This window comes from Gopherus flavomarginatus, chromosome 7 (genome assembly GCF_025201925.1).
Source record: "Gopherus flavomarginatus isolate rGopFla2 chromosome 7, rGopFla2.mat.asm, whole genome shotgun sequence".
NCBI lineage: Eukaryota > Metazoa > Chordata > Testudines > Testudinidae > Gopherus > Gopherus flavomarginatus.
The window spans coordinates 7,130,651-7,232,511 of record NC_066623.1 but is presented as its reverse complement, the minus strand read 5'-3'; the positions used below and the strand labels follow the sequence as shown (position 1 = coordinate 7,232,511).

Sequence of the window (101,861 nt, the reverse complement as noted above, 5' to 3'; positions counted from 1 at the left end):
GGACGAGTGGAAATGGATGCCACACGGTGCCCAGACGAACGAGTAAATGGTTTGTTTTCTCTGCAGTGATAGCAGTGAGTTTTGAAAGGAAGCTCAGGCAGGCAGGAAGCTCTGAACAGGTTTCGGGAGCGATCACACGGCCAGGCACCAAAGCGGTTCCCTGAAACAAGGGCATCCAGCACTCCCCTTCTGCATCCCGCCCCCTCTTGGGGCAGAGTGAGGGTAATGAGGATTTGTACAATGCCAGGGACTGTGTGGGAGCTTTACATGCATATTAACTCCTTTGTGGGCCTGAGTATTGTCAGCCACCCTGTAAAAGGCAGGATGCTCCTCAGTGTCATTGGCCCACTCTGCATCCCATTGGCCCAATAAGCAGGGCAGTCAAAGAGCTTTCAAAGGCAGCGTCACTCTACCAGGACACTGCATCACCCTGTCCTAAGGGGGACGCAGTGACAACATGCCACAAAGACGCAAACACTGGGGTGCAGCATCCCACTAGCCTGATGGGATTGTGGAACCCTCTCCCCCATGCTATCAGGAACCTCATGCCCACTTTGCCCCTGATGTTCAGAGAGAAACAGCCCTAGTTAGCAGCAGGGGGTTGATTCTGGACAGACCCATGCCACCTTCTCCCTGCGGATGACTGCAGAGAGCTCCCAGCCCCGGCCCTTCCTGCTCTCTGAGCCCTCCTCACTCTGGGGATCTGCCTGGTAACTCAGTGGGCTCAGCCTTGTTCTCGGAGGCAGCAGCAGCAAACTCCAGTGGTGAATAATAATAGCAGCTCCTTCCGGTCACCCCAGACATTCCAACACATCTGGAGCCACTTACGTTGTGGAATATTTAACCCCTCACAAGCTCAGCTAGTGCAATGCCTGGCAAGCCAGACAAAATCCAGGGCAAACGCTGAGCCCGCTACTCCCGGCCACTCCCATCCTGTGTGGGCTGGGCCCTACATTGTTTCCTTGTTGAGCCTCCAACCACACCATTGTCTCCCTTTAACCTCCACCCCCCCGGCCCTTTTACTTTTTCTTTTTTTTTTTTTTTTGAGAGCTAAAGTGCATTTTAATATTCCCAGAGGGTGGAGGGGTCGATTGCATCAGTGGAAGCCTTGAGGACACCAGCATGGTCACCCTTCAGGTATTTGCCGTTGGTTTTGATAGCCACTGTGGAGTTTGTCCCTTCTTTCCTCTAGCAGGGCTTTAAAGGAGTCCTGCTTCCCTGGGCCCCTCCCTGGAGACCGAAGAGCAATGCAGGTTCTTCCTCATGCCTGCACGTCCAGAGGCTCCTGACACTCACGGGGATGACAAGGACTCCCCTCCCTCCACAGGAGACGTCTAGCAAAGGTAGCCTTGTCTCCCCATCTCCAGGTGAGCCCCTTCTCTGAGCCTGCTGGGATAGCCACAGAGCAGGGGCCAGTTTGAGTCTGGCCAGTCCAGTCCCAGGTATTCTTGCTGCCAACCCGAGCCAGAACTAGGACCAGGCATCTCACCGGCTGTAGAGGAAGAGCTGGGAGCTGCTGTTTGGTCTGGAGCTTTGTTCCCTGGTCCTTGACGCAGAGCAGATATAAGGCCCATGTTCCGCCTTAGCTTCCTGCCCCTCGTTCTCCAGTTTCAGTGGCCAGGGTTCAACTCTGCCCTGCCCATGGCAGCAGGGTCAATGTAAGTAACAGGGATCAGTAGGGATGGAGGTGGAAGAAGGATTGTTTCCTACCACACACACATGGTCCCACTGACTCTATTGCTGCAGGGAATTAGGAGTGACTCGGAAAGGCTGGCTGCTCAATGTGAAATGAGCCTGTGTATGAAATCAATGGCTGGGCCTCAATCCAGTGCCTATGAGACAAGTGTCCGCATCCCAAAAACTGCAGCCACCATAGGCGTTCGCAGCAGAGGGATCAGAGACACCCAGCCACCATAGGCGTTCGCAGCAGAGGGATCCCAGATACCCTCCCCCCAGGCAAACCCAGTGGGAACGGGTACCCTCCCCCCAGGCTAGCCCAGTGGGAATGTGCAACCAGCACTCTTGCTAACCCAGGGGAAATTCTGAGGTCTTTAAGGATAACCCTCGCTTCATTGGTGCATATAGAAAGAGGCTGCAGAGGCAGATCCAGGGGCCCAGTGACTGTTACTTGCAACCTTTGAGAATACTAACACACACACACACACGCACACACAGCCCTGCCCCTTTAGCATCACTCATCTGCTAGAGTCTGGGGTTCCCCCACCCTGTTCCAGGCGAATGGGGCGTTGAGCCACAGGTCTCTGGGGGCTTGTCTACATCACAAAGTTGCAGCGCTGGTGAGGGGGTTACAGCGCTGCAACTTAGGAGGTGTACACATCTGCAGGGCATCACCAGCGCTGCAACTCCCTGTTTGCAGCGCTGGCCGTACTCCCGTTTTGTCTCGGGTGTAGAGGATCCAGCGCTGGTGATCCAGCGCTGGTAATCAAGTGTAGACACTTACCAGCGCTTTTCTTGACCTCCGTGGAATAAGCAGGTATCCCAGCATACCTGAGGAAGCCTCTCCTTCAAGCAGGTCTCTTTCCCTGCGGTTTGCAGGGGGGTCCGGGGAACGCGAGAGCAAACCGCGGGGAAGCTGGTCTCCTTCCCCGGTTTGCTCTCGCGTTCCCCGAACCCCCGTGCAAGCAGGTCTCCTTCCCTGCGATTTGCTCTCGCGTTCCCCGAACCCCTGAGCAAGCAGGTCTCCTTCCCTGCGGTTTGCTCTCACGTTCCCCGAACCCCCGAGCAAGCAGGTCTCCTTCCCTGCGGTTTGCAGGGGGGTTCGGGGAACGCGAGAGCAAACCGCGGGGAAGCTGGTCTCCTTCCCCGGTTTGCTCTCGCGTTCCCCGAACCCCCCTTGAAGCCACCCAACAGCGCTGCAGTGTGGCCACATCTAACACCACTTGCAGCGCTGGTTGCTGTAAGTGTGGCCACTCTGCAGCGCTGGCCCTATACAGCTGTACTAATACAGCTGTAACAACCAGCGCTGCAAAATTGTAGATGTAGACATACCCTGGGAGAACGCACCTGTTGCCCTCTTGTGGCCAGTTCCGTGAATTCCATGGGGATGCTGGCAGAAGGAAAAGCCATTCACCGCTTTCCCAGTCATCATGGGTGTGCAGGGTGGAAGCAACAGCCTAGGGGAGAAGGAAGTGGGGGTGTAGAAAAAGAAAAACCAGCATCCAGAGAGAAGGCCCATGGGACTCTTCAGTGATGACGTAGATGAGATTAGATTTAAGTCTAGCCTAGACAGTCCAGTCCAGTCCTCACGGCGGGGACCTGTTACACAGGCCTGGTTTGCAATACCCGGGTAGGTCTGCAGTTGTAGACAGGCATTTGCACATCTACTTTGCACGTGCACAGTTGAATGAGTGTGCAAAAAAAAAAGCCTCCCTTGATTGGCACACGTGTGTGGCTGGCTATATCACATGCACAAATCTGGCCTTTATTCCTTTGTAAGGCTGTGCACGCCTATGGAGTGGAGTAAATTATGCTAATGCCAAGAACAGTGTGTGTCATGCTCCAAATTCTTGATCCCGCTATCCTCCAGTGAGAGGCCTGCTTCATATACCTCAGAGGCGAGGGAAGAAGGGACGCCAGGATGAAGACTTAGGGTATGTCTACATCTACAATTTTGCAGCGCTGGTTGTTACAGCTGTATTAGTACAGCTGTATAGCGCCAGCGCTGCAGAGTGGCCACACTTACAGCAACCAGCGCTGCAAGTGGTGTTAGATGTGGCCACACTGCCGCGCTGTTGGGCGGCTTCAAGGGGGGTTCGGGGAACGCGAGAGCAAACCGGGGAAGGAGACCAGCTTCCCCGCGGTTTGCTCTCGCGTTCCCCGAACCCCCCTGCAAACCGCAGGGAAGGAGACCTGCTTGCTCAGGGGTTCGGGGAACGCGAGAGCAAACCGCAGGGAAGGAGACCTGCTTGCACGGGGGTTCGGGGAACGCGAGAGCAAACCGGGGAAGGAGACCAGCTTCCCCGCGGTTTGCTCTCGCGTTCCCCGGACCCCCCTGCAAACCGCAGGGAAAGAGACCTGCTTGAAGGAGAGGCTTCCTCAGGTATGCTGGGATACCTGCTTATTCCACGGAGGTCAAGAAAAGCGCTGGTAAGTGTCTACACTTGATTACCAGCGCTGGATCACCAGCGCTGGATCCTCTACACCCGAGACAAAACGGGAGTACGGCCAGCGCTGCAAACAGGGAGTTGCAGCGCTGGTGATGCCCTGCAGATGTGTACACCTCCTAAGTTGCAGCGCTGTAACCCCCTCACCAGCGCTGCAACTTTGTGATGTAGATAAGCCCTTAGAAGGGGAAGGCCACTTTGACAGCAGTGCACCCATAAGAATCAGGGCAATCTCTCAGCGCAGCCAACGCTCGCAAATTTATCTTGAGGGTATTTAGGATTTTTCATAAAGCTCCAGCTCTGGGAGTTGTGTAAACATACGAGACTCTCAATGCTCCTTTTGTAACAAGGGAAGCTTCTTGCCCTTGTGATTGTGGAGAAAAACCAGAAAACAGGACCTGCGTGTTCCCTAAAGTGCTCCACTTTCAAAAAGAAACTCTTGTTACTTTTAAGCCAGTCTCATGATTTTTGCGGCCGGACTCATGATTGTGCAACACTTGGGGAGGGCAGGACAGCTCTCGGCAGAGCCCTGAGATATGCTACTCTGAAAACTGGTTGGCCTGGATGGGGCCCGTGGATGGCACCAGAGACAGCAGTGTCAGGGAGCAGAGGGAGCAGTAGTAACCACTGAGGCAAGCGAAGGCCCTTAGCAGGGGTTATGGAGATGGAGCCAGGAAGGGGCGCTCTCAGCATGTCATCCAAGCAGAGGGAGGGTGCTGCTCACCCAAGCAAAGCATGGGAGTCTCCTTTGGTGTTTAGCAGGGCAGGAGAAATGGCTGTTCCCTGCTCCCCCTGCCTGTCGTCCCTGTTTATTAATGCTCCCAGCTCTGACCATCTGCTGCTCCCACGTCCCTTCAGCATCTCTCCTTTCTCCTCTGCTCCAAAGAGCAGCTGCAGGCCTGTGAAGGCAAAGGGATGTGGAGCCCACCTCGCAGGGCAGCTGAGCCCACTGAAAGCAAAGGCACACGCATGCCACACTCTGCCTTCCTCTCCATCCCCGTTCCCAGCTCCCTGAAAGGAAGAGCCGGAGCCACATGCCTCAGGAATGAGAACAATGCGCTCTGCGTGGTTTGGCTGGGGGTGGGAGCGGGGGCTGGCTTGGAGGCCCTCGGCGCAGCAGAGACACACCGTTCTCATGCGCACGCTGGAATGTGCGAGCCTCAGGCTGTGGGATTTCCTGCCGGAGCTCCACAGCCTAGGGCTGTTAGGGAATTGTCCCCACGGATGGGGAACTGGCCTGAAGACGTTTATCCTTGGTGGGTTGTTACAATCCGCCAGCTGGTTCTTTCTTTCAAACCTCAGTCCTGGCCACTCGCGGAGACCCTGGTGATGGGTGAGTCTAGCCAGGGAGGCTTGCAGTCATTCAGGATTTGTTCACAGGAGCAGGGCTGTGAACGCTGGTGGCCAGACTCCAGTCTGGGCAATTCAATTCTTCCCCCTGCAGTTCACATCGAGGTGCTCTCCTGCCTCCACTTCATGCCCTACGCTGTTGTGGAGTCTCACGAGGCGCTGTTTCATGGTGGCTGAGTTCCACCCCAGAGGTGGGCAAAATGATTCCTCTGCCTACCTAGGCACCTGTGTTCCCCCAGAGGTCTCTGATCATTGATTTCCCAAGGTCTGCCACATCTGGAAGGCAGGGCCGGTGAGGGGGCAGGGCAGTCAGGAGACCCACGCCAAGGACCTAGGGGCCCCATGTGAGCAGCATTGCTCCCAGCTGGCTCAGAACCAGGCTGCCATCCCTTTTCCCCAGCTGCCTACACCCTGCTGTCCCCACAGAGAAGCTCTATCTTGTGCTGGTTTGACTGGCCTACTACCAGTGACGTCCTTCCCAGACAGGTGCGTGCGGTGCTGGCTTTGCGCCCCGTCTGCCTGGCCATGCTCTTCCTCCCGCACATCAGTGCCATGGAGATTCTGCTGGGGACTGCAGGGGGGAAGTGGAAGGTGGTTTTCCACTGAGTCTTAGCCCCCGCCCCCACTGCTAGCCCAGCCTGGGAATCTTGCGAGAACAGGCCTGCTGCTGGGAGCGACTTGTTCCAGCCCATTTTCAGCAGAGCTCACAGCTCACTGGGCATCCATTGGGCCGAGCTGCTTTGCAAACGTGGCCCCAAAGCAGTCCCTGCAATAGCCCAGAGACAGCTGTCTCGCTGGGTCCCAGCAGACTCCAGGAGCGCAGGGACGGAAGGGAAGCGAGAATGATAACACACCGCGTCAGTGAAGTGGAGCAGCTCTGAGCCCAGAGCCGGGCCAGGCTAGGCTCATGGTCACGTTCAGTCTTGGAGTCACTTCTTTTCTGTTCACACACCAAGTATCCCGCGGGAGACAAAGCTTAGTGGGGTAGTGTGAGGGCACTGGGCTCGTGATAGACGTCTGCAGACTCAGGGACTGGGAATAGGAGCTGGAGCCTTTTTATCTGCAGATCAGCCAGGTCAGCAGTGCCCAGCTAATCCTGGCTTGTGGGGCTGCATTCAGTTCTCAGGGGACAGGCGTCCACATGCCCAAACTATGATCACACTTGATTCCAATTGGTCTTATCCTGGCCATCTCAGTCGTGAATGGGCCGTGATATCCGAAGCCCCTGACCAAGGGCTATGTGAGGTGTGCATACAATAGCTACAAATTACTGTGATTGCTTTCCATGTCTCATGCCCTTTAGACTTCCAGCCTCTGGCCACCTGCTGGAGGCAGCTGCCACATTGTGTTCAGTTTCAGATCTAGCCTGTAGTGGAGGACTCATGCACTGTCCTGTTTTGGGGAGACTTTACTTATGTTCTTTCTTGGGCTTGTTGCTTTCCCCGGCGTCTAAAATAAACTCATTTGGGCTGACTGTTCTGAGTGCCCTTTGTCTCTGGAGATTAAACAGCAAAGGCATAGTGAGGGTGTGACAGTGTTGGGGTGGAGCTCTGAATCTATAATCCAGCCATTGGAAGATGAACCTGGGCATTTTAGGTACAGATAGGGACGGCACCTCCTTGGAATTTTTAGAGATACTGATGCAAGAAAACTGTAGGCAAAAGCCAAGAGGAGTCAATGAAGAGTCTGTGATATGACAGCAGCATGTCAAGGACTTGTGCCCAGCATGGAGAAAGAGTGTGTGCGTGTGTATGTGTGTGTGTGTGTGTGTGTGCGCATGTACCACTGCCCTCTGCTGGGTGCAATCGGAAAATCAATTGTGTCTCATAGCCCCTATATGTCTACAATCGATAGAGAAGCTTCAGATGTCAGGGGCTGGTGCTCTGAGTTCTGCACCTGCTGCCACAGTGAAGCTCTGGGTAGTGGAGGCAGCCTGGTGAAATTCCTACGAGCTCATGGAGTTGTGATGATATTTAACCCTTTGCCCCCTCTGTCTGTCACATAAGTTTCTTCTCCCATCAATGCTGACTCACATCACATGGGGGCGGGGGGTATAATCCTCACCCCACTTCTAACTGCATGATTTCTGTGCCAGTGTCACAATCCAGCGCTGGCGGCAGCTTTCCTACCTTTTCGCTGCCCTGGTTTCTGGTTTGTTTGCACCTTTGGCTCCACAAGGTGGTGCCATTAGATCACAGATAAATCAGAGAAAAACCCAGCCCAAGTCTTGGATTTAGGATCTCTGTGGTGCTGTGGACTCCTCCCTGCCTCACTGGGCCTGGCATCTGCTTGGCCTCCGTCTGCCCCAGGAGAACCATTGTCTCCGTGCGCTCAGCCTGACCAAGCACCAGTTCGAAGCAAAGCACCACTGTGGAAAGGGACCAGGAATTTGGGGCTTCGCCATAAGTGGATGCCGTAAAGCAGTGCTGGATTAATGCCTCCAGCCAAACATCGGGGCCACCCAAAAAACATGTCCTTCCCTCCAGACCCTGCAAAGATTCTTCCTCCCTGTTCATTCCCTGATCTGTGCACGCCTTGATCTCCCTCCCCTGGTCCTCACTGTGGCACCATATCCTGGGATCCTGCCTCAATCCACCCCGACCAGCCTTGACCGATTAATGGGACAATCAATTGACTCATTCCCTCTTGAGTCAGTTACCTCTAATCTGAGGAGAGGCGACTGCTTCTCAGCTGTTTCATCCACAGTTTGTTTGCAGCAGGGTTTGGATTGAGTAATCTGCATAGGGGTTGAGGGGCCCTGAAGGGGAGTCTGAGGGTGTCATCCCTTGAACGACTGGAACCAAACGAATTGCTGCTCTGGGCGTCCCACGGCAAAACTTGTCTGACCCTGCAGCTCAAACAGGGGCAGCAATTAGAGTTGATTTGCTTTAAACCAGGAGCCTGCCAGTGGCAGGGGAAGGGGGCAGGGAGCGGACAGGAATTTACAATCCCCAAGGCCCCCAGGTTCACTCAGATTTACCATGCACCTGAGCTCCTCTTCAGAAGCCCCTGGATGAGCCAGAGGCCCAGATGCCCCCAACCCACAGGGATGAGCTAGTGGTAACCAGAGAGGCAGAGGAACCCCCTCGAGACAGGAAAATCTTCACCCAGCCCCTTCCCATCAATGCATTAGGCATGAAAAGGGGAGGAGGTCTAAGACACAACGGGAGCACACCCCTCCTGGGCTGACACCTGCATAAATGTGTGAGCAGAAGGCACCTCCCGGGGACTGGCTGTGAGCTCTGGAGCCCTCCATGGTCTGGCCCGGGCTCACTGAGAGGCTACCTCTGTCATCTGTCCCTTCCTAGCCCTTGTGGCCCCTTAGGGCTTTGGGCTGTGTGATCCTGGAAATGAGCTTCCCAGCAGAAGGCTTCTGCCCAGGGAATCTGCTCCCTCTGATTATGGACCAAGACTTGACTCTGGGGGTCCTCAGGGCACTGCGTACAGCTCACCTGTTGGATCCCATCAGAGCCAGGCCTGGGCAGAGCCAGACAGAGCTGGGAGGCCCACAGAGGCCAGGGCAGTGGGCACCTTGAACTCGTTCCATTCTGGGCTAGGCACTGGGTGAGAGAGGCAAGGCAAGCTGGGCCTGTGGGTTCTGGCTGTATCTGCGCTCAGGGGGATGCAAGCAGAAGGTTAAGGCTGGGTCCCTTGCCCAAGGTTGCAGGACCCTGGTACGTTTTTGCCCCCAGGATTCTAGCATGGATCCTTTTATTCTAAGCACCAGATCTTCACCCCAGCTCCACCCCCTAGGTACTGCTGCCATGACAGAAAAGGGGTGCAGAGCTGGCTTAACCGGTGGCAGAGGGATGCCCCTGCCCCAGGAAAAGCCCCAGGTGAGGTAAAGCTGGTGTTCCTGCCTCTGGCCCCCAGGAGGCCTTTATTGCCAGCTCGTTAGAGAAGCTCGGAGGCTGTACTCAACTGTGCCAAGAGTGAACCAGACCAGATGCTGCTGCCCACAGGATGGGGTGGGAGCAGAAAGGCCACCTATGTCCTCTCCCCCCATCGCAGTGCAGCTGAGGATCTGGTCCAGGGCCCCTCCATGTCTCACACACCGGCCAAATCAGAGCTGCTCTGATTCCCTTCCCCGCAAGGGGGCTGCTGCTTTCTCACCCAGGAGAGCTGTGTGGACCAGCTACCATAGAAAGCCCTCGAATGGCTGATCCACGGTCTGCTGGGCGCAGCCTGCCATAGACCGAGCTTCTCTCTCAGCCCCACAAAGGGCTTGTTGTTTTTCCTGAACAAACTTTTCCAAACACAACCCTGAGCGGCAATAAAATGGAGGGGAAAGAGACGTTATCATCCTGGATCTTTATGACACCATTGTCTTGGCACTATTGTCTTCCTCAATCATTTCTCCCTGCCCCCCAGCCCCTCCCACCAAGGTAAACTCCCTGGAGAGGGAACTCACGCAGAGCTGGAGGAGTCGTCCTTAGCCAGCACCTGGCAAATGGGCGCTGGGCTCTAGCTTCCGCCTGCTTCTCCCCAGCTGCGGGGCCAGGGGCCTGCGTGAAACTGATCACAAACGATGCCAAGCAGAGAGCTTGGCTCCCCACAGCCACTGATGTTCCTAGAGTCTGGCAGGAAGGTTTGCCTGAGGCCCCAGGCCATTGCTGGGGACAGCCCCTGCTTCCGAGCCTTTCCCACCTGCCAGCTTCTCTCCCTGTCTATGTTTGCTACAAATTAGGAGATTTGTGGCCTGGACTGGTGGCCTCATGAGAGCAAAATCCTCCTTGACTTCCGTGGGAGCTTTGCCTGCATCCAGGCGGGAGGATCCTGGTCTCTGGACACAACGTGAGCAGCGCCGTGGAAGGAAGTAGCTTTCTTTCCTTTTTCTGCCTGTGACCCAAGCCCAGCTATCGGGGTTGGGCCAGTGGGAAGAAACAAAAGGCACTGCCGAAGGAATTAACTGCAGGGAGAGGAGAACAGAGCATAAGAATGGCCCTACTGGGTCAGACCAAAGGTCCATCTAGCCCAGTATCCTGTCTACCGACAGTGGCCAATGCCAGGTGCCCCAGAGGGAATGAACAGAACAGATAATCATAAAGTGATCCATCCCCTGTCACCAATTCGCAGCTTCTGGCAAACAGGCTAGGGACGCCATCCCTGCCCATCCTGGCTAATGGCCCTTAATCGATCTAGCCTCCGTGAACTTACCTAGTTCTTTCTTGAACCCTGTTATAGTCCTGGCCATCACAACATCCTCTGGCAAGGAGTTCCACAGGTTGACTGTGCATTGTGTGAAGCGATACTTCCTTTTGTTTGTTTTAAACCTGCTGCCTGGTAATTTCATTTGGTGACTCCAGTTTGTGTGTTGTGAGAAGGAGTAAATAACACTTCCTTATTTACTTTCTTCAGCCACTCATGATTTTATAGACCTCTATCATATCCCTCCTTAGTTGTCTCTTTTCGTATCTTAAAAATCCCAGTCTTATTAATTGCTCCTCAGATGGAGTGAGAGCACAGTGAGGTTTGCCGCATCCCTTTAGCATCCCTTTAAAATACATTCTCCAGTCCCCTTCTCCCCCTGGAGGTTACTTCTGCAGTTCCTAGCTGGGGCACGCTGGTAAAAGTTGGGGCCTCTGGGCCAGGGGTGTAACTCAAACAAGCCCCTTGGCTGCTCTAACTCTTGCTAGGGCTGGCACACAGCAGCCTTCAGGAATAGGCCACCATAACCAGCTCACTGAACCACTTCCCCCACCCCCCATCTTTCCCATGCACTGAGTAGAGCTTAGCCGTAGGAGAGAATCCAGCCCTATGTAGGCACCACGTCACCTATGGCTGAAATGCAGCCACCTCTGGGGAGGAACACAGCAGTTGTCTAACAGTGTATAAAGTTCCCTCACTTGTCCCACCGTTCTTTTAGTTGGTATTTTCTTTTCTTTTTACTCTGTCCAACCTGGACTTTAATCTCAGGCAAAGGAGAGGGAGCTGGGGGCTTCTTTGCATGAAAGAGCTTAAAGAGGAAGAGGGCACAGACTTTTGGGTTTAAGTAAAGCTGCTAGCAAGTCTAGGATCTGGGATAAATGGAATTGTCCTACCTACCAGTCAATTAACCTGTAGATATGAGAGAGAGCAAACACAATGGTGCAGGGGTTATTGCGTGAGTTTGGATGGTCACATTTCTTATGCATGATGGATGGAACCCACTAGCATACACAGCGCATCCAAGCCCCGATGAAGCCTGTGTACCAGGCCACACCACTGTGTATTCTGTGTGTGCCACATGCCAGTGCAGGGATCACTAGATGAGGTTCTATAACCTGTGCTATACAAGAGGTCGGGTTAGATGATCTAATGGTCCCTCCTGGCCTTAAACTCCATGGAGCTGCGATTCTGACCGAAAAAACCAAAACAAAACAAAAACCAGAACAAAAAACTCTTTGAGGAAAGTTTTACATGTTTTAAATTGGGACCCTTTTTTGTACCCTTCACCTGTCAAGCCATGATCTTTTCCTTATCAGGCTCTGATTCCCCCCGCCCCCAGATCCATGTATGGAGAGGTCCCTCCACAAGCAAACCTCCTGACACCTGCACAGAGGGTGGGCTCAGCCATCTCTGCACCACTGTCCTCCACCTTCAGACCTTGCAATAGCTTCTCCCCCTGGCTGGCGTCTATGCTGTGGGAAGGGTTGCTGGGCATGGAGAGGAGTCGGTGAGCATGGCAGGGGTGGCATTGGAGGGATGGATGTGTACCATACCGCTGTGCTCTGTGGAGAAACCCTGGAAAAGGTGGTGGTACAGTCTAGGGCCACATCCTGTTCTCTGTGGAGACCCTCCCAGGTCTCCAGGGACGCTGTGGCTGGGGTGGAACAAGATCTGCTGGCACATCTTTTCTAGTATTGTTTTGGGCTGAACTGTACTTAGAACAATCTTGCCCCTCAGTTCCACTGAAGTCAAAGGAGCTGCACAGCTCTACCAGGGCAGGGGTCAGACTCCATGCTTTGAAGGCCGAGCAACACCTAATGTGCTTTCAGGCTCCAGTTGCCAAGAGCTCATTTCCAGTTGCTGTCGCATCAGCCTCCCCTGCGAGACACTGAGCTGCACAGTTCCCCTTGCAGGCCTGGCCCTTATCTCACCCTCATATTTCCCTTTAATCTCAGTCTGGACTTTTCACCCTTTTGCAGGGAGCGCATGTGGCTGGCGCAGCTCCCCAGCAGGGGAAGATAAAAATGGGTTTCCAAGCAAATGAAATATTTTTGCCTGATCTCAGACTGAATCAGGGCTGAGAAAAATGAAAAAAACCAACAACTCAGGATCAGACATGCTGGGACTCCATCTGCAATGCAATCCAGTGGGCCCACCATTCTGGGGCTGGGGCCTGCTGCTGGGCTGGGGCCTGGCCCATCTTTAGCGCTCACATTTAGCTGAACTATTTTTAGTAGCAGGACAGAGTTAGGTCGAAGCTGAGCCCTTTGGAAAATCCCACCTTCAGCAAATAAATAATTGCATTTCCACAGCATCTCTGGGACGCACAAAGCCCTGGGCAAACATAGCTGAGTTAAGACACCTTTGGGAAGGACTTCGTTTATGTGGAGGAAGGGAGAGAGGCAGCAGCATCCAGTGGTTAGAACAATGGACTAAAAATTAGGAGGGCAGGGTTTTGTCCCTGGCTGCCATTGATTCGCTGCCTGGCTCTGAGCAAGTCACTGACCATTTCTGTGCCTCAATTTCCCCACCTGGAAAGTGGAGGTAATATTTAGTAAAACACCTTGAGAACCTTAGATAAAAGGGGCTCTCAAAGTTAAGATGTTATTATTGTTGTTATCCTTTTAATCCTCCTTCACCCCTACATATTTTGGGACCCCATCCTGTGCTTGGGAGAAATCCCATTTGTCCATCAGGCCAGGGTTTTATATCACTCTCTGCCCTGATCCTATCCTACCGGCTGGACCTTCAAACACGCAAATAACCATCTGTTCAGCTGGAGGCAAGAGGGCGAGAAACAGCTCTGTGTTGTTCGCTGCTGCTTTATTCCATTTTTAAACGGGCCCAGCAGGGTTTGATTTCTATTTTCCACTTTTTTTTTTTTGGTCTTGTTTATTTTTTAGAGTCAAATGCCAGGCCTGGTCCATTTGGCAGGATGCTCTGGGCCATGGGAGAACTAGAAGGGTGATAACATCACAGACAACAAGGGATCATGCGAGGGGGGAGGGAGGGGAACAGTTTTTGCACATTACACTACAGCAGACAGAGGAGTGGCTGCCACAGAGCCTGCTCCCATGCTGGAAGTGATCACTGCACACACCAGCTCCTGAAGGGTATATGAGAGTGTCCCTCCTGCGTAACCTTAGATGGGATTGGAACTGCCATGGTTTTTAATATTCCACTGAGGAGCTAAATTTCCATTCCTGGATTACAATCTCCAGCCTATTACATGTTAATCTTACCTACACTGCCTATATCCGTATCAATGGCACTGCTTTTCCATTTGGGGCCCGAGAATGATGCATTAGTATTTAGTATTATGGTAGCACTTAGGACCCCCAATCATGGGCTAGGACCAGAGGTGAAAGTAAGCTGATCTGGTTTGGTCCGGCATACTGGCAAGAGCCGCTATGCAGACGACCATACCGGCAGGGGGCAGCTTCCCTAGACCGGTGATTTAAAGAGCCTGGGACTCCCGGGCCCTTTAAATCACCATCAGAGCCCTGCAGCCGGAGCCCTGGGGTAGCAGTAGCCGGGAGCCCCAGAGCTCCGGGTGCAATTTAAAAGGCCCATGGATTTAAAGGCCTTGCCCCTTCCAGGACCCCAGGGTGCTAGGTGTTGTACAAACACAGACCGAAATGTCAGTCTCTGCCCCAAGAAGCTCCCATTCAAAGCCCCCTTCTGTTCCAGCTGAAATAAATAGGCGTTTTGCCATTGTTTTTGCTAAGAGCAGATGCAGGGTCACTGTAGGAGATGGGAATCTCCTTGCTTCTCTCATTTGAATAATTGCAACGGATTTAGAAAAACATTACCAGGACTTGATGAAAAGAATAATTTAATATGTGTGATGGTAGTGATAGGATTCAGTGGTTGGAAACTAAAGCTGGGCAAAGGCAGACTAGAAATAAGGTGCAGGTTTTTAACAGGAAGAGTAAAATTAACCATTGGAACAATTTACCTAAGGATGTGGGGGATCAGCCTTCACACACAGTCTTACATCAAGACTGGCTGCCTTTCTAAAAGATCTGCTTTAGCTCAACCACAAGCTATGGGCCTGATGCAGAAATTACGGGGTGAGGATCTTTGGCCTGTGTCATGCTGGAGGCAGGTCAGATGATCGTAATTGTCCCTCCTGGCCTTCCAATCTATGACACTAAAAAAAGGGAGGAAATGCCAGTGTTCTGCACTGTCTGTGCCAAAATGACAAAGGGGCCCGGTGTGGTTTTGTTTTTCAAATGTGGGTAAGAAATCAACAGCAGGGCTGTGCTGGGCTGGGAACAAGCTGCCCCCCAAATCAGCATTCTGGAGGAAACCATTTTGTAGATAGCAGAGTGCTGCAAGAGAGAGAGAGAAATCCACACAGATTTAGTGCTCATATAATAAAAATGTATGGATGGTTTATAATATAATATAATATAATATAATATAATATATAATACAGGGGTAGGCAACCTATGCCACGCGTGCTGAAGACGGCATGTGAGCTGATTTTCAGTGGCACCCACACTGCCCAGGTCCTGGCCATGAATCTGGAGGCTCTGCATTTTAATTTAATTTTAAATGAAGCTTCTTAAAAATTTTAAAAACTTTATTTACTTTACATTCAACAATAGTTTAGTTATATATTATAGACTTATAGAAAGAGACCTTCTAAAAACGTTTAAAATGTATTACTGGCACCCAAAACCTTAAATTAGAGTGAATAACTGAAGACTCGGCACAGCACTTCTGAAAGGCTGCCAACCCCTATAATATAATATAATATAATATAATATAATATAATATAATATAATATAATATAATATAATATAATGTAATAGTTCCTATTTTCTTTTCTTATTTCTGTTTTCAAAAGCAATACAAACTTTTTAAACTGAAAAAAAAAATAAAAGGCTGAGAAAACATTTCTTTCTCACCCTGGCGGAAAAATTCATTCTGAGACACAAGATAGTGAGGGTCAAATTCCAGCTGCCAAGGCATTTTTAAAAAACGGGATGGCCAGGTACAAAACAAGGGCTTGAACTGGACATAGTGTTTCTGCTTGAAGGCTGAGAGGCTAAGTCACAAGGCTCTAGAGGTGCTTACATGAAACCTCTGAATCCCAAGAGGAGTTCAACTGGCTGAAGAAAAGAAAGGCCGAAAGGAACAAGGGATGCTGACTTTGTTTTCCAAACTAGCCAATGGCCAGTATCTAGATTCTTGCTTTGTAAAGCACCCCCTGTACCCAACAGGAAATGTACTGCCCTAGATAGCCTGGGGTACTGGGCGAGGTTCCGGGCTGTGCCGGAGGTCAGAGTAGATGAAGATGGTCCCGTCTGTCTTTAAAACTCTCTGGCTAGATAAGTGACATGACATTGGCATTGCGACAGACAGAGCCTCCATGTGCTTCGGAGGCACCTTGTTTATTTCATTCTGACACCCCCCACCCTCGTCTCTTTCCTCCTCCCGGTCTCCGCTGCACTTTGAGCCTTTGCTGAGGGGCCAGCCAGACCCCCCACCCCCCTCTCAGCCCAAGGACTCCGGTTCACCCGTCCAATCCACCCGACCAGGTTCGGGGCGGGGAGCAGGGGCTGCTCTCCGGCTAAAGCGGATGGGGAGTGGGGGGTTGTTGCTGAAGGGCTCGGAGCTTGCCCGGGGCTGGAGCGCCCTGGAGCCGGAGCCCAGCTGCGCTTTGCCGGCCAGGGTCGTGTTTGGGAGACTCCTCTTCTGGGGATGAGCTTCCGCGCATGGTCCCCTGGCGACCCACCCCAGGGTTCAGCTGGGGCAGGGGTTGAGCGGAGCCGGGGCGTTTCTCATCATCAACATACACTACGGAGACTTCAGCCCGCGGGGGCCTTGGCTTGTCCGGCCGCTGGCCAAGCGCACGAAGCGGCGTTGGGCGGTGGCTCTCTGCCCAGGGGGAGGAGGGGTGCAACTAGGCAGTGGGGCCAGGGGCCCCTGCTCTGCATTTTATGATTTTCTCATGTAGTGCTCCCTCCCCAGGCACAAGAGCCAGGCTGGGAAGCTGAGCTGTGAGCTGCCCCAGCAAGGGGAAAGGGGGGAGGCTGGGGGGGGGGGAGCCTGCCAGACTCCGGGGGCTCCCGGGCGCAAGCTTCGGGCACATGGCTGGAGGGGCTGGGCCAGGGGTGACACGGGCAATGAACAGCCCACTCCGGAGGGTGTCCCAGCACCAGCGGAGGGGGTGAACCGGCTGAGCGCACTGTGTCCAGCAGTGCGCCTGGCTGGGGGGGGGGTCACCAATATTCCCCTCTCACCCGCGGAGATGAATCTGATCCCTCCCTCTCTCCCTCCGTCAAGTCACGGTCAGATCCCGTGGCTGGAGCCTGTTCGCCCTCCAATAGCCCTACAGGGCAGAGCCAGGCCCGCAGAGCCAGGCCAGGCCCTGCACCGGCAGCCTGGCCTTGCCTCAGTCGGGAAAAGAGGCTTTCCAATAAGGAGGCCGTAGTTTGGCGCTGGGGAGGCCAAGGTCTTTCTAAATACAAGTCCAGCCCTTGCTGTATCGGGGAGGTAACATGGCAATCTAAGGCAAAAGGCCAGAAACGGGGAGTTTTTTGCGGGTAAAAATAAACTGGGATCCTGGCTGCGCTTAGACCCTGTAGCTTTGTAACAGGTGGGTTTAAAATGGGGCCAGTTTGGTCCGTCCAGGGACAGGACAGTCTGGTGCGCATTCCCCGGGTCCCCAGCCAAGCCAGCCTGGCCTGACAGGAGCCCCAGCAAGCCGCTGGAAAATAAGACTCTTGGCAGAAGCCCCAATGTTTCCCCAGTAGCTCCGGAGTTACCCGGACCCAGAGTCAGTGCCAGGTCGTTCGCAAGGGAAATAAACCCACGTCTGGGCGGGTGTTTGGTTTGGAAAGGTGCTGACAGATCCCCGGAGCAGGGGAGCATGAAGGGCTCCCACCCAGAGCTCCCTGGTTGCATTAGGAAGACGCCACTGGTTGCATTAGGCCTTGGGTCAGGCCCTAACAGTGCTGGTGCCACCAGAAGGGGACTCGGCTCCATTGCCCTAATGCTCGCACGTGCGCTCGGGCTGGGGAGACTTTAAACGTTCTCCAAGCTTCAGCAGTGCGCTCTCTGGGCTGATCTCCTCGAGCCCGGGGGTCTCTGGGTTTCCTGGAGCCGCTCGACCTTTCCCCACCCACCACCTCAGACGTATCCACCTCGTGGGTCTTCTTTTTTCTCCTCTCTGGCGAGCAATCTGGACCGTTTGAATTCGCCCCACTGCCTGCCCCTTTGATTCCTGCACTTTGAAATGCAAACCTGCCTTTCAATGCAAATGCTCCGAGAGGTTGGCCCAATAAAAGCCTTTCGTCAGGGAGGTGCCTTTGCGAAGTGGGGGAAAGCTGCCCAAGAAGTTCAGGTGAACAGCTTATCAGGAAGGAGTGGGAGCCGAGTTACAGGGAGCTCAGGCCAAGCCTGCAGAGCGGCAGAGGCACATTATGCGCGCAGGGCCATCCGGGGATGATGTATGTGGGCTATCTTTTGGATAAGGACACTAACATGTACCCTAACCCGGTCAGGCACCCCAGCCTGAACCTCAACCCCCAAAACTACGTGCCTGCGCCCCCTCAATATTCGGATTTTGCCAGCTACCATCACGTGCCAGGGATTAACAGTGACCCACACCATGGGCAGCCTGCGGGCGCCTGGGGCTCGCCATACACGCCCACCAAGGACGACTGGCATTCGTACGGGCCTGGAGCCGCTTCTTCCGTCGCTAACCCGGGGCAGCTTGGATTCAGCCCCACTGATTTTAATCCAATTCAGCCTCCAGGCTCTGGACTCCTACCTCCACCCATCAACAGCTCAGTGGCCCAGCTCTCCCCCAATGCGCAAAGGCGCACCCCCTATGAGTGGATGAGGCGCAGCGTTCCAACCAGCAGCAGCAGTGGTAAGGAAACTCCCCCACTTTCTTACCCCCCCCGCCTCTCGGGGGTGTTTTTGCTTAGGTCGGAGCTGGGGCGCAACCCTGCACCCCAACAATGCCAGGAAGGGAGGGCAGCATTCGGCGTGGGGGAAGCTGAGTTTTCAAATGCGCATTACTCTGCCAAGCTCCGGCCAATGACACCTGAGCGTGCCAGGGTATTTCGGAGAGCGCAGGGGTTGTAAATTACGTTTATATGTATTTGCACAGGGTTCATATCGGTGGTTTTGTCCGTCTGAACTTCGGGAGATAATTAAAATCTCGCTTGCAACGCCTCAGCTTCCCGGGGGTCCTTTAAGCAGCGTTTTCCCAGAGCTGGCCCATATGGGGCCTGAGCCAACGTGCATTTCCCTCTGCCTAGTAAAGCTGCATAAAACCGCTTTGTTCTTGCTCTGTGCTAGTGACAGTCCCAGCAGCTCAATATCACCATCCCCGGTGTGGCAGCTAAGGAGAAACCTATTGCAAAGACACCTGGTCAGCCCCTGGTCCTGTCTGGGGCCCGCCTGGACTGGAAGCCAAAGGGTTTTAGCTCCAAATTCAGGTGACACTATTCTGTTAAACACCCAGGACCTGATCCACAGCCCAGTGGTCCTCGGAGACGGGCCAATTCAGGGCCAAATTTTCCAGGGCCTGGGTGTTTTACCCATTTATCAAGCCGGCAATGAAATGCTGGTGCTAGGCTGGCTTTTCCCAGCCTGGAAAGCTCTTCTCCGAGGGCCCCAATCCTCTCGGGTACGGGGCGTCCAGGGGATGCAGCCATGCAGGATCAGATCCAGACAGCCCACTCCCCCTCCTTCCCTCTGTTATCAGGAGCTTGGGATTATCAACGAGCGAGCTTCGATCCCAGGCGGCCCAGTGGCTTCTAGTTTTGCCATTTCGGGTGTAGTTAAGAAATGCCAAACGCTCATCCCTGGGAGCAACAGGCTTCTAGGCACAGTCTGGGTGCCCCTCCCGAGGCCCAGGCTCCCTGTCTCCCTGGAACAGGGCAGGGGCTGGAGACCTGGGAGCGCACATCCCCAAGAGACGTGGCGGAGGGAAGAGGGTTTCTGATGGTTCAGACCCTTTCGCGGGGAGATCCAGGACAGAGCCCGCGGCAAGTCACTGGAGGTGTCCTGCTCTGCTCTCCCCCCACCTCCTCCTGCTGCTCTGTGTGTGGGAGACGTTGTGTGGGCGAGGGGAGAGCTGGAGGGGTTTGTGAGAGAGGGGGAGTCCATAGGGGAGTTGGGGTGTGGGAAGTGCAAGGGTGGGGGGTTGTGTGTGAGACAGCGGTGTGTGTAGGGGTTGTGGGCTTTTGTGTGAGAGGAGGTTTGTGTGAGGTGTGCAGGGTTATGGGGGGGGTCGGGGGTCGTGTGTCGGGGGCGGGTTGGGTGTGTGTGTGTGTCCAGCTCTCCCGGCCCGTTGCCTCCCGGTGCAGTCTGGCACTGCGCCCCAGGCCCCGCGGCTCCTGGTTCCAGGCGGCACCTCGCTGCCTCTCCCGCAGGCCCCGGGCCGCAGCTGAACTCCTGACCGCGCTGGAGGCTGGGGGTCGGCGCGGGGAGGTGGAAGTCTCTCCCCAGGCAAACCCAAATGAACACGCTCCGCGGCCGCCCGGCTGCCCAGTTCAAAGGCAGCGCGGCTGTTTAAGGCAGGGGGGCTGGAAGCGGGGGCAGCCCACATTTACAAGCGCTGCGCTTTGTCATGCAGATCCGGAGTGACTCCGAGTTGCAGGAAGGCGCGGGGCGCCCAGCAGCCCCATTGTCCTCGGCCTTTGTCACCCCTGCTCTGGGGCTGGCGGGGCGCTTTGATGTTCCGAGCCGAAGGGTCGGTGCGGGGCAAGTTCTCTCCCCAGAGACATCTCCCCGCTCCCGCTGCCGGGGCGGCCAAGGCCTGGCCAGTGCCCCCCACCCGGCCCTAGGCTGCCAAGGGGACTGGCCCAGCCAGCTCCTGGGGGACCTCCCAGCCTGCGGCACAGGGGCCTTCTCCCACCTCCGTCGCCAACGCGGGAGGTCTCTGGCACGAGTGGGAAATCCAGGCTGGAAAGGGCCAGGGTGTGAGTGGCCCCGCATCTCCAGCCGCTTTATCCTTCTCCGCTCTGCCTTTGGGTCAAATCCTGCTCCCCAGATGATCCCAGAGCCCCATGACAATTAGGTGGGTGGCTTCAGTGGACATGGGGAGAGCCAGATTTGACCTGGAAGGCCACCAGCTACATTTCACTGCCCCTCAGATGGGGGTTATCATCATCAGGTGTGAGGACCCCAAAGCCCCAAGGATGCAACAGTATCAAACTCAAAGGAGACTCCTATTAAAAATATGTATCAGAGGAGCAGATCCTACTGGCATTGGCTTCACAGGAATCTGCCCAGAGTGAGCTTTGGACCAAATTTGGTAAATTTCCCCATGTAGACCAGTCCATCACTTAAGTTGCCCTTACAAGGGGTCCAGTTTTGTCTTCCTTACTTCTTCTTTCCTTTGGGTGGTGTTGAGCAGCATCTACAATTTCCCCGGAAGTTGATCAAGCCATATGGCTACATCAGGGTATGTTCGATGGTCTGTCCTGGGGAGTCACACTCGTGCACTGGGGAATCCTTGGTTTTCCATTTGTGCATTAGATGTCTGCATCTACCATGGTTGGTTTGGATCTGGTTCAGAGTTGACTAAGATGACAGTGGAAGGTCGAATCCAGGAACCTTACTAGACTGAGTATTGCCTTATTTGCTCCACGAGTGGTAATACAGCTGAGACTCATTGTGGACTTTCAAATTCTCCTGGGGCTTGTAGCTCAGTAAGGTACTACTCAACATTAGCAATAGGGGAAGTTCTGTATTTGTATCCGCATCTGATCCACATCTGCAGATAGCTGCATCTGGATATAAAGCGAGAATCTGTGGATTTGCAGGGCTGTACAGATCTGGGCCAGAACAGACAGCTTACAGCTTGATCCTGCTCTATAGAAATCAGCAGGAATCTTGCCCTTTATTGCAGTGGGAGAAAGATCAATCTGTGTATAAATTCTACATATCTGAGTACAGATTTTTAGGATGCTCCGCCCTCCCCCCCCACTAGTACTGGGTCTCGGTAATATTAAAAATCTTCATTTACACACTAATAATATAATCTGCACCAATTTGGCCATATCTGGGAGCACATAGACGTGTCACTGGATTGATTCCTCTGCTAATCATTTTAAAATGATCTTCACTGAATGTTTTGATAGGGCCAAATGGGTAATACAGAAGCTGAGACAGCAGTAAATGCCAGAGAAATTAAAAATTAATTTAAAAATCAACAAAAAAATTAGAGGACTTTGAAAAATTTGAGTTTAGACAGAAATGGTATTTCCTCCTGAAATAGTGGCAGTTAGTGTCACATTAGCATGGCATGGCCCCTGGCTTTGAATATGACACAGTATGGTGTAAATACCTTAGCAAGGGAAGATTCTGATTCAGAAGTTGCTTCGGGTAATCGGTGCACAGCTTTATTTTCCAAACTGCCCAGCACTCAGCTGCAATCATCCATTTCTATGAGAGCTGCAGGGGATCGCATTTGAAAATCAGGCTAATAATGTCCAGTCGGGCCACTGATCAGCACCCACAAATTCCCACTAACTTCCATCCAATTGTTCTGGGTTAAAATTCAGGCACCAAACTCTTCATAGTCAAGAGACTTTTGGAGGTGTCCTTTTGAAAAGGGATCTTTTTTACAAATCATATGAATCTCAGTGCTTTTACCAGCCCCTCAGCTTGGAAATATATCCCTGCTAGAATGTGATCCACCAGTACTGAAGATCTTTTTCATTCATCTATCCAGATGCCATGGGGGTGGGGGTGGTATAAGAACTTGAATAAAATAGAAGCCAAAATGAGACATGATCCGTGTCTCACTTTGGCTGTGATCTAAATATTGCACTTCCTGTTTTATGCAGCTTTTCAGAGTTTTGACACAACAACCCTCTCCGACACGATTGAATGGTCTGACTAGATAGAGTAATGATCTAGCGGATAGAGAGAGAGCTCTGCACTGCCATGCAGGAGACCTGAGGCCAAGGGAAATGGGCTGTCATGAGGGATGACAATGGTGGGTTCTCCTCTGCCACCCAGGTCCAGTTGCTGAGCTGTGTTGTCATCTCTTGCTACTGTCTTCACCCCAAAATTGTACTGCTTTAATTGTAGCTCCAGTGTAATCACACTCCGGTGTAATTATTTCAGGAAAAAGTCACACTCCTAACTGAAATAGTTATGTTGCTACAAAAACTATATGTAGACCAGGTCAGATGCCCTCTCCCCCTTACAGCAGGATGGGTGCAGCTGTCAGTGAGTTGAATGAAGCTGTGGCCCAGGATAGGCATGGTGACTCTTTCTCCCGAGTGGGTTGGTAGAGGAAGGTCTCAAATCTGGGCAAGGTGGCAGGGTGTGGTGTTCTCGTATGAGACCCTCTCTGCTCTGTGTGGACACTAAAATCTGATGGCATTTCTCAGGGGGAATGGCATTTGCTCAGATATCTTTGGCCGAAAAGGCCCCACCCCCTCAGCGCTGTTGTACTGTGCCAGAGTTGCTTGTGCATTTCTGCCCCAGAGGTGGTTGCATTTCATGGGGCGCCTCTAAGTACATCGTTTGAGAAACACTTTGAGGTTAAAGGCACTGCAGCAACAATAATTGGTTACACGATAGGACTCCTAATTGAATTAATTGTATGTATAGTATTAATTGACTGGAGCAGAGCTCATGTGAATTCTCTGTAGTATTCTGTGCCCAGTTTTGCAGCTTGTTGCCTTCCCCCTGGGCTCTGCATAGGCACATTCAGCAAATGCAGAATAGAGGCCTTGGAGAGGACAGGTGATGAGTGAATCATGATATTACTATCTGGGTGGATGACTCCAGAGCCCCAGTTACTAGGGCATTGATTTATTCCTGTTCTGATTAGTGCTCCCTGAGATCCTGGAATTACCAAAACTCCATTATCCATTATCCTCCATTATCAAAAGAGAAGCCGGCTGCACGTGGTCATTTTGGGCTCTCGGGTCAGCCCTTGGAGGAGAAACTTGGGAGGGGCAAATGTTTGAAACAATTGATAAAGGGAGAAAGAAACCAACAAACATCTTCTCTGGGTGAACCTTGTTTAATAACTTTACACCCAGGAGTGGAATTAAGATAAAATGGGGCTTGAAAGCACCTCTGATTGAGTTAAATGACAATTGGATTGATTGAATTGTGAAAAATATCATGAGTTGCTCAGTTCATATCTCTTAGATTAAATACACACCAAAGGCCAAATAAAGTAGCCATTGTCTCCTTCAATGCATATTAGGAAACACCCCACCCCAGCCCCCAGCCCATGTTTAAAATCAGGAGGGTGTAAAAGAAGCTCTGTGTCTGCCCACTGCATCCTTAGCTCCTAATGACAAGCCCACTCTTGCAGTCCTTACTAGGGAAGTCAGTCCTATAGGCCTCACACAAGATAAATTCCCAGCAAAGTCAATGGGCATTTTCCCCGGGAAAGAGCTGCTGAATCAGACAATATCCACTAGTACCAGTTCATTTTGTTCAAAAATTGGCTTAGAATTCCTGTCCCTCTCCTCCATGCACAAGCACTCCACATATGGGATTTTTTACCTGAGTAAGTATAGCAGGATTCTTAGGGCTTGTCTACATCAGAAAGTTGCAGCGCTGGTGAGGGAGTTACAGCGCTGCAACTTTGAAGGTGTACACATCTGCAGGGCACCACCAGCGCTGCAACTCCCTGTTTGCAGCGCTGGCCGTACTCCCATTTTGTCTCGGGTGTAGAGGATCCAGCGCTGGTGATCCAGCGCTGGTAATCCAATGTAGACACTTACCAGCGCTTTTCTTGACCTCCGTGGAAGGAGGAAGCCTCTGGTAATCAAGCTGGTCTCCTTTCCCGGTTTGCTCTCTCGTTCCCGGAGCCCCGAGCAAGCAGGTCTCCTTCCCTGCGGTTTGCTGGGTGGCTCCGGGAACGAGAGAGCAAACCGCGGCGAAGCGGGTCTCCTTTCCCGGTTTGCTCTCTCGTTCCCGGAGCCCAGAGCAAGCAGATCTCCTTCCCTGCGGTTTGCTGGGTGGCTCCGGGAACGAGAGAGCAAACCGCGGCGAAGCGGGTCTCTTTTCCCGGTTTGCTCTCGCGTTCCCGGAACCCCCCTTGAAGCCGCCCAACAGCGCTGCAGTGTGGCCACATCTAACACCACTTGCAGCGCTGGTTGCTGTAAGTGTGGCCACTCTGCAGCGCTGGCCCTATACAGCTGTACTAATACAGCTGTAACAACCAGCGCTGCAAAACTTTAGATGTAGACATGGCCTTAGAAAGAATCTGCAGTTTCATCCTGCAGGGAGATCTTGGGTGAAATCCCGACCAAAATCAATAGCAAAACTCCCATTGACTTCAATCGGTTAGCACTGCACCCATTAGATATTGTTTATATAGCCCAGCTTTCAGAGGCATTTGTGTATGCAGAGCGTTTGTAGAATCAGGTCCTTCATATCTAATGGAAATAAAATATTAAGGGATTTTCTGGGACATTCTTTTTTAAAAAAGGCAAATGCTTCAGAAACTTTCCTTATTAAGACAAAGAGTAATCAACCGAGAGGCAGGTTAGGCACAGATAAGGGAGAAATGCTTAAATGAACTGTTTTATTGCAATCAATAAACTGGACATTAATCAGCCTGGGATTGATTAACTACCCACCTTGCTGCAAAAGAAATAGGAAATTGATACCACAACGTTTTTGCTGTAAATATCAATAGTTTCATTATGAGTGCTATAAATCATAATACTTCAGAAGGTTATAAATTACACCTTCCTCTCTGTCACTCCTTGAATAAACAGCTACGAGTATAGCCCGGACACTGCTGAGAAAGAGTTTTTCCTAGGTAATAAAATACTGGGATAACATCAAACTTCATGTGGGAATAAGGGGTGTAAATCCAATGGAGAGATTCAAAGCCCAGGGAGCCAATGGAAACTCTCTGTTTGAGTCATTCGATGAGTTTTGGACAGGCCTTACATAAGGGAACATTCTATATAGTTATTGCTAAATATTTACATGTTCTCCTCCAATTGAACTATCAAACTATTTGGGGGGAGGTTCTAGCTGTCTGTACAGTGCAAGAGAATTGAGAGACTTCAGGGAAAGTGTTGTTGGGAAATTGTTGTATTTAGTTAAGAAACCAAGTATTCAAAAGACTTGAACAGATCATTCCTAACAAATTATTTGTCGAACAACACCTCTTTTTTCTGTTCATAAAATGTTCACAAGCAGAGCGTGACAGTCTTGTGCTTGCTTATGATTCAGTTATTTGCAAGCCTCCTTGTGAATTTCACCTCACTCTAGAAATAGCTTAGGAAGGGCTTGCTGAAAATGTTTCAGAGCTGAACTTCGAAATTCACCTGGCACTGGTTAGTTACATAAAGTGCATGGCATGGATTCTGTTCTAGGATTTGTGTAACTCGTGAACATGGTGTGATTGTGAAATGTTGCAGCTGATTGTACAATTAAAGCTTCACTTTTTGGTGCACACATGAGTGTAAAAAAATGTGCTTTTTGCAAACGTTCATGTTAGTGAAATTTGAGCGCTTGAATGCTGGTGGAAAGCAAATGTTAAACTTGCTGTGAGTGCAGTCAAATCAAATCAAATCAAAATGGATCTAGAATTCAAACAAGTATTCTCAGAACTTTCCCCTATTTGCTATTTGCTCAGCTCTGGTATTAACCCCAAAATCTTGAGGGGAAAAAATCCTAATTACTGAGCTGTGGTGGAAAGTTTTGCTCTGGAAATGCTGCTGCAGAGCATGTCTCAGGGATGGTGCTTTTGCAGCTATTCCTAATGTCTTCTTGAATAGGAGAATTTTCTCATCTGAGGAGGTCAGTATATTTCACTCAGCCTGCTAAATTGTGTGTGTGTGGGGGGGGCGTTTTCAGTAAAAGATGCACCATCGTTAAAGTCCTTAACACAATTAACCCTCCCTCCACACACACTATGTACCCACACGCATGCACGTACACACCCAAACCACCCCCGCCACCCTTAAATTATTAACTCAGGGATTTGTTGAGTAGCTAGTCGTCTGTCCAAGGTACAGACTTTTCAAACTTTCTTAGAATTGACTTTCCTTGAACAAAAAAGGGCTTCCCTTGAACATTAAAGATACCTACGTGACAGGCCAGGCCAGATAATACCCTGAGATTAGTGAAGGGACACTTAAAACCTCTGGCCAATGGAGGAGGCTTCTTATGGGGGAACCTTCAAGGATGCCCACCTTCCTGCTCTGTCAACACTGTGCTTTCACGGTGATAAGGGAGCCCGAGTCTGCTCTCACACCAGATTTACACTGGGGTCACTCCGTGAACGTCAATGGAGTTGCTCCTGATTTATAAGCACGAGGAGAATCAGGCCCTCTGTGGATAGTTTGACTGTGACGCAGAGCCTGGGAGCTGAAAAGAAATTGAGAAAAGAGCAGAAAATGTTGTAAAGATGAGCTAGTATCTTCAGGGACTGTCTGCAGCTGCTTCGTGAGCACTGTGCCTTCTGACACAGGGGGCAAAATCCTGAGAGGTGCTGGATTACGGTAGGCTGGGGCTCTGGGCCCATGCTTCATTAGCCAGAGTGTGGCGAACCATGAGAAACTGATACATAATACACCCACCCTCCAGCTAATCTGTTTGTTGCCTCAGCTCTACCTTCCCACATCTGACATTACACAGCAGGTACGGCTGATGAGAGGCTTAGCAGCGTCCTAATGAAAAGCTGGGCGAGCAATCAAAAGCATCTGCCAGGTGCCAAAACCAATGCTGAATTCTGAGGAATTGGAAGGGGAGAGACGAGTCTGCGTGAAATACATGGCCTAGGTCTGCTTGCAATGTCCTCCTAACAGTTAATCCACCTACATTTCAGAGAAAGCACCATTTTCAGCGCATTTTTCCATCAAATGGGTAGGGGGGGTGATGGTTAGGGATGAGTGACATAGAAAACTGTAGCTGTTCTTCCATCTCCTAGGCTGGATCCTGATTTTCTTTGTGGATTGTATTAAAAAATGCTGGCTTTGGTCTGCACATTCTTGATCCTGTGAGACCCTCTAATGTTACGGTGAGAGTCATGAGGGACTGGGTTTTTCTCTGTTTAACTTGTAACTAAGCCTGGCTTTGGGGCTTTTGACAACCGCTTTCTGATAGGCACAAAACTGGGGAAATAATTCACATTCCTGGAAGCATTTTTTCCCCCACTCAGAGAAAAGCCATCAAATCAACTACAGTTCTGTCAATAATAGTTGACTGCAGCCGCTTTTATGTGAATAGTTAGCCCGGGAGATGTAGTGGTTAATTGCGATTGGTCTGCTAAGATGAGTCACATGGCTTTATTTCTGTTCCCTGACTAGATGGATACTGTGCTCTACTCCTGGGAGCATTCGGCACCAAAAAATTCAAAATTCTGCAAATTTTATTTGTCAAAAACTAACACTACATAATCACACCAGTTTCAGTTATTTTGGTAATTTATTTCAAAATACCTGTCAGCAAGTATGTCTGAAACTATAGAGACAACAAAAAAATTCCCTCTAGAGTAGAGCATTAAAGAAATCCCTATGACAACCCTGTTCCTGTTCCTCTGCTCCCTTACGCACCAGAGCCCAGCCAGGGGGCCAGATACCCAAAACCTCTCCCCCTCAGAGCCCAGCCACAGCCCCCTACCCCACTCCTCCTCAGAGCCCAGGGATCCAGAGGGAGAAACAGCCTGATACTCAGTCCCAGGTCAGGGCAGGCTGGGAACTGCAGCTAGCAGGAACCCTCTAGCTCCCACTCCCTCCCCCGAGAAGTGTCTTCTATGTGCGAGCTGGGCTGTGCTGGGTCTAGCAACCCATAATGGCGGCAGCACAATTCTGTGGAGGAAAGGAAATTCTGCACACACAACATTAATTTCTGCCAAATTCCGCGTTGCCCAGTGGCACAGATTTCCCCCAGGAGTAATACTAATGCATATGAAATGAAAGTTTGTTTGCTATGAAAACTCCCACATGTGATGTTGGAATTTTCCCATTCAGTGGATGGGAAAGTTCTGCTAGAACAAGTAAAACTCTGTCTGCTGGACACTTGGGACTAGAGGGGCTTTCTTAGTATTCCTACCCCTGCTGTTGGCCACACCTATGACCTGACATCTCCTTCCCCTCAGAAAGATAGATTACACCCCTAGTGTTTCATCCACCATCTATATTTTTGCTACTCCACTTCCTGTGTTGGGAGGCTGAGAAAGGGCTTGTGAAAACCCATCCTGTTGATTCACAGCCAGATCAGTGTCCTTCAACTATCATGCATTTGGCTGTCTTCCTCCCCTACCCCATAGGAGCTACCATGAGCTCCTGTCTGAAGTTGACGAAATACAAGGAAGACAAAGGAGGGTGGATAGAAATAGGGAAGGTAGGTACTACTGGGGCTCGCAGGTTCTCATATGGAGGCTGTTGTTTCAACCTTTCTTTTCCTTCAGACAAAGTGGGTTTAGTGATGGTGGAATGTGCTAGTTTGACTGCCCTGAGGACTGATGGCTCTTTAGCCAGGGGACACTTAGCTCCATGGGTGACAGCTTCCCTGTGCGACCTCATTAGCAAATTAGATAATGTGCCTGAAGGGTGGGGCGTTATGATTATTGTGTTTCTGTAATGACGCGTAGCCCGGGTCCCATGTCCTCCTGCTCTGTTCCTGGCCTCTCTGGGGACACTATGAACTAGGAGGCAATTACCATTATTTCTAGCTGCGAGGGGAGCCCTTTCGCGGTGAGAACTGAACTGGGACCGTCAATCATTTCGCATAAGGTTACTGAGCAGCCTTCATGTAGGAGATCAGGGAAAAAAACCCACAGGTTGCTCCTATTCAAAACTACAAAAGAGACATCGATTAAAGTTGGAGCCAGTGCAGGCAGGAGCAGCCAGCACAGGGTTTGGAGTCCATCATGTCTGACATCCAGTCCTGACTCTGCCACTGATTTGTGGTGTAGCTTTAGGAAAGTCCCTTTGCCTCGCTGCCTCAGTTTCCTCATCCGTAAAACAGGGAAGATAATAGATACTTAGCTACTTCACAGAGGTGGTGAGAGGTGTAATTTGTCGACGTTTGTGCCATGATTGTATTTGGACACATATGGATTTTCATCATTAAAAAAATTAAAACAAAAATGGCAGCTAGATGCTATGGAAAGAGATACATGAGAGAGAGAGAGAAGATCCTTATGGGGACAGACAGAAGTTCCACAGACTCTCAGTCTCTTCATAGCCAGTGCAGGGTGAGGGGCAGAGAAGGCAGCATTAGGAAGAGATGGATACAGACGCCCCACACATCCAACACAGGGCATTGTCCCCACTGCCCTTCTCAGACAGATGGCCTGGCTCATTGCTACACATTCTGCCTGTTTAGTTTTGGGTGGTTCTGACTTTTGACTCCTGAGGCTCAGAGACGGACCAGTCTATTATTATGTTATTCATATGATTTAGGGAGACCTACAGTCTTCGTCTGAACTGTGGATGAGTGAAGCCACATGTGCAGAGCTGAGCAGCAGTGCTACACGCTGAGGCATAAATGGTTGGACTCAGGGCTCTGTCCTCCTGACCATGTCCACCAGCTGGCATTTCTCTAGGTCATTCTCCATCATTGGAGTTTCCAGTGTTAATTACTTTGGTTTAATAACTGCCAACCCCAGTCCCCTCACTGTGCTCTCCCCTGTGAGAGGGTCCCCACCAGGGGCTGTCAATGAGCATATAATCCTGACCCTTCAGAACCAGAAACACCAGCCTTTACCATGTCAGCTAAAGGAGTAACTCCATTAGCCAGTAGCAGTAGTAGACTCTTGACCTCTATGTGGAGCAGCCACTATATAGGGACACAACACAACCTGTTCCAATCAGTGTCTCTTTCTATCACTGTGCTCATCAGTCCATAACAATCATAAAATTTTACAGTTCTCCTGTCCTCTCTGCATGCATTTGTGCTGCTCCTGCTGCTGCGGTGGATGCCAAATGCCTGTTATCCAGCTGCCAACACCATGGTTCCCACCTCTTAGCCATTCCCATTTGTTGTATCAGCTGTGCCCTACTCCCCCAAGGCTGGCTGGATCTCCGGTAACCATCTCCTGAAGGAAACAGCCACCTCTTATAAATAAATACAAGTCTCACTCCTCCGCTGCTTTCTGCCTGCTCCTCCAGTGCTGCTTCTGCCTTCACACCCTGGCCCGTCACTCTTTAATGCAGAATATTCCCAAATATTTCCTGGATCTCCTGTTCCTAATATCGCCCTAATCTGAACATCCTTATATTTGCCCATTCCTTCGAGTTTAGACCTAACACCTTGGATCATTCTGTTCTTTGCACAATCAATTCAATGCCAAAGTATTCTTTTGGGTGCCTAGTCTCATGGGCTCCTTCTTGAGGACTCTTTCTTGAAGCAGGAAGAGGAGGTCAGTCCTGGGGGAAAAGGCTTGACTACTACTGCCTCTCTGGGCGCGAGCAAGTGGGATCCTCCATTCGCCTTGACTTCACTATAGGCCAAACTCTGCTTTCTAGCCCCAGCAGTGACTTTGGACTTCCTCATTTATTTGCTGGCCTCACGCAGGTTGCTCAAGTCCAGCGTATGGAATAGAGGAAGCAGGCAGAAGTTTTTATTTCCCCTTTCTCCCCCTGCTAGGAGGGAGCGACAAAGTGCGCCTTGTCTGGGGCTGCATGACCCAGCTCCTAAACCCAGCTGCAGCCAATCCCAGTCTGATGGGAGATGGCGAGAGAGGTGCATTCTGATGAGACGTGGTATAATGGGACATGCTGTGTGTTGGAGCTGAGGCCGGCGTTCCCTTCCTTGTCTCAGAGCGAGCGCAATCTCAGACAGAGCCCACGAGGCCTTATCTGTGGGAAGGCAGTGCAGCAGGTGGATGCTGAGTGCAGCTCAGAATCTGGACCCAACTTACTGTTCACCCCGCCCCCCCGCCATGTGTGAGTGGGCGTGTGTCTGCAGTGCACACGCTCAGAAGTGAGTCCCTTCTGGTTTGCACAGCACATTAAAGCTGCTCCCTTATCTAATCGTGGCTAAGGTGAGGGCTATTAGAGTTACATATTAACAAATATAATGATACCCTCTCCCCACACAGACATTGGCCCTTTCTTGATCCTGGTGCTGAAATCCTTCCCACTGGCCTCCTGAACGGCTCCCTGCAGGCCTGCCATTATAGTGATAGGACAGAGAAAGAATAAAAACAAGCCGTCCTGACTTGTCTGGACATTGTCGAGCGGCGGCGATAACGTTTTCAAAAATTCAAGCGGCCAGTTAAGGGCTCCAGCCAGGCCTGAGGAGGCCCGTGGCCAGACTGTCAGGAGAGGCTGGCTTCATTCAAGAATGGGGGGAGTTGGAAAGCAAAGGTGGTGAGTGAGAATGTGATGTCAGGGAGTGGGAGCGAATTCATGATGATCCTCTCAGACACCTGAGGCCAGGTCCCATGGTACGCAATGGGGTCTGCATGAGAGCTCCCCAAAAGACAGCCCTCAATTGGCTCAACCTCCCAGTGTGGGGGCCTTGACGCCCCCCTCAGACCTTGTTGGAGAGCAGGGGGTGAAGAGAAGGGTGGCTGTAGGCAACACTGCAGGTGGCTCTGTAAGCTTCCTTAGCTGGCACATGCCCACTTTTTAATGGCACAGTGGAAAGTGCTCCTGGAGACCTTGGTTGTGGCTTCTGAGCTGTTCATTAAAGCCCATCCTCCCTGCTGCTGTGGCTCCTGAGGGGACCCGGGGCACTGGAGCACTTGCCTTATATGGGACTTTCCTCTGGAGAACGGGAGCACCGTGCTGTCAGTTTAAACAACATCAGCATTGGGACCCCGGGGCATTGTGTCTTAATTTAAAATTCTGCATCCGGGGAGGGTGGGGGGCATCCATACTCCATGCATGATCCTTGCAGGCTTGCATCATGCAGGCACGATTCTTACACTTAGCCTGGTATGGCCCGCTGTAGCGGGCTTGTGCAAGATCCCGGGAGCTCTTCACTAAAACCCACGACAGCGAGTCTTGCGCTATGGCCCTCCAAACAACTGTGTAGACAGTTGGGCTTGGGCCCTGAGGTGAGTTTGGCAGCAGCGTCCGCACTGCTGTTATGGACAAAAAGCATTGCAAAGATAGAGTTAAGTTTGCAACTCTGCATTTGTATTCAAAGGTAGCTGAATTGTTCATTGTGAGTACTATTTTGGTCTTTTCTTCTGCCTCTAAATCTGCGACAATCCACTTTAGAACTCAGCAGATGTATTTGCATTTGACCATTAGTTGGGCTGAATCACTGGCAGTCTTTGGATTGAATGTGCAACCTTTGCTGCTTTATTTAGATTGTAAGCACCACACGGGAGGACCTGGCTCTTCTGGCTCCTCTGGCTCCTAGGCCCTAACATAATAAACAAAATTAATAGTAATGTTTGTGGTGAGTGATTGGTCACTCAAGTCACATGGTATTGTTTCAGCTACCTGATTAGATGACTGAAACATTTGAAACAAAGAGGAGAATTAATTAATGAGACCTGGTGAACAGCAAATAACAGCAAATGACTAATTTCCCGCAGGGACTTTCGGATGAATAATAATTCCTGCTAAAATTCATGGAACATTCAGGATTCACCCACCATCTCATTTCTTGACTTTCAAACATTTATTTTCAGTCTTATTTCCTCTCTTCCCAATGGTTTCCCCCACTCCATCCACACACAGCCTTGTTCTAATAGTGATATTTTAAATAAATAGCTATGTGGCATGTTCATTTGAAACCAATATTGATGCCTTAAAGTTTTTTGTTTGGAAATTTCTGTAATTTTTGAGTGGTTAAAAATGAACCCTTTAATGTGAGAAAACTTTTAGGAATTGTTACAGTCGAGGCAAAGAGAGTTAAAGGTCAGATTCCCATGGATCTTCTATATGTTCTGCATGAGTAGAAGCCCTGGTTTTCACCTCACTGATCATGCGGAGTTTATAACTTTTTCAGGACTCCTTGTGTTTATAAATTCATATAAGCCCGGCAGTGCTTATAAACTTGGAAGGAATCCTTCCATAATTTAACTCTGCAAGGATCCCGGCAGAGCTTGTAAATTACGCCATGGACCCTGAAGAATGAATGAACAGTATTTATAAATTTCAGGACCAGGGATGCCTGCACAGGTAATGTCAGGATGCACCTACCCAGCTTGTAACTTTAGAGACTGGAGCAATTAGGATTACTTTGTCCACAAACTCTGCCTGCAGGAGTTGTTAGAGACACAGAATTCCTCATAAAAGTTATCGCTGTTGCAGAGAATACATGGAGCAATGGCCCCCAATATGTTCCACTTTCCAGTTGCTTAGCTAATAGCTTTTCAATAATCCACCAGGCACAGTTTAATACATATCTGTGCACTAGTTCTCTCTGGCATCTAGTGACTGCAACGCTTTTAGAAATCTTAGCTCAAAACTTTTATCAGTAGTTTTTGAAGTCACATCTCAGATACACAGCTGGTGCGATCCACTTCACAAATTGCAAAAAACCTCACCAAAAATCCACTTAGGCAGGAGACTATAGATGCACATTTCAGGTGGAAAGGGCCTATAATCTGTGGAAGTTAGAGGGGAAAATCAGATTTATAATGCAAACTGTCTTACAACAATAAACATGGATTTGCTATGGTGGGTCCATAATATAATAAGGCCCCGCTTCTCAACCTTGTGTTTGTCTTGCTCTATATTTGCCCATGTGTTGCACACACAAACATAAATCTCTCTTTTGCACAATGACACCTACTTACTCTCACACTGAAACACGTTTCTCAAGTGGTCACCAGATTGTTCAGTCTTGCAGGAGGAATTGGGGTAGGGCACTGGGACTAGAGGTGCTGGCTTGAAGTAATAGTAGCAACCGAATGCGCGGTTTCCATCACATACAGCATTTAGAGTTTTGTTCAGTGGCTTTCAGAATAAAATCACTATAAAAATTATCCAAGTGCCCACTTGAGGTGCTCTCTTCTGAGCTGATGTGACGTGAGCCAGTCTTATTACCTTGCTTCCCTTCTACTGGCAAGGGATGAACATGATGATCAAATTTGGTCTTTTCTGTTATGTGTGATTTAGTGGCTAATGCCCAGTTCTAAGAGATTTAGGTTCTATGCCTGGCGGTGTTGCAGACTCACTGCGCTCTTACCCACCTTGCCAAGTTGTTGGAAGACTTAATTGGTGCTTGTCATTTGCTCGGAGATCCTCTAAAGCAAGGCTGCATACATGTGCACGTTATTATTTAGATGAAAGGTGCTATATGAAATGCAACTCTTGTTCTGTCCACGTAGGTGCTCATACAAACCCATGCTCCCACATGCCCATATGTGTACCTCTGAACACACACTGACACAGGAGTGAGCAACCATTGCTGTGTGCACAAATACACGCTTAGCCTGTTTGCTGAGGACACGCACTTCAATGACCTCCTCAGCCAGAGGCCTAGAGAGAGGACACAAAAGCCCCGGTGAGTGGTACAGTGATGGAAATCCTGCTTCCACTTGAAAAGGAGAGCGACTGCTTTTGTAGCTGAGGGTCCTCAGGTCACGTCCCAGCAGGATCAGCTGTCTCCCAGCACATGCGCCTATACGCAGGCACATCCTCGGGTTCACACATGCGCTCACACATATGCACATATTGACACACGCTTACACTCATGCATTTGGCTTATTTGCATACTGGAAGCAGGAAGTAAATTGGTCTGGGCTTGGTTACTCATTAGAAAAGCAGCTGCTTTTTGTCTGGACGCTCATACACCACCTGTTGTGGTGGCTGCCGTTTCTCCCTCTTATCGCCAGTGGGCGGATCCCTCGTAAATCACTCTGCAGGATGACCCTGTCCTCAACATCTCTCCTGAGGACTCTTCCTTCTGGGGTTCTGTGCCATGGCGCAGGGTGAGCCCCAGAGCTGCAGCCCTCTGATGATGCTCACCCTTGTTTCCTCTCCTCTTTCCATGAAAGAATCTATTTTAAAAAAATCCCTATCTAGTTGAGATGGGGAAGGTATGGACGAGACATACCCAGCCGGCTGAGGCCTCCTGGAGTGAGGGTACAATCCAGTTGGGTAGGGCTGAGGGGGGGGGGCATCGCGTCTTCCACTCCAGCGATTACTTCTCTGGTGTGCTCTGCAGAGACCTCGGGCCCTCCCCTCCCAAGCAAAGGAAGCCAGAGAGGCCAAAAGGGGCAACTCGGTGGCTGGAACCTGCTGGGCAAAGCGTTCCAAGTGCACAGGGAGACCCTACTGGGGCGAGGGGCTTAGCTTCATGTGCCCACCCTCAAACACCAGTACAATCAACACCAAGCCTTGGGAAGGTGAGGTGGTGTAATAACACCCGGCCCCACCCTTACCAGGAAGAGCCTTTCCATTGCCGTTTGGTGCCTTCCACCCGAGGATGGGGCCAACAGCAGGCAGTGCCCAGGCTGCTGCTCACAAACTAAAACAGGACAGAATCACACACTCCTATTTTTTTATCCTCAGAAATGGGCTTGTTCATGCTTTAGGGGAAGGTTTTGAGGGAGGGACCAGTTAATATTTTATCTGCCTGGGTTTGCCATCCAGGCATCAGCTGCAAGGCACTCAGATACCACAGTGATGGGCATAAGGTCCCGCTTTCTTCCTTTTTAGTGTGTACCTTCTCCTCTGGGTCCTGCTCCCCTTCTGCTTTCTTCCTTTTGTGGGCTACCCTCCTGAGCGCCAGGAGCTGACTGATCGCCAGAAAAGGCCAAGTGCCCGTCCTGAAGCATTTATGACTTGGAGTCATTTGAAATTCCCAAACTGATGCAAAATGAGCAACTCACAATGGAACCTTTTCAGTCCCTTGCCACTGGCTTTGCATTTTGTTCACTGACTCAGTGGGATCGTCTCTGTGCTCTGCGTGCAAATCTGGCACCTTTTTCACTGCTGCTTCCATTGCTGCTGCTGCTAATTCTCCTGCTTTGGGCCAGGTTAAGTTCCCTTTGGCCAATAGGAATCTGGCCAATTCCTCTTTGGTTGCTGGTATTAATAATAAGAGAAATCAGCCTGTCCCACAGCAGATCCTCTAGGACATTTTCACGTGAGCAATGGATGTTGATCTTTTTAATGGGCATTCAGATGCCAGGGTGTTGGGCATAGTAAATAGACTAGCAGTCAAGCAGGCTGTATGTTTGTATTTCTAGCTCTCCGAAGATGGTGTTGCAGTCTGGGCAAATACCAGGTCCCCAAAGGGTCAGGGGACAGTGAGCTTGGCACAGGGATGTGAGTAGTGCTGTGGAAAGGCTCCCGACTGGCAGCCTGGGAAGGCTGAGCCGTCTCTTGGTGGAATGGGCACAGCACTGGAGCGGCAATTCAAGTTCTCCTCCACTATCCGCCAATGCGGCCCAGTCCTCTCCTGGAGCAACCCCTCCTGGGGTGAGTCAACAGGCCCGTCTCCATGCCAATGAGAATACCATGCTGCCCATTCTTTGTGGTTGCATTGCTACCTGTCCACCAGGCACCATTTATTTCACTTAGGGGAGCTCTGCAACTTTTTGGACACCTAGAATTGTCTGACAGCATAACAGTATGTTCTCATGCCTCCAGCGCAGTGATACTCAGGCTGAGGCTCCCAAGCTGCAAGTGGCTCTTAAATGTGTCTCCTGCAGCTGTTTGCAGCACATGATATTAAAACGCCGGGTCATTTAATTATTAACCAGTCTCAGTTATTAACCAATCAGGACGCTTTTACTATGTTATACTGAACATTTCCCCTGGCATACTGCTTACGTGTGAATCGATAGTACTCCAGTAAATGGAACAGGGAATTCACACGACTGTGGCTCTGTTGGGTAATGTTGGTGGCTAATTTGGCTCCTGAATCACTGAGGTGTGAGGATCACTGCTCTAGAGCAAGGCAAAGTTAGTGTCTTGGGCTAGATGTGAACCAGAGAACTTGAAGTGAAAGGCTTTGTAGCTCGTTATCTTGTCCTGCTCTGTAGGAATGGATCTTGGTATCCAGACCTGAACTTTCCACAGCTGCGGTATTCACAGCATCATACATAGCTCCCCGATTCCTTTTCACTACGCCAGTCTTACCAAGCGTGACCGATGGCCATCACCACAGAGAGATGGAGTTGACAAACCATACAAGAATCTTCCAGTATCAGGAGAAAGGGACATTTTTTTTTATTAAAGAAGGATAAAGACAAACAAAACTAAAGCAAATAAGTCCCCTCTTGAGAGATTCTAGTGAGCATCTCACATCCCTTATCATGCCCTTTTCCCCTTGGCCAGGTCCCCTGTCCCAGGACGGGATGCTACAGAGTACTAAATTTTCTCTATGTCACTCACAGATTCCCCCTGTGCAGAGGGAATCTTCAGAAGGGCTGTATCCACCAGGCTTCCAGCTGCTTTCTGCCATGCAGGGGTGTCAAGGAACCTGAGAACAGGGCCCTCCGTATAAGGATGTCTTGCTGATTAAAGTGATCCAAGAAAAGTATCTGGTAGCTGTTTGTGGGGGACTGGTTGTGATGATTTATGTAATCTATTGCAAACACTTTTCTTAGTTTGGAATGGCTTCATGTTTCCTTTCACTACTACAGTGTTACATTGACACTCCAATAACATATTTAACACACTCACATGCTTTTCCAAATTAAAAAACAGGGAGGTGACAATATACTGTCCTCTGAATGGAAAAGGCTTTCCATGCTTTGGCACCACCAATCACCATGCAACATGATCTGTCTCGAACATAGTCCTGCCCTCTCTTACTCCAGATTTACACCTGTGTAACTCCACGGATTTTTGTGGGGTGACTCCAGATTTGCACCAGTGCAACTGAGCAGATTTTGGCCCATTACCTTCTTGAATTTTGGAAATCTCTTAGTTATTGCTGTGTCAAGCTCTGGAGAACCTCTGTAGGTCAAAAATTACATGGCCAAACCCTGTTTTCAGTGACACTGATGTACATCTGGAGCAACTCAATGGAAATTCATTGAGCTGCTCTGCATTTGCACCACTGTTCCCTGGTACAGCTCCAATCTCTTTGGCAAAAGTTTAGGAAAAGGCAGGCATCTACATCTGTTGTCCTGTGTTTTCCAAGAAGACAAATGGACTGATTCCCAAGCAGGAGGATGTTGACTGTGCAGCTGAAAACACCATCATGGCCCTCCTGCCATTCTGGAACAGAATTTATTGATTTCTGGATATGAAACAAAATTTCATGGCTGTGCTTGTTGCCTTTCCTCTTGGGTATTTGGTGGTGAAAATCACGACATTCTTACTAGTAAGCTTGATGATGTGGGTATATCCACTTCTTCCTTAAAACGTCTTGAAAGAAAAGACCTATGTCCACTAATCCAGGGATGTAGAAGTGAGATGGCGGGACCATCAAAGGCCTGTGTTGTATCTATTTGCTGTATTTCTGACTCACTGCTTGTCGGTACACAAGGACGCCGTTGTGCATGACTCATTTATCTTCAGGCAGCCCCGTGGTATTGCGGAGCTGAATGTTCGGCTGCAATTAGACTTCTGTTTGGTAGCAATGTGGATTGCTCAGCAGACATCTGTAGTTAATGCTAACAACGCCAACACCCTAGATTTTGGACCCTTAGAATTGTCGGACAAAACCTTTGTGGATCAGCAAAATAGAGGACCGACCCCTGGTCTTTGACGCATACATCCCATTATGCTGTTGTGTGCCTAGAGTTAGGTCTTACTTTGCAAAATCCCACGGGATGTCCCAGGACCAGCCCTCTCTCTTACTGTATATTTTTGTTAACTCTTTAACTTTTGGTTTGCATATTATCCCTAAATATTTGTGCCACACTGAATGAGCTAATGTGGGAGACCTGTGTATCATTTACTTTTATTTTTCCATTTAGCAGAAAATAGTTATACAGAGGGATTAAATTACTTGTGGCTGGGGCTGAAAAGCAATGTGTGGGGTCCAGCTGTGGACTTTGGGGGTTTGGGGCTCCATCTCTGCTTTGTCTTTTATTATTAATCAATCATCATTTCTAGTACAGTATGTAGGCTCTAGATATTTTATACATCATTCTATTACTGCCTAGCAGCCATCTCTAAAGAAAATCAAGTTTCACATAACATGCTTACCACGTGATGGATCTGAAGAACAGTTCAGTTTCCTTTCCAGTGTTATATGTGAAATGTATCGACACATTCACATCAAATCCGCTGCTTACAAAGAGCCCTATTGAACTCCTGATTGAAACCAATGGGCTCAATGGAGTAACAGAAAAAAATGTTTGTGAACAAATGCAGAGATTCACAGTAAATATCCCCAAAGAACATATTTAACTCACTCAATGAACAAACAAGTAACTTGCCCTACGCTTTGTCTAACTAAACACTGGTCAAAGGTGGGCAGCTAAGCTGCACCTGCAAACTGTGCCCTTGCATCTGCTTTGTGCACAAAACCCACATCTGCAGACACAGCTTAGGTGCTGACCTTTGAAAAAGCGGCACTGCCCTGTCCCAAGGGCAGTGACAAGTGTGTTCAGAGCATATTTCACTATTCCTTCGGGGCCATGGTGAGCAATTCAGGGCTTTCTTCCATCCTTAGGTACACTGCCTGCTGGGGTCACTTGCTAGAAGTCCCGGGTAGGTATCCAGGAACAGAGCTTGAAGCTTTGGTTTCTTTGCCTGCAGCTGCAGGAGCCGCCCTAATCATTTTGCCAGCCAGAGTGGAAAACATTTTCACCTCCACCTCAGCAGTGGAGGGGGAAAATCAAACAAACCCACACTGGCTGGCCAAGCAATGGGGCAAAACCAGGTGGGCTAATGCAGCAGAGAAAGGGGGAAAGAGTCAAGGGGCACAGGAATATGTTGCCTCTGGAAGCTGGCACCCAGAAACCAACCAAATGCAGGGCCCATTGTGCAGGGCGTTGTACACACACATAGTGAGAAACAGCCCTGGCCTTGAAGCTCTTATCATCTCTGTAGACAAGACTGACAAAGGGTAGGAGGGGAAACCCAGGCCTGGAGCAGGGAAAGATGACTTGCCCAAGGGCGCACAGCAGGTTAGTGGAAGAGAGAAGAACAGAGTGTGGGTCTCCTGATTCCCAGTCCACTGCCACATCCCCTAGACTCCACTAGGCTTTCCCTCCCCGGCGTCTAGTGTATGCATCTTAAAACAATCACACCTGACGTTCTTCCAATAGGCTGGGTTTGGAGTTTTATGGCCAAGGGACTCCAGTTTCCTCTGCATTCTCAGGCTTCATTTAAAGCCAGTTCATTCTCCATTTCCTAGCCAGTGTCCATCGTTGCCTTCCAACACCTGACTCTGGTGCGCTGTCTCTCTCTGGTGCCATAACATGTGTGTCGTCTCTTCCTCGGGTGTAATTAGATACAGCACAGCTTCCTCCTCAGTCTATGGTGTCATTTCTCTCTTGGACGCCCCAGCCAGCTCTCTTCTTCCAGCGATGGCTTGCCAGCGGGTAGGAGTCTGTGGGAATCTCTGGTGGAATGACTCGGGCAATTGCTGGGCAGAGTATTTCAGCATCCCTTCTGAAAGGGCTTGATGTCTCCCCTACCCTCTGGTTATCAAGGCATTGCAGTGGTACCGAGCGATCCAGGGCATTACATTGTGGACTACACTGGGGGTAATGCCCTCACACACATCCCTTGCCATCTGGAACTCCAAGTCCCCACTCCAGTCACTGGACATGGTCCTCTCTGCTGTTTCCATTAGGCAAGACCAGAACAAAAGACAAGTACCGGGTGGTGTATACAGACCACCAGCGCCTGGAGCTGGAGAAGGAGTTCCACTACAGCCGCTACATCACCATCCGGCGGAAAGCAGAGCTGGCGGCCACGCTAGGGCTCACCGAACGGCAGGTCAGTGCTGAGCTAGTCACGACTCACTGGGCTGGGCTGGACCCCAAGGCGGGTATTCTCCCTCTTGCCCCATCAGCAACAGTCAGTGGGAGGGAGATGGGTAACTATCCAACCACTGCCAGTGGCAAAGGGCTCCTCCAGCCAGCCCCATCCCTGGCAGCTGAGACGGGGCGGAAGCGGACAGGCAGTGAGACGTGGTGCCTGCGTTGTCCTGTGGTATGTGCTGATGCAGGCAGCCTTGGCTATTAGGCCTAACTGCACCCATTGAAGTCAGCGGTAAAACTCCCGAGTGCACAGTTAGGCCAAAGTGGAGAGCTTTTGAACTCCCCCCACCCCCCCACACTCTTAGGGTGATCCCATAAAACAGCAGAGGAAGCTGGGAAAGCTGTAGGGGAAACGAGAAAGCTACAGAGGAGATAGGGAGCAAGGTTAGGAATCAGGCGCTCTGGGGGGGTGGGCGGCTCACGTTTGGGCACAGGCCCAAAGTGGCGAGGTAACTCATAAAACAAAGACTTCCCTGCCAACCCCCGCACCATGGCTCCTCGTTCCTTCCAACCTAGGGTGACCATACGTCCTGGTTTGGCTGGGACAATCCCTTTGTTAAGCCCTGTCCTGGCCATCCCAACTTTTTCTCAAAAAAGCGGGGTGTGGAGGAACGTTCCGGGTGGAGGCGGGGTGGAGAGTGGCGATGCCAGCCCCACATGGGCTGGCAGGGAGGGGCTCTGGCTAGCCCTGCGTGATGTCCCATTTTCCCTTTGGGAAATATGGTCACCCTGTTCCCTGGTGCCCCCTGTAGCAAAGTCCCTCCATCCTGTGTATGCCAGAGGAACAATAGTGAAGACAGAAAAACTAACCCGGCCCAGGACTGACTCCTTGCACTGACTCCCTCCAACCCTCTCGTCCTCATTACCTCACACGCTCTTTCCCTCCCAAATGCTCGCTCCTCCTCTGTCCCTGGCCTTGCTCACTGCCATATTTCATACTGCCTGCTTCTCTCCTGCTGCTCCTTTCCCTATTTCTCTCTCTCCCACCCCTCACCATGCCTGTCCATCTCTCTCATCTCGTCTCTACAGGTGAAAATCTGGTTCCAGAACCGGAGAGCCAAGGAGAGGAAGGTGAACAAGAAGAAGATGCAGCAGCAAACGCAACCCACAAGCACCACTACTCCCACCCCGCCGGCCGTTGGCACCCCTGGTCCCATTGGCGGCATTTGCAGCAGCACCACCAACCTGGTCTCCTCTTCCCCAATGACTATCAAAGAAGAATTCATGCCTTAAGGCCAGCAGATTGCAAGACACAGCTAGATGTGCTGTGCAGCAGAGTGGAACCAGGTGGGGAGCTCTGGAGACTGACATTCCCTTCACAAAGACATGATGCTGTAAGGGCTGAGCCTACAAAGCCACTTCCTTTCTATCTGGAGGATATTTTTAATGGCAGATGACCCTTCTGTGGCAGTGTCATGGACTCAGTTCTATGTATAAAACAATAGGTTAGTTACTGTTACTCTGTGGTAGGAAAGAAACACTGATCTGGCCTCAAATATTTATAATCAAATGCAAGAGGGGGCATCTGGAGGATGGGAGGAGACAATGGGGTCTAGGAAATGTCATTAGCAGGAAGGGAATAGGTTGGGCTCCTGGCTGCAGGTTCAGGAGACTCGTCAGGAATGACTTCCCCTCGGCACATCAGGCAGAATAGGGCTCTTCAAACAAGACTGGACTGAACACTAGATAGATGTACTGCTGAGAACATGTTTCTGAATCAGTCTCCAGCATCCCCCACATCCATACAGGGGCAGAAGGGAGAGAAGCAGTGGAAGCTGTTCTGTAGGGGTGAGGAGCACACAGGAGACAGGAGTGAAGGGATTAGCCAGGAGAAGACACTCAGCTGTTGCCTGAAGGGGGAACAGAAGCGCGGAGGGGACATGGGGACAAGCTAGGAAGGTTCTGTGGAGCAAGTGCGTTATTGTAAGTCTGAGGCATGAAAGTGAGAGGTGGGGTAAGCACTGTTCCAGGAAAGGTGGTTGTTTTAAACTGGGTGAATTTGGGCCTCCTTTAAACAACAGGCTCTTAGTACTGAGCTAGGAGCGGGAGCTCCATTAACATACCTTTGTCCTCTGCTGTAGCACCCCCTGTTGTAGTCCCAAGCTCCCTACACACATCTCTGCCAATGCTATTCCAGTCCTGCATGTCTCCTGAACAGCTGACATCTGGGTTCAGGTGCATAGGGATTGAGTTGTAAAGTGGCCAAATGTCCAGAAGGAGCCAGGCTGAGACCACCCGCCCACCTTTGCCCACATTTATTTTATTGGGCTCCAAGCCAAAGGCTAAAGCTGGGTTCAGAGGTGACAGTTCAGTTCCTAAACCCACTGGGCAACAGAGTCATCCCGCCTTCCAAGGTGCATCAAGAATAATTCTCCATATGGAATGCGAATGGCAAGAAATAACCTGGTTTTGGGGTGAGCCAGAGATGAAGGGTGACTGCAGGTACTGCCAGAGCTAGCTCATTCTTGTCTTAAGAGGTCTTTAAATGCCGAGAGCTTTCCATATCTGGTCTGCAGATCTGTCCTTCTGTAGGAGCAGTCTGAACTGTAAGGAGAACAAGCTGAGCATAAGAGTATTTGTAGTTGTGTTGGGGTTTAATATCTGGGCAGCATCAAGGCTGGCGGGGAGGAGGGGATTGGAAGTCATATCTGAGAATTGTGTGACCAAGCAAATTCAGAATGGGGTTATAACAAAAGTGATGCAAGGCTGGGATTGATTGTCCTGGCCAAGTGTGGTGCAATGACACTCTCCACAATAGTCTGTGAGTTTCCTGCTGGTCATGCTGGTTACACTGGGCACCTCTTATTGCCCATATTGGTCCTAGTCACAGAGCATGTCCTACTGGAGGCTTCAGGAGCTACGAGTAGTTCTTCTATTGCAGCTTGTGACATGAGCCAATAAGTGGAGGAGGATAAAAGTGCAAAGGGAAGGAGTGTTTGAAGTTAGAGCATCCCTTGCTACAGCGCGCAGAACTGAGAATTGAAATGGTCATTGACAATGAAAACAGCAATTGCAGCATCGAGTTTGTATGTGACCAGCCTGGTAACCAAGGTGGGATTTCAACCCTTGGATGTGAGGGGACAGCACACACAGTGGCATCTGCAGGGGTAGCGAAATGCAGGCTCCATGAAGATGCTGTAAAGGTTGTGGTTTTCCAAAGACAGTGAGCATGGTTGTTTCTCATTTCTCCACCTCAGTGGAGTCCTGCACACCTCAGAGCCCTCTGGATTTTCCTCCATTGTTCTCCTCACCACCACCACCCTTGCCCTCTTCTTGCTACAAAGCCCCTTGCGCCTGTCACTCATCTGCACTATGTTCCAGATGCCTGGGAGACTCTGGTTAATAAATAGGCAAAGGTCCAGACCCCAGTGCACTGGCAGAGCAATCTGGGCATACAGCTGGCATCCAGTCTCAGGAAGATCACCCAGAGCAGGGAGAATTCTCAGGTGGTGTACAGCTGGCATCATGAGTTCCACACCACCTCCGTGCCCAGGTGCCCGCATAGGTGCATGGGTAGGATGGCCCTTCTTTCCCCTGAGCCACTATTGTCACATTGGCCCGTTGAGGCCATTGGCAGTCACAGTAACTTACATTAGCCCTTAGGATGCTCAAAGGGCTTGTCTGCATGATGGCAGAATCCGCACACGGGGGAGTCTGTGTGTGAATTGTAGAGTGCTCTTAATGCGCTGAGCTCTCTCTGCTCTGTGAAGACCCCGCTGGCGTGAGCTCAAAGGTCCCTCGGTCACGTTAATGTCATCCTGTTTGAAACGGGACTACATCAGTGTGAACTAGGCCCTGTTTTCATGCCAGCAGGGTCTACGTGGGACAGCTAGAGGGCAGCGCGTTTGAGCGCTCTACGGTTCACGCCCCCATAGTCTGGACTGTGGCACCATGTAGAGAAACCCTGTTACATCAGGGGACATTTTCTGCACCCAGCTGCCATATGCAGGGGAGCACTGTGTCCAGCTTCGCAACCCCCACCCTGAGCTTTGCTGGGCACTCCTTAATTATAGCTCGGGCTCTGGGCCTCAGTACCAAGGTAAAGAACTAGCAGCTTGCTTGAGCATCTCCAGCTCTGCCACCACCGAAGTGAATCAGAACCCTCTGCAGATGTCCTGTCCTGCCACACATTGGGCCCTGTATAAAACCTGGGATGGCCTTTTCTGGGTCTGTCTCTTGGGTTGGTGCAGAGTTCTCACCTGGAACTCAGTGGGGATCATAACAAGCCATTGCAACTTCTGTCTGAGGATTGGATGAGACCCACTCTGCATCTCCCCCAGCATCACTGAGCCCATCGGTTGCTGGGGGTTGCAGGTGAATACCCCACAACCTTCCAGCCCTGAGAGCAAGCGATCCAATGGGGGAAGGAAACTGAGGCCTCAGTGATGACACAGAGGGCCAGCCCCGCTCCTGCAGCCAACCTCCGGTGCAGTTTTAGCTCCCTCACCTCCCACGACACGTGAGCACTGCCCCCTGGACACCCCTGCCTGCTGCTGTGAGGGTTCAAGACGTTGAGGTTAATATTGGTTCAGGGCTTCAGCTCAAGTTTTTGTATATAAGGTGGAATTCTTTTTTAAAAAACAGCTTTAAAAATAAAAATGCGCAAGAACCCTGCCCACCGTGACTTTATTGCTAGCCAGTTCCCGCCCCCGCGGTCTCAGTATCTAGCACAGGCTTGGAGGAAGCTCCGTACCAGATTCACGTGATGTGAGCTAAATTAATGAGAGTTTTCCGGGTAGCAAAGGAAGACGCTGCCATCCCCAGCTGCCGGCAGGATGCAGACCATCTCAGCACAGCTCCTGGCCAGCCAGCTGTCGGATTTGGGCAGGCACCTCACCACGCTGGGTTTGGTGGAGGCTGGGGAAAAAGCAAAGCTCCCAGCCAAGTTAATCCCCGCAATCACCTGGCTACCGATGCCGAGATTGATGGCAGGGCTGGGGGAGAAGCACTCTTGAGTCTAGTGCTGTCTGCGCAGGGGCCCTTTGTTGACTCGTTTTGAAGGGTCTATGTCACATTAATAAAGGGTTCTATGGTGTTTAGTGTGATCGTTTTCCAGGCCTTAACACCAGGGGTACGTGTGAAGTGTGCTATGTCCGCAAGCCCATGTGGGCAAATCACCCGTGCCTGGTGCCTCCAGCCCATCCAGGCCCTTCCCTGGTGCCCAGTGTCCCTGGCCCATATGGGCACGTCAGTGCCCAGTGCCCCTAGCACATCTGGGCACATGTTGGGTGCAGTGCACAGGGATTTCGTGCCTCTCAGCCCTAGCAAGAATCAGGTGGTTCCATCAGTGGGTCGGGACTGTCATGCAGCTAGTGTTCTGGCTCCCAGTTCCCGGGCCAGTTTGCTGTGCCTGGGGGACCCTCCCTGAAGGCTGTAATCTTGTGGAAGTGGGGGCAGCGGGGGCAGCGGGGGCAAAGGGAAAGAACAAAGAACAAGGCCACCAGCCACCCCTAAACGTGGCAGCCTCTGATAGGTGTCGCCTCACTTCTAATCTCTGTTTATGACGGTTAACAGGACGAATGCCCTCCCCAGTCAGGAACAATAAACAAAGAGAAAAGATGCAAGATTGCTCATGGAGGAGCTGGCACTGGTGCCCTGCAGCATGGAGAAGGGATGGCGAAGGGGCAACGTCTGGCTCTGGGAGCACATCCTGGTCCTGCTTCCATTCTCTGTCTCACCCTTCCTCCAGGGTCACATTGCCCCTCCTCACCTTCCTCTCCTCCCACCCACCCAGCTTGCTAGCACCAGAGAGCTTCTGGGGTAACCTGAGCAGGGAGGGGAGAGGTGCTGGCGTGAGGAGGAGCAGATGGTTAGGAGTCATTTTGGATCCATATTAACACAGGGCCTTGCGGCTGTGCAGCCCTGGAGAGCGTGATCCTGACTGAGGCATGCTGGGGTGGAGCTGTCTGTAGGATTCAGCACGGGGCCTAGCTCTGACGATGGCAAGTTAGGGCAAGGCTGAGTGCCTTTGAAAACCCCTTTCCAGCCACTGACTGTGCCTGGGACTCCTCTCCAGTATTAATCAGCAGTGCATTTTATTCTTCTCTCACCCCACGCGCTGAACAGGGCCACATGCAACAGAGCACCCTCCCCCAGAGGCATGGAGAGAGGTGGGAACACCTACGTGGCATGGAAAAGCCACCTTGCAGTGAAAGTGGGTCTGGCAGCTGGGGTCAGGGGAAGCATGGGGGATGTTAGAGGGAGCTTACTACTGGCCTAGTGCATGGAGGAGCTGGAGGTGCAGAGATGGGGTGGCGAGGTGGCGAGGGAGAATGCAGGAAGCAGGAGAGGTGAAGGGGGAGATGTGGGCAGAGCTCCAGGGGACACGATGAGGTTAATATAGAACAGAGGACGTCAATGCAGTATAGGGAGGGGAACATGACCAGGGTGGTGGAAGCAGAATAGCATCACAGCAGCTATTCACAGACTCAGATTCCATGGCCAGACAGGACCCCTGTGACCATCTAGTCTGACCTCCGGCTTCACACAGGCCTGAGTAAACCCCTGGTTGGACGAGTGCAGATCTTTCAGAAAGCCAGCCCATCTTGATGTAAAATGTTCAGTGATGGAGAACCACTGCCCTCCTTGGTAAATCGTTCCAATGGTCCATTTCACCCTTCTAAAAATGTGCACCATATTTCTAGCCTGAATTTGTCTAGCTTCAATTTCCAGCCATAAAATATTTGTCTCCCTCATGTAACAGCAAGAGAAGTGTGACACGGAGACTAAGGGCTGTCTACATGGGGAATGCACAAGGAAGTTCCATGAAAGAGCTAAGGGGTAAATTTAAAGTGCAATAGCTATTCTGCACTCTGGCCTCGTGTGGACACTCTTATTCTGTGCTAAAGCAGATTAACCTAATCCCCACAAAGGGGCACTAGCGTGGAACAGCTATTCAACACTAGCTGTGTGGGGCTTTCAACCCACGCACCCACAGGGGGTCTGTGACAGAGCCGGTAAATGAACCCTTGCTCATAAGCTCCAGTCTAGCACCTTAACCACTGGTCCATCCTTGCACACCCGAGGAGGGGCTGGGCAAGCTGGGTAAAGGAGATGGGAGCTTCTGAGAACCTGGGCTAGTATCTGCTCTAGAGGGTATCTGCCAGTGGTGAGATTCTGAGTTAGCTCTGAAGGTCTCATTGGTGGGACGAGGTTGGGAAGGTACAGTCAATGCAGGGACATATTCCCCAGAGCTGCCTGGACCTGGAGCATCTCAAGGAGCTGTCTCTCCTCTCAACTGGTGGGACAAGAGCAGGGAAAAGTTAAGAGAAGGGGGAATCACACTGAGGTTTGAGGTGGGGGGTGAGTTATGCAAATAGAGAATTCAGCAAAGCAGCTAAGTTCCTTCCAGTCAGCCCAGGCTTGCAGCTGAATGTTGGTGCTGTGCATTGCCTGGGTTAACAACGAACCAGGTTAGCTGTGAAAGCTGGTGGGGAGAGCAAAGCCTCTGTCTCTCCCTCACTGGCACACACCAGTCAGTGACTGGAACAGGTCTTTCTATCACTCCCTGTTGGCACCTCTGCCCTCATCCTACCATGGGCGTGGAGATAGCAGGCTAATCACACTGTGTGTCTGACAGGCAGGTGTGCAAGTCTGTGTGTGTGAGCATTGGTGTGGGGAGGGTGAGGAAGGGCATTGGGCTGGAAGGGGAGTGGGCGCTGACTGTGTGGGCCAAGGGAACAGTGATGCAGCCATGAGGGAGGAGCAGTGGGACTGCAGGAAGGAGAGGTGACACATCTCGGACAGCTAGGGGTGGAGGAACAGGTCTGGGAAGGGATGGCCCTGGGGGAGGGAGAGAAGACGTGTTTGCAGGTTGTTCCTGCACTATGTTGTCGGGATGAAATTCCACCTGATACTCATATCAGGTGCCTGACTGTTTGCATAGCAGGGTAAAAGTCCATGGAGCCGCAGGCTGTGCCCTCGGGTTCCTGCTGGCCGTGTGTGTGTGCAGGGAGCAGGCACTTTTGGGAAATGGCAATAAATGTGTCCCCACCCCCAGAACACACCTTGCCCTGGGTGGTGAAATGCATCTGTCCAGGTCCCTGGGCTGCCTCCCCCAGAGCATCCAGTTTCTGAAGCATTGGAACATTGCTGTTTGCCCTGAATTGGTCAATGACCATAGTGGGAGGAGAAGGTGGGAGCAATTTGATTGTTAGTTACCGAGCCAGCTCCCCAATAGACATGCATACACAAACTCTCCCTCCGGGCAGCTCCGTCAGATGCCACGTGTCACTGTGACAGGCACGCCAACAGCAGGTGGCAGGTATTCACTTTCCTTCCTCATCCCTGCCAGCTGCCAGCAGCCGCTGCACAGCTCTGCTCCCAGTTCATCCCAGTACTAGAGCAGGACAGGACAGAGACTGGGCTGCTGGCACTTACAGGGTGGCTCCAAGGAAGGCCAAGGAGCATGGCCACACTATGTGTGTGTTGCATGTGTATGTATATATCTCAGCACCTTACACGTCAGGATTTTCGATGCTCCCAGAGATATTCAGCACCATTTCCTTGATCTTATGCTGTCCTGGTAAATCATTGCGCGGAGACACTGTCTTTACAAAGTAAAATCATACAATATAATTATCCCAACATGCAGCCACCCTGCCAACAGGCTCCAAACAGGTACATTACCAAACAGTGACTAACTGGTGCCCTGAGATATCTGTCTCCTTCCTTACTTCTTGCAAAGCAGAGACTGAATTGGGACACCTATGTCCCGAGATCAGGGACTCTCTGCTAACTTCCAGGATGGCTGGGGCATGGTAGCAGAGCAGCTAGACAAGTTTGCTCAGGACGGGGCAGTTTATAAGCTTTCTAGGACAAAGAAGTTAAAAGGCCAAATTCTCTGCTGGTACAGATGACTCCAGTGTAAGTCACATCAATGGAATTTTGCCTGTTCACGCCAGCAGAGAACTGATATTTGCTCTTCAGACCTGGCTGCAAAGCACTGATCATGTAAATAATAATAGCCCCCGCTTGCCCAGGGTCCGAGTCAGCTGGGATCAGTATAATGGGCCCAGAACAGAGGCTGGTATCTTTTCCCTACTCCCCTCCCAAACCACAGCCCCATTACTGACACGAAGGGCCAGCTTCTCAGTTACGATGATTTACTTCCTGAGGTTAATTTCTCCAAAGCAAGGCTTAAGTTGTAATGAAAGTGGTGCCAGGGCTAAAGCAGTTTTTTTACTTTCATAACTGACACAGCAAGCCCATAGGTGCTGGGGCTATGAACTGACAAACCTAGAAGGAAGAAAAGGAGCATTCTCCTTCACCCACTCACAGCACTCAGCTAGTGACCAGAGAGACAGATGTGTTTTCTCAGCCATAAATGGCCTGGTCTGTCACAAGTCTCTGTGCACCCGGGCCAGTTCAGGTCCTGCGTAAAGCTACGGTGAGTCTGGCCAAAGGCAAAGCTTGTCAGGAAAATCTGTGGCAAAACTGTGAAATGTTTCTCTGTGGTTGCTGGGATTGCCACCCCGGCAGGGCAAATGTTTTCAACAGCTCAGCCCAGCCTTGCTCTCAAAGCTATGGCCATTGGCACCAGCTCAGCAGGAAGCACAAGAGGAAGCAGCTCTCTCCATGCGCTGTCACGACAGCCAAAATCGGCAGCCGTGCTCCCGCTTACACTCCCAAGCGGTGAACATTTGGAAACTGGGGCATGCAGCTATGAAACTGAAAGCTTAGGTTTTAAGTGACTGGGTGACCTTGGGCAAATATCCTTGCTTTGTGCCTCAGTTTCTCCATCTGTAAAATGGAAGTACTGATGTTTCCCTCCTTTGTACAGCACTTTGAGGTCTATGAATGAACAGAACTTGGTATTATTATTACTATTATTAGATGTGCAGCACCTTCCAGAGCCCAAGATCTCTCCCTGTGTGTAGTGTTTAGCAGCCATTTTGTTCTCAGAGTGGCTGCAGCCTGTAATAGAGACCTCTACACCATGCTCTCTCAGAGATTCTACTTTGGTTCCTTCTTTATTCTTTACACTCGCGTCTGAATGAAAGTATTTCCTTTTCTCTTTGCAGGAAGACACATCAGGGCAATATTTTTACAGAACAGGGCCCTCAACGCTCGAACTGAGCACAGGTCTGTTGACCTTCAGAACAAGGACAAAGTTCATTTGGCTACTCAGGCTTTTGCCCATGTGGGTGGTTCTGCCAGGGCATACTTCTGCTGATGGTGGAGTCCAATCTCTTTACATTTAGGGCTGGTCTGCATGGGGAAATTGACCAGAAACTATATCGGTGTGATTATATTGCTTTCAAAATGACAAACTAAACCAGAAAAAAGATCCTCTTTTTCCAGAATAAGATTGTTCCCATGTGGAGCTATACCAGTATAACTGTAGTGTATAATTATATTGGTGTCGTTCTGCTGGTAAAATTCCTCCTTGTAAACAAGCCCTTAGTCTGCTGTCAGGTCAGTTCAATGTTGCATTGTTTTTAATCAGTTAGGTATATGCTCTGGTGACATTGTGCTGGGGCAGTTTTAATAACCAGACACCCACCTCTTCTCTTGAATGCTGTTGTGTGTTTTAGGTGGATCCCTGGGGAAAAAGTCAAAAGGTTGATTGAGCTCAAACAGAGGCGAAATGCAAACAAAGCATCAGTGCACGGAACAGAAAGGGTGGAGCTGTGACAATGCCCGATATGAAATGTCCGACTCCTTCTGGAATCCCAGGTGGGCACAGCAACAAACCGCCCTGCAGCTAGGGTGCTGGGAGTTACTGCACCAATGTTCACCAAGGGCCTTGGCTCCAGTTCCTGGGTAAAATGTGTTTGCAGTCCTCATCCCTGTCACCTATGGACTCGTCCCCATTGCAAGATGCCCGTGCGACATAGCCTCTGCTCAAGTGAGCCTGTGAGTGGGACTAGCGAGGGGTGCTGCAGAACAGACGGGCAGGGGCAGAGCTGCAGGCGAAGGTGTACAGTGGCTGGCTACACCAGCCAGCTCAGTCGGCCCCTCACTTTCACCAGCGATATGTGCCACTCCCAACACTGTACAGGCGTGTCCGGTCAGCACTCAGCTGTGACTTTAGGCCAAAGGCCAGCACTGGAGTGGTGCAGCAGTGGCACACTGCCCCCGTGGGAGGACAATGGCGTCAGGCACTCTGGGTTGACATAGTACAGTACCTGGCACAGTGGGTACACACAGTCTCAGTTGGACCCTTGAGGTTCTACAGCACAATAGTAAGTAATGTGGGTGGGATGTGCAGCATGGCTGGGGCACTGCTGGATTGCAGGGTCCAGCATTATCTCTTCCCAGCAGTCAGCCGCAGAAGGGAGGAGTGGAGATATGACCAGGCTCCTGCCCACCCTCTTAGGAGAGGCTTGGGGCACTGTGGGTGCTGCTAGCTTTGCACAGTCCTGTACAGACTGCAAATGTCCTCAGCTTGTGTGCGCGCCGGGGGCTGGGGGGAGGGAGCCTCTCTTCCTCCTTGCACCCACTTCTACCCGTAGCGCCTTTTCCTGGCTCTTCGTCACCATTCAGTCCTTGGAAAGCTGCCGTGTGATGCCACATGATTTCCCCGGGCTTTTCGACAGATAGTGTCTGCTTCCTCATTCGTCAAAGTGCCTGTGAGGGGCTATTTCCCTGGCGGCCTTAGGGAGATGTGCAGAGAGGGTTATTGTGGGGAGCGTGCTGGGGGCTGGCTAGGCACCGGCAGACTATGCCGATCACAGCACTGCCTGTACAGAACAGCAGCCGCGCCGGGGCAGGGGCTGTGCCAGCCTTTCCATCGGAAACGCGTCCTCTCCCGGGTTTACAAGCTGGCCATAAAAATCCACTCTGGGGCTGAGAACTGACACGCAGCCGGTGCGTCTGGGGAGTTTGGAGCGCATGAAAGCAGCAGAAGGCAGCAGTTCACAGGGGATCTGTACAGGGAACCACAAAGGTTTTAACACAGAACGGGGGCTGCTCTCAGGCCCCTCTGCCTCTGGCTTGGTCCCAGCTCTACTTTGGCTTCTTGTGGGACCTGTCTCATCACCAAATCCAAGCCTGCCAATCTGCAGATCCAGCCCCCACTCCCTCTCGTCTCTGCTACAGTGTTGGGTCAGGTTCAGCAGCCCTGAAGGAAGCCCATTAATCTCAGTGGAAGCCTTGTCACCTGCACCAGGTCTGGGTTTGGCCTATTACCTCAGATTAATCTTAACAGCATTCAAATTGTAATCACTGATCTGCTCAGATTCTCCTCTTGAATGGGCCCAAACCGGCTGGAGTGGCAGATTCCCTCTCACTGTCAGAGCTGGGCTGGTTCCACAGAACATGTTACACGGGTCTGCACCAAAATGAATTTGCATCGGTTTCACCCACACCCATTTTGGGTCACATTCTCTGCTGGAGCAAATGGCCCCCACTCCATTGACATCACTAGTTCCAACCACTGCCCATGGCAGGTGCTTTGTTTCCACTGTCCATGAACATTCACGCAATTGGCTTTCACTGGCATAAATGTACCAGGGAAGCTCGAAGTTGCATATGCAAACAACGAGGCACAGTGTAAGCCAGAAGTGAGACCGCTGAAAATGGGTGTTTTGGGCCAAAAGACAAAAAGTCTGACAAAAATCCAATGGCTGGGAGATGAAGCTAGAGAAATTCAGACTGGAAATAAGCTGCAAAATTGAAAGACTGAGGTAACTGATCACTGGAACAACGTACCAACGGCTGGGGTGGAGTCTCCACCGCTGGAAATTTTCAGTCAAGATTGGATGTATTTTCTAAAAGATCTGCTGGGGTTCAAATAGGAATTAAGTCAGTGATGTTCTGTGTATGAGGTCAGACTAGATGACCAGAGTGGTCCATTCTGGTTTTATAATCCATGTGGTTGCACACTCAGCCAATCAGGGAACAGAAACAATATCAGGTGACTTCTCTGACCACTTACAACCTACCAATATAGCTCAAAAAGTGAGTATCTGCAAAGAGCTGTAGGTCATGAGCAATCCAGAGAGTTAACAAAATTTGTGTATGTGGGGGCGGTGGGGGGAATCACTGAATATTTCCAAATAGGGAATATATCTGACAAAAATGGGATCTGGCATTCTGTTTGTTCTAGTGCTCGGATAAGAGGGGAAGTTCACTGGATACATTTTTCACTCAGCTCCACTCACTCCCACTGGGAAATTCAGATCATAAAACTTAGACTCCATGTGGTAAATTGCGCAAACTTTGAGGCACTGCAGGATCCTTTTGCTCTTGTAGCTATTTCTCTTTATGTGTAGGCTCCTTTTCTTTTTAGGGGTAGACTTTCAGAATTGCTTAAAGGGATTTAGGAGCACAAAATCCACTGGAAATCCATGGGATTTGCTCCTAAATCCCTGGGCACTTTGAAAATCTTGCTCTCTATTTTTTAATCTAAGACCTTTCCCAACATACACAAATTCTACACTCCTTGTTCATCCTCAGACCTAAGCATGCGATTCCCTCTCAACGGAGGGGTCAGGAGAATGCTCGCACACTCACAAGGCTGAGCTGGATAGAGTGATCCAAATAACACCCCCCCCAACACACACATCTCCAAGGGCCTACCCAGCTATTATCTGCTGTAAAACACAAAACAAGTCCACCCTGTGAAAAGTTTTATCCAAATGTCAGACCACAGAGAGAGGCAGAGGTGCTGGAACAGTTTTTATAGTGGGGGTGCTGAGAGCCATTGAACCAAACTGTGAACCCTGCATATGATGGAAACCACTTCAAGTCAGGGGGTGCTGCAGCCCCCTAGTTCCAGCCCCTATGGAGAGAGGCCAATGTCCCCTGAGTATAATTCACTGGTTTCATGCATGTTCACTGGTTTCATGCATGTTTCATTCCTTGAGAGCAGGAATGCCAATCCAGGCATCCCGTACTGCGCATCAGAGGGCTGGCTGCCAAGTTGTAGACGGCAGGGGGTTGCAGTGAACAAATATTTTGTCACATACACTTACTGCTACAGACATGGGTGATCTATAGGAGCCTTGTTAGCATTGGTGAGGACGCAGCCTCCAGAGATGCAGTCAAGAAAGGGAGCACCTCCATTCAAGGTGATTTTTGCAGCTTGCCCGACCCACTTGGCCTCTGTGCTCTCATCAGCTCAGAAACCGGCTGTGGCACCACAGCCGGGTTGTACCGAACTGTCCTTGTTCACTGGAGGTGGCTTCCATGTCTTTAACATGCTCACTGGGCCAACATCCCACTAGACCAAGGGTAGGCAACCTATGGCACACGTGCCAAAGGCAGCATGCGAGCTGATTTTCACTGGCACTCACACTGCCCGGGTTCTGGCCACCAGTCCGGGGGGCTCTGCATTTTAATTTAATTTTAAATGAAGCTTCTGAAACATTTTTAAAACCTTATTTACTTTACATACAACAATAGTTTAGTTATGTATTATAGACTTATAGAAAGAGACCTTCTAAAAATGTTAAAATGTATTACTGGCACGTGAAATCTTAAATTAGAGTGAATAAATGAAGACTCGCACACCACTTCTGAAAGGTTGCCGACCCCTGTGCTAGACAGTCCCTGCAGCCACAGACACCTACTCTCTTGGGCTGCGAGTGCCAAGGAGGTGGGAGAGCTCCTGGAAGTGCAGACACCTGCTTCTGCCTGTGTGAGGCCCTTCCCAAACTGAATCCCAGCTCTGGGGGCACCACCAGCCCCAGGGACTATTTCCTTCTGTAGGAGCTGCTCCCTCTTTCCCTAAGGAGTGCCTATAGCTTCTTCCCCTCCATAGGAGCCCATCTTTGGCCCAGGTTAGAGCAGGGGACTGGGCATCAGGACTCTAAGATCCCACTCCTGATTTGGCCACTGATTTGCTGTCACTTCATGGCTCTGTGCCTCAGTTTCCCCACCAGTAAGACTGGGATAATTACAGAAATGTAGAGCTCGAAGGGATCTCAAGAGGTCATCTAATCCCCCGCCCCCATGCTGAGGCTAAATTAAATATACTGAGAGTCCTAGACCAACCCACTGCCTGGGGTGTTGTGTAGCTTAGCTAATGGGTGTTCACAACTCACACTGAGATCTTTGGATGCTATGTGCAAAGTATTACAGCCATAAGGATCCTGACGGGAACCTTCGGGCATTACTGCAAGACCAATGCTTCTGCCACCTGAGAACACCTGCTGCTGCAGCCGGCTATGGACAGAGTTGCTGTCACGCACAGACATGGAGTGTTAGATTTCAGGAGGCGGATGTCGTGGCTTCAGCGGCTTGGGGACATTCCCACTGGATTAGCAGCCACTGCAGCATGGCTGCCAGGCCCTGTATTGGACAGATAATGTTTGACGAGTGGGGGCGGGCAGGTGGGGGGGCTATCCTGGAATCTGTGAAGCCACCGTGCTCTAATGGTCCTGCCTCATCATGCCCAGAGCTCTGACAGAGATGCTCAGGGATGTTCAGGTGCTCAAGTCAATCCCCGCAAGGGTTGGCACATTGTAGGGATTTCTCAGCCATTCACTCTATGATGTCCTGCCCTGTAACACGCCCCCCACCGTGGAGCTGGGGAAGGGCAGAGGGCACATGTAGAACCCAGCTTCTGGGGCAGGGGAGGGAGAGCAGAGAACAAAGGCCAGATGTCATTAGCCTCAGGGACATGGCACTTACCTGCCTCTTGCAGGGCAAACCAGGACAGCTATCCTGGAGAGGGGGAGATGATGCACTGGAGGTGGTTCTAGTGGCCATCAGGGAGGCTGAGCCAGAGAAGGGGACCCACTTCTTCCTCTTCTCAGTCAAGAAATTGTCCTCCTCAGTCCCCTGTGGATTTGACTCAAAATGACGTGAGGAAAACAGGGATATCCTTTGGTTTCAGGGACACCTAGTCCCATGAAGTAGCCAGCAGGGATTTCCAAGTACCTCGGAATGTGAATTGTGCTTCGCCTGTGGCCAACGACAGCCCAAGCAGCCTCCCTCTGGCATCTGCTCCCCCTGGCTGAAGAGATGCATGGATTAGAAGAGAGCAACAGGAGGTGGAAACCCACAGCTCTTCACCCCCTGGCTTAGTCCCTGCTTTCCTCTCTACCAGACCTCTTGTCCCAGTACTGCCCAGGGGTCTCTGCCAAGGCTTGACTGGCAGTTACCTACTTCCTGTCCTCTTCTAGCCCCTTTACAGCCAATCGCTTCATTTAAGCAGGGCTGGCAGGGGAAATGGTGCCCTCTGGCTTGGCCAGAACATCGCCTGCCTGTTACCAGACAGTCAGGACTTTAGGGAGCTGCAGACTCCACTGATCTCCTGAGCACGGACCAGCGCACAAGGGAAATGCCACTTGGGGGCCCAGCCTAAAGGCCCTTCCACTGGGGACCCAGGGTTGCTGTGCAGCAGTGCGTGCGGTGGGATAAGACACCATGGGATAAGATGGGATAGGGTAAGGTACCAGCACGTTTATAATTCACTGGGACACCCCATAAAAGTGGGGTCTTACCCACTTACTCAGGCCATTGGCTCACCCTGCCCACTGTTACAATGGCCACTCTGGGCTCATGCTCAGCACTGGGGGGCATTATTCCCCAGTCTCAGTAAGTCCCTCCAGATGCACCCGCCACACCCCAATCCCTCAAATCTGCAGCCGGTCTGATAAATGCCCCAGAGACGTCTAGGTTGAAAAAGTCTCCCTCCATTCCTCCTGCTGGGCTCCTAACAACTGGCAGCGCAAGCCCTGATGCAAGGGAGAGCCGTCCAGTTCCTTAGTGGGTGGATTCCTGCCTCTTGCCCTCAAAGCAGAGCCATAAGAGCCGGTCCCCTTCCAATGCAGAGTGGTTCCCTGCATTGCCCAGCGCTTCACCCTATTGGGAGAGAAATGTCCCAAGCAATGGGCCGATGTCCTAAAATATCCCAGTGTCCCAGCACTTCCCTGGAGATTGTATGGCTCAGCCTGGTACAGCTCACTGCCAGTTGGTCCCCCCTGAGCACCAACCTACATCGCTGCTTGCTACAGGTCACCTGAACTATACCCCTTCATGCCAGCCTAAACAATCCCTCTCCCTCCCTGGGCTTTGACTCTCCTGCCCCCGACAGCCCTCACCACGAGGGAGCAGCTCCCCCTCTTAAAATCAAACCCTCCCGCCAGGTAATTATTTCCATTTTTCCCATGCTGCAAGAATTTTCCAAACTGGGCCTGTTGCTGAGCTCCACCAGCAGGGGGAGCAGGGACACCAGGTTTGGGCCTTGTGCGGGGACCCCTGTAGGACTGGCAGCTGCCAAGGCCCATCATCCCAACTCCCCTGGGCAGAGCTAGGCTGGAAACCAGCTCCCAACTCAGAGGAGGGCTAAGGGGAGGAGGAGAAGGGAAGGGAGGAAAAAAAGACAGGAAGGGAGAGGGAGAGAGAGAGAAGAAGCCAAGAGGGGAGACAATGACACGATGGAGGGAGAGGAAAGGGAGAGAGAAAAAGCCCAGACCTCATTTGATCTGTCAGATTTTACAGGGAAAGGGGAGGGGTGGGCAGGATCATTGTGTCCAGACCAGCTGATTTATGCAGAAACATCTCTCCCCCACCCCCACCCCTCAAAGAGCCCATGACCCAGAGGAGTCTCTCACCAGAGGATGGTGACTGCAGGAAAAGAGAAATATTTTCCATAGCCCTTCCATGTTAGGGGGAGTCTGGTTGGCCTGTGGGTCTGAGGGTCCCCTTGCCTCCTGGGTGAGGGACTGTGTCTGGAACTCATTTCGGCCCAGGTCTACCAAAACCCATTTCTAACCTGCTGTGACTGGTCAGTGTGGACGGGCTCTGCATCACGGTTCTATGCACTTGCACAGTTCTGGTAAAGAGCCTAGCTGCCCTGCCCCACCATTCAGAGCTTCTGGGATGGATTCTCTGGGGGCTGCCTCTGCTCATTCTCGTGCCCCAGCCTGGGGATGGAGGGATGTCGCCTGTGCCCCTGGGGCGGATCTTTCCAAGACATCCCAGAGCTATCCCTCTTTGTCTCACTGCAGCCTCGGTTTGTGCTGGGGTCTCAGGCTGGAGCACAGAGTTGGAGAAGTTAAAGATTTTCTTGCTTTGGAAGCAGGAGGTAAGTGATCGACTCCCGGTGACCTGTGTGCATGCACTCTGGGATTCTATGCAATTGGGTAATTGCCACCACAGTATGATGCCAGTGCCCAGAGTCCTGCCTCAGGAAGTCACCGCCCCAGCCCATTAGCTTAGCAGGTGTTCAGCTGTGATCCAGGGACAGCTGATGATTTATGCAACCCTTGCTGGTGGTTCCATGGGTCTAGTCTCTCTGGATATCTAGGCAGACTCTTACTGGCTTGATCTCATTCTATCGGCTGATATGTTCAACCCTTACCTGCAGCACACCCTGTTATTCAAGTCCTGCAGCACTTCAGCCCTGTCTCACTGTGCCTGGCTATTCCAGTCCACCCCACAGCTCGTGCACCTCAAACCTCACCTGTGACAAGGCCTGCTGCTCCAACCCAGGCCGCTCCCGGGCATTGGTGGCCAGCATTGGCAAATTGCCAACCGGATCCAGGACTGGGATAAATATCCAGTAGGGACCACAATGAGATCCAGCACACTCATTTCACATGTGATGCAGCCCTGGTCTCCTCCTGATTCCCACCCAATGAGCATTCCCTCATGGGGTTACTGAGGCTCTCTGGTCCCTGGGTTCTCCTCATTGGAACTCATTGTTTTCCTGAAGTAGGAGTCAGCCCACGGACCCCGCACATGGCAGAAACCCTTTTGATTGATAGCCCATCTGCAGCCTGCTGGAATCCATCCTCTTCCCACTTGCTGCTCCCCACCCAGCAATTTCCAACTCAGAGCAAACCCGTGTGTCAGCCCTGCTGGTTGCACCCTGCCTGCCCGGCATCCCTCTCTCATTCCTGAGAGGGTTAACATCTCTTCTGTCTCTGCCAGGAACACCCAGCTGAGGAAGAGAGAGCCGGAGAGCGATAAGTGGGATTCTTCCTTTTCTTTTTCGGATTCTCCTTTCCTCCCTCCCCATCACCGTAGAGACGGTCTCCGGGGCGAGCGAAGGTGTCAGCGTGCGGAGAGGCAGGGGAAGCATAGCAACAGGACTTCAGGATGAAGGTCCAGGAGCACCATCTCCGGGAGGTAGGAAGCAGCAATTTGTAACCACACAGAATGAGATGCCAAGGAAGGAGAGGAGGGGGCTGACCAGCATGGGGATGCCTTTTTAATGCAAACCAGGCAGGTCCAGGGGACTAATGTACAGCCTCACCATCCTCCATCTCCTCTCCCCCTGGGGTAAGGAGGTTGTTTCATGTACTTATTAACGGTCATTCGTTGCAAATGGGTAGAGCAGAGTTTTCTGATCCTGGGAGCCAAAGCTGGCTGAGTAGCAGATTAAGCAGGTGGGTGGCTGGCATTTCGTAACGAGCTCTTCTCGCTCTCTTTAATTAGCAAGTTCAGTAAACATCGACGCCCGGCGCTGCGCAGCTAATTGGCTGGTCCCGCGTCCGCCCGCCAGCCTCGCTGTCGAGATGCTTTTCCTAGCGAGCAGGTGTTTCCGTCAGGATGATTCATGTTGTGTCTGGGCGGGCGGGCGGGGGTGGGCACTCAGGTGGAACACGCTGTTCCTCGAGGTGTTGTGTGGTTCGCACGCCTGGCATCACACCTCAGGTGGGACAGGTGCAGCAGACGTGGGGTGGGCGCAGGTGCTCTGGGGAGGGAGTAGGGCCTGAGATATCTTTTGGGAGCCATGGGTGCTCAAGGTTTGTTGGGATCAGCAGACTGGCCAGCGGACAGGAAGCAGTTTCATCCTCCCCAGAACCCCATCTCTTCTCTCTCTGGCTCCTTTGGCTCCTCCTCCTTCTCTTGGCCCCTCCCCTTGCTTCTACCCTTTGTGGCTTCTCCACTTTGGACAGAAAAAGTAACGGACCCCTGTAAAACTGCAGCTCTCCGAAGGTTCCCAAGGGCTCCTGAGATGGAGCGCTCTGGGGTGAATAACGAGGCTTCTCCCCTGCCTAAGGGAGCTCTAAACTGCTTGGAGGAGTTTCCACCCTGCGGCATGGGGGCGTGGCTAGGAAGGGTGTGTGGGGAGGTTGTCTGTTGTGAGGTGGCAGGGAATGTATTTAAAAGAAATGCATTGGTGTATCAGGGATGGGAGGGCATCTCTTCCCCTGAGCCTGGCCCTGCCAGCATGAGAATATGTTCCTGTGACCCCCTCAGACCGCTCAATGAGGGTGGGGTGGATGTGGGCACATGGCACTGGTCCTCTCCCTGTAATGTCCCAGTCAGCTCCCCTGCACTTGGCCTCAGTTTCCAGCAGCTGGACTTCCTGCTGATAAAGAGACTTTCCTCCCCCCCACCCACCCCTGGGCTAGTTCTCGGGACTGGAGTTCCCCTCCCAGACAGAGTCAGGGCCACAAAAGGGCACAAATGTTCCATTTGCCCCAGATGAGAGTCTGGCATCTGAGGTGAAATTCCCCCCACCCACCCCATAGGAAAGGGAGACGTCCATTCACAGCCCTTTGGCACATTCCTGTCAGGTTTAGCAGCGACCCTGCCCGTGCCCTGAAGCCTCACGGACAGCCAGATGCAGGTTTACCCCCCTGTGGCGCCTTCTCTCTGCCCCGGCGAGCTCTCCCGCTCTGGCTTTAGTGGAAGTTGCTGCCCCTGGACCGTGGAGAGCATTTCAGCCAGTCTGCTGGTTTCTTTGCCATTCCCAGGTTGTGCAGGGAACATCTGGAGACCTGAAGGGAAACCTGTGGGGCTCTTTAAATTAATCCAACTGATGAGACACAGAGAATGCTGAGGGACTCTTCACAGAATAGTTTCAAATAAAGTGGGCATTGTCTCACCCCGTCTCATCTTTCAAATCCCTCCTCAGCTCACGTGGCCCCTTACCGAGGCACCTCCTTTCTCAGAGGCCTTCCAATCCCCCAGGAACTTCCCTTTTCCCCTCAGATCTCCTCTCTTCCCCTGACTCCCGGGGGGCCAAACAACGGAGCTAATGTGACTGGGGCACTTTCCCACCCATCCCTCCCTTTGCTCTCAGACAAGACAGAACCCTAATACCTGGCTACATTGGGTTTAATGCAGGGAGTTTCCTTTACATAAGGTGGGAGTTCAGAGGGTCCTGAGGGGGTCTTTCATCCCCTGGGCGCTGTGCATTCAGCTCCATCTCCAGCCCCTTTGGAACTCAAAGCCTTGGAACCTACTATTAAACTTCTGCTTTCAGGCCCTGCTTTCGCAGACACTGTCTCTCCTGCCGACCCTCTTCCTCTTGCTTCCGGGCTCTGTCTCTTCTCCACCGCTCTGTTTCTTCTCTGGCATGCGTGGTGCTTTTCTATCTGCACCAAGCCCTGCTCTCTGCCACGGCTCCCTGCTCCCTGATCTCCTGCCAGACCCCCAATGCTCATTTGAAAAAGAAGAGCGCGCTTCATTAAGAAGTGTGGGCTGGGGCTTCTCCTGCTAGCACAGCACTCACCGTAGTACCTGTCTGAGCATATCACAAAACACATTACAAGTGTCAGGAACGCCTGCTCTACTTCTCCCTTCTCTCCTTTGGGTGCTCATGCCGCCCGACTCTTCCTGCTAGACTGAATTCCAGCTTGGTCTTGACCACATATTCCGTAGTTCTTAAAAGCCCAAGCAGCCTGATGGCTGAAACGAAAAAGGTGGGACATTTCAAGTACCATGAAAGAAGTTCCTAAGACGCCGGGACATGTTATGAAAAACCAGGACTTCCCTAGTAAAACCAAGACATATGCTCGCTCCACCAGTCTTGGCTGCTTTGGTCGTCGCTTGCTGCGCTTGTGGAAGGCTCGTTTATTGTTCAATATATATAATCAGTTCTTCAGTGATTTTGTCTCAAATAATGACAGTTCAATCTCCTGAAAATTAAATCCTCCCTCTCTGTAAATGAATGAGGTACAAACTCTCTTTCCACACCTCTCTCTCTCTTTACAGGTACAGTACTGCCGTTACTGTTCCATCCCACAGGTATCATTCACAGCCTTGCATGTAGGTTCTCACACTGTGCTCTGTCGACCACCGATGGTCTGCAGTGACCTAGCTAAGAACGTAAGAGTGGCCATACTGGGTCAAACCATCTTGCCCAGTATCTTATTTCTGACAGTGGCCAGTGCCAAATGCTTCAGAGGGAACAGAACAAGGCAGTTATCAAGTGATCCATCCCTGGTTGTCCACTCCCAGCTTCTGGCAATCAGAGGTTTAGGAATACCCAGAGCATGGTGTTGCATCCATGACTATTTCAGCTAATAGCCCTTGATGGACCGATCCTCCATGAGCTAGTCACACGGTTCAGGCTCCTCTTTATTTTTATCTGCCAATCCACATTAAAAGACAGCTAGACAGACATTTAGGTGTTACTGTCCTGTAGCTACCAAAGGGATATTGTAGGATTGGGAATGGGAGGTGGGGATGCCCTGTAGTGAATGGGAAGGGAGGGATTTAGGAGATCATCTCACTATTGAAATAAGAACATAAGAATGGCCGTACCGGGTCAGACCAAAGGTCCATCTAGCTCAGTACCCTGTCTACCGACAGTGGCCAATGCCAGGTGCCCCAAAGGGAGTGAACCTAACAGGCAATGATCAAGTGATCTCTCTCCTGCCATCCATCTCCATCCTCTGACAAACAGAGGCTAGGGACACCATTCCTTACCCATCCTGGCTAATAGCCATTTATGGACTTAACCACCATGAATTTATCCAGTTCCCTTTTAAACATTGTTATAGTCCCAGCCTTTACAACCTCCTCAGGTAAGGAGTTCCACAAGCTGACTGTGCGCTGTGTGAAGAAGAACTTCCTTTTATTTGTTTTAAACCTGCTGCCTATTAATTTCATTTGGTGACCCCTAGTTCTTGTATTATGGGAATAAGTAAATAATTTTTCCTTATCCACTTTCTCCACAAATGTAGGCCACACCATGAAAAGGTTTGAGAACTCCTGCTCTAATCTGTAATTGAGCCTGGCTTCATGGATTCCCAGACAAGAGGGACCATTGTGATCTTCTAGTCTGACCTCCTGCCACAGGTTTTCCCTGGACTAATCTGTGTAGTATATATCTGTTCAGAGAGCTAAAGTAAAATCACTCCTTACCCATGATTCTCTGCACACTGCAAGTCTCTGCCTAGTTCACTTTTTCCTTTATGCTGCCCAGCGCAATATAGGATGTTTTTCTACGTTTCCCCCACCTCCCTCTGATGTTTCAGTGCAGGGTCCAGCTTATGTTGGGCTCTTCCCTCTCGCACTTTGGCTGACAAAGTGACTGCCAAATCCATTAAAAGTTCATATAGGCAGGTTTTTCCTACCCTTCCAAAGTCTCTGTATGAGCCATCACTGCGGCTGATAGAGATCCATTTTAACTTTGATTCAGGGACACATTTAGTTCCTGAAATACCAGCTCAAACGGAAACATATGTCTCCAGGATTGCTTTTCCCATTATTCATGCTGTTTTGCTACAGAATGTTTTGGGCCCCATCCTGGCAAAACTCTCATGGAACTCAATGGCAAGAGGATAACAGGATCAAGTCTTTTAACCTTTCCACAATCCTTTGTGTTCAGTGTCACCTAGAACCTTTGAACACTTGTTGTCTCTTAAATCAAGTTTCCTCCAAGTACAATTGCTGGGAGGTTTTACACTGTGTTGGCTTTGGGGTCACATCTCAGATAGTTCAAGAGCTTTGCCCTCTGATTTGGTCCAGTTTCCATCCATGAGTTGGGAGTTTAAGGTCTTTTCCTGAAATGGATAGAAGTTGAGGTGGAACAGAAAACAAGACATCTCTCATGCTCGATGGATTTTATACCTGATTTTCCTTAACAGTGTTTCCATAAAGGTCTGAGTTGGGTTTTGCTGGAGATGGGCCCAAAATTCCCAGCCAGAGCTGAGGATTGGGTTTGCCCTGTTATGGAGTCATGGGATTGGGGTGGGTCCCAGGAAGTTCAGAGAGGGCTGGGATGTGGGGTTTGGTCTAGTCCCGATCCCTCTCTTACACTCAAGTCTTGTTTTAAAGCCTCCCCAGGGCATTGCTAGTCAGTGTCCATTCTGCTTGTATTTCACAGCCCACATGTGAGGCAGCTGCGCTCTATCCAGCACAAGAGCGAATGGAGGATGCACAAGCTGTGAGGAAGGCTAAGCCTGCGGCATAGCCCTCTGCACAGAGCAGAGAGAAATCTAGAGCCCTTCTGCATGCCCTGCTCACAGGTGCCACGGTAAGAAAGAGGCTGAGCCTGGGCAGAGAATGGGCATTTCTGAGGCAAGAAAGTCTTAATCATCACTGCTGTATGTCCACAAGGTTCTTAGCTACAGGCGCCTTCGTTAGGGCTTGATTCAGTGCCCATATATCAATGGGAGCCCCGCCATTGATTTCAGTGGCTTTGGTGCAAATCCTCTGGCTTCACTCCTTCTGTGAGGCTAGTGTCATTTGGTAGCAGCGCTCTCTGTGATGCAGGATCAGGTTCCGCCGCACTCCCCAGCCCCCTCAGCGCTCCTTTGGGCCATGCACTCATAGATGCAACCCCACGCCCCTGTGCTGTGCACCGTTGGGCCCTACAACTCCCAAAGGGCCCTGTGTGAAGCGGGTCCAACATTTGAGGAAGCCCAGCTTTCCCCGGACAGCGCAGATTTAATGTCACTATTGAATTTCACTAACGGTGCATAATACAAGTGTTGCCTCTGTTCCAACTAGGTACAATCTGCCCTGGATGGAGCTTCACAGGGTTGTGGGAATTTGAACCCCTAGGACCATTTGTCTTCCTTGACCCGGTGGCAGGTTGCTTTGTCCCCTGATGCCAGCTCTGCCCAGTGTCTGCATTCTTAGGCATAGTTTTTCCATATTGTTTTCTAATGCACTTCTTATTTCCAGTAATTTGAGGGAATATCTTTCTCCCGCTCCCTGGCATTTTGTGTATGACAGTAGAGAGTTCATCTCCATCCCAGGTTGGTCGCAGTCACTGCTCACTGGCGGGGCCCAGCTATGCTTTGCTTTCCCCTGGCTTCCACTTCTGCTGTGCAGTCCCTGATTTTGGATTGGGCAAGAGTCAGGCTTAGCTCGGTGGCAGCTGTCATGTGAATGCCTTTGGCGACTGTTGTGCAGAGGTGCTGTAGCAGATCACCTGCATGCCACGGAGGTGTTTGGTGGGAGTTCCAAGATCATTCATGATGGAAAAGGTCAGCCTGAGGTGTCACGCTTGTTTTGCTCCTTTTTCTTGCGTGAAGGCTTCCGTTTCTTGGGCTATTTCTTTTTAAGTTATGTTTGATGATTGGTCTATGGATTTAACAGTGTCATACATGGTGGCACTCCTTCCCATTTGAGATTCAGCCCTGTGCTCCAGATTGAGTCCAAAGCTTGTTAAAAACCGACACAGCAGACAGATCCCTTGTCCAGTTACTAGTCCTCACATTTGTGAACATGTTCTTTGGTGGTAAGGATGTGGCTGGTGACGAGGGGGGTTGGTTCTCAGTGAGGAATCCAGCTTGACCCTCCTGGATGACTTTGTTAGTGGTCAAATCTTTCATTAAGGAGGTTACAGAATAATTTGCTGGTCTTACAGCAAACCCAGGTGCCTCTGTGAGTGAACATCACCTCTGCTTGTGTGTATTGGGGTAATTAGTCTGTGACCATACCTCAGGGAAGCCTCTGAACTGGTGGGCTAAGTTAAACAGCTTCAGAAAGGCTTTCTTGATGTGGTCAGTGCTGTGCTCAAACCAATCATCTGATGTACTAACAGGACTGCATGAAATCCTGAGTTTGATTTTCTGGAGGTTTTCATATAGCCCTTGTATTGTTATAGGGGCCTCCAGCAGAGACTGGTAAGTTTTTAATGGTGTCTTCAATGATCATCGTGTTTTTCTTTTAGTGACGCTATTTTGGTCTCAATCTAGATTCTTCAGGCTGGATTTTTTGTTGAGACTTTGGAAGAGTTCTATCCAAACTGCTGGACGCTGCCGCTTTGTATTAGGTTGCTATTTTTTCCAAGTGTGCTAGAAGGCAATGTTGTATATGTGTGTATTTGCATTGGGGGACGCAAGGGTCTGTGTGTGTGCATAGAATCTCAGGGTGGGAAGGGATCTCAGGAGGTCATCTAGTCCAACCCCCTGCTCAAAGCAGGACAAATCCCCGGACAGATTTTTGCCCTAGATCCCTAAATGGCCCCTTCAAGGATTGAACTCCCAACCCTGGGTTTAGCAGGCCATGTTGCATGCAAGTGTGGATGTGTGTGCATGATGTGTGCCCGTGTGTAATTATGTCTGTATGTGTGCATGTACATACATGTTAGGCAGGCATATAGGTGTATAACCGTCTGGGCAAACCCACCCATACCAGGCAGGTCTGTGTTTAATGATCAGGTTGGCTACATCACACATGCTTTCTCCATTTGAACAACTCCTCGTCTCCATGGAAACTGAGCAGCAGGAACTTTGCAGCTGTAGCTCAGCCACTGCGCTAGAGGAAAGGGCAGCTGCAAGAGAGGGTGAGAAATGGAAGAGAAGGCGGCGAAGGTGGGGGGGGGGGGCTTCATCAGCATTTCACCTGCTGGGAGGGCTGTTGTCTGAGTGCCGGGCGGGTTTGGCGAGGTCAGGGGCAGGGGCAGCACTGTGCTTTCCAGCCACCATTTGTTTGCTGGTCTGTTTTTTTTTTTTTTTTTTGGAATGCAGACCAGAAGGGGTTCTAACCTGCAGCTGGGTCTTCTGCCATCTCCATCCCTGTGCAGAAAACAGGTGGGTTCTAAACTACAGACCAGGTGCCTCCTGCAGATTCCCCCCATGTGACAGCTGTTCATACAGATGTTTCCCAAACCCTTATGGGGTCTTTCTTGTAACAGCCTAATACAAATGTTGGAGGGATAGAACTAGGACAAGTGATCCCATTGACCTGCGTGTCTTCTATTGGCCAGTAAGTTTGTCTGAGGTCCCATTATACCCTCCGCTGACTCGTTGCCATCACAGAACTGGTCAGAGCACGAGTCACACTGCAGCTTGGGGGCTTAGAATATTCAGCATGCAGCTAAGCAGAGGCTGAGAGCTCCTCATTCTGCCACTGGGCTTTGGCCCTGTGACATTTGGTCTGTGGTGCCTGCGGGTGGCAGAGAGCCTTTGCTGGGGGACATACCAGTACAGAGATCTCATCGTGCAATGGTGTGTCAGGGAGCTTGGGTCATTCGGTTGCATGACTTCAGATAAAATAAGGACTAGTCTTAATCTTCTAGCCCAGTGGTTTTCAACCTGTGATCCACAGACCCCTGGGGGCCTGCAGATTTTGTCTAAGAGTGCCAAAGGGGTCAGCACCTTCATTCAAATTTTTTTAAAGGTCTGCCAATGAAAAACAGTTGAAAACCACTGTTCTAGCCAATCTGCCAAGTAAGGCTCTGCCTTCTTTTTGGCTACGGAAAGTGTGTCTCACCAGAAAGGGTTGGATAGCTCATTGCAAAGCCAAATATCCAGCCAGACTTCCAGATCAAAGAACGTGAGCTCCAGCTAAACAGCCAGACATCTGGGGCCGTATCCAAATCTAGCTGTGTTTTAAGATTTGCCCCACAATCCTGCTGAGCTGTGGCATAGCTTTGAGATCCTGGGATGGAAAGGAAAAGGTTAATATCCTGCCATGTGATAGCAGCATGCACTCTGCCAATCAGGGGTCAGATTCTGTGAGCCTGGAAGGGATCTTAGGCCCCAGGCACGTGGTTATCACTGAGGCACTGTACCTCAAGCCAACAGAAATGCCAAAAGCATGGAAAATAAATCCAGCACTTTTAGCATGGAGTGTCCTACAGAGCAAAGGGGTGTAAGCAGGGTCAACCCCACTTTTCGCCAGCAGATTCCCCACAGCTGTCACATGAGGGGAATCTGCATGTCACAGTCTGTGGCAATGCAGAGACCATTCTTCTCATTCTGTCCTCCTGTGCTATGCAGGATGTTCATCATTGTCCCTTCTGGCTTTATCACCTCTGAATTTTCTGGTTGGGAAAAGCAGGCAGGATAGTGCTTGGGAGGTGGGTTCTGGCCACCCAAGGAGAGTCCCCATGGCACTCCTTTGCTTGGCCAGGAGTGGGAAGAAATGCAGAAGGGATTGAACTGAACTGACAGCCAAGGGTCTCCTGGAGTCATTTGTGTCATCCTGCTCTCTGGGAACTGACCATATGGGGGGCTCTAAGGGGACCCGTCCTTGGGATTAAAGTCTTGGTGACTCGGCAGCATGAATTCTAACCCTGTTTCTCATACTTCTTCCCTTTCCACCTTCTCCCTTTCCACAACAAACCTTTTCTACCTTTCTGTCATTCTTCCCTCATTTCATCCTCCCTCCTGCCTTGGCCCGCACGTTCTTCTCCCCTCGTTTATACGTTCTCTCTTTCTCCTTCGTCCTTGGCCTACCTCTCTCCAACTCCCTTACCCTCGTCCCCCTTCTCCTCTTTCCCGGTCAGCCCATAATTCCAGACCTGCTGATCAGCCCCAGCGACCAAGGCGATGGGGACCTGGAGATGGAGTACCCAGAAGAGAGAGGGAACTGGACCGGGAAGCTGGATTTCCTTCTCTCCTGTATTGGCTACTGTGTGGGGTTGGGGAATGTGTGGCGGTTTCCATACAGAGCTTACACCAATGGGGGAGGTACATGCTCAATCATCCCCTCTTTAATGGGCTCAGTTGCACCACTTCCATCCCCTTAATGAGAGGGATTCATGTCGGAATAAAGCCTCACTTATGTCCCTTTCTCCCCTTTTAGGGTTGGGAATAGGGTGACCAGATATCCCGAATTTATAGGGACAGTTCTGATTTTTGGGTCTTTTTCTTATATAGGCTCCTATTACCCCCCACCCCGTCCACATTTGCTGTCTGGTCACCCTCGTTGGGAATCTGCAGTTACTTGGAAATTCTTGGCTTTCAGATGGTTTCTCTGCATCTGCCTGGGTCTCTCTTCAGACTAGTCAGGAGAAACAGCCTAGGATTTATCTCAGTGGACTAGTCCACCTCTGTGAGGCTTGGTATCTCAGTACAGGAGTGGCTTCCCATGGACTGAGGATGATTTCATCTGATGATGCCCTAGAAGGATATACAGTGCATGCCTGGGAAGGCCCACTCTGTGTGTGACAATACAGCACCCCAAGTGACCTGCTATTCAGATTGGGCTTTGATAGTCTTAAACTCTATGAGTCCCTCCTGGTCTTTGGCACTGCCTCTGTAGCCACCTCATCTTGCTGTTAGTCCATTCCAGACCTCTGTAGATCCTGGCAAACATTTCCCATGGGTATTCATCTCACTTACGGAACAAATTTGCATCATCTAGGTATGCCCTTTGTGCAATCACTCCCTGCAAATGTCTCAGTGAATAGGCTACTCCAGCATGAATACGGGTGAAACCTCAAACGTCATGAACTCTTCACAATGCAGTAACTAACCAACAGTGCCAATTGCCAACTTGACTCCTGAAATTCAGGCTTTTGTCTGGTCACGTGTCATCCATTCCAGGAACAGACACATCATCATATGGCCATCCCGCACAACACCACATATCTTCACAGTAGGGTATTTGCAAACGGCCTGCAGATGAAGAATTATTCCAGAGAGATATTTGCTAGTAATTTGGAATAGTAAATAAACTGGAGAATTTGACTGTCTGTTTGCAGAGAATTCAAGGACAGGAAATAAACCATTCATGATGCATGGTTTGCTCAGCTCTCATTGCCCCAGATTCCCAAAGCTAAGCAGAGTCAGAGCTGGTCCTGGGGCACCACTAATAAATTTCCTGGATGCTGCAGTAAGTGGTTATGATTCAGCAGGCAGCATGCTTCTTGCTGAGTCAGCATCCAGCTAGCATGATAACATGACGCCGAGGGGTGCCTTGCTGTTGGAGGGGGCATCTTTGCAGAAGAGATGTAAAATGAAGGCCATGACTGCTCTCCATAACTTTCCCGGAACTTTTCACACTTAGGGGGTTCTAACCCTGGGGTCCTGACCATACTCCAGCAGATAATAATTACATTCTCCCTGCCGAAATTCTCCCAGTCGTTGAATCCTTGACCTAAGAACTGATGCTTAGTCTCACTGGAGCAGCATTTTTCTGCAGAGAGGACCGTATTGCAGTGGTGGGTGCAGGGGGAGGGATCCCTACATATACAGGACCAAATCCTGAGAAGTCCTAGGCAATCTCAACCCCCACTGACTCTTTAATGTGAGTTGTGGGTACTCCTCACCTTCCAGACTTGGGCTCTGGGCACTTTTTGATGCTTCGGGGTTTCAGGAGCTTTATAAAACTGTATTGATCTCCTGGCACAGCCCCAACTCTCCAGTCTCACCTCCCTGCCCTTTTGTCTCCTACAGGAGCTTTCCTTGTTCCTTACTTCATCATGCTGGCAATATGTGGAATCCCCATCTTCTTCATGGAGCTCTCGCTAGGCCAGTTCTCCAGCCTGGGGCCACTTGCAGTCTGGAAGATAAGCCCGCTCTTTAAAGGTACGTGACCAACCCCAATCCTGCCCTCTCCTCCCTCCTTCTTTCTGCCCTCATAGCAGAGGGCTGGTGGTGAGACATGTTAGCATCGCCATCCTTTGATCTTTAAGGCAACTGTGAGAACTAAAAGCTAATTAGGGGGAGCTCGTCAGGCTTTTAGGTTGACTAGCTGGCATCTATCCATCCAGGTCCTCCAGGGCTCTGGACCCACATTACTTCCAGAAAGAAATGTGACTCAGTGTCAATTTCATACATTTTATTGCAACTATTGCACAAAAAGAAATACCAAGACGACATCCCCACTGCTAAGCTGTTGTTACGAATATTAAACTAACCTAAGAATAAAGCAATGCAGCCATCAAATCAAGGGCAAAGCAACACATTCGTTTCAATATTGGATTGTAATTAAATCATAAATTTAATTAAATTATCTGATGAATGCAACAAGTAATCAACCCTTATAAATTCTAAGGCAGCATCTAAGGAGCTGACTGTCCATTTTGTTATAAAGCCCAACTAACGAGCTTCCCCAAAGTCAATCGAATCTATAACTTGGAGCTCTTTACATATTCTGACACTGAAACCAAATTATTAGCTAATGATTAAACCCCAACCTCAGTGTAGGGTGACCAGATGTCCCGTTTTTAGAGGGAGAGTCCCAATTTTTGGGTCTTTTTCTTATATAGGCTCCTATTACCCCCGGCCCCCATCCTGATTTTTCACGTTTGTTGTCTGGTCAACCTACCTCAGTGCCAGAGATCCTTCCTTCAATTTCAGTTCTTGCATGGCCATGCACCTTGGTCCAGTCAGGTTCGAGTTAGGTCATACTCCGCTAATGTCAATTTAGAGAAAAGCCCTGCTTAAGCCAGCAATTTAAAAAAATATTCACTGGTTGTCTACCACAGAGACTGTACGCCTGTGACAGCCGCTCTCCACACCTTCAAATTTCAAACACAGAGAACATACGAACGCTTTTGAGAAGGCTGACAGGGCCTTGTCTGAGTGAAAAGAACTTACCATGACGTTATGTCACCTTTTATGGAAAGTTTGACCCCAAATCCTATAAAAATAATGGATTGAAAAGACTCTAGGCAACAACTCAATGTCCATCCATCAGCAAAAGTAAAAATAAACATGAACATCTTATGCTTAGATGCTATCATTCTTCATGCTAATAAGACAATCTGTGTATACAGGGAATGGGCCGTAAGGCAAACACAGCTTTGAAAGTTTCATCTTGAAAGAGAAAAGTTACTTAAAAACCGCTCAAGATGAAACTCATTTAAGAAATAAAAATAATTAAAGTTTGTATAAGATTTGTGTGCGCATATACGCTACTTTTCTCACCCAGTGCAAACCCCCAATCCACTGCTAAGCTTTGGAAAGGGAGTTCTGACAAGGGTCTCTCTGGCTGACATGTGTCTACAGGACTCTAGAGTAGGTCTCTGGAGGGCAGCTTCCCCCTTGCATAGATCTATCTCATCTCTGCTCTAGGGCCTGTGGCTTTCAAAGCGATCTCAGGAAGATGTGGCTGGAGCAGAGTTCTCAGCACTAGGCCTGAGCCAGGAAAGCGATGAGCCTGTTAGAAGGTCCTTGATGTTCTCATGCAACATCCCCTCCTATGGTGGGTTATTGTTCCTTCCTGCACAGTCTGTCCTAGCAGCTCAGCTTTGACCTAGCTCATGGCTATGGTTTAAGATTCATTTTAGATTTCCAACAGCTGGTCTGCTTGTACCAAGGACTGGGCCCCTAGGATGCCAGTGGTAGCATTGCAGTAGCTAAGCAGCTCCTGGGAGAGATGATTGGGTGTTGTCTCTCTGCCGTCACAATGAACTGTGTTTACATCTCCCCTCCCTTAGGTGTCGGGATGGGCACGATCCTGATTGTCTCTCTGGTGGCCATTTACTATAACATGATCATTGCTTATGTGCTCTTCTACCTCTTCGCGTCCCTGACGAGCAACTTGCCCTGGGAGCACTGTGGCAACTGGTGGAACACTGACCTCTGCTTGGATCACCAGGTCATCAAGGCAGGGAATGCTGCCATTCCATTCAACGTCACGAACACCGTCAGCCCGAGCGAGGAGTACTGGAAGTAAGGAAGCTAGCCAGAGACCAGGACAGAGCGGGGCGGGCGTCGGAGTGAGTGAGACTGGTGTAGGAACCATGGTGATGAGTCTTCAACACACAGGCTATGGCTTGATAGGCACTCACATTCTCCAAGTGCATGATGAGGCATGGGGCTCTCGTCATCAGCACTATCCAGCATAGAATCATAGAATATCAGGGTTGGAAGAGACCTCGGGAGGGCATCTAGTCCCACCCCCTGCTCAAAGCAGGACCAATCCCCAACTAAATCATCCCAGCCAGGACTTTGTCAAGCTGGGCCTTAAAAACCTCTAAGAATGGAGATTCCACCACCTCCCTAGGTAACCCATTCCAGTGCTTCACCACCCTCCCACCACCCACTATAGCCTGGACTGCGTCACTGCATTGAGACAGTGGTCGTATATGTTATATGCCAGCTTAGCATCTGGGATCCTGGCGCTTTCTCATGGCTAGCTCCACTGTCTAACAGTTTGCTATTTACTCACAGATACAGGAAGCTGTAGTTTAGGTGGTGGAGGAGCATGTGGTTATGGCAAGAGGGGCCTGGGTTCGGTCCAGTCTGTGTGTAATCGTACTTTGTTACATGTGTATTTTTTGATTCAGTGGAACTTGTTAGCCACCAATGGCCTGGGTATGTTGCTGGCTGTTCTAACAGGTGGCTGCATGGTCAGATGAGATTAACTACTTGCAGGGACTGAAGTTGCACTGGCCATTACATAGGATGGGTGACCCTGGTTAGTGGATGACTATTAGTGACGGTTCCACTGTCTATTTTAGACACAGTCATTCTCTATGTGTGTGTGTGCGCGTCTCTCTGCTTTGACTCTTTAAAGCTGGAATTTGAATAGCTTTTGTGGCTGTACAAAACCCCTGGATGTCACTTTGCAATGTCCCGTTTCCACTCTGCCAGGCACAGAGCACTTGGTAGCTAGTGAGGGTCCAAACACTTGGGTGATCATGCCATAGAAAATTCATGCCACCTCAAGTGCCCATTCTGGCAGGGGGCAGTTGTGGGAGAGACGTTCTCAGTTGCGAGGTCAAGAACTTCTGCACTCTCTGGCCATGTCGGAGTCTCCCATGGTACAAAATGATCATGTGACCCAGCAGCAGGGTTAGTTTACACAGGCTTGTGAGAATGAAACATGTAGCCTATGATGACATAGATCCATCAATGGCTATTAGCCAGGATGGGCAGGGATGGTGTCTCTAGCCTCTGTTTGCCAGAAGCAGGGAAGGGGTGACAGGACATGGATCACTTGATGATGACCTGTCCTGTTCATTCCCTTTGGGGCACCTGACATTGGCCACTGTCAGAAAACAGGATACTGGGCTAGATGGACAGACTCAGTATGGCCGTTCTTATCTTCAAAATAGTTCGTTTGTGGTGTTGAGACAATTAAGCTAAAAAACAGCCTTTCCCTGGGGACCTCTCAGTTCATCAACGTGTGGTCAGGAATTCACTCCTCTCACCCAGGAATCAAACCCTTGGCTCTCATTCAGTATCATTTTTATTGGGAGAGTCACGGCTAGATCCAGGTTCTAAGATGCTGCAGCATAAAGTATGGGATCTCAGACAGGAGCGCTGGTCCCTGGCACATTGCTGAAGGGAGGATGCTGCCTGTTTATTAATGGGTCTCCTTTTGCCCTAGTCGATATGTTCTGCATATCCAAGGGAGCTCTGGGATCAGGGATCCTGGGAGAATCCGCTGGAATCTGTGCCTGTGCCTACTGCTCTCCTGGGTCATTGTGTACCTCTGTATCCTCAAGGGAGTCAAATCCTCCGGCAAGGTAAGACCAGGAGTCATTCTCCTCCCGCAGCCCCGTCTTTTGCTTCACAAGAATGAACCTGGCGACGTTAAGTGGTCATTTTCCGTGATCTACAGTATTTGTGTGTGTGTGTGTGGTTGTGTATCTGTATCTTGGAAATATCAATTAGACTAACTAACTCTCTTGCTAAATATAATGGCTATCAATAGGCACAATTTGGAGAGGGTGGTAGTTTGCAGATCATCAAATGCCTGCCCAGTATTCAGGGGTAGAATGTAGTTAATGACACATCTCTGCTTCCGATGAAATTAGCATGGCTGTGTGCCACAGTAAATTGCATGGATACATCACAGTGACCCATCCAAGGTTGTGTTGCCCAGATCATAAACCCACACAGTAGTGAGGTGCAAGATAAAGCAGACTTTTAGTTGAACAGAGACTCTCCCCAAAGGGAACGCCTCTTCTGCAAGTGATTATGGTGCTGTCCAGTGGGCAAAGATCCCCTGTGCATCAGTGCAGTAAGAGAAGGTCTTGCTGAAGCTTTGACTCAGATCCATCTGCTCTTCCCGCAGGTTGTGTATTTCACTGCCACATTCCCTTACTTCATCCTGATCATGCTGCTCATTCGTGGCGTAACACTGGAGGGGGCCTGGATAGGAATCAAGTTCTACCTCACACCCCAGTTTGATCACCTGCTGTCTTCCAAGGTGAGAAGGCGACAGGGCACTTTTAATATACAGTGGGGTTCAGTTACCTGGATCAGGCTGGGATCGAGTCTTTTGGCGGCTGCTTTCAAGTGATGATGACAAGCAAAGCAAATCTGTGAAGCAGAGAAGTCCCCAAATCTGATGTGCAGGTAAAATAAAAGTTTCCATTGTATAAGGACGTTTGGTGCCACAGTAGGTCAGTCAGGTTATTAGTGGCTCTAATTAACACTCTTACCAGCCGACTGGCATGCAAACAAGATGCAAAGTCATTTCCTGCTTTTGAAAGTAGGAAAGAAAACCTAGGAAATCATTTCCAGCCTGATCCCTGCAATCAGGATCTCACTGTGCAGGCATAAAGTAGGACAAACACATCAGCAGCATGAATAGCAGCTGTTAGGAAGCCCAGGACACCCTGCCCAAGCATGCACGAACAAAGAGGCCAAATGCAGTTCTTCTCCACCATTTGCTTTTGGGTTGGAGGCCAGTGGAGAACCCCCTGGACTGATTCCCTTCTCCCTCCCTTATGGTGATGGCCCATTGGTGGAGCAGCCTAGGGTAATCAATAGGCAGCTAGACTGAATTCCCTCTTCCATGTGGGTACTTCCAGATCCGACGGGGTCTCCATTTCAGAGCAAGTGGAGAAGTCCAAACCTGGGCTGCAAACACCCTCCTAGGGTGGTTCCACCAGGTCAGGGCTGGAGTCCACTGGAGCATTTGGCAATTCTTTGTGAAGCAAGCCCAGAAGCGAAGGGCCATGGGAGCTACACTCACTTGACCTTAGGAGACCCGTGTTGGATGGAATCAGTGTTGGCGATGCAGACAAAGAATGGAAATATACTCGTTAAAAGGCATCAGCATGTCCACCTGGAGCAGAGGGAATCACACCCCGAGAAGTGCTCTCTTCTTGAGAATGGAGCTGAGATTTGCACTCCTTTCATGCTTGTTTCCCCCACCCAGGTGTGGATAGAGGCAGCTCTGCAGATCTTCTACTCCCTTGGAGTGGGCTTCGGGGGACTGCTCACTTTCGCGTCTTATAACACCTTCCACCAGAACATTTACAGGTGGGTTCCTAGTCTTCACACAGGGCATGGAGGTGAGCCTCAGGGTGAGGCTCACAGTGGGGTTCAAACTGAGTCCTTAGAGTTAGGTACAACCTCTCTTCCTGGAATGGGAGCTCCATATCATGGGACACCAACAGGTAAGCACCAGCTGTCTTTTTAAAGGGAACACACGGGTCAGGATAAGGTGGATAACAAGAAGGAAGCAGGCAAGAAACAAGCAGGAAGATAAGGATGCATGGAACCTAGTGGCAACCTGTAAGGAGAGACACCCACATCCCCATAGGCATGCAGGAGAGGCTCTTCTCTTTGCACGAGCCAGGCACTGAGTGCTACTTTCCCTAGCCTGGTTCTGGCCCCCAGCAGACACTGAGGAACGGGTTGCCTTGTCAGGTGCTGACAGGGGTGTTTCACAGCCAAGCTGAGCTGAGAACCAGCTGAATGAACTGCCCCCCACAACTGATTTTCCCTGATATTAGTAATAAAAACCCAAAGCAGGCTGGGAAGTTGCCCAGTGTTGTCTCCACACTTCTAGTTTCTCTGTAAGTCCAGCTCCCCACAGGCTCCTGAATGCAGACGTTGGCAAAGAGAAAAGAGAATGTCCCCTCTCTAACTGGGGAACCCATCTCAGCTTGGAGCAGACAGACAAATTGTGTCCCAAAAGTGGGTCTTTCCTTGGTGCCCCTCCCTAGTCAGCAGCTGCCTCCTCTCTCTTCTCTGGAAACCATGTGATCTCTCAGCAGTGCTATCTCTTCGGGCCCTGGTGGAGACACATTCAGATCAGCTGCTATCTGTTCTGCAGGGATACATTTATAGTCACCCTGGGCAATGCCATCACCAGCATCCTGGCCGGGTTTGCCATCTTCTCTGTCCTGGGCTACATGTCGCAGGAGCTGGGCATACCTGTTAACCAAGTGGCAAAAGCAGGTCAGACCAAAACATTATAATTCTTTTCTTGTTGTGTAATTGGGTACGTGTGTCTGTGTGTGGTGGGAGGAATACATGCATGTGCGTGGGGATGTATGTAGGTTGGGGTGTGTATGTAGAGGGGACACAGGTGTGATAATTTAAAACAATAATCACCACGAGGCTTTGCACAGATAAAGAGCCATTCCCTGGAGGAGCTCAAAGCACATTACGAAGGGGGGCGGTTTTATCCTCCATTGGTGGGTGAGAAAATGGAACATAGTGGGCCATGCAAGCTGGGCCAAGCTGGCATTAGAACTCAGGTCTTCCCTCTACCCATCCATGAGTCCAGCCTAAGCTCCTACTGAGTTGCCATTTCCTGGAGATGGTTTGGGGATCAGAAGCAGCTGCCTTCATTATGTGCACAAATGGGTACTCCCCGGGGCAGAACGGGGAAGCAGGTGCCTAAGTGTCCAGCTGCAAATTCAGAATTTGGGAGCACAGTTTAGGTGGCCACTTAATGAGGCTGAAATCAGCGTTTAATGGTGGCTGTTTCCTGGTCGTTTTTCTTTCTCCCCCTCCCAGCGCAGGCAGAACGTCCCAGACAGAGCAGTGCTTCTGGTGCAGTCGTCAGGCCCTTATCCTTTCCCATGTGCAGGGAGCCATCACTCCTTCCCTTGCAATGAGTCCAGGCTGCTGTCCAAGTCTCAGACGGTCTGGTAGGACTGTAATAAAGGGATCTAGGTTGATAAACCAGCCAGAGCCAACTCAGAGAGCCCCAGGGAGGAATCTGGGCTCAGGTGGGACATACGTCTCCTTGGACACCTGTGAAACAAGATGGGTCATTCACAGAAACAGAATCACAGCAGGTGTCAGAGAACGCAAGGAATGCCCAGAGGAAGAGAAGGGTGGTTTGGTGGTGTGATGCCAGCTCCTCACTCTGCCACGCAAGAGAGATGGCTTGGGAGTGGGACCAGGCGCTGCCCAGAGGCCATGGGTGGAGGAGGGGATGGTGTTACTTACAGAGGGGAGGGATGAAGCAGGACACACAGAGCCTGAGCATGCAGCTATGAGCATTAGCCTAGCTCTCTAAACCCAGGCCAGAGCACTGAAACAATAACCAGCCTGAAGAGCAGAGGGGGGAATGTTAGCGGGGGAGCAGGGGGCAACAGACAAGAGGCTGAATAAAACCATACTGCTCCACAATCCAACACTGCCTGTTGTAGCAATGGCACCTTGATACAGACGAGTGGGTTTGGGGGGAGTGGGGCATTCATCGTGCTCAGCTGTCTCATTCAGGGCCTTGGTGGGTCGATAACAAACTGGGCAGGGCAGAGAGTCCCGCTCTAGTGGCTTCTGGAGACTGTGATCCATCAGCTTCCACTCTGAAAGGGCTAACGTCCGTTTCCACGCTGGCTCCCTCCCAGCTGTTGGAGCCCTATGTTCTTGCAGTGCGTGGGGAGAACTGAGGTACCGGGGACCTCCTCCAGCCGCAGCCCATACTACTGCAGTTCCTCCAGCTGGGGGAGGCTGGGAGCTCCCACCAGCCAGTGCGTCCCTATAGGGCTCATCCCCCTTGTGTGTAGCCTCCCACACAGTGCCCCCTGCCTCTCTGCAGGGAACGTACAATTGTGTAGAAAACCTGTGCCGTGGGTGATGGGGGGAGACCTCCCAGGCAGGAGGGAGGGGACGAGGTGCCTGCTGCTGGGAGCTCTACTTGCCTGCCGTGCGCTACGCAACACTCTTGCTGATCAAGAAAAGGCCATCGTTACCTTTTATCTAAAAAAATAGCATTAAAAAGCCCGGATTCCTGCCCCTTCCCACGTGCCAGCCCCTGCCTGCTTCTGCTCGATCCCACACAGGGGAACATCCCCTGCCTGCTCTGGTAGATCGCCTCTCCGTCCTGCTCCGGTGGTGCCATCCCCTGCCTGGGCTGGCACACTCCCTCCGCCTGCCCGGCAGTAACAGCTGTGTCTGATGTGGCTGATCCCATTCACTGCCCCATCCTCTGCCTGTCCTCTAGGTCCCGGCTTGGCTTTCGTGGTGTATCCCCAGGCCATGACGATGCTTCCTCTTTCTCCACTCTGGTCTTTCCTTTTCTTCTTCATGCTGCTGACCCTGGGCCTGGACAGCCAGGTAAGGACACAAGATGGCGACCCAAGTCCTTTAACCCCCCTCCCCAGCGCACAGCCCACTGGCTTAGAGGGGCTTGTTTTCACTTATATGCAGTTTGCCTTCATGGAGACCATTGTTACCGCAGTGACCGATGAGTTTCCTTATTACCTGCGGCCCAAGAAGGCTTTTTTCTCAGCCATCATCTGTATCGCCATGTACCTGATGGGGCTCATTCTCACGACAGAGGTAGGCAATCTGTCCCATGGGACGGCTTGTCAGGGTCGACTTTGACTGGCGTTTGAGCGCTCACTTAGTTCAGGATTTACAGGGGGATGTTTGTCAGCTCCATGATCATTAGTGACTATGACTGAGTGGGAAGGGGCTCAGGAAGAGAAATAGATGGAGTGTCCCACTGGATAGGGCCGTGGGAGTGGAGAGGCTAGGTGATATCAGAAGAGAGTGAATCATTCACAGGGAATAATGTATCCAATCAGCAGAGCCCATGTATATTAACGTTTCGCTGTGAGTATTTCTGTGTTTGAGATTCAAAATCCAAGCTGCAGCTGATCTAATATGTGGCATGGCGTTATTTCTGTCCCCTGATTGGACAAGCATGCTAAAAGGATGGTTACACTGGCATTCACTTCCTATGAATATTCAGGCTCCTAAAACTCAGCCTCCCAAATGTCACCAGGAAAGGGGCACAAGAGAATCCATCCCAAAAGGCCAGGGAACAGGGGTGGGAGCTTGTCGACCAGCTCTGGCGATAACAGGTCCTTCTCTGAGGGTCTGGCTGCTTGTGATTCTCTCTCTCTAGGGCGGGATGTACTGGCTAGTCCTGCTGGATGACTACAGTGCTGGGTTTGGACTCATGGTGGTGGTGATTACAACCTGCCTGGTGGTGACACGTGTCTATGGTAAGGGCAACTGGCCTCCATGGACTCTCCCGAGCAGGGCTTGTGGTGAAACATCTAGAGGTTCATGCAAAAGCTTGTGAAGCAACAAGGACATGGAAGTGAGATCTGGGGAGGAGAAACTCGTCGATTCAGTGGGTGTCTGAACTGGAGCAGGAGGTGTCGTTTCCAGCTTGAGCAGATGAACTCCATGGCAGAGGACTAGACACCTCAGCTCCAGGCTCTTGCTGTGTCCCAGGTGTCAGTGCAGCTAGATGCAAGTTCCAGATCAAGCCAGAGACATTTGTGTCACAATGGTAGCGGATAGCTAAGTTTAACCCCTTCCTTGCTCTCCGAGCAGAGCCGAGAAAGTCACGTGATACTGAAGGAGACAATCTGTTGTTTTGCTGGCTCTCTCGGCCCCTGTGGCTGACACAGCCCAATCCCTGAGCTCACACCTCAGGTGGGGTGCCTCTGTGGAGCCTGGAGATTCGCCAGGAGATCCCGCACCTAGAGTTGCTGGCTGATTTCTCATGCCATCTCCTCCTCTTTTCTCTAGGCATGAAGCGGTTCTGCCGGGATATTCACATGATGCTGGGCTTCCAACCAGGGCTGTACTTTAAAGCCTGCTGGATGTTCCTGTCCCCGGCAATGATGCTGGTAATTGGTGTGACCCTGCCGACGTTTGCTGAGCTTCCCTTACTCTGCCGTGCCCCATTGTCATGGTCTCAGCACCATTTGGATTAGTCCCATTAGGACAAAATCTTTCCCAAGTCGCCTGGCTCCCCCTCTCAGCCAGCAGCATGGAATGGTCCTTGCACCCTCGTATCAGCATGGGTCTCCAACCTGCTTAATCTTGGTGGGGTCTTTGTATCCCCTTCCCATCCCAGCCTGGGGAACCCAGGTTCCGGGGGGGAGGGGAAGGGGGGGAGAGTCACTAAGTTCTAGGGCTGGGCTTGGGTGAGAAATCTTCAGAGGATTTGGGATGCCAGCCTGTGACAGTCCTCGGGGTAGCTAGGTCTGGGAGTCACCTTGTTACCCCCCTGCTGCCAACATGAGAGAGTCTTGCTTGTACTTAACTGGGTGTCTGCTCCCTGACATCTCCAGCCTGTTAGCCACCCAAGCGCTCTGCTCTGGGCTATGCCAGCCCTAGCTTTGCCTTACAGGTTAACATTAGGTGCGCTCCAGATCCCGAGCCCCTTTGAAGCGTTTCCCCATAGCATTCAGCCCCTTCTCCACTGAACACTCCCAGAAACACCAGGTTTGCCACCCCCAAAGGAACAGTACTCACACCAGCGTTTACGATTCAGCTCAGGCCCAGCACCTTGCTTCACACCACCGCACTGAGATACATTGATAGTGAAAACAGCAATGCATTTACTATCAGAGTGCCAAGATTCAAGTGATCGTGAGTCAGGAAACGGGAAACAAAATCATTGCCCATTTTCTAGAGAGTAACCTCAACTATGGTTAGCCTCCTGTCTAAAATGTTATCTCACCCAAAGCCTTTTGCAACATCTTCAGCCCAGCTGGGCTGCAATCCTGATTTCATGAATGTCATAGCACTGCCCATTTACCTCCTAGGGGCACGATAAAGGGGTGTCTTCTGTGACTTCTACTTATATCCCCGGAGTTTGTTGTCGATCCCCAGAGACAGGATAACCCCCCATGGCTTTTGTTTCCTGTGTGCTGCTCTTCTATTGACATTACATCTCGTCAATAATTTTGTGTGTCAAGGGGCATCCATTGTGTTAGCTACAATGTTTCATTCACATCCAACAGAGATCAGACCTGCAGACATATCTCCACAACACACCAGTCAAGATCCATGGGTCCTCACATACACCATATGTTGTGATAGGCATATCTCATCCAGCCCATAAGTGCCCCAGCAACTATGTAGGGGAAACCAGGCAGTGCTATGCACTTGAACGAACTCACAGAGGAAAATGATAAAAGACAAAACCACCATATCACCTGTGTGTGAACACTTTTCACACAGCAATCACTCTCTGTCTGACCTCTCAGTCCTCATCCTCCAAAGAAACCTGCCCAACACTTCCAAAATACGAGCCTGGGAGCTTAAATTCACAACTCAGCTAGACACAACAAGTCATGGGCTGAAGAGTGACACTGGAGTTGTGGTTTATTATGACAATCTGCAACGTACTAGTCCCACCTCACCCCCCCACCCCTGATTTTTGTCCTGTGACTGCAGAGGTGTTACTGGGCCACCTCACCTTGAATGGGCCCTTAGACTATGTGCTAACTATTTATGCTAAACTCTGTTTGACTTGTATTTAGTTGTGACACCCTGAGTACTTTCCCCAGACCTGAAGAAGAGTCCTGTGTAGTTTGAAAGCTTGTCTCTCTCTCACCAGTAGAAGTTGGTCCAATAAAAGATATCACCTCACCCACCTTGCCTAGCCAACAGAGGGACAGGTGAATAAACACCTCGTCTGGCAAAAAATCTGGTTCTCCAGCTCTGCTGTGATACAAATTAAGAACATATTGGCCATGCTGTGTGTACACATAACTCCTTGCATAGCACCTGTACATACAGTTCACAAAGAGACTGGTGTGACGCTGGCTTTCATTTGAGAGATGTTGGTGAACCAGAATGTGCAGCCCAGAATCAGGTCATTCCTGTAACCCCCTGGCCAGCTGGCCCTGAGGGGTTCTTGGGTCACACAGCCCCAGGAAGGACTCATCCCTTGGACTCTCTCCCTGTGTTGCAGGCCCTGCTAGTGTACAATATAGTCAAGTACCAGCCCTCAGAGTATGGGAGTTACCGTTTCCCATACTGGGCCGAGGTCCTTGGCATCCTGATGGGGCTGTTCTCCTGCCTGATGATCCCCACAGGGATGGTGGTCGCGGTGCTCAGAGAAGAAGGGACACTGTGGGAGGTAAGTGGCAGATGGAGGTGGGCAGCAGCCTGTAAAAAGGGAGAGGATTCTACCGCTCCAGGGCGTCTCTTCCCTTGGCTGCATCCCCCAGCTCTCCCCACTGCATTTTTCTGTGTCATGAAATGTTGGTCTTTGGTTCCTGCTGGGTAACAGACAACCCCCTTCCTGCTCATTTTGGAGTCCTCGTTCTAGCCATAGAGCAAAAGGGGGCCGGGCGCCTGGGGCTGTTCCCAGGTGTGAGGGCTGAGAATTGAGCATCATGTCAGGCTGGGCTATCTCACAGCCGCCTGTCTAGGGCAATCCTTCCGCTCTCCAGGCTCATGGCGGCTGGGGCTGGGGCTGTTCGCTCCCCCAGCAGCTCTGCCTGGTCAGGAGTTGAGGGCCCCAGGATGCCTATCTTGTCTAACTTTTGCAGAATGGATTTAATGCATCTGCCCCAGCAAGCGCAAAGGCCTGACCTCAGCAGCACGGGTTCAAATCCCGCCCTCCCTGTCCACGAATCCCGGGAACTGGTGTACAGGGCAGCATATTCCCGTGTATTTACGATGGTGTGTGGCACCCTCTAGTGGTGTGCACGGGACATCACAAAGTCATGCATATTTCAGATGCAGACCGGGAATGATAATCCAGAGAGGAAATAGGCCCCGCCTCACTTCTTTGCCAGGCCCCATGGCAACACATCGTGATATCACTGTTCGTGGCTCACACATGGATGGGGCCTATGCACAGATTCCGAATGCAGCCCACGTGCAGGGAGGGGGCATGGATGCACCGGAGCTTGCCCCATTTGGCATGTAGGCAGCGTGTCTGGAGATAGCTGCATGAGGATTCATGGTGCATGCTGGACAGCAGGCAACACACCTGTGTGTGTTTGCACCTCCATAAGAAAAGTGCCCAGCAGCTCTGGACGTGTTTTGTGACATTAATGTAGTGGGCTATGCAATTAAAACAGTGTAAGTCACTGGATTTGCCTAAGGTGACCAGACAGCAAGTGTAAAAAATCAGGATGGGGTGGGGGGTAATAGGTGCCTATATAAGAAAAAGCCTCCAAAATTGAGACATCTGGTCACCCTAGATTTGCCTCAGGAAAGTGAAGTTCTGATGGCAGAATCTACAGCCAGGTATAAAGAGGTGGCACAGATTTCCACGTACAGCCTCTCTGTTCCCTGTATTACATAATCACAGAAACATAGAAGGGACCTCAAGAGATCTAGTCCATCCCCCTGGGATGAGGCAGGACCAAGTAAACCTAGATCATCCTTGACAAGTGTTTGTCCAGCCTGTTCTTAGAAATCTCCAACAGTGGAGATTCCACAACCTCCCTGGGTAACCTGTTCCAGGACTTCACTGTCCTTATAACTAGAAAGTTTTTCCTAATATCTAACCTAAATCTCCCTTGCTGCAAACTAAGCTGATTACTGATTGTTCTAGACATAAAGAACAATTGATCACTGTCCTCTATTAGAGCAACCATTTATATATGTGAAGACTGTTACATGCCCCCGCAGCCTTCTCTTCTGAAGACTAAACATGCTCAACTCTTTCAACCTTTCCTCATAGATCAGGGTTTTCTAAACTTCTTATTTTTGTTGCTCTCCTCTGGAATCTCTCCAATTTTTCCACACCTTTTTTCAAGTGTGGTACCCAAAACTGGATGCAGTCCTCCAGCTCCCCGGTCTTACATATGACACTGCTGTTAATACAGCCCTGAGGAGTATTTGCCTTTTTTGTCACCGCATTATACAGTTGACATTCAATCTGTGACCCACGATAAGCCCAGATCCTTTTCAGCAGCACTGCTGCCCAGCCAGCTATTCCCCATTTTGGAGTCATTCATTTGATTTTTCCTTCCTGAGTGTAGTACTTTGCCCTTGTCTTGTTATCATCATATGGTGATGAACAACAGAAGGGGAAGAAGCAGAAGTAAATGCCTTTAACTGGGTCAGATGTGAGGCTCCCCTGCAACTGTCCAAATGCTGAGCCTTAATGGGTCCATGCTTAAGGCTCTGCAGTGCCAAATAATCATTACCCATTGTGGCTCAGTATTGCCCCCAAAGCAATCTCTCTGGGCACTACGTTCCTACAAGGGCCATGGCTGTGTTTGGGATGGGCTCAGGTAGCCAGGTTTGGCAGTAGCTGGGATCAGTCAGATCAGCTGTTTCTGGCTGATGCTCTGAAGTTTCAGCTATTCCTGTGTACATTTTGCTGCATTCTCCCTCCCTGTTGACAGGAACTACATTCATGTTGTAGATAACAACACTAAGCCATAGCAATGGCCTTTCTGACTCCGTTAACACACTCCAGAAGCCCACACCCTTCCTGCCTGCCCAGGAGCAGAGACGGGTAGCTCTGGGCTACAGACAAACATCCCCTAGGGAATAAGATTAGAGCTCAGAACACCAGTTTGCTTGTGCCCCATGCCAGGGTGGAGCCCAGTCAGGCTCCCAAAGGCCCTGTTGCAAAGAGAGGCAGACCCCTGCTCTTGAGGTTAAATGACCAGGCTCACTCCCAAAATAGCATCATGTAAATATCCTTGGAAGGTCTGATTCCTTCAGTGAATTTCCTCATTCCCTGACAGAGGAAAAACACACAACTGAGAGAGCTCAAGTGGCAAAGCTACACCCAGATCCAGGCGTCTCAGCAGCTTTGGCCACAAGAGAGGGATGAATCAGGGTTCTTGCTTTGGCCCAATCTCTAATACAGATTAATAAAATAAAAGGAAACTCCCTATCAGTCCCTACTTACTGCATCACAGAGCCACAGCCCCTAGGATAAACCGTAGCAAATACAGGCACTTAATTCAGACCCCCAACCCTTTCCCCATAGACCACAAACAGTGCCACTAGCTAGCTTACTAGAACACTGCCAGGGGTTTTATACTGAGCTGCCTTCCCATCATGCCATGGGACAAGGCTATCCCCACCTCTCCAGTCATTAAGGGAAGGGTGGTTCAGCCAATCCCTGCCCTCTGTGCCTGAGTGTCCCCACCCCTTCTTGTGCAAACAGAGGCTTCTGCTGGCGGCTTGCAGCTGTGAGCTGGTGATTACTCATTAAAGCAATGGCAGTTCCGGTGGGTGGGGGTGGTGATTTTCCTGCACCAGGCTGGTGTCCCCTGAGCCCTGCTGCTCTCATCACACAAATGTGAGGATAATAGTGGGAAGCTGCCCCCCCCCCCGCAAGCCAGTGCTGCCTCCCCCAAAGCCTCTCACCCTGCTGATTAGTCCTCAGGTGCATCAGGCCGTAACCTGACAGGAAAAGCACAGCAGCTCAGACCCCTGAGCTGCCCTTTGAGGGGCAGGTCTGCGGGGAGGGAGCTCCCCTCCGGCCACTGCTGCAGGACTTGGGCAGACAGGCAGCCCCTGTGGGTGCTGATCACACGGCTTCTGAGAGTGCCTTTACCCCTGAGAACCAATGAGCAGTGAGCAAAGTGCCTGATGCGTTAATGAGATGATCCAAACACATAACGGCCCCAGGCAGCAGAGATGGTCTGGTGCCCCATGTAATTACAGCACTCTCTGTGGGCCGGCTAGAGATGGTCTGGTGCCCCATGTGATTACAGACCCCGTTGGTTCTGATGCCCTGACAGGAGCTGTGGAGTGAGTCTAGTGCAGAGCACTAGGTGGTGGAGCACTGTATGAAGAGCTCACCTGGTGATCTGTCACCACTGCTGAGCCTCAGTGCTTAGTGAGTGATTTTCTAACACCCCTGTTCATCTCCTGATTCCAACCACAGAGAATCCAGCAAGCCAGCCGGCCAGCCATGGACTGGGGCCCTTCTCTGGAGGAGAACAGAACCGGCATGTACGTGGCTACCTTGGCCGGCAGCCAGTCCCCTAAACCCTTGATGGTCCACATGAGGAAATACGGGGGAATTACCAGCTATGAGAACACAGCCATCGAGGTGGACAAGGAGATCGAGGAGGAAGAGGAGTCCATGATGTGAGGAGGCCACGAACCCAGTGGGGAGCAGAGAATGGGGACTGCACCCCTGAACTTGCACAGTTGCACTTAGGCACTTCGGGCCGGTTAACAGGCCTTTCTAGAGGCAGCTGCGAGCTGCTGACCTTCCAGCATCCCATGGGATGCCCTGGCCTGTCCAGGAGAACGCTGCTGAGAATTCCAATGTTGCTGAGATTTTCGTTCAGTGTGGCAGGCTGTGTAATGAATGTGTGTGTTAGCTCTCCAGTGTCCGGGACCAGCTGCCCAACCCTACCCTGCTCCAGGCCTGCCCCACCTTGCCTGGGTGCCCTCCGCTCAGAGTTATGACTCATCGACCCCTGTGTAAAGACTGCGACATGCACCCACTTTGCACTCCTTTTGCCCAGGCATCAGTGAGCAAGGCAGTGGAGAACAAGGCTAGTAGTAGCTGTTGTTGTTGCTAATCTTGTTTAACTCCAATGACACATGAACATTGTGAAGAAAGGATGTCTTTGTTAACCCCACCCTGTCTGTGGAGGGGTGTGAGTGCCCGTGAGTCCCACCTCTGCTGGGGTCCTCCAACAACAGCAGGGAAGACCAGATTGGCTATTCTTGATAGGTAAGTCTAGGGAAAAGAAACCCCATGTTATAAAACAAACCAACCTGCCCCCTCCCAGGCCTTTCTGGGCACGTCAGAGAAAGGTAAAACCTGGCCCTGGGTCTGTGATAAATCAATCCTTTGCAGGTTGCTCTTAAAAGGTATTTGCACTCTGGGCCCCTCTTCACACTCGGGGTGAGATGGTGTCAGGTAAACTCCGCAGTGGACTGCAGCTGGTGCGGGGGCACAGCCTCTGGCTGTGGCTGTCCCTCCCCTATTCCCGCCCAGGGTGGAGCAGAGTAGGGCCCATGGGGGCGATGTCTAATCTCAGCAGTGCCCTCCAGTCACACACCTTGGGAGCAGAGTGCAGGCTGCGGGGGAGCCCACTTGTCGTGATTGCCATGTGTTTTTTCCATTCGTTTGCAATGTGAGGGGGTCGGCCCACTCGCCCCTGAGTGAAGGATGCAGCAGGACCAGCCAGGCGCTCTCTGGCATTGGTGCTCCGTTGTGGTGCAGTGCTTGTGCTGTGCTGACTACCCCGTGAATTATGAATGAGAAGCTATTGGAAGTGTTACTAAAATAACTTCACAGAAAGGAATGGAAAAAACCTCTCTGCATGGGCTCTTTGCAAGATCCCAGTCGCTGGGCACAGAGACCCCATGCTGAGGGGCAGCCTCCGCTCCAGAGTCTTCTCCAGGCAGGGTCAGAAATCTAGTCCCACTTCTTCTCTTCCAGTACCAGAGTCCATTCAAGGTGGGCACGGATCACCTACCCTTGTAGTCCTGGTTATTGATGTTTTTTGGGGGGTGTCTCTTATCTCACATGGCAATTGGAAAATCCTGGACTGGCAATCAGTGCTTGCATGACATGGAGGATAGCTCCAGGAATATTCTGACTTGTTAAAGTCTCCAGGAAGTCCTCTCCCCCAATGGCCTCTTACAATTCCTACAGTAGGGTGCCCAGATAGTAAGTGTGAAAAATCAGGACGGGGTGGGGGGAACAGGCGCCTATATAAAACAAAGCCCTGAATGTCAGGACTGTCCCTATATAATCAAGTCTTCTGCTCACCCTATGTTACACACACCTCTCCACACCTTCCTCCCTCGGCAGTCTGAGGGTGTGGGTACCCTGTGCACTGTGAGTACATCTACACAGCAAAAATCAATCAATCAGTCTGTGGCGGTGAGTCTCAGAGCTCGATCAGCTGACTCGGGCTTGCGGGGCTCAAAAGAGCAGTGTAGACATTCTGACTCAGGCTGAAACCCGGGATATGAGACCCTCCCCTGTTGCCAGGTTTCACAGCCCGGGTTCCAGCCCAAGCCTGAGCATCTACATTGCTTGTTTAGGCCACAGCTTGAACCCTGCATCAATTGACCTAGGCACTTAGCTGTGTAGACGTAACCTGAGCCTGGGCTCTGAATCAGGTTTGAGCCCAAGTCCCACTTCTGTCCACACACAAATCAGTCTGACCTGGGTCCTAGGACCCTGCTAGGGGAGTGGTTCAGAGCCTGCGATCTGCCGTGATGTGGGTCCAAGCCCTGGCAATTTGCAGTGTGGCTGCAGGTCAAGCCGCAGACCCGAGCCAGAAGGTCTGCGGAGTGCAGTGCGGAAGCGTTGGCAGGGCTGCGAGACCCGGGTCCAGCAGCGTGAAACCAGGTTTTCAATGCAGTGCGGGGATGTCTGCATTTTGAGCTGGGGGCGCAATCCCCTGTTAGCGCAATCAGAGGCAGTGCGCTAAAACAGCAGGGTAGCCGCAGTGGTGGGAGTAGCGGAAGGGGGTAGTTGCCTCCCCTCCCCCCGTATGTGCTGAGAGTCTCCCACGGGATTGTACGTGAGGCTGCCAGGCCTTCCCGCTGCTGCGTCACGCTGCTACGGTTAGCGCACTAGATTGGAGCTAGCGTGGGCACGTCTCTCTGAGCCAGACTTTGCCCGTCCTGCTCCAGTGTAGCCACACCCTCAGTGTTGGAGGCCACGGAATCAATGGCTCTTGGCAGCATGATTCCAGGTCCTGTGATTTCCAACCTTGCAAGCCTGCCCCGCAGGGTCCTGGCAGTCAGTGTGTGTTTGTGCATCTGTGCGTCAGCAGCTCAGCTCCTGTGGGTGCTGTTGTGCATGGAGGGTGAAGGGCACCCTCTTTTAGGGAGCAGCAGTTCACTACCTAAGCTGCCCCCCTGGTGGTTTGTAGTGTACCCCGTGTTTGCCTACTGTGATGTGTGTTCTTGAGCGTGCGTGTGTTTTTGATGTAACATTGCAAACAAATGAAGATCCACCCTTCTGTGAGCACTGTTTTCACTGCACCCTGGGCTTGAAATGGGCAGTTACTGGCGGCTTCCCAGCTCGCTCGCTCTTGCATTATTAACGCACCAGTTGTGTAGTGGTGAGACGCCACCTTGGGGGCGAGAAGGGTTATTTCCACTTCCAGCTGAGCAGTGTTTCCGACACAGCATTGAAGGACCAAAACTTCTCCCTTAACCTGAGCTCAAACCAGCCTGAACACAGGTTCCAAACCTACCAGCTCATTCCTAGAGGCCACTGAGCCCAATGCATCATCTCCCATAACCACCAGACAACTGCTCCATGGAGGCCCTTAGGCCATTGTTTTTCATATTCATGATCCTCTGCACAGCCAGCTTCTGAGCGGGTACGTCTACACAGGGATACAAAACCCACGGCTGGCCCGGCTCAGCTGACTTGGGCTCGTGGGACCTTGGGCTGCAGGGCTGAAAAAATCACTGTGTAGATGTTCACACTTGGGCTGGAGCCTAAGCTCTGGGACCCTACAAGGGTGCAGAGTCCCAGAGCTGAGGTTTCAACACGATGCCAGAGTCTACACAGAAATTTGTAGCCCTGCCTCCCAAGCCCCGTGAGCCCTAGTCAGCTGACCCAGACCTTTTATTGGTCTTTTATGCCTGTGTAGATGTACCCAGAGAGACTAGAAGCAGACACACCAACTTAGCACCAGAAAGGCTGTGCTTGGGGGTCCTTGCAACTGATTTCCAAGGCTGTATTCGAGATGGAGCAGAGCCAAATCCTAGCTCCAAACACCTCTGAACCCAGGGCTGAATTTTGAAAATGGCTAAGCCAAACCCCAGGTCCCAAAAACCTCCACGTGGGCTTAAAGTCTCTGTCTGGATCTGGATTTTACGGTTTGAGCCTTTCTCCGGCTCCAATAGCTCAGCTTCTGTGTGTCTCCAAATCGAACCTCCCCACTTCCTGAGGGCTATTGCATCCCCTGGAGTCCAGGACAATCTGGACTGGGTTTTGAAGAGCTGTGTGTTCCCGAGGTTCATCCTGGACTGGTTTGGGTTTTGAAGGGCTGTGTATTCCCGAGATCTGTCCTAGACTGGATTGGATTTGATTGTAGATGGCTTTCATGGGTAAATGAAGTTTTGTGGTACCGTGTGCTTAGTGCTAAATGCCATCTCTAGCACTGGTGGCTTTACGAGAGTCATCGTGTTGCAGGCAGCTACACTGCAACTGTCCCGCTGTACATGCAATGGCCGTGCTGACCGAAGCCCTGTGGACTTTCCCGCCTGGGACCTTTGCCCCGAAGAAGATAAATACACAAGAAGCAGCCCAGGCACAGCAGCCAGCTCCCAGCATGCAACAGAGAGTCCTGTGAGCCAAAGAGCAGGCTGGTGGCCCTTCCTGAGCTAGGCCGGGCCTGCCTGGCAGTCCTGTCTCAGCTCAGTTCCTTTCTGTGCTGAAGACTGGGACGAGACAGGCCACCCACCTGTGCGCTGCCCAAGGACAGCATATAACTGACCCCTGCACCTCCTGGGGTCCCTTCTGCATCTCCCACATGCCGCTCCCTTCCTCAGTGCCACAGCAAACTTGTATTGGCGTGGGCATGGCCGTGGGGGGACGGGGACAATGAGTGTAAATACTTTTATGATGAAATAAAGCTCTTGCCTCCCTCTGGAGTCCCAGGTATCCCAGCACCTGCGGCTGGCAGTGATCGAGCCCCAGCGGCTGGGAGCGAGACATTCCCGTGCTGTCTGGCTGCTCATCCTCCTGCGTGTGCATACAAGGCTGGGTTAATGGTGGGCACTAGAGAGAGACGCAGCTATTCCCCCACTCGGAGCTCTGTTTTTCCCCTTTATGGCTGGTGCCTAATGGAGGCGACGCTGCTAATTGTTTCCCCTGTCGATATGCCATCTCCCTCAGCTCAGAGCCCAGGGAACAGCTCTAATGGCTCTTGCTGTCCTGTCTGACAGCTCCCTTCTCCTCTCCCAGGGAATGCGGAACACCTGGGGACAGCTGGGAACCCCAGAGCACCCCGATGTCCCGAGCTCCCTTCTCCGCCCCTCTGGCAACTATCAGTGCCCGGTGCCCAGAGCAAGCGACTCAGGGGAGGGTGGCTCTGTGTCGAGGCTGCCCTGCCCCACTTGCCACTGGGTCACTATTTGCTTTCCTCATGTGTCAAGCCTTCCACACTCATTCTATATGACTCACTTTCACAATCCTCCTCTCCACGCCCAGAGACTGAGGAGCCCCAGCAGTGAGGGTCTTCCCTTCGCCTCCCTGCCTAATCCTGGCATAGCTGCTGCAGCTCAGACACCAAGCCGGAGAGGGGCAGCACTGGGTACCTGCACAGAGCCCTGAGCTAGCTAGCTAGGCTTTGGTCAGACACATGTACGGGGCTCAACACTGGGGTAACTGGGTGGAATGCTGTCCCCTGGCTATACAGAAGGTCAGACTGCATGAGCTAATTCTTATTCTTTGGGTTATCATAGAACCCAAGAGCCTCAGTCACAGACCAGGACCCCATCGCGCTAGGCGCTGTACAACACAGAACAAAAAGACAGGCCCTGTCCTGAGATACTGGCAATCTAGGCATAAGCTTGGTCCTTTCTGGCCTTAAACTCTAGAAATCTATGAATTTCCACTGAGCTGACTAGGATTTGAGGGGGTTCAGCCCCTCCCAGAATCAGGTCCCCAGCATGCAACTCCCAGCCCTGGAGACTAAAATAGATTGAGCTCGGCTGTGGCTCTGGTTCCTCTCCATTCAGACAGCCGATACTCTCACTGCCTGTGCTCTGCTCCAACAATACCGCGACTGCTCGTGCTCCCCTGGCCTCCCTTTGCATGAGGCAGTGCGAGAGCCAGGCTGCATTCGCACGGATTGCTTCATGGCACACGGCAAATCTGCAGCATCTCGGGCAGAGGAAATGGAAGCTTCCTAGCCGACTGCATGTGTGACACAGTGGCTGGCAACCTGGCCTGGCGATGTGTGGATTCTGGGCTCAGGCCCAAGGCAGTGCAGTAACAGAGGGCGCTGCGACACTAGAGATGCTGTTCTTCCAATGATTTGCTTAGCTTGGCAGCTCTTTGGGGCAGGGCCCGTTGTTTTGTTCTGGGTTTGCACGGTCCCTAGTGCACCGGGGCCCTGGTCTAGGGCTGCTGGATGCTATGGTAATGGAAACAAGTGAGGATAAGATAACATGACACTGAAATAAGAATTAAATCATCTCCTTTCTGCGTTGCTGGACCTCCCGGCGGTAACTACAGACAAGAGCACTGTCCTGTTTGCGCTGAGGCACACCCTGGTATTTTTGTCAGTCGTCCCAAGGCTGTCGGTGAGCTGTCGCTGGGCACACCATGGCTGCTGCCTGCATAGTCACTGCCCGGCCAGCATGGACTGGGCTCCCCACAGAGTGACCTGTCTCATGGCCGGCTGGAGGACAGCATCTGCTTGAAGTCACAGGCTCCAGGCACCGGTGGGAGGTTCATCGAGGGCAAGCCTGCCGGCTGGTCTGTTGGAAGAGGGCTGTGAACGCACAAGGGAAGGGGCCCGAGGAATAACGCCCTCAGAGGACTGTGGCCTACTTAGCGTTTTACATTGAGGGGGGAGTGGATCAGAGATTTCACCTGCTTTCTCCTACTCCGCTCTAGGGGACACTGAATTCTGGGCTGTGGGGCGTGGTCTCCCCACAGAGAGGGCGTCCCCCTCCTTGTGCCCTGGAAGAGGGGCAGATGCCTATATTTTGTGCATGAGCAACCCCCTCCTTGGCCGTATCTGCCCTTTCCCCCTGCCCGGGGGCGCTCCAGCACCAGCGGAGTTAATCATTAGCGGCCCGCCATAAAGGGATGGGTTATGGAACGTTCCGTTTCTGGCAGGGCCTAGGAAGGGGGGTGCAATAAAGATTTACGGCTGCAGCCAACGATGTGCTCTGACCTTGACACTGTTTACCCAAAAGGAGGCATCAGAGTGCAGTTTTATGGCCTCGGCCCCCCGCCATTGGGCGAGGGTGAGGGCACCTGGGAGGGGATTGGGTCGAGGAGAAAGAGACCGAGAGCTGATTGGCGAACAGCGAGGGAGCTAAGTAACGGGGCGAGCGCCGATTGGCCAGGGGAGTTGGCGGTTAGGGCAGCGAAGAAGGGAGTTGGACTGATTGGCTGGGTAGCTGGGGTGTGTTTGCTGGTAGAACCAGTGCAGCGAGCTCGGGGAAGGCTGGGTGGGGCGTGCAGGGCAGGCCGTGGGTCACCTGGCCGATCAGTGACAATACACTGGTGCGGTGCCATGATGAGTGACTCCCTCCTGCCAGCGAGACAGGCTCACACTGCTCATTCCCACCCATTGCCCTACCCCCACTCAGGTGGGGTTCCTCAGGGATGGGCCCGTCCCCACCTCCATCCCTCCGCTGGCCCTTCTTCCCCACCAAAGGAGGCCTGCCTGCCACTAGAGCATGGGGAGGACACGGTGTGGGTGAACTGTGGAGAGCTGTCCAGGCTGGGGCTGGGGGTGAGCGAGTCAGCAGGAGCTGAGGAAAAGGCTTGCTGCTGGCTGACTTCCACGGTTGGTGCAGTTTGATTCCCATGGGAATAGGGTGGAGATGCCCTGGCTGAGCAAACACTTCCCCCTTGCAAAGGAAGAGGCTATAAAACATTTACCCAGAGCCAGCCGCACATGTCAGTTAAATGTATGTCACTGTCCCTCTGGGGGGGGTGGAGGGGAGAAAGCAAATACCACATGCCGACAGCTCACCCCACGGCTCACACCCTCATGCCATTTATAGCCCCTGTTGCCTAGGCTTTGGTGTGACTCTGAGATCGTTTCACACCCGCACGTGGCTACCCGCGCACCATTAACATGGGGAGCTGGACGCTCAATTCGAGACCTGGGGTCCAATTCGCATAGACACCTTTGAACATCTCAGCTCCCAAACCCACCTGACTGCAGCACCTCTGAAAATCAGGCCCCAGATGTCTCCAGTTGGGCACCCAGAACCACAGGCACCCCAAATTACAGGCCACTTTTGAACATTCTGTCCCTCAGTGACTCAGGAATAAAGCCCAGGTCTCTGTGTCCTGATGCCCTGGCCTCTGCTTTAGGCACAAGATCATCCTTCCCACCTAACATGCACCTTCACCCACAAACAGGCCAGCCCCCTCTCACTGCTCAACCTTCAGCAGGGAGGTCCCATTCCCTATGGGGCAGCACACCAAGGATGCTCCAAGTCTCACACACAGGCACTCCCTTGTCTCTGCTTGGCTACCGGTTATAAAAGGAGGCAGCCATCAGGAACTGGAGGTGGATATGACAGAGCAGGGGAGGGAGCTCTGGCAGGTACAGACAGCTGGGTAGAGTGTGGAGGATACAAGCCCAAAATGAGGAACTTGTGGATGTCCAACATGATACACTCTAAAGGGATTTGAGTTTCAGGAAGTGCTGAGCACACAGAAAGTGTCTCAAGTCGGGCACCCACGATCATGAGGCCATTTTGAAAAGCTTGCCCAGTATCTTTGGGAAAGCTCCTCTAGCTGAATTTGCACTGGGGGACTCACCTGGGGAAGCTAGTTGTGCATTGCAGACTTGGCAGTGAGAACAAGCTGCTGAAGTTAAGTTCTGTATTTTGCACAGCTGTGAATTTGGAACAGTTGGGTCTACGTTTGGGCTGGAGCTGGTGCCATTTTTAAATGTGCAATTGTTTTCAGGTGCAGCGACGTGTAGGTGAAAACAGCAGCGTGATGCTAACAAACTGTCTGCTTGCCACGAGCAGAAAGGCAGCCAGAATTCCTGGTGGGAGCAAAACTGACCCTGGAATAGCAGAGGTAGGGAACAATCCAGGGTAGTAAGACAATTCAACGACCCTGCAAGTTTGATTTTACTTGTCAATAATGAAAGAAGCTGGGTTGGTTATTGTTGCAAGGCAGAAAGTGAATCGGGACCCAGCACACCAGAATTACAGACCGGGTGGGGAGCATTGCGCTGGGCTCTGCTCTTTATTTCTAGCAGCCCGCATAAGGCCTGAGTCCTGGGGAACTGGCTTATTCACATTTGGTTTTCAAAGTGCAGAACAAGCCCTGCCAAGTTCTGTGACACGTGGCAATTTCTGATCCAGTTTGTTGTCCTGGTTGAAGTTGAAGAAGAAGAAAACACTTGACTTGATGGCATCTGAAAAGCAAAGTAGCCTGTGATTGCAGCTCTTCTGAGTCGGAGGCTCCTATTTACAACAGCAGGTTTGGACTCGGTGGGAGCACAGGCTTAAATCCTGGCAGGCGCACACCGTGGGATTGAACAGTTAGCTGGGTGTGGGTCTCTCAGGTGAGGTCTCTCTTCTGCTCTTTCTGGGTACTAAAAATCCCTTGGGAATTTCTGTAAGAATAAGGGTTTGCCCCTGGGTCCTGAGCTGGGCCAAATTTTCACCCCCACTCTCCGTTTGCAACCCACTCTGTGCTGGTCAGCTACCACGCTGTACTCCAGAGGTGGCTGCATTTCAGTGATGCCATGTGTAGTGATAAAATGCTTTAGGATATTATTAATTTTTATTTCTGATCCTGGCCAGTAACCTGGGCACAGCAGGATTCTGGAGTAACACTTCACCCCAGACTACAAGGCCTCTGGCTCTGTAGAAGGGCAGGACTGCAAACTCCACAGGGTAGGAACTCATTTTCTCCCCAGGAGCCCTTACCATCCCTGTTGCAAACAGGCTGGTCTGGAGTGTCTTGGCAAAGCCAGCCCTGCTGCGTCATTCCCTCGTGAGACAGGAAATGAGAACCTCTTGGCTAAACATCCTCATGTTCTGGATAAAGAGGCCAAGCAAAAGTAAATCCACACCATGCATCTGTGGGAGACCAGAGCTTCTGATGGCTCCAGCTGGCAGCTGCAGAGCCCCAAGATGATGGAAAGTGGATGAAGGTCTGTGTCCCATGGAAGATAAGTTCACTTTCAACAGAGGAGCTGATGGAGGGATGTCTCAGTGAGATCCTGAGTCAGTCAGCCCATTTCATGGGGTAGCCAAAGGTATCAGCCCTGTCCTGATTAGCTCCTATTCCAAAAGCCCTGTTAAGAAACACTCCCTCAGTTCCCCATCTTCACAGGCTTTACCTGTGTGAACTAAGCCGCTGTGCAGATAGTGGTCTTTCACCGCCCTCTGGCAGACAGACTGTGCTATTGCAAGCACGGGCTTTGAGTACTCATAATATAAGGAAGCTCACATTGTGTCACTGCCATTGTGACTGCACATGGCCTCCTGGGCCCAGGGGTGCTGGGGGTTCAGCAGCTCCCCTAGCGTGAAGTGGTTTCCATCGTATGCAGGGTTTACAGTTTGGTTCAATGGCTTTCAGAACCCCCATTATTGTTCCAATGCCACTGCCTGGTCCTGTCTTGTATCCCGCTCACCAGTTCAAATCTCCTGCTCGGGGGACCTGCAGTCATTCCTGCAGAGGGATTTTAAATGCAGTTCCTGCAGCTTTTCCTGGCTGTGACATTACATTATAACACACTGCATCACTACCCTACTCCCTGCTGTGCGAGATGGACCACTCCGAGATACGCACCTATGCCCTGGTTCTCACCCCTGCCTAAGGGCAGCATGTGGTGCATACAGAGGAGACCCCCCCACCCCGCCAGGGTAAACTCCAGGCCCCTTGTGTTAGATTGCAGACATGATAGGCTGGACCCTGTCAGTCAGACTCTGCTTGGTTGCCTTTGGCAGGGCAGTCAAAGGCCAACAAACTTACACAATCTCCCAGCAGCTGAAACACCCTATGCATCATTGGGGTCCCTCTGGCCACCAGAGCTCAAATTCTTGTTAAAATCTTTCATAGCAGACAGAAATCCCCTGGCCTCAGGGGCGGCTCTAGGCATTTTGCCGCCCCAAGCATGGCAGGCAGGCTGCCTTTGGTGGCAGGCCTGCAGGAGGTCCTCTGAAGCCGCAGGACCAACGGACCCTCTGCAGGCAAGCTGTTGGAAGGCAGCCCGCCTGCAGCCCTTGCAGCGACCGTCAGAGCGTCCCCAGTGACTTGCCGCCCCAAGCACATGCTTGGCGTGCTGGTGCCTGGAGCCGCCCCTGCCTGGCCTCATCTGTGCTGAGGCTGCCAGCTCTCATGTGGGCATCCAGCCGCTGAGGACAGAAGTTCTCCCAGCTCATAATGACTTTCTGTCACTACCGATCTGGGGCAGATTGGCTCTAATGACCTAGATGTTGGAGGCTCCCTAGCTCATTCTGGGAATCCTGAGCCAGCTACTCCTCCTAGGGAAAGTGTCAAGAAAAACTACCATGCCCTCCCACCAAGTGTTTTCTGCAAGTGCAGGTGCAGCTCCACCAGAGGTGTGTGAGGAGGAGGAGGCAGCAGGAGAGATGCAGCCCCAGCTGCAGGCATTCACAGAGGAAGCAGTAGGGGCACTGGGGCTGTAGTAAGGACATGGCAGCTCCAGTAGGCATAGAATTGGAAAGTCTCTTGCTGCTCACTCTAAGGGAAATCAATGAGGTGGAGTCTGACATCAGCTGGAGGCTTGTGTGCATCTGCCCTGCATAGCCCTTGTACCTCGTGGAAGGCTGAAGATGTTTGACGAGGTCTCTTTGCGGGACACAACTTGCCATCAGTTTTTATCTTTAAAGCCCTACTTTGTGAGGCCTGCTTATCAGATCAGGAGCGCGTTACCTTGCTGACACTGGAAAAGACAGTGAAACCTGCCTTAGCCATCCCACCTCCTCTAGGCAATCCCCAGTCTGAAGTGCTGACTTTAAAGTAGCCCCCAGGTTTATCAATACACCCAGCCCGTGAAGCCCAGCTCTGCTAGGTGATTGATTGTTCTTGGCTTGATGGATGGTAGCATAAGACAGAGTTCACTTAAAGGGACACCATCAGCATGAGCGTTGCATTTCACTCCGAAAATGTTGTCCCTGTTCGTTATGACTAGCACCTAAGGAGACTACTGCTGAAAGAAATGAGTGTGGGTGTGGGGAGGGAGAAGGGGGAATGTGTCTCTATCCTTCAGCTGGTTTCCTTTGCATATAGTCAATTTCAATATTTCTCTCTATGCTTCAGGGATGGGCAAAGTACAAAACCTGAGATGGAGGCGCTTAGCAGGGGGAAAACTGACCAAAGCCCCAATTCAGCAAAGTATTTACGTAACTTTAACTTAAAAGGAAGCATTCGCTTAAATGCTTTGCTGAATTGGGGCCATGCCGAAAAAGAGATCTTTGTCAATATCACCAGGGAGAAGAAAAACCCTTTGGAAGGATTTTATTTTAGGAGGAAATAATCACAGCCAGTGCTGTTTAAAGGGAGGGGAATATATATATAAAAAAAGAGTCAATTTCACATAAATAAATACATTGCAGCAGATCGCCTCACTTTCACTTACAAACCCGAAGAAATAAACAAAAGGAGAGCGAGTCACACTTAAGCTTTGGGCCAGGTACTTCCTTTTTGTTCTCTGCTTGTACAGCACCTGGTGCAGCGTTTTTCAAATGCGGCCACAGTGGCTGCGTGTGGCCACCAGGGAAACTAGCACCCCCTTCCTCTCTCTGTTGCTCCTGGAAGGACAGCCTTGGTGTGGGTTGCTGTGGCCACGAGCAGGGGTGGGCCCTGGAGTCAGCTGGGCATAACGCTGTAGGAGCAGGCAGTGGGTGAGTTCCCCACATTCCCAGAGGTGGTGAGGCTCAGGCTTTGGGCTTCAGCGCTGGGGTCGTGGGACAGCAGGCTCTGGACGTGGGGCTTTGAGCTCTGGCTGTGTGGCGGCAGGCCCTAGGCTCCAGCCACATGGCTTTGGGCTCTGTTCCTGGGCCCTGTTCTCTGGCCGAAGGGCTTCAGGCTCCAGTCCCCCGCTGCCTCACTCTGCCACCTCCCCCATCTCCTCTGGCCTCCATTGCCTCCCCCAACCCTCCCTTCAGGGCATAATTTGTTCCCAGGCTTGCCAGGGTGAGTAAGTCTGCTGTGAAAAGTGATACTGGCAGGTTTGTTAATATCACATTTCACAACAGACTTGCTAGCTAGCAATAAATAACTTACAATGATTTGGATGTGTCTATGTGCATATTTATTTGGTTTTTAGGGAAAAGGGTGAGAGCAGCCACCAGCAGGAGTTGGTGGCCGCACTCTGAGGCCACCAAAAAAATTGTCCTGAGAACCTCTAGGATAATGAGGACTTTGTCCATGAGTGAGACTTCAAGGGGGTCTGATAATACAAATAATAAAGATCCCATCTCTCACCCCTCTAACCTCAATCCTCGTCTCAACCCTTTGGACTCCTTGAAACAGACCAAGTGCCAGATTGTCTGAGTCACTGCAGGAGGAATCATCACTTTCCATGCTCAGAAGTTTGTAGCTATTTATTGCACTTGAAACACTAAGAATAAAACTGACAATTCCCCTCCCCCGCCCCCACACTCCAAGTCCCCCAAAAATATAGCATCAGATTTGAGCAGTGATCATTCTGTTCACAGCCACAGGTTCAAAAAAACGGTAACAAAGAATCCAACACGGACACGCCGCTTTACAGTTCGGATTCACTTACAAAAGATACCACAAGGCTTAGGGTCCAACCACACTGAGTTACAATCAGGAGAGGACACACTGCAGCCTCTCGCTGGGGTTTTCATTTGTTACATTAAAAAGCTCCATTTTTTTTATTATTATATTGTTTTTTGCAGTCGTGTGAAATAAATATTTCCATAGAGATTTCATGTATGTATATATCTATATATATATCTATGTATATCTCATTATAGTTTTTAAACCACTGTTAACATTTTCCCTGCTTGTTCCAAAAATGTTACAAAAGCCCTAAAATTGTGCAACAGTTAGAAAAAAGTAACAACAATCCAAAAGAAACAAGTCAATAAACAACACCCCGCTTCCCCGGAACCCCCACCCTCCCTCACTGGTGTCACGGTTACAAA

At 51.1% G+C, this 101,861-nt stretch overlaps 2 protein-coding genes across 4 annotated transcripts; both read left to right on the top strand.

Annotated features, from left to right (window-relative positions):
- The first annotated feature begins 18,083 nt into the window (after window positions 1-18,083).
- CDX1 (caudal type homeobox 1) lies at window positions 18,084-42,639 on the top strand. Its single transcript, XM_050961631.1, has 3 exons — window positions 18,084-18,510; window positions 41,217-41,362; window positions 42,436-42,639. The coding sequence occupies exons 1-3, from the start codon at window positions 18,084-18,086 to the stop codon at window positions 42,637-42,639; spliced, it is 777 nt and encodes a 258-aa protein (XP_050817588.1).
- A 17,411-nt stretch (window positions 42,640-60,050) lies between these two features.
- On the top strand, window positions 60,051-92,632 carry SLC6A7 (solute carrier family 6 member 7). 3 transcript variants are annotated; one of them, XR_007775384.1, is made up of 16 exons: window positions 60,051-60,432; window positions 67,968-68,030; window positions 69,731-69,914; window positions 71,625-71,756; window positions 73,613-73,847; window positions 75,511-75,649; window positions 76,201-76,335; window positions 77,293-77,396; window positions 78,196-78,320; window positions 80,323-80,435; window positions 80,529-80,660; window positions 81,232-81,331; window positions 81,867-81,967; window positions 84,046-84,213; window positions 87,946-88,749; window positions 92,191-92,632. XR_007775384.1 is itself a non-coding variant. In XM_050961542.1 (15 exons), exons 1-15 carry the CDS (start codon window positions 60,403-60,405, stop codon window positions 88,153-88,155), a joined length of 1,971 nt encoding a protein of 656 aa, XP_050817499.1. In that variant the 5' UTR covers window positions 60,051-60,402; the 3' UTR covers window positions 88,156-92,632. The 3 variants fall into 3 exon arrangements, 2 of the variants coding, with proteins under 2 accessions (XP_050817499.1, XP_050817501.1); XM_050961542.1 differs by having other exon boundaries at window positions 87,946-92,632; XM_050961544.1 differs by lacking the exon at window positions 67,968-68,030 and having other exon boundaries at window positions 60,052-60,432; window positions 87,946-92,632.
- The last annotated feature ends 9,229 nt before the right edge of the window (window positions 92,633-101,861 follow it).

Bases quoted from the DNA above. Each gene is read 5' to 3' on its own strand.
- SLC6A7 (XM_050961542.1), top strand. From the start codon at position 60,403: ATGAAGGTCCAGGAGCACCATCTCCGGGAG. The intron at 73,848-75,510 runs GTAAGGAAGCTA...CTTTTGCCCTAG, and splicing joins CCGAGCGAGGAGTACTGGAA to TCGATATGTTCTGCATATCC. The intron at 78,321-80,322 runs GTCAGACCAAAA...CCTGTCCTCTAG, and splicing joins TAACCAAGTGGCAAAAGCAG to GTCCCGGCTTGGCTTTCGTG.
- CDX1 (XM_050961631.1), top strand. From the start codon at position 18,084: ATGTATGTGGGCTATCTTTTGGATAAGGACACTAACATGTACCCTAAC. The intron at 18,511-41,216 runs GTAAGGAAACTC...TGTTTCCATTAG, and splicing joins TCCAACCAGCAGCAGCAGTG to GCAAGACCAGAACAAAAGAC. The intron at 41,363-42,435 runs GTCAGTGCTGAG...TCGTCTCTACAG, and splicing joins TAGGGCTCACCGAACGGCAG to GTGAAAATCTGGTTCCAGAA.